The 144179-nt window shown below is 39.6% G+C and overlaps 5 protein-coding genes and 1 long non-coding RNA gene across 13 annotated transcripts in view; 4 read left to right on the forward strand and 2 right to left on the reverse strand.

Moving 5' to 3' along the window:
• The first annotated feature begins 762 nt into the window (after positions 1–762).
• Positions 763–36063, forward strand: LOC141772615 (uncharacterized). 4 transcript variants are annotated; one of them, XM_074643793.1, is made up of 17 exons: positions 763–896; positions 2483–2564; positions 2665–2733; positions 2838–4008; positions 4123–4369; positions 5072–5332; positions 5508–5673; positions 23364–23886; positions 25142–25301; positions 25472–25588; positions 25714–25815; positions 25979–26147; positions 26265–26880; positions 27004–27157; positions 27257–27346; positions 27447–27642; positions 28322–36063. In XM_074643793.1, exons 3-17 carry the CDS (start codon positions 2688–2690, stop codon positions 35917–35919), a joined length of 11616 nt encoding a protein of 3871 aa, XP_074499894.1. In that variant the 5' UTR covers positions 763–896; positions 2483–2564; positions 2665–2687; the 3' UTR covers positions 35920–36063. The 4 variants fall into 4 exon arrangements, with proteins under 4 accessions (XP_074499894.1, XP_074499896.1, XP_074499895.1 ...); XM_074643795.1 differs by having other exon boundaries at positions 2665–2721; XM_074643794.1 differs by lacking the exon at positions 2483–2564 and having other exon boundaries at positions 791–896.
• A 2916-nt stretch (positions 36064–38979) lies between these two features.
• Positions 38980–46849, forward strand: LOC141772617 (uncharacterized). Its single transcript, XM_074643799.1, has 7 exons — positions 38980–39082; positions 41035–41614; positions 41715–41869; positions 41967–42131; positions 42225–42411; positions 44917–45058; positions 45674–46849. Exons 2-7 carry the CDS (start codon positions 41043–41045, stop codon positions 45797–45799), a joined length of 1347 nt encoding a protein of 448 aa, XP_074499900.1. The 5' UTR covers positions 38980–39082; positions 41035–41042; the 3' UTR covers positions 45800–46849.
• col9a3 (collagen, type IX, alpha 3) lies at positions 46668–63903 on the reverse strand. Its single transcript, XM_074643805.1, has 32 exons — positions 63059–63903; positions 62092–62160; positions 60754–60789; positions 60185–60256; positions 59942–59995; positions 57196–57231; positions 56153–56176; positions 55930–55983; positions 54674–54727; positions 54462–54503; positions 54285–54341; positions 54097–54150; positions 53861–53914; positions 53695–53748; positions 53530–53583; positions 53346–53399; positions 53204–53257; positions 53062–53115; positions 52908–52961; positions 52735–52779; positions 52585–52638; positions 52399–52452; positions 51670–51723; positions 51398–51469; positions 50623–50658; positions 50187–50231; positions 49708–49740; positions 48884–49030; positions 48725–48779; positions 48446–48628; positions 48052–48129; positions 46668–47679 (listed from the first exon to the last, which is right to left on the reverse strand). The coding sequence occupies exons 1-32, from the start codon at positions 63122–63124 to the stop codon at positions 47495–47497; spliced, it is 2037 nt and encodes a 678-aa protein (XP_074499906.1). The 5' UTR covers positions 63125–63903; the 3' UTR covers positions 46668–47494.
• Positions 57763–85912, forward strand: kcnk15 (potassium channel, subfamily K, member 15). Of its 5 annotated transcripts, none has more exons than XM_074643800.1 (6): positions 57763–57870; positions 58277–58352; positions 59533–59594; positions 79935–79971; positions 83280–83563; positions 84852–85912. In XM_074643800.1, exons 5-6 carry the CDS (start codon positions 83281–83283, stop codon positions 85850–85852), a joined length of 1284 nt encoding a protein of 427 aa, XP_074499901.1. In that variant the 5' UTR covers positions 57763–57870; positions 58277–58352; positions 59533–59594; positions 79935–79971; position 83280; the 3' UTR covers positions 85853–85912. The 5 variants fall into 5 exon arrangements, with proteins under 5 accessions (XP_074499901.1, XP_074499902.1, XP_074499903.1 ...); XM_074643801.1 differs by having other exon boundaries at positions 58277–58348; XM_074643802.1 differs by lacking the exon at positions 79935–79971.
• ogfr (opioid growth factor receptor) lies at positions 65845–72807 on the reverse strand. Its single transcript, XM_074643798.1, has 7 exons — positions 72498–72807; positions 71887–71952; positions 70331–70412; positions 70156–70234; positions 68704–68770; positions 68249–68397; positions 65845–68159 (listed from the first exon to the last, which is right to left on the reverse strand). Exons 1-7 carry the CDS (start codon positions 72630–72632, stop codon positions 67076–67078), a joined length of 1662 nt encoding a protein of 553 aa, XP_074499899.1. The 5' UTR covers positions 72633–72807; the 3' UTR covers positions 65845–67075.
• Positions 85913–95458: 9546 nt separating the features above from the next.
• LOC141772075 (uncharacterized) overlaps positions 95459–144179 on the forward strand; it is an 84748-nt gene continuing 36027 nt past the window's right edge. Inside the window, exons 1-2 of the long non-coding RNA XR_012594843.1 lie at positions 95459–95581; positions 95713–95873. This is a non-coding gene — a long non-coding RNA (uncharacterized LOC141772075). The remainder of the gene's footprint in view (positions 95582–95712; positions 95874–144179) is intronic.

A 144179-nucleotide genomic window follows, 5' to 3' on the forward strand; every position in this document is an offset into this window, starting at 1 on the left:
GACCTTGAATAGTTAAGGTTAGGATAGGTCGTCAGCGAGCCTCGCGAGAGTTTTTGCCAATTTGCGGGTTACCTTCTAGACCAGGGGTCAGCAACCTTTACTATCAAAAGAGCCAAAAATCGGTTTGGAGCCGCAAAACATTTGAGCATTGTGATGAAGGTAACACAGTTTATAGTCTAAGTATATAGTATATAAGTCTAATGCAGTGAGGGCCAAAGTGCAAATGTACTATGGAGTATTAGGGCCACATTGAGGGGAAAAACATCTGAGATTTACAGAATAAAGTCATAACTTTACGAGAAAAAAAGTCGTAATATTACGAGAATAAAGTCATAATTTAACAAGAAAAAATCGTAACATTACAAGAATAAAGTCATAACTTTATGAGAAAAATTTGTAATATTACGAGAATAAAGTCTTAGTTTAACGAGAAAAATTATTCTTATAATATTACAACTTTTTTTCTCATAAACCTATGACTTTATTCTAATAATATTATGACTTTATTCTAATAATATTATGACTTTATTCTTGAAATCTCAGATTTATTTATTTTCCTCAATGTGGCCCTAATACTCCGTCGTACCATAGACCTACAACAATGATAGATAAAAATAAAAACATAAACAAAAAACAGTTATTCATTTCCATGTTTACAGATCCACAGAGAGCCACTGGAGAGGAGCTACAGAGCCTCGTGAGGCTCCTGAGCAGCAGGTTGCTAAGAGACCCCTGACCTAGACCACTACCGAAACCACGGTGCTTTCCGCCTGAGTAGCAACTCTCGCGAGATTACGAAACAGCAAGGCAAGGCAGAGAGAAAATGGAAGGCTGTGCTAGCTAGCTAGCCGAGCGAAATCCATTAAAAAACCGGAAACTAATCATTTATATCCAAGGTATGCTTTCTGTATTCCTTACAGTGTTCACCTACAAGCTTTTAGTTATTGTGTCGGAAGCGTTGGAGACAGTTATCGTCGCAGAGTGTCGCATTTATTAGCAGGTAGCATAGCAACTAGCAGCTAACGTTAGCTAAACTGGGTGCAAGAGAACAATGTCGTCTCTACTCTCTGCAGGATTAACCCTAAAGAACAAAGGGCGTTTCGTTTTCTGCAGCTTTCACAGCCGACTGAGATCTGGTAGTGACATTAGTAAAGGCTGTTGTTTGGTTTCTGTTCTGCTATGTGAGTGTAAATGTAGATTACCCTCATAATCATCACTCCTGTTGACGAGTCTTTGCACAAAAGCACCACCTTGCACCAGACATTTAATGTGAATTAGACACAACCCTGGAAACAAGCATATTTTATTATGTGTTCCCTTGTTAAATATCGTTAAAATGCACACATTTGATATGGTACATGTGTTGTTAAAGCAGTGTAAACATGTGGACAGCTAGTCTTTACATTCCTCTACTCTCTCTAATGAAGATGTGAAACAGGTCTGCAGATGTAAGGAAGTGTTGTCACATGTCAAATTGGTTGGGCCCAATGTCAGTATTATTGTTATTAACTTGATCAAACCCAATTGTTTCACCTTTCCTGTCTTCATCTGTAAAATGGGTTAAATTAAACCCCCAAATAGACTTATATTCAAAGTTCTTATTGGCACAAAAAGTACAATGAAGCAGCACAACTATAAAGAAGTCAGTGTTTTACATGTTGAAAACAGTGTTATCCTAGACCCGTATTCCCTAACCACCCCCTGTTCCTCTTTTTAGTGATGGAGTTAATGTGGTACACACAGAAAGTTTGGTAATGTACACATGGAATTACATTGAATATCCCAGAGAAGGGAAAACAAATAAGTAAATAAATAGATGGATAAAATAAATAACAATAATAATAGTAAATAGATCGGAAAGGAGTATATATACCTACACACACCTATATATACCCATATACTATACATATGTATACATACACACATAAATAATAATAAAGCTGTAACACATAAACCAAAATAAAAAGTTGCTGACACTCAGGCTGCCATGAAGGACTATTGAAATCTGTAGACTGGCACAAGGATCCTATACGATATATAGAGTCCCCAAATAGACTTGATTGCATCCGGGACAAAGCCTATAGATGTGTGAACATACACTCAGTTGCTCAGTAGTTAAAAAGAAAATGCAGTTGAATACAACATCCCTGCAGTAAATCTTACGTTCATATGTAACTGTTTGTTGTGATTTTGAATTATTAGAAACACCTCTCAGCAGAAACAGTTTAGACAAAAACTGAACATTTAACCTGTATGAAGATATGATGTTTTGCAGGGCTGTTTTTTATTAAAATGGCCCTAATGAACTTGCAATTAAGTGCATTTGTACATGTGTTAGAGGTATGAGTTTTTATCTGCCTTCTCACACAGCGGCAGATATTTGTAATCGAGTTAAATTGTTTTGGTACGTGTTTGTTGCTTATTATTGACTCATAATCTGATGTGGATGCTTTGGTGTATTTCCCCTCCCCAATTAACCCAGGTGCAAAGAGAGACAAGTGGAATGACACTTTGCACGTCCTGAAAATTAGGTTTTGGCAGCCATCTGCTTATTGTTTGCAGAGGTACCTTTTTATCCACATTTAGCTCTCATCCAACTTGTCCGATAGTTAATATTCCTTCATGCTTGTGTACTAACAAATGATATCTTCTGTGTTTTGACAGACCTGTTACCTGTGGGTGTCAGTATGGACCCACTTGAAGATAACAGCGTCACTGATGGTAATAATTCAGGTAAAACAGATTCTATGAGTTGCTTAAATGGGCACACTGCCGCTATAGATGAACATGAAAGAGATTTATTTTTGTTATCTATGTTTGTTCCCATCTTTCTATAGAGGACCAGCAGAGCCAGTCAGAAGGGGAGTCGAGTGTTAGGCCGACCATGTCTCAGGTTAAAAAGTCCTGGGGCTTCAGGCGGACAACCATCGCTAAAAGGGAGTTCTTGGATGAAATCGGAGAACTAACCCACAGTCCTCCACTTGTACGCAGAGGCAGAGGTCGTCGAGCCAACCAGACACCCCAGCCTGCTCCAGAAAGCCCCCAGAGAGCTCCTCGTGCAACTAGGAGTGTCCTAGAAGAGCTCGAGTGGTCTGCCCCATCATCACCTGTGTCAGAGGAGGGCCAGCCGGCCTCAGAGGCTTCTGCAGGAGGAAGCCTCGACCCCAGTTTATGGCAAGATTTTGGGTCTGCCTTCCACACTGCTTTCTCACTGCTCGGCGGGAATGAGGGCTTGTCAATGGATATGTCAGATGTACTGGCAGTCCCTGACATTTTGGAAGCCACTGATGCCATCGAGGCCCCTCCTATAGACGTTATAGAAGATACTGAGGTGTCTGATAATATTCAATCTGCTGATGACATGGAGATCTCGCAGCCTGTTGCTCCTGACAATGTGGCAGGAGGGGAAATCGATGATGTGGTGTTGATTTCTAGTCAAGAAGAGGACAGTGATGAAATGACTCTGATACAGATTAAGGAGCAGCTGGCGTCTAAAGGCATGCAGGGAGACACAAGAGGTAGAGGGGGGAGAGGTGGAAGAGGAAAGGCCAGAGGAAGGGGGAGAGGCAGAGGAAGAGGCAGGGGAAGAGGTAGAGGAAGGGGCAGAGGGAGGGGCAGGGCAGCTGCGCTTCAATCAAGCATTGTAGATGATGAAGACAGCGCTGATGAGGTGGTGTTTGTTAATCCAGCTGAACAGCAGCAGCTGCAAGAGGAGGAAAAAGATCCACACGGCCCTGCTCAAATAGAGATATCATCTACTAACTCTGACATCAGTCTGAGTCCTGCTCAGCAATCAAGCTCAGACTGCATAGTCATAGACACTGATTTAGACCAGATTACTGATGTGACTCCTGGCCAGTATGATGATGCACCAGAGGAGGAGGAGGTGGAGGTGGAGGAGGAGAGGAAGAAAGACGAAAATGTAGGAGTGTGTTCAGGCACATCAGACACAGATGGCTCTGACAACAATGCTCTATACTGCATCTGTCGACAAAAACAAGGTAAAAGGTATGTACTCATTTCTGGTAACAGGATCTCTTGGGCTTTGGAGGTTTGCATATCTCAACCATCTGTCCGTTTCACTTCCTGATCACTGCTTTTTTTTGTTGTTGCTGCTTCTAGGTTCATGATCTGCTGTGACAGTTGCCAGGACTGGTTCCATGGCGACTGTGTTGGTATCAGTGAGATACAGGGCCGTAAAATGGAGAAGCAAGGGCAAGACTACATCTGCCCCCCTTGCATTACAAAGAAGCAGATCCAACTACAACCGGAGCCTCAGCCAGAGAGTGAGTTGAGCTTTCCTGGATGCTTGATGCTAAGTCCACCTGGTGAAGAACAAGAGGGGCATGAGGAGCAGCAACATCTCAAGGTTAGAATTTCATTTTGGTTGCCAATGATGGTTTATTATCCTTAGTCACAACAAAATATAAATTGCTTTTCAACTTGTTGGTAGGCTTTCCTGGTGTTACCAAAGGGGTAACACCAATGGGGTATTATTCGAATGATAATCGAATAATTCCCAGTGATTTTCGAATAGTATTTTTGCTTGGAATGCACATCCCTACTCTGTACGGAGTCTCAGCACAGAGCAGCAGGAGTCAGATTTCACACACACGGGACGAGAGAGAGTTGACAGACAGGACGATGGCGAAGGATTTGTTGTCAAAGCGAAAAGCAAAAGCGCTTATTTGGCAAAATTTTGGATTTAAACCCAATGCTGTAAGGGAACCATAGCGTTAATGAGGCATTCGCTGTGCGTGCAGCGGCGTTGTGTCGCTGGGTGGAAACCTGCGGCCCTGCAGCGAGACACAGCCAACCAGTTAAAGATCAAAGTAAGCACATTACAGATATTGAGCGTCATATTTTCTTTTAAAATGTCGGGTGTAATCGATAACACCAGTGTTGTCACAAGTTTAATAAAAATTAAAAAAATTCTGGCAGCAGCAGGTAGTTCTTATGTTGACAGAAAATATGCGATAAATAATCACAGTATTATATTTGTATCATTAGTCATTAGCTGATTTGCATGAGCAGTTTGGTGTTGGGGTCTAAGATGAGATTCTGTTTTCAGGAGACTGTATTGGTGGTGGAGGAGGAGGAGGAGGCTCCTGTGATGAAGCCAGAGCCTGAGCCTGAAGTTGAGATGGAGACAGACAGCTCTTTTCCTCAGTGCATTGGACCCGAGTGCTTCAAACAAGCCCTAACAGACTCTGTTTACTGTGGCACTGACTGCATCCTGCAGCACGCTGCCTTCACTATGAAGACTCTCTCTGGTCCTAAGGTGCCCAAGCCCAGAGGACGGCCACCGAAAAAAGCCAGACCCAATGCAAAGGTAAGTCATTCCAACATGGTGGCTGAGAAATTCAGAGAGAAATTTAGAAAAGTGTAGAGGAAAGGCAATATGTTTTCTTGTTGGGTCTTTTCTACAGTTTCTGTCTGGTTTTAATTTGTATTTCATAATATGAAGTATCTTGACTTTTGACCTGTTTTAAATATTTTCATTGCAGGGTCAGAGGTTGGGTAGGATGTCTAAGAGATTAGCAGGAAAAGCTGAGGAGGAGGTGAAGGAAGATGACGGAGGGCAGGAGGAGGCTGCATCTCCCTTAGCCTGCGACCCCAGTCTCACAGAAGTTCAAGCCCCTTCCATGCCATCACCTCAGGTTTACACAGCGTGTATGTACCATTCGCTACTCATACACATTCAGATCACACAGCAGTTTACACACCATGCACAAAGTGCCTCTTCGGGCATTACTGATTTTCCTTCCTCTTTGAATCGTGGCACTAAGTAACACAATCACTCACACACTTGGACGCCTACATACTCTCTCTCGGGGATGACTGATAAGTAGCAGGGGTCAGCAGTGGGTAAGTATGTTCACTTTTATAGTTTCTTTGTTGATTTCTAAATGCCCAAAATGTGCTGAAACAGTCTTGACTAGTCAGGATTCCAGTATTCCACTAAACACAAACTGATTTAAACCAGTCTCATAACTAGTTTAACTGGTAACTGCAACACAGAGCGACTGTGTGTTGGGCAGTGCTGGGCAGGCAGGGTGCTTTACCGCGTCTTAGGTATCAGTGTATTGAAACACTGCTTCAATGTTCATTTTGTCTGACTTTGCAAAGGTCTCTTGCAAAGTCAAAAGGTTCTCACTGAAGAATATGTGCTGCAGAACATGACAGTCACTGAATGATGAAGATGAAGCTTTAGTTGGTAAACAGGAAGGCTTGACACATCAATGCTTTTGGCAACAGTCTTTTATTTTGGAAGCCTCGTACTGTGAAAAGCTGTCGGCCTTTGACAGCATGAAGAATACTTTACCGTCAAGGTTAAGGGTGAGTTCTCACCATAACCTGCACTGCACATAAAACACACAGTATGACTTTTTACATGTTCAGCTTATGCCAAGTTCACACTACACGATCTTTCACCAGGAGGAATCTCTCATGAGTATGTCTGGTGTCCAAACTACATTTTGTCACAAAAACACACGCGAGAAGTGACATGGTAAATTACATAACACCTTGCGCGTAGTAATGCTTGTTGATGTTGTCATTGGCACACACATTCACAAAAGAGCCTGTTTCCACACTTCACTATTTATCTATTTTCCTCTAGGTGCAACAACAACTTTGGTGTGTGTTGCAGATGCAACACATTGCACACACAGTTACAGGCGACCCCTCCACCAGGTTTCCACTCAAATCGTGACTCGCGCCCTCATTGGATGCAACTCCCCGACAGGTCCACATATTTAGCCCGCTAGATATCTGCGATGCATTGGCGAGCCTCTCGGCACGCATTTTTGAATAGTTAACACACATAGTTCAAGCGGCGATTTGCGAGTGCGGAGCCAGCGTCGATTTGCCTCTGATCGGGGCTATTGTCGGGGAAAATAAGGGCTAAAGTCGTGTAGTGTGAACTAGGCATTAGAGCCAACAGGAAGATGCTCACATTTACACAACATTGCTCATCATTTGAAATATTGAACCACATAATCACACAACAAAAATCAGATACTCAAATGTTTGAAATCCTTAACTCCCATCACAGATTTGTAAGATATCTGAAGATATCGTTTGATAATTCTTTTTTTGATCCAACTGCTGTTTTGAAAACTAATTGTAGACTATAATTTGGTTTAGGGATTATTGAAATGTAATCCAATACTAAAGTGTGCACTGCATATCTGGCCAAAAGGGCTTTGCCAAGTGCTGGAAAGATGGCCAGACAAAGAAAAACTTTGCACACTAGGATCAGCATACTGCATTTTATTCATCTATTTATAATAAGAGCTACAGCACTCAACATGTCTTGCTCACAGCCACCCCCCACATCAAACCTTTCACTACTCTTCAGTACCACTGAATGCATTGGTTTTGTGTGAAGCCTGCATAAAGATGTCGTAGGGCCACAATGTCGGCAAGCACACCGCCTCTTTAAACCATATGCTTTTCTCAAAGACCCCGATGTCTAAACACCAGCGGTTTCTTCAGAACAGAGCACTTATTAGTAGTCTTATGCCTCTATCGGGCAACATTTTTTTTTTTTTTTTGCAGTTGCATAAAACGTTCAGTAATTAAAATTGGACCAATTGCTGCACTTATTCCACAAAATGCATAGCATTTACAACTTTTCAACTCTACACTTTTACAACTCTTTCTCTGTCGCGCTCGAACAACTTTTCATGTATCAGGGAAAACTTACAACATGCTGCAACTTAAAGTGCCTTATCCATCAACACACACTCCTGGACCAGTCGTTGCATTGCACAGACACACCATATTAGCTTGGGATAGGATTCTGAATGAATAGGGACGGGACAGCTGGTATGGAGGAGGAGGAGGAGTTGACTTCCTGCTGCTGAAGAGACGCAGAGGGGACTGGAGGATTCATCAATGCGGATGCTAGAATGAGGTTCCACCTGGAGTTCACCAAACAGCGAATAGGAGACAGTTCCATGAAGATGATTTCGAAGTGTCAGCTGGCCTCCATCAGAAAAATCCTGCCTTCATCTGAGCCTCTGAGAAAAGACCTCACCCTCCTGCAAATGAAGAAAGCTCACAGTTCACCACACCTGCATACAAACTCCACAGATGAAGGATAGGCAACAGAGTGTGGGTAGAGAGGTTAAATACCCCTACTCGGGTCATATTAAGTCACATTTAGTTCTGTTAATATGTAGAAAATAACGGTACAGCTACAACCATGCTCCTGATATTCTGAACTCCCTACCCCTTTCGTTTTTGCTTACACAGTCACATATGCATTCATACTTCTCTATATACACAAACTGACTGCATCTCTGTTTTCTCACTAAACAAATCTTTTCTGCGGTTTCCTTTTGAGCCCTGACCCGGGGTCAGCTTCTTCGCCATTTTTCTCGACCTTTACTACTACTGTAGTGTGGAATTACAAATTTGAACAACAGCAGTTTAACCTTACATTCACAAGTACATGTTACAAACAAAATGAAACAATATAAAGGTACATACAGCAGACAGTAGGTATGCTGTTTGTGTTATAGTTAAGAATCAGCTTTATTAGCCAGGTATGTGTACTGTACACATGAGGAATTCAACCCCGGTTTTAATTTGCTCTAAATGTACTTGCACACGGTTCCAAGACCAATTTAAAAGAAGATAGACAGACATACAGATAAAAACAAGGACTACAAAGTTGAGCACAGATTAAAAAATAAATATCTTACTATTAATACAACTATTATGTAAATACAAGTAGGAGGAAATATATAGAGTTTGACAATTATTAGCAGACAGATGCCAGAATATACTGGGATAATACAACACACAGATTTCTGCATTACTAACTATTAAGTTTAGGTTTAAAGGCGTTAATACCAGTAGCCACATTTCTTATGCTGAATTCACACCAGGCAGCAGAAAAGTGTAATTACACTTTTCCAGGGCCCGTAAGCGTGTTCATGTGTTTCAGGCGGGAAGACATTTTTTGTAACATAGTTCAACACGTCACAGGATCTGTTTACTGATGTGTTGCGGGTCCTCTCTGGCCTCACTTCGCTGTCAAAAGTCAAACTTTTCCCAACTTTTGTTTGGCCGCACTTTGCCGCAAGATCAGAGAACCGCAGCTCTCTGAGCTACATACATTGACATTGTATGGCAGCTCGCTGCAGGCCGCACTCAATCTCTCATTCTAGGCTGGAAGCTTAAAACTCAAAACTGCCTTGTATATAAAAGTGAGTGAGTCGAGCTTTACTGTTAGCAGATAAATTGACCGTTAGGAGCCTGTTTCATGAAGCAGGAGGCCTGCGTTGATTGTCCTCTTCCAGGTTTTAGCCAGTACAGCGATCCAGCTAACTTCATAATCCTGCTTTGTGAAGCCGGTCCCTTATTCACCAAAAAATAAATCACATTGATCAGCACTAATCAACTAATAATTATTAATTCAGTTTTTCAAACAAATTGCCTTTGAAATCTTTCTGCTGCTACACCAATACAATGTGGGTGAAAGAAAATTGTGTTACTCAAAGCATTCAAAAACGTAACGGCATAATGTATTTGCAATGTCCTGGTTAGTTTGGATAATCCACACACAGCGCTGTTAATTGTTTTCTTTGCAACTTCCTTCTAAAAAGAGAGTAGTTCCAATGAAATGTCTTTTTCTCCAGTGATGTGATGTGATTCACCACTTTCGTATTGAGGCAGTGGCAGAACTTTAGAAATCAAAACATCGGCACATAAAAACATGTATTGCTAGAAGGCAAGGCAAAGGGAGAAAATATTCATTTGTTTAATGTCATTTGGGTAAACTTCCTGACACTTCCTGAAACTCCAATTTCTTTGCCTGCATTTGATAAATCAAAGTAGGTTCAAGAGTGAGAGTGAAGGTGTGTCCACAGCCATTTCAGTTGGACTGTTTTTTTTGATCAACATATTAAGATGTTAGGAACTTTAATTAATTTAAAATAAATCACTACATTACAATAAAATATAAAACAATAAGAGGAAAACTACTACATTTTCTTCAATGATAAATCCATTTACAGTAGCTGTCCAGCAGTCTATCTTGATGGTCACCTGTTGCATCCACCTCTGCTTGACGCCTCATGGAGCCAATGAGTCTCTGAATGTGCAGCTGACCGAGCTGCTTGCCCTTTGCAGGCAGAGGTCACGTCTCCAGCTGTTGTGTTGCAGGGCGTCTCACAGGTTCACATTGGGGTTGAGGTCAGGAGATGCAGCCTGAGACGGCATCTGCCAACCAGCAGTCCTCAGGGCAGGTGTGGCCTGGTGAACAGAGCTGTTGTCCTGAGGTGTTGCCACACGTGATGATTTGCGGCACCATTTTCATCTCTGCGACACATGACATCATGGATCTCAGGAAACTAAGTGTGGCCTTTTATCAGAGTGACCTGAACTTTAAATTACGGCCTTTATGAATATGATAGGAGTGGATATCGCTCCTGCTGGACAAAGTGATCCTCAGTGTGAACGTCGAGTTGCAAGTCTTGGTGTGTCACTGTATTGCTGGTCGGAGCTGAAGTCAAATCTCTTTTTCATCAGTATAAAACATTATTTCCACATCGCCTCCGAGAACAAATTTCCTTAATTTGTTAGATGTTTAAAGTGACTTTTGCACTTTGCCAAAATATTACTTGAAATAATCCATCCAACGAAAAGAATGCAAAGCGAAGCCTAAAAAACCAAACCAGTTACTGTTTGGTTAAAGAAGATGATGATGGGCAGATGGGTTTTGATATTGAATTTACTACCAGATAGTTTGCATTTTTGCTCATACACTTCATGGACCAATAAGCAAAGTGTTTGCTTGCTAACACTCAGTCTGTGGGGGCGAAGTTTCCTTCAGTGGTGACCATGTTTCAGTTTCCCCACCTGTGTTTTTTGACTTTCACTATTAGTGAGGGATGTGGATAACCGACTACAGATCAAATTAAGCAACTTCACCATTCAACGAACACTGTGGATAAGCAATACACTACGGTCAAAGTGTTCATTTTGTTTTCATTTAGTATTTTAACAGGTTTATAATAGGAGGATATAGTGGGATAAAATGTCCTTAGTTAGTCATCCTCATTGAGGGTGGAAGATGGATTACAAAACCGCCAGTCGTGACTTTAAGTCATTCCTTTGTAACGTATCAAAAGCCTCATTTGTTCCTGTATGGAAAATATATCAGGAAAACACAACTTGTCTTAGAACATAAAAAAAAAAAAAATACTCTTTTAATCTTAAATCACATACTTCAGTGCTTAGTCTGAAGTTATAGAAACACATAGCTATCACTTTTTTAAGATCACTTCTCCAGTATCCAAGAAAGTTTAACGTACTTTGAAAGATGTGAATGGTCATTTTGTTGAAACATTTGGGAATGAAAGTTTTTTTTTTAGCTTGTTTCTACATTATGACACACAAGATGAAAACTAACATAAAGATCATACCCCACTGACGCATGTTATATTGAGTTATTCAGGAACTAAAGCCATGGACAAAGTAAAAGTATGTTTCCGTCTTAATGGTTCAAAGTAATGCTCTCTGTACCACTGGGAAGCTGTGCAACAATGAGACGTCACACATATGAAGTTCAGCAACTTACACGTGTCTCAAGATGTTTGGAGTACCAGTAGGGCCAGTGAGAAGGTTTCACTTTCACACATGCATACATTTGCAGCAACAGAAATTGCCATTACATTGCTTTTAAAGTCAGAAACAATAAAGAACAGACGATCCTGTTCCAAAAAACACTCAGGAGCAGTGACACAACCTACTGTGTCATTGTTGAGCAACTCCTACTTCTTGTATTTTTGTATTTATTTTGGGGCATTTGGTGCCTTTATTATAGATAGTAGAGAGATGCAACAAAGGTCCCCGTGTGGACCTGAGCCGTGGAAGTTGTGGTTCATGGGGTCACAGGTGCGCCCCTGTTGCCTAACCTTTGTGGTCAAGTACACACTGCTCTTGATAGATAGACCCATTTTCATTCACATCTTCACATCTTGAGGTCACAGGTCAAGGGACTCCATGTGAAAATAGCCATGCCAGTTTTTTTTTTCAGATTAGATTTTGTAGTTTCATATGATATCCGTACCTTCATTCTAGCTTTAAAATCGAACATGCTACAGCCTTTGAAGGACAGTAAAGTCGGGTCTCGGGGTTAGAAGATTTGATCAGATGACTAAGACAAATCGACAGATAACTGATATTCAACTCATTTATTGAACGTTGCACAATAATCACGTATTTATCAGTTTTGAGCTAAGGAGTTAGGTTGCTCTCTTCTGCTCTGAACTGTCGGTGGGAGTTGCTGTTGCAAAGAGCAACTTCTTTCTGCTTCGTTGTCTTCCCCCTCTGCCTTTAGCTGAAATCCTATTGGTTGTTGGCAGAAAACTTGAGTCTTATTTGGTGTCATTCAAGAAAAAAACACGCTATGAAACCCAGGGACGCTGGAAGTCGATCAGTTGGGGGATGCTGAGAGAAAGTCAGTTTATATAATGAGGTCATATTAAATGCTTGCTATAATTTGAATGGCCAGAAACATTTATATTTAATATTTAGCCACATTTGACACACATTTTTACGTTTCCCCCGGGGTTTTTAGAGGGCTTAGGTGCAGTAGTTGGAGAATGGGGGGGTTTGGAGGTCCTCCCCCAAGAAAAAGTATTTCTACTTAAAACTATGCAGTTTTACACCATCTTGGACCATTATTATTAACATTTCATTCTTTTCGCAATGTTTGCCATGTAACATCATATTCTGTAAATCAAAAGAGCAGATTCAGAAAATTTAACATTTTTATCAGTATCGTTGCACATTGGTAAAGACAGTTGTGCCCTGCCATTCTAACAGAATGACTGGTAGATGATTCACTGTCATTGGCGATATTATGTACTGCTTTTGCAGGACGTGAACATTGCATCGATAAATTACAGCACCCTCTTTCTCACCTCTCGTCCCGTGCGTCTGGCTTGTCCGGATGCTCTCTGGATGCTCTACGCGCTGCAATGGCAGAGAAACCCCAGATTTTAGAAAAGCAAACTTGAACATCAACATACTGTATGTCGAAGCAGCCACAGTAACACAGTCAACAACACGGAGCATGAGAACTGAGGAAGGGAGGAGGGAGTGAGGCAGGGTGACCCATAACCAAGTCATAGTTTATAATAATGCATTCACACAGGAGACGAGCGAGGATCTACCGATGCACATTCACCCCGCGGAGGTTCATATGAGACAGTATAAAACCTGATTTAACAATATATATATATTTTTGATTTCCATTGCAGTTAAACAATAGGCCCATGAAAAAAAACGGGGTGCTACAGCACCCCTACTTCTAGCATCTCTGATGAAACCAAATGTCTTTGAAGTCACTGGAAGGGACGTCTTCAGTCTTCCCATCATGGAAAATTTTAAACCAACCAACAGGACCATTGAATGAATATTTTCCCAAATAATAACAAATTAAATAGCAAATTCTCTATCATTACAGAAGCCCACAAGTAGCAGTTGTTACTTTCAAATACTCAAAACTGCATATGTGCATGCACATAACATACTAGCGTTTTACATATGTGTGATGGCAGGGTGATGAATTGTATCCGGTGAAATCATTAGACAGGATCTGAGCGAAGTCAGAAAGACTGATACACTCATATGATGCTTTAATGGTTTGGTGTGAAGTCCTGTCAGGCTCCACTCAGTGAAGATCTACACAAACATTTGTCATTGTGATATATTCAATGGGATGTCAGAATTACTAAAACCTCAGATATTACACTATTAGTCATATGTTAAGCCCTTTCGCTTGGTAGTGACAGAAAATGTCTCATTGAATTTATTCTTGATTTAAATCATTTCTTTCTTACTGTCAATGCATTCCTTCAAAGAGTGTACAGTTTAGTTTCTGTTGAGTGCAGCGTGACCACATGATGTAGTGTAACTGACACGGGAAAGGCATGTGATTTCTGTTGATTGGTTTCGGTGTTTACAGCAGTAACAAGTCGCTCTAGATTACTAACATATTTATTTAACTGTGGGTTAGTGATGCACCGAAACAACTTTTTCAGTCCCGATAGCGATACCTTGGCTTTGGGTATCGGCCGATACCGAGTACCGATCCGATACCAGTGTTTAATTAATAAGCTGTAGGCCTCACTGTGTGGAAGTGACTGGGATCATTCTTTTATGTGTAAGGCAACATCAGGCTTGACTTAGAAATAGCTTTCCTAACTTTGTAAAACAAAATGTAACAAATAAAAACATAGATATAAATTTTATGGATTATTTATTATTAAAATTATAAATCATACACCAGTAACTTGGCAAAAGAAATCTTCCAAATTAACAGGCATTACAATTCAAGTGTAAATCTTTTAATGCAGCGGTGCATCCCTACTGTGGGCCAGTGCACAAATACTAGTAATGAGTAATGTTTAGTGTTGAGAAGTGAGCTGATATTAATTTGGAGTATTAAAAAGGAAATCTTTGAGACGAAGCCAATAAATGTCAGGCTTTAGCTACAATCTTGGAAACACTTTATAATAACCATCATTTATAAATGGTAAATTGACAGTTAATCTTAGTTAATAGTTATTTTACTGTTAGACAAAAAATTAAATGTCAATAATGTTTACTAATTATGAACCTCATTTCTGCTGTTTCTCAATCAGCTGCTCTCAAAGCTTGTGTGTCCTCTGCATATTTTCAACAGTTTAATAATTTCAGTACCCCAACATTTAATTGTGAGACACGAGCACCCTCTGCTGGCCAAACGAATAATGTGCAGCCAAAGAGAAAACACCACTGACATTCTCAGTTTGAGAGATCATGCCTCCTGTCTGTATTTTTAAAATGCTTGTCCCATGTCCATCTTCAGAACAGAGATGTAAAATAGTACAGATTACTTAACCTCAGATATGTTTTATAAAATATTATTCAAATTATTTTCTCCATCATATCCAAAGTTTTAGTGTTGTTGAATTGCAGAGAATTTAACATACACCTTATTATAAGTATTTTTTTCTGAAGTTATGCTCGTAGAGTAGAAAAACCCACTCAATATCTCACCTTCCAGTGATATACATGGCTTAAATACTCACAGTACATATTCTCTGTCAAAGCCTCATGTGACTGTTTCTCAAAACACAACCGATTATGTACCAACTTCTCAGCCTGACGGATAATGAGTGAAATTTTAGTGCAGCAGCTTGACATACATGAACACAAACTCTCCAACTTTGGCCCACAACAGTGAGATCTAGTTTATATTTTGGGATTCATGATGCCATGAAAGGACTAATCATAGCTTCTCCTGTAAGAGTTAATATGAGACTGACCCCATTGTCCTGCCTTGATGTCTGTCTGTCCCTCAGTGAGCCCTCTAGTGATGAACTTTTTCATATTCCACATGTAAAGCCGTTCTCAGCAAGGGAAGACAGATGGAGGAGTGAACACAAATCAAAACTGTCATTTAATAAAAGGGGAATTCCCACATATTTGCCCACAGACACACAATTAAAAAGTATTTTACGGTGTCTTGTGTGTGAAACAGTAATATAGGATGTAATGCAAAACAAAAGGAAATGTTAGACATATTTGGAAATACGCTCGGTGGGAGTTAGGTGAGAAGATTGATACCTTACCCCATTGTCTGTCTGTTAAATACAAGGCCTATAGCCAGCAGCCAGTTAGCTCAGTGCTTCAGGAGAAGAAATAGTCCGGCATAGGGCTGCAACTAACGATTATTTTAATTGTAAATCAATCTGTTGATTAATTTCTCGATTAATCAATCAGTTGTTTGGTCTATAAAATGGTGAAAAATGTTGATCAGTGTTTCCCAAAGCCCAAGATGACGTCCTCAAATGTCTTGTTTTGTCCACAACTCAAAGATATTCAGTTTACTGTCATAGAGGAGTAAAGAAACCAGAAAATATTCACATTTTAGACTTTTTTTTTGTCCAAAAATTACTCAAACCGATTAATTATCAAGATAGTTGGCGATTAATTTAATAGTTGACAACTAATTGATAAATCATTGCAGTTCTAGTCCGGCACATTATCCGATGTAAAATGACAACTTGCTGTACGGATTAAACAAAAAGCTATAACGTGTTAATTAGTGAGCTTTAGAGATACTGTTATGTAGATTTTGTTACCTTTGGACAGAGCTAGGCTGGCTGTTTCCCACCATTTCCAGTATTTATGCTAAGATATGATAACCTCCTGGCTCCAGCTTCATATTAGCTGTACTGAAGCGAATACGTGTATTCCTCAAAATGTTGAACAAATGAAATTCAGTTAAACTCAATGACTACTCAACAGTTACAGTTGCATGCCATTAAGGGTAATGTGTCCTCAGATTTTCATCTTGAATACGTGAGGATTAAATCAAATGATGTTGTGTGATGTTTGACATAAAAACCTGCCCACTATTAGTTTGTTTACTATTATCTTTATCAGAAATTCCTATTGTGTCTGTGGTCAGGTAAATACAGCCAAAGAAAAGACATTACGGGTAAAGACAGACCTCAAACAACAGAATTAAAGGCAACAAAACACACAAAACAAGAACAAACAAACATCTGACATGCCACAGACACTTCTCGCAACTGTGGCAAATGCTTTAAAAATCCTTGTTTCTCACCTTAGAACGAGGATGTTGCATTTCATGAATTTATCTAATTTTGTGTAGATTGTGTTTTCAGAGTGTATTTTTAGCCACTCTATTGGAGCGGCTCTACGGAGGGCAATGTCAGTCTGTAGGTCGATCACTCCTCCACTTTGGTCCTGACTGTCTCAACAACTATTGGACGGATTACTACACTTTTTTCACATACATTCATGGTTCTCAGATGATGAATCCCATGACATTGGTGATCCCCTGACTTTTCCTCTAGTGTTACCATGAGGTTGACATTTCTGTTTTTTAATGAAATGACTTGACAGCTATTGTTCGGGTTGCCATGACATTTGACACACACAGTTCATGTTCCCCTCAGGGAGAATTGTAATTACTTTGGTGATTCCTTAAAGGTAGGGTCGGTAGTGCTGTTGAAATATTTTTTTTTATTATTTTTGTTGAAATTCTTTTTACATCCCGACAGCAATCAATAAGTCAAATGCTCTGACAAAAAAAAACGTATCTTGGCTGTTGCATTCGTCTAGTCTCGAAATGATTGGACGGCCAGCCTACCTATCTACCTACCTACCTGCCTGCATGCACTCTGCCCGTGCACTCATTGCGCGTCATCCGAGTCTTCCACAAGCTGCTAGCTTGAGTACTAACAATAGCCATGTTCGTTGTTTACATTCAGTATGACACGTTTATGTTCATAATGATAACTTTGGGGCAGTGGCTTTGGAGGGAGGCCTGAAGAGACGGACTGTCAGAGTTGCCAACTTGCCAACTTTCTCTCTAGATTTATGGACTTTAGAGGCTGGTGCTGCTAGCTGCTGTCATTAGAAAAGAGTTGGCAACACTGGGCTCAGTATTTAAGCTGGATAAGTTCAGTCCCTCCAGGAATTTGCGAAGTTGTGATCGCAGCCATTCACACAAATTCACGCAAATTCAACCAATCCCTGTGATTTTTGCGCGACCTTGCAATTTTGTCCAATCACCGCAACTTTTCCATAAATTTGACAGATCATAGCAGTCCCCCGCGCCCACGTCACTGAACTCACCTCCTCCTTTCTAGTTGTGAAGATCGGTCATAATGTGTGCTGACGTTCACTTCTCCTGTCAGGACCTGCCGCTAGTCTTCTAAAGGTGCGAGGTAGTAGCCAAATGAAGCGTCAGTGACATTGTCAGCACATTTAATAAGCTTCACCTTGCAAATCAGTGACACCTAACATTTGTTGGGAAAGTAAAAGAAATGACACACTGCTCTGCTTCATGAGCTAGACCTTTAGGGTTAAGACCATTTGGAATTTTAATCTTCAGCTTCAGCATGTTTTTCATTCTCAGCACATTTCACCTGTTCACATACTGTGGTCAGTGCCCGTGCATTCGTCCTTAACAAATCTGCTAAATGAAGTGTAAAATGAAATATACTAACATTTCAACTGAGGTCTCAGTTATGTAACTAGAGCAGCTATAATCATTAACTAAACTAACCTATTATGTTCACAATATCTGCAAATATTCTTAAAACCAAAGACAGAATTTAAGAATGGGGACCGACAGTAAATAATAATATCCCACACAATCGTCAATATTACTATTTATAAATAGTTTTGTATGTTTCTGAAGTGAGAAGTTCAGTCAGTGTTGTCTTGCTTATTTTAAGACAACATTTGTTTTTTTCTTTTAGGTTTGATAAATGAACTAGCAGTGTGGTATGTCTGGTGCCTTAATACATCACATAGGGTTGTGCTCGTCTTTCCAGCTGGGTTTTCATTACTGCAACATGTCCCAAGCTTTCAGGACTGAGCCATTAAATATGAAACGGGATGCTTCATGAGCTGTGGAAAAAAATAAATCATATTCTTATAGGTCCAATCAGTTTGCCTGGCAACCTAGGTTATGACATAATTGGTTATTGCTACTGATGATTCATTCAGGGATTATGAAGAGTGTACATGCAGTATGTGGAGTGGAATAGACCCATGATAATTAAATCTGTTGAAGTGTAAAGTTTGACTTTGTGCAAAGGGAGGCATGTGAAAGTTGATATTTACCGATCAGTGTTTTCATTTGCTGTTGATTTGTTAGTATCTTCTTTACTGACAGTTAGACTGAATTGTCATTTCTTTTTGCTGATCAAATCTGAGATGTGAGCAGCGATTCAGAGTTCTGAAACCAGGCTAAGTACCCACAGTCATCACATGGAAATACCCATTTTAAATGTCAGAAAACAAGGTGGTGAGATGTTTCCAGTTATTACAGTCATTTTTATCACTAGGCTATAATAAGGCTGTAATCTCAAAGCCTCCTAGTCATAGAGGTCAGTGAGTTATTTAGTTTTTTAAGAGTTTCCTTCTACGTAGAAGTTAAATTAAAATAAAACTACTGGATTTATGAAACATCTTATCACTGAAATTGCTTCTAATGGTAACAGTTGTTCAGATTAGAGATGGGGGCTTTTATGGAGCTGCTGAAAAACCTAAAGTGACAACAGGGAAAAGTTGTATGAAAAACAGGAAAAGAGAACAGTGCTACAATAAAAACGAGATGGTTTGGGGTTGTTTTTGGTTGATCGTGATCTCATTACAGACACAACACCAATTAGAGTAATTCTATTATTTACTCAACACTGTTTTAAGGCCTTAATATACTTGATTCTCACAGGATGTGTACATCTTGTGAACCAAGAAAACAGCAGTAATGTGTAGAGGGTATAGAGGTTAATAGAGAGGGATCAGTTGGAAGTGTATAACAGTATTTATTGAGGTAAGCAAGAGAGAACGGTTTTGGTGGTTAGATCCCATCGATGTGAAGCTTCTTCACTAATCATAGGCCTATAAAAAGAGAAGAGATACGACAGGATCCCCTGGAGTCAAGACGCTGGAGGTGGTGGAGGAGTAAAGCCAGCAGGTGGTTGATGGAAACTCTCAGTTGAATCTCCCGGAGGTAATGGTGGTGACGTAGAGATGGTGGGGTGCGCAGTAGTAGGTCTGACAGAGCGACAGAATTGCTGTGATATTTAACGAACAGCGTCTAAGGACCGATTGGCTCCAAGAAACATCATTGTCTAGACATGGTGACGTCAGAGCTGCGAATGAAGTGACAGAGAAGATTAGAGTGAGAGGAGACAGTAGAAATTCCCCCGCAGAGGAATAAAGGCAAAATGTGAAAGAAAAGATATTATTAAACTTTCACTGAAGCTTTGTCACAAATACCCGAAATAAAGAAACTGCACGTCATCCTGTGAGGACTGCATGGATATAAATGATTTAGTTTGACTTGCATTGATCTAAATATTAATTTAGAAGGGATCTTCTTGATTGTATGACCATAGTTTCAGAGGTACATGTATTCTGAAAGATTTAAAGAGGTATGTAAAAGAGAGCATCATATCTTGAAACCACTGAGGCAAATGCTCTGGTTTCTTCCTCCCTTTGACTCTCACACACAACCAATAGCTTAATCATGCACAAATAAAGATGCTTCATTCTTTTCCTCATAGAAATGAGTCACTCACATATTTGTTGCTTCTTTCTTTCTTTCTTTCTTTCATTAGTTCATTTATTCAGTTTTCAATTCATTCATAGTTTGTCTACCTGCCTGTCAGTGTCCAAAGGCAGAAAGGGAAGTGGCTGCAGGTGATGCACTAAACCAGGATCATTCACTTTCTTCCTGTTTTCGAATCTAGGAAAGGATGTGTCCTTGTTTTATTTTTTTATTTTTTTAATACAATGCACTGTACAGAATTAGTCCTCACTTAATGTAGTTCCAGCTTGCATTGACAGCCCATTGTTAGCCTGTTAGAGATGCCATGAAGTGCAAAGGAGGCAGATTTTCTACAAATATTCCTTCTATGATATTAATCTGAGCACCTACATTAAACGACTGTTTGGAGTGGGAACCCAGCACCACAGATGTCACTTTGAATTTTGCCCACTGCTTCTCCTTGAGGCTCAATCTTGAATTATAGCATCTCATAAGCTCTCACATCTTTGATGGATCAAATGCAGAGGATGAATAATAACGTGTGACTTATCTTGCGTATCTGTAGGCCTAATCTTAGCCCAGGATATCTCACCCTGCCATGTTCATCTTCACCATGCTGGCTTTTTCTAAAGCAGCCTTCCATCTCCTGATCATAAATCCTCAAACACTTGATCATGTTATGGAGGAGGCTAGTGATCCATACCACATAACTTCTGCAGAGCTCACTGTGGCCGTACAGCTGCACGGCTCGAGTTCGGCTAGTAATTCAGTTAGGGCTGACATGAATGCTTCGACCATTGCCATGGTAATCGACCTCCAAATCAGTATTCGAATGCTTCGTTGTTTGTTTGTTTTTATATAAGTATGTAATAATAAAGTATAAAATCCCCAAATAGCCCATGAAATAAGGAATAATCCCACATTATTCATATTCAACATTAATTATTATTATATTATGTTATTCTCAGATGGATATCGCTGTTTGTTGTGTGTAGAGGTGTGTGTGTACAGTAGTGCGGCAGCCGCACTGTCCCGGGCACTGAAACGAGGGAGATGGAGACAGACAGACAGAAGAACATGTCAGCCTGCTGCGCTGCTCTGCGAAGCTTCGATTGGGGGGATTTACATCATCTTTGTCTCTACCTTTAGTGGTAATTTTGGATCAAACAACCATTACATACACTATTTAAAGTCATAGATATGTAATGGAAAATTAAAAGAAAATGTCTGTGCTGTATTATTATATTTTACACACTAAAGCTGCAATCCATCATTTGTGTAAATCAAACTTGCCTCACCTGTATTTAGAAATACAAACAATGACAAATGCAAGTTTTAGGTTTGGGTTGAATCTGCTAAGGACTTCTGTCTGAAAACAAATCTAAAAGCAGAAAACTAATTTTCTGATAATTTTTTTGTTAAGATGGATGGGTAAAAATAACGTGATTGTCTCTGTGTCTCTACTATTTACACAGAGTTATAGAGATATTAGCAGGAGACATTATTTATCAAGAGACATTATTCCGTATGCGGATGATGATTTTAACATGCTACCCCTGAAACTCTTCTTTGAGTGATGGTCTGTCAAATGTCACCTCAAGCTTCCTTATGAAGATTTGAGGGGACTAGGAAGCATTTTAGCCAGGTAAAGTTAGCATGCATTCACTGATTGAAAAGCCATCTACAACAAATTATATTCTTTACAATAGGCAGGTTCAAACAAGCCTATTTAATGACAATTTTTATCAGCAGTCACAAAAACATTTGTCTGAATATCCCGGTATCTATGCATAAATATCAGTACAAAGCAGAATACAAAAACTTCTTGATCAATTTCTCAAATATGCATTGAAGGATTTAGTGAGCTGGAAACTATGATTAACTGTGTATTAACTTAACTGAGCTCAGTTGTTTTTTTTAATAAAGAAACATAACTACACAAAAAATAATTTTATAAATTAATATGTGAAGCAGATTGAGTTTGTAAAGATTTGTCTTGTGTAAATCCTGTGTGGCAAGTCTTCGATGTAAGTAATCTGCATTCTGCAAAGTATAGCAAGTAACAAAGTAAAATTATAATTAAATAATGTTGTCTATATTTGTTATTGTAAAAACAAAATAGAAGTATGTGTCATGGTATTCATAAATTTAAATGATCCAAACTTTAAAGTACTTAAAGTACAACACTTACTGTATGGCTTCTGTAGCATTTAGAGCATCTTTAACGCTGTGTAATTATGAATGGAAATCCAGAAAATATCTTTAACGTGTAAACAAACTGATTAAAGACACTTGGCCACATTTACTCAACTTTATATATTACAGAGAGGTAGTCATTTAATTATTCAGTAAAGAACAGGAAGGCACACCAGTATTAATGTTAATGTTAAAAAGCACATTATAAACAGAGCATTGGTGTGTGCTTAATGCCAGCTGTACTGTTTTAAGTCAGAAAACAATAGGAAAATTGGAAAGAAAGGGGACAGTTATGTTTCCATTGGTCACTGTTTCATCTTATAATTCTACAATCATGAAATCACTGTCTTATAAGCGCTATCTGTAATTTGCTGACCATATCATTTACAGGTTTATTCACATAATGCAGAGGAAAAATCTGCATTTTGTGTTTACTGATCATAATTCCAAATACAGGGCCACTACTCAACATTTCTGATATAAACAAACATTTAACAGCAACATAATTAACTTGTATTGTCATGTGTTAGTCCTAGTTCCTTTTAGGTGGGGAAAAGCAGATATTTGTTTTTACCCCTGCGTGCCGGCGATAGCACTAGCCGGGTGATGTTTTCAGGTTGTCCATCCAGTCCATTGTAGTGAACGTGATATCTCATGAATGCCTGCAGGGAATTTCTTCCAATTTGGCCCAAACGCCTACTAAGGCCAAAGGTCAAAGGTCACTGTGACCTCACAAAACATTTTTGGCCATAACTCAAGAATTCATATCCTCATTCCTAATTATGACAATTTCACACAGTTTCACACAAATTGATAATAGGATAAAATTATGAAGTGATGACATTTTGGACAGAAATGGATGTAAACTGCAACTTGACCGGTTGGCGGAGGCATACAACCGCGAGGTGGTAATTGTAGTTATTTATGGATAACAGTTTGGATCAATGTGTTTTTTTAACTTTCAACTGACTTGCATATCTTGTGACATGTTGGTATATGTAACAGTTAATAGATAGTTCTTCATATTCACAAAATGCCCTGCTTTTCTTTTTTCTAACAGCTATAACGGACACTAAACAGGAAGAAGCCGACAGTGAGGCTGTTACTCCTTCAGAACAACCTCCAGAGAACACCTCAGCAGATGCTGCTCCCTCTTCTCAGCCAGCCACTGAGCAAGAACCACCACAGAGCCATTCTCAAGAAAAGGCAAAGGAGCCAATCAACAGTGGTGTGAATAAGCAGCAACCTGCAGAATCACCACCCAACCCAGCAAAAACTGGTCCGTCTCCAGCAGCACCATCCCCATCCACCTCAGCTCCCAGACATCATGAAACGGGTGCACTCATGGTCACCAAAACCACATACGTTATACCAAAGAAGCCGTCTGCATCCCAACATCCGTCAAGCCACGTGTCGGCCTCAGCATCAGGCCAGAAGCCTTCCTCAGCCCCCACGCTGCTGAACGAAACCAGAAATCTGCTGGTGCCCCCTGCACCCAGCGCTCCCTCTTCCAGACCCTCTCAGCCCAATACCCAGGTCAGGCAGAGCATCCAGCGCTCCCTCACCAGCATCCTGTTTAAAAGGTGAGAACGAAAGCTTTTCATTTACACATACTAAACTCTCCTGATGAATCTGACTTGTAAATTGAAAATGAACCCTTTGAAAAGTTAAAGTGATAAAGTGAAATTGTGAATAACAATAGTTTTAAGCATGTATAAAATCAACATGGAAAAGATTTGATAAGCATGCAATAACATACATCATCTAGGGGAAGATACACCAACATTCATTTAAGGACCAGGTTTTTTATTGTTAGTGTATCTTCACTGACCAGATTACATTATTATTACCTGTAAATCATCTATATCAGGGGTTCTGAAAGTTTTTGGGGCCAGGGAGCCCTCACAGGGGAGAACCTTTTCAAAGGATCCCCTCTTAATCGTAACACAGATTAAGCATATGCTTACAACCGTTTGTACTCTTAGATGACATTGGAACTATTTGTATTTTCAAAATGTTCAACCTAAATACTTCAGACATGCTTCATACTGATAAACAGAAAAAAAATTCAATTTGAATCACGTTAAGATAAGATGAGATAATCCTGTATTAGTCCCACAGTGGGGAAATTAGCAAAATTATGGAATGTTAATACCACTCATATACCTTTTAAACTGAGGGTGATTTTATTCAAATTGCATTTGGACTCAATTTGACTGCATTTATAGCTTTCATTTCAAGTAACTGATCTTAAAAGCTTTCAGAAAATGAACAGTAGCAAGACTGGCATAGTCCTAATAAATCCAATAAATTCAGATATTTAACTTTACAGTCCAAAGCTGACTTTCAGTAAGTGCTTCAACTATAGAATAATGAGCTTATTGCTGTGTGTCACAATCATATCAGAGTTTTTATTGGCCCAAAGATAACATGGGTGGCAGTAATGGAAACAGTATTCTTGTTTTATTGGCGTAAATGGTCCCCATCTGTAGATATACACTTTTTAATGATACAGCACAATTATATTATTTATAGCAAATTATTTCACAGACCCCCCTGAACACGGACCCCGCTTTGAGAAACACTGATCTATATTTCAGTAAAAGTATGGACATTTTTGGAAGTAGTATGACCCACATATTATATATCTGTGAGTAAACTCACAGCTATCCTTCAAAACAGATTATTTTCATGACATGATGGACTCCAGGAACATATTTGTACTTATATACATATTTTGTACATTTACAATAATTAAAGTGTAAAACTTGTCTTTCGATATGCTAGAGAAGTGATGCACAACACATCCGTCAACTAACTGCCTTTTCATTTGTCCAGGGTGTGTGATTGTGAGGATTTGGAGATGTCTGAGAATGAAGTTGCAAAGCTTGTCGCGAGCATCGAGATGGAGATGTTCGACATATTTCGCAACACGGACAGCAAATACATGAACAAGTACAGAACTATAATGTTCAACCTGAAAGACCCCAAAAACAAGGTTTGTTTAAAGATGATTAAACCCACTTCTGTTTGTGATCTCTGTTCTTACCATACATTTGAATACTACTCGCAATAATTCAGAAATTTGAAAAGTGATGCTTTTTTAGGTAATCTCATAGTTATTTATATTTTTAGCAAACTGACAGTCCAGTTATGGGTTCTCTCTAGGGCTTGTTGTATCGGGTTGTACGTGGGGAGATCAGTCCCTTCAGACTGGCCAGGATGAGCCAAAAGGATATGCAGGCTATCAAAGCATCGGAGGCAAGTGCAAAAGAAACAACAGAGGTAAAGTGTAATTGATATTAAACACAACAACCAAGACAAAATCAGATATTATGCTTGAACATGAAGGGTCAAGCAGTGCTTGTGTCAGAAGTGATTGTCTTCTTCCATCGCTTGTGTGTATCTAGGTTAAGGATGCAGCTGCTAAAGCGACAAGTTCGCTACAGAAGCCTGAAGCAGTGAAGGTGGATTTGCCCAGTTTGAATCCCCCTAGACCCAATAGAAGCACGGTGTGTACTTGTCTCATTTGCATTCAATTGATGGAATTTAAATGTCTATATGGTTATTATTTTGTCTGTCCTGCTCCATTTAAACATTTCCCATGAAAGGCCATGGATGTTATTATAGCTTTGTTGGTTAATTCTGATAGTTTGTGTGTTTGTGTCTGTATAGGTTGCTTCCCAGGAACAGAAGAAAAGTCTTCCTGCTCCTGCTCTCAAGACCAGAATAAACCAGCCAAGCCAGGTCAACGCTATACCAGATATTCTCGCCTGTATGCTGAAGGACACAACATCGGAGCACAAAGCTCACCTCTTTGACCTGAAATGCAAGATATGCACAGGTGAATTACAAATATTTTTTTTACAATAGCTGTGCAATACCTAGTAACGTTATTATCCAGTGACCATCTATTGTTACTTTCAGTTTTTATAAATATATTCTTATTTCTTCCTTAAAGGCCAAATGCAAGCTAGGGAAGAGGAGGAACCTGCAAAGAAAAAGCCCAAGGTTTCTGAAACAAGAGATAAATATGAACCCTTTTGGAGAAAATCTGCAGGAGATGACTCCCCTCTGCTGGCGCCACCAGACTCACCTGACATGGATTCTCCAACATCATCCCTAATAGATCCTTCATCCCGCCTTATCATTGATGCTCCAGCATTAACTATAGTAGAATCCCCTGCTTCCCCCATAATGGACTCTCCAGCCTCTCCCATTTTAGAGTCTCCAGCTTCCCCTGTCATGGAGTCCCCCGCATCCCCAACTCCAGACACTCCTAAATCCATTATACGAAAGAGAGCATACACACCAGTTTTGATCCCTGCTATCTCCACAGTGACCATCACAAGGCGTGACCCCCGCACTGCAGCAAGCAGGTTCTCTGCTTTGTCTAGTAGCACCTCTGGTTCCAGTAACGCAACCCATCACCAATCAGTCTCTTATGCTCCTCTCAAAGAGACTGTCTCTGCATTGCCCTCAGCACCAGCCTCCTCACGACCACCAGCGAAACCATTACCTAAATCTATCTTAATGAAACCATCTTCCTCTGTGGATCCCAGACTTTATTGCCCAAGGTATTTAAAGAACTGTAGAGTAGAATAACTCTATTTTACTCTGTTTTATATATATACATTTGAGCAAAATCAGCATATTGTGTGGATATGATTGTCATTGTGCTGTTGTGTTTTGTGTCTCAGGACCGTGATCTCTGAATCTCCAGCTGATGGTGGGACTTCTCAGTTCTTGGCTAAGCAAGACATAGTGTGGAAAGGCTTCCTAAACATGCTCACTGTGGCCAAGTTTGTCACCAAGGGATATCTGGTTTCAGGATCTGTTGAAAATCTCAAAGCGGTATAGTACTGCACAATAATAACTTTTATTGTATCAAAAAGATCTTTCATTGTAATCAGTTGAATTGACAAAGATATTAACTTTTTTGTGTGTGTGTAGGATCTACCTGATACCATACAAATCGGAGGACGAATCCTGCCTCAAACAGTGTGGGACTATGTTGCAAAACTAAAGAGCTCTGTTACAAAGGCAAGCAGTAGATTTAGTATTTTTTTCTGTGACTTGTCCAATGATATAGGAAATCTATCAATTTAACATCTTCTTTTTTTTCTTCTTTATTGCTTATTAGGAGTTATGTGTGATCCGGTTTCACCCTGCAACAGAGGAGGAAGAGGTGGCCTATGTCTCCCTGTTTTCCTATTTCAGCAGCAGAGGTCGTTTTGGTGTGGTCGCCAATGGCAGCCGTTCCATCAAGGATGTATACCTTGTCCCACTCAGTGCAAAGGAATCAATCCCATCCATACTACAACCTCTTGACGGACCAGGTGTGATAATACTTTGACTACCACTTATAGTCTTTTATGATAAACACATGCATTATTGGGCTTGGCGAGCACCCATCTACTGAAATCAAATTGATAAACACATTCACTCACTACCTACTTTTACGATAAAATAACCCACTTCCTTCTATAATATGTCAAAAATTGATTATTATGCCATATGTTATCAGTATTTTGTTATACCGTGTTCTGCAGAATAGGCACAATCCTGGGCCATACTTGAGAACTGAGAGCTGTAGTGACGAAATTTGCATCATAATTTGCACCAAAATGCATCCATTTTTTACTATAGGAAACAGCTGACAATACAGAGACGCCAGCTGGCCGAGGTTTTTACCAGGAAACACATACATTTTGTAAATTTGTCAATTATGAGTTTAAAGTTCAACAGGTTTTGAATTAATCTTGCATTTAATATTTGGCGTCAGTTGAGCCTGTAAAATGTTTCTGAGTTTTCTATAATTATTGATAAATCAATTAGTGATCCCAGCCCCAATGAAACCACCTATATATTTTGTGAATTTGAGTAATTATCTAACATTTTATACAAAAATTGGCAGTCAAGCATTTGGAAAAGAAAATGGAACGACAGGGAGCCAATTGTCGTATTCAATTGACTTGATCCAATGATTTATTTATTTCACTTTTTTTTATTTCACAGGACTTGAGAAAAACAGGCCCAATCTTCTTCTGGGTCTGGCAGTCATCCAGAAGGCAAAACGTCCAGGAGGCTTGCCTCAGGATATTGAAGAGAAGAGACCCAAAGTTCATATGTCCAAAGACCCTATGTGGATCCCAAAACCCCCAGTCCTCTATGGTTCTGACAAATTGGAGATGTTCAAACCCTACGATCCAGAGACTCCTACAAGCACCACCCCTCCTGGCTCACCACCTTGCCCTGGGTCACCATCAGACTCAGGGCAAGATCATTCCTCCTCTGGCTCAGTTACCATACCATCTTATGTGACTTCCATTAGAACAAACCCTCCTGTTTCTACCTCAGCTGCTGTTGCTGCCACTCAGTCCACCTCTAATAGCATCTCTGACAAGAATCCCACAACAGCATCCAGTAATAAGACGCCACTGCAAACTATCTTGAAGAGTTTGTTCGGCAATAAGCAAACTGACTCTGTGGTCTCTTCTGACAGAAGTTCTATAACAACAACAGTTAGTGTTAAGAAGGTCGCAGTGTTTTCTCGGGCATCCGGATCAATGGTGGATCCAATTGTCCAACAGTATGGACAGAAATCCAAAGTCAAAAAAATAAAAGAAGAAGAAGAAGAAAATGACTTTGATCGACCATATGACCCAGAAGAGGAGTATGATCCAGCAATGGGATATGGCATGGTTGCTCCTCAGAGCATAAAAACAATTACGGCAGATGACCCTTCAATGTCCGGCTTTGTAGACGATGATGTGGCCTATGATCCAGAGGATGAGACCATCTTTGCAGATATTCAAAGTGATGCTGTAACAAAGCCCCCTGTTCCAACTCAAACGTCAGATTCTCCATCATGCCCAACAGCAATTTCCACCCAGATTGTAACGCCAGTTCCAACCTCCACTCCAGCGCAAACCTCCACCCCAGTTGCAGTAATGCAGAACATTCCTACAGGCACTGTGGTTGTCTCAGCTGCAACACTAACTGAACAACAGCGGATGCTTGAGGAGCTCAATAAGCAGATTGAAGAGCAAAAACGGCAGTTGAAGGAGCAGGAAGAGGCACTGCGTCAACAGAGAGAGACTGTGGGTATGTTCATGGCTCGCTTTTCTGTTTCTGATTCCTTGATGTCTCCCCCACAAAAATCTTTGCCTCTCAGTCAACTGTCAGAATCAACAGACAAGATCAGCAACCCTACAGAAACTGTGAACAGTTCAAATGTGGATTCACAAACTGTTAAGCTAGAAGACACAACTGCCATCCCTAATTTAGAAAATGATACAGATACTGTTACAGAGCAAGATGAAACACAGGACAATGTTAAGGAAACTGACAAGTATTCCTCTGCTGGAGAGATTGAAGATTCAGATGTAGCTTATGATCCTGAGGACGAATCGCTTTTTAATGACATTCAAGATGATGTATTTCAAGTAGGCAGTATAAAGGCTTGTGATTCATCTTCGTTTAGGACAGGACATAGTGCGGGCCGCAAGGGCACTCCTCTGAATTCACACCACAGTCGAAAGCGAAGGCTATCACCAAAGAAGCGGAGTCATCATGAAAGAGGCCGCCATAGAAGTCCTTCAAGAAAATCACAGCAGCGTTCTCCTTCACATTCCCAGAGACGCAGAGAAAGGGATAGACACAGGTCAAGGCATAGAACTAGAGAGCAGTCTGAACGTCAAGGTCGCCACCGTAAAGAGCATACAACACGCCGACATTCTCATGGGCGTAGAAGATCCCCATTATCTCCTAGAAAAAAAGATTCTAGGTCCCTTTCACCAAATCAGCAGAGAGGACTTTCCCCACAAGTTCTTGAGAAATCAAAGCCTTTAAGTGTTCTGTGTAATGCTCCAGACTCTTCAGACTCTGTTCTTGGACAGTTTGTAGAGAGTAACACATCATCATTTACCTCGGTGAACATTAAAAATGACCCTGATGGACATCAGCTAAAAAGTAATCTTGTTGAGAGAGTTGATAAAGACTTTTCTCCCTGTTCACCTGAACTTCTTAAGCTTGAGACTTCAGGACCACCAAAATCCCAGGAGCTTCAAAAAACTTCAGTCAGTGGCCATGACGACACAGGTAGTGGTTCTTGTACACAGGTGGATAAACCCTCTCAACAGGAAACTCTGTTTACAAACAAATTTGAAAGTACAGTTCCTCTAAGAGAAAGTGATCCGCCCATTCGAGATTCCCCTCAGAGCCCTGATCCAGAGCCACAGTTTGTGAAACCTAGCAGCATAGAAAAGAGTGACTGTGTTAAGATTGAGGAAATCACAGATCCTGAGATGCATACCAGTGACTCAACACCACATGATAAAGTTGAAAACAATTGTCTGCCTATTGGTGGTCAAGCAACAATGTCCAATATACTGTGGCCTGCTGTTGGAGGTCCCATATCAAATGTTAGAAATATGGATTTTATAGCCTTAAATCTAAAGGGCCAATGGGACATAGATAAGGGTATGATGGAGGAAGACAAACAGATAGATGGGGGAATTCCAGGCTTAAAGCATCCAGACATACTGGGTCAAGGAGGAGGACATTCAAATCGAGCTACAGGCTCAGATATTAAGAGATCAGGACCTGAAATAAACCCTGTGCCAAAGCATCCAGGACCTGGTATGAGTGGTCCTGGTATTAGGGATAAAGGATCAAATATGAAAGAACTTGGACATAGGGGGCCACAGATAGGTCTTGGAGAAACAGGAATTGTATTCCCAGGGCCTGATATGAGCAGTCCAGTCATGCAAGGCATGAGTCCCAACATTTGGGGTCCTGGATCACACACACAAAACCTATCTAGTTTGCAAGGTGTAAACCCAGAAGGGTTTAAAAAGGGCCCTTCGGCATATAGACCTGGGCTTGACACAAGGGGCACAAGGGAGCCTTTATCAGCTATGTATCATCCAAGTCCAGAAAACCCAGATGGCAGGCCAGGTGTGATGGAAATAGGGAGAGATCAATCTCTCAGGGGTCCACAGATAGAAGGTAGGGCTCCAGATCTTATAGGAAGAGGTGGAGGCCAAAAAGATAGAGGTGAAAGTCCACATAGTCCACGTATGAGATCTGCTATAAGGGGTGGAGATGTAAGAGATCCAAGTCCAGATATAAGGAGACCAGGTCCATCTTTTAGGGGCTCAGAAAGAGTTCAAAGGCAATCAAGGCATGACGGCAGTCCAGTTTTAGACGAAAGGGGCCCTCCTAAAAGGGTTTTTCAGGCTCATGGAAGAGATGCAGACTTGAACTGGGTGGGTGGTAGTCGAGAAAGGAGTTTAGATTTGAATGCAACTACAGATTCAGCAGATAGGCTATCCCCAGCAATGACAGATGAAAGGTGGGGCCTACAAAGAGGTCAAGGTGTACCCATGAGAGGACCAGGGCTAAACATAAATTATGAAAGTGGTGGGTCTAACATGTCCTGCATTAGACAAGACAGTAATGGGCCTAGAGGACATTTCAAGGAGCCACAGCCCGATATTAGGGCTGAAAGGAGTGTGCTTGGCCCTGACCAGAGAGAATCAGAAATTTATATGGGGCCTGGTCAAGATATGGGTAGTATGGGTGGCTCAGATACAAGGGGTGATGGCATGCCAGACATTACTAATTCAGATTGGAGAGGTCCAGGACCAGGTGTTGTCTGTCCTGATATGAGGGGTCAGAGGAGTCAAAGTAAAGGCCTGGGTCCACATATGAGGGGCCCAGATAGTGGCCCAGGATCAAACATAAGAGATGATTGGAGAGGGCCAGGTAGGAGAGGATCAGGTCCAGTCAGAGGAGGGTCATTTATACAAGATGAATGGAGAGTCAATCAGCCTGATAGGAGAAGTCCAAACATGGAGAGCCAGGGGCCTGACAGAAGAGGTGCTGGAGACCTAGACTTTAGAGAACCAGGGTCTGAAATCAGCGGTCCAAACATTGAGGACCTTAGGCATGACAGGAGAGGACCAGGAGGTCCAGAGTTCATGGGACCAGAGCCGAAAAGTAGAGGTCCAACTATAGGCAATCTACGACCTGGCATGCAAGAACCAGGGGGTCCAGACTTTGTGAGACCAGGACTTGAAAGGAGAGGTCTAGCCATGGAGAGTCTGGAACCTAACAGTAGAAGACCAGGGGGTCCACATTTCAGAGGACCAGCTATTGAAGGTCCTGGGCATGACAGGGGAAGACCTGGAGGTCAAGACTTCAGAAGACCAGGGCTTGAAAGGAGAGGTCCAGCTATGGAGGGTCCTGGGCCTGACAGGAGAGTACATGGAGGTCCAGATCTCAGGGGACCAGGGCCTGATAGCAGAGGCCTATCAATGGAGGGTTCTGGGCCTGACAGGAGAGGACCTGAAGGTCCAGATGTCAGGGGACCAGGGCCCGAAATCAGAGGCTTATACATGGAGGGTCCTGGGCCTGACAAGAGAGGACCTAGAGGTCCACATTTCAGGGGACCAGGGCCTGAGAGGAGAGGTCCAGCTATGGAGGGTCCTGGGCCTTCCAGGAGAGGACCTGGAGGTCCAGATTTCAGGGGACCAGGACTTGAAAGGAGAAGTCCAGTTATGGAGGGTCCTGGGCCTGACAGGAGAGGACCTGGAGGTCCAGATTTCAGGGGACCAGGACTTGAAAGGAGAAGTCCAGTTATGGAGGGTCCTGGGCCTGACAGGAGAGGACCTGGGGGTCCAGATCTCAGGGAACCAGAGCCTGAAAGAAGAAGTCCAGCTATGGAGGGTCCTGTGCCTGACAGGAGAGAGTCTGAAGATCCAGAGTTCAGGGGACCAGGGCCTGAAAGCAGAGGCTTATCTATGGAGGGTCCTGGGTCTGACAGAAGAGGACCTGGAGGTCCAGATTTCAGAGGGTCATGGCCTGAGAGGAGAAGTTTATCTATGGAGGGTCCTGGGTCTGACAGGAGAGGACCTGGAGGTCCAGATTTCAGAGAGCCAGGGCCTGAAAAGAGAAGTCCTGCTATGGGTGGGCCGGATCCTGACAAGAGACGTCCAGGAGATCAAAACACTGATGGACTGAGTCCTGACAGGAGAGGGCCATATATGAGAGGTCGTGGGTCTGGCTTCACAGGACTGGGGCCTGAAAGAACTGGTCCAGGTATGGAAGGTCCAGGGCCTCACAGTAGAGGACGGGGAGGACCACATTTCAGGGGTCCTGGGCCAGAAAGCGGACAACCAAATATTGAGGTCCCAGGGCCTGACAGGAGAGGTCCAGAAATAAGAGGACCAAGGCCAGAAAGACCAGGTTCAGATATGGAGGATCCAGGGCCCAACAGGAGAGTGCCAGGAGGTCCAGACATGATGAGACCAGGGCTTCAATATTCAGGTCCAAATAGAGAGGGCCCAGGGCCTGACAGGAGAGGTCCAGAAGGTCCAAATCTTAAAGGGCCTGGGCCAGAAAGAAGACCTCTAGAGATGGAGAGAACAGGAAACAGCAGGAACTTTTCAGGAGGCCCACAGTTCAGGGTGCCTGAGCCAGAAAGAAGATCTCCAGATATGGAGGGCCCAAAGTCTGATTGGAGAGGTCCACACTTCAGAGGAGTGAGGCCTGAACAAATTGTTATGGAGGGTGCAGGGCCCGATAGGCAACGTCCAAGAGGTCCAGATTTTAGAGCACCAGGTTGGGAAAGTAGAGGTCCAGACATAGTGAACCCAGGGCCTGGCAGACAAGAACCAGGAGACTCACGCTTCAGGGAGCCTGGGTCTGAAAGAAGAGGTCCAAATATGGAGGGCCCAGGACCAGATTGGAGAAGATCTGGTGGTCCAGATTTTAGAGGCCCAGGCATCAGGCAGAAAGGTCCAGATACAGCAGGGCTAAGACATAGAAGAGATGACTGGGAAGGGGGTGACTTTAGAGGTTCAGAACCTGTCCAAGAGAGCCCAGATATAGAGGACCAAGGACCTTCAAGGCCTAGGAGGGGAAACATTAGAGGACCAAGGCCAGACATAAGCAGTCTAAATCAGGAAGGCCGATGGAAAGGGCCAGACTTCAGGGGCTCTGCACTTGATGGGCGAGGCACAGACACAGAGGAACAATGGTCTGATGGAAGAGGGCCCACTATAGAGGCTGTAGAAAATGAAAGAGAATGTTCAGTAGATGATTGGAAAAGACATGGCAGCAGGGGTTCAGGCCAAATTCACGAAGGTCCAGGTGAACAGGTTCAAGAACATAGTAGGCAAGGTCCTTGTAGGGAATGGAGAGGCCCTAAAAGCAGGGGGCCACGGCCCATACAGGAAAGACCAAATATGCCATTTCCAGGGCCTTTGAGAGGTCCAGGAGATGATTGGAGTGGTCCTGGTTGCAGTGGTCCAGGGCCTGTCCAAGGTGACTCAGATATGGTATGTCCAAGGCCTGGTAGGGGAGGACCTGGAGATGGATGGAGAGAGCCTGATAGAGGTAGTGCTGGGCCAAACAGAAGGGGGCGTGGACCATTTTTCAGTGGGGAAAGAGATCCAGATAATAGAGGACAAGGCCATGATAGAAGAGGTCCAGACACGAGAGAACCAGGATCAGATATGAGAGGGGGGAATATGGGGAATGACTGGAGGCAGCCAGAATTCAGAGGTAATATGAGGGGGCCAAACATGGATGGGCCTGGGGTTTATAGGGGAGTTCCAGACCCAAACAGGAGAGGATTTGAAATGGAAGGTCTTGATAGGAGGGGCCCCAGAGGTCCAGATTTAAGATGCCCAGGGCCTGAAGACATAAATTCAAACATTGAAGGTCCAGGGACAGATGGGAGGTTTTCAGATTGTGGGGGATCTGAGAGGCAAGGTGTAGACATGGAAAGACCTGTAACAGGTAGACAAAGATTTGAGCATGATTTTAGGAGGGAAGGCAGAGGTCCATATATGAGAAGGCTAGGGCCTGGTAAAACGGATATTAGGGAGCCAGCACCTGAAAGTTCAGATATAAGACATGGGCCTGGGAGGTGGGATACAAACACAGAGGGCCCTGGGCCTGATAGAAGAGGTCCAGACATGATGGGCCCAGGGTTAGACTCAAGGGGATCGGAGCCAGCCATGAAGGATGACATGCAAGGGTCAGATATAAGGGGCCCAAGGTGTGAGAGCAGAGGGCCAGACATGACAGCATCACCTCATTTCAATAGTCCTCATGAAGTTGCCATATCCCAAGGCCCTAGTGATCCACAATCTGGACCATACAATGAACCCCTAGGTCTAGCTCAAAGCAGTGGAGGAAACTCAAGCCCCAGTCTACAAAATCAGCAAGCAGTAAAGCCCCAGAGACTCAGAACTGCCTTACTTCCCACTCCAACAAGAGGTTTCATACGCTTCCCAAATCGTATGATCAACAATCCTGATGTCTTTAGCCCAAAACGAAAACAAATAGATCACCCACCAGACAGGGAGCGAAGTAGAGATAGACCAGTGAGTCAAGAACGAGAGTCGGTCAAACGGCAAAGACGGGAGCAGGAGAAAAGTCCTGCTGGTAAAATAAGCACACCTGTAGATGCAAGCACAGGGGATGGAGAAGGAAAAAAGGAAGTGGGCAATGACACTGATCAAAAGGATGCAGGTGTAGAAACTAAAAACAATCAAATTATGGACAGTGATGGAAATAAAAGCAATGTCCAGCCAAGTTAGACACAGGCTACAAGTCAACACATGGACCCTTCAGGACAGTAAGACCGTCGAACTAGACCTGCAAGAAGGCTTAGTATCATCACATTGAATAGAGATACTACAGCATAACACACATTGAATGTATTTTGTCTTATTGAAATTTCAACAAGAACTATAGGCAAATCCATGTGAAAGATCAGACATTGTAGGTTGATATGGAAATGGTCAGAAGTATTTGAGTTAATTATGTTCTAGTGTGTCTTGTACTCAAAGATGCATTTATTTTTGTTATTTGATTATGATTAAATGGCTCTTTAATGTAATCAGTCACTTGTAAATTCAACTTGATGTGCATTTCTAGTTGGAAATTGAAAGAAATGTTTTGTACAGAAAATGTCCAGTTTTTTTTTTGTTTCTTTTTTTAAAACATAACCATAGTATAGCCTTGATCTGGCTTTTATGTTCGTCTGCTGATAAAACATGGCTTGTTTCATTGTTCTTTTAGAATGCAAGAGGACAATAAATGATAGACATTTTTTTTAAATTTGTATTTAGTCTGATTTTGTCATTAATATTTGGAATTGATTGTTTGCTACGTGAGTATTGCCCAAATCTGTTACTTTAAAAAAATCCCTTATTAAAGGACAGAGCTGTTCTGTTTATGGGAATAAATCCAACTGTGTGTTTATATTTTTTAGAGGTACAATTAAAAAAAATCTATACACAGGTTGATGACACATTTTAGTATTTCCATTTTTCCAGAGAAACGGGTGTCTCTTCACAAGCAATATCTATAAAAGGTTTAACAGTACAACTTGATTGTAGTATGGCTTGGTGCAAGGCAACGAATATATACATGAAAAGCTTGTTTCTAATTATTTTTTTACCCAGTGATTGATAACGGATCCATTCAGATCCTTAAATAACAGTAACAATACCACGATGTAAGAATACTCCATGAAAAGTCCATTCAGAAATGTTAATTTAGTAAATTAAGGAAAACTGTTGCAAGCAAAGTGTAGGCCTACTTAAAGTACTCAAAAGTAAACATGCAACAAAAAAAAAAATGCTAATACTGATGCATTCATGTTTAAGTAGAATTGTATGTGTTATGGTTGGTCAAGATGGAGCTAATTTTAGCTACTATATTTGGCAGGCATTGGTTTGGTAGGTAATCTATCACAATTCATAATATTTCATGAGACAATCATATCTTTTGTATGCAAAATGTTAATCTGCAAATTAACTATAGCAACTATAGCTGTGTAATAAATGTAGTTGAGTAAAAAGTACAATAATCGCCTATGCAATGTAGTGGAGTAGAAATAGTCTACAAAGTAGTATGACATATTTATTCTCTAGTACAAGCACAGTATTTGAGTAAATGTACTTTCACTGAATATATACATTTGAATGATCAGTATTTTAAGACACAAAAACAAGCCCATTTTATTGTTAGAGGAGATTCTCTATATTCTGCATGCTTTTGAGAAATGATGACAGGTCTGTTAGGTTTAACCTGCCCTGGTTCATAACGGCACCACCCAGAATGAAAAGATCTAACTGGTTTTGACTCACATTAGGGCACGATTCCCTTGTGCTGGTCTGTCTTGTTTGGGAATGAGTCAATTTGCACAATAACTTGGGGTAATTCACACATAACAAACAGATTTATTAAGGACTTTTGATGTGACAAGCACGTGGGAATAGACAATTGTTTAGAAAGAGAGGTAGGAGGGAGAGAAAGTCCTTTAAAAAAAAAAAAATCTATGCTGATAGAGGACTGAATCTGCCTGTAGCAGTATTGTTATTTACCTTACACAGCCACATGCAATGCTCATGTCTTACCAGAGGGAGGCGACAGCATTCAGTTGAATCTTCAGTCCATCAGACATCACAGCATCCAAGGAGTTGATCTAGCTTTGGTAATTGCAGTGGTCGAGTGTAACTAAGTACATTGACTCAAGTACTGTAGTTAAAGTTTAATTTTGAGGTACTTTCTCATATCATATTATTATCATATTAAACTTCTACTCCATTTAAGAGGATAATATTTTACTTGTGACTCAACTACATTTATCTGACAGCTATAGTTACTGGTTACTTTACAAATGAAGACTTTATGAAATACACCACATTGTAGCCTACAATAATATACAAGATAATTAATGAGAATATAATAATCATTTTTTTAAATTGCAAACAAATCCAGTGGCTCCCTGTGGATTTTTAAAAAAAATTTGTGGAACTGTTTTACATTTTTGTTTTTATTTATCGCTGTTGTAGGACTATGGTACGACGGTACGACGGAGTATTAGGGCCACATTGAGGAAAATAAATAAATCTGAGATTTCGAGAATAAAGTCAAAGGTTTATGAGAAAAAAAGTTTTTTTCTCGTAAAGTTACGACTTTATTCTCGTAACATTACGACTTTTTTCTTGTAAGTTATGACTTTATTCTCGTAATATTAAGACTTTTTTTCTCGTAAAGTCATGGCTTTATTCTCGTAATATTACGACTTTATTCTTGTAATATTAAGACTTTTTTTCTCGTAAAGTTATGACTTTATTCTCGTAATATTAAGACTTTTTTTCTCGTAAAGTCATGGCTTTATTCTCGTAATATTACGACTTTATTCTCGTAATATTAAGACTTTTTTTCTCGTAAAGTTATGACTTTATTCTCGTAATATTAAGACTTTTTTTCTCGTAAAGTTATGGCTTTATTCTCGTTATATTACGACTTTATTCTCGTTATATTCCGACTTTATTCTCGTAATATTAAGACTTTATTCTCGTAATATTAAGACTTTATTCTGTAAATCTCAGATGTTTTTTCCCTCAATGTGGCCCTAATACTCCGTAGTACATTTGCTCTTTGGCCCTCACTGCATTAGACTTATATACTATATACTTAGACTATAAACTGTGTTACCTTCATCACAATGCTCAAATGTCTTGCAGCTTCAGACAGATTGTTATTTTCTTGTTTGCCTCAATGTGTCTTTAGACAGTAAAGGCTGCTGACCCCTGATCTAGAGGCTCTATAGTATAGAGCCTCTAGATCAGGGGCTACATTAGTATAGAGTCTATACTAATGTAGCCTCCCGAGTGACCCGTCAGTGTAACGACAGTTACCGTTACAGCACCACTCTGAGTCATCGGTCCAGGAGCTGACATTAAAGTAAGTTCACCAAGAGTAAAGTCCACAGAGAGAGAGCTGAATAATAACTTGATTAGAGTCCAACTCGTATAAACTGGACGACTTATTAATTAAAACGAGGGAACATCTTTACATTATTAAAGTTAGCTGTACGTTAGTTAAGCTAACGTCTTTTCAAATGTACTAGCTTAACGTGCCTCGTTCGCTAACGTACAGTCACGAGCTAACTAGCTTGTGTAATTAACAACCCGAGGGACATCTTTGAGATGATATAAGTTGTTTAATGTCAGTATTTTTTATTGTTTAGTTTGTTTTGGCTAACTTGAACAACAATTTGGTTCATTTTCAATCACGTTAATACTCTGTACGAGCACTAACTAACACAACTAACTAGTTGAAGTGGGTTACCTTTAGCTACATGACGTCAGCCTGTTCTGGTGTGACTGTAATACAAGCAGGGAAGGAAATTAGCACCTACATGTTTTTTACAATTTAATGTTTTCATCAACTAAAATGCCAAACAATATTACCATAAATTAAATAGGGATAAATCATGGAATAAGATAAGGTTAATAAACAAGAAACATTTATGAAACTTCTTAGTTTGCTGATGATTCCTAGTGACTTCAGTTTTATTACAAATAAAATGTGTATGTTTTTTCCAATTTAATTACATTTTTTATCAACTAAAATGCCTAAAAAAACGAGTGTGAGAGACTTAAGCAATTTCTTTTCCATCTACTGACACTCTCACATAATCACAAACATATCTCCTGCAAATATGAAATTTGACTTTTTAATATTTAATGAGAGCTTATTGAGTTGAAACCATTTCTACATTTCCTCATTTGTGTTATTTATTAGAGTGTGTAAGTTAGTATGTGATAAAAAAAAATCATGTTGGTATCATCAGCAAACAAAATAGGAAAAGAAAATTTACAAGATAGTGAAAAATCGTTAATGTAAATTAGAAATAATAAGGGTCCTAAAATAGGTCCTTAATTGGTTGTATTTATGTAACATTACTTGTTAAATCTCTCTGTTTATATCCCTTGTATGGATCAGTTAAAAACACTGGGTTAGGAAAAAACTGATAACGTACACAGGGAATGAAATTATCACCTGCCACCTGCCAAATAACAGGGTAAATGTTGGCTGTGGCAGGTGAAAATGTCAGGTCACCCGCCACCATGGCAGAGAGGTTTTCCTTATGTTAAGAAATATTATTTAAAAAAGCAATTCTAAAGCCTAAATTAAATATATGGTAACACCACAAATTTCATGGTAATTAGGTGATAATTAGCAAGTTACCTCTTTGAAATTTCTTTGGAATTACTGCCAAATTACACCAATATTTACCTATAAATTTGAAAATTACTTTACTATAAACATTTTTTAATAATTTTATTCTGCTATTTCTCAATAGCTGGTAATTTATTTAATACATTTCCAGGAAAAAGAATACAAAGTTAATTGATATGCTTTATTTCCATGTCTGCTGGTAAATAGATGATAGTTAGCAAATAACTTATTATTCAGGGCCCTATTTTAATGATTATATACTATATTAGCATATAATGATTAAATCATGTTTATAATAAAGTAATTAAAATTTTTAGATACATTTTAAGTAAATATTGGGGTAATTTGGCAGTAATTCCAAAGAAATTTCAAATAGGTAACTTGCTAATTATCACCTAATTACCATGAAATTTGCGGACCTGTAAAATTAAGTGTTACCAAATATAGTCATGGATTAAGGTTACATGATATATTCCATAATTCTACCATCTGATACCACTGACTCAGTGTTTACAATTTTAAAGCGTTCTACCTAGATTCCAGAAGTGGCAGACAAAAAAAATTAGTGGCTGGTAGAAATGTTCAGTGACCTGCCACAGTGGCAGGTGAGGAAAAAGGTTAATTTCAGACCCTGAATACAAGTAATGTTTTTCCTTGATCTCCATCTCTAGAGTGAAGGATGTCATCCTTTCCCCAAGCTTGTAGAACCCTCCACGTGTCACCTTCATCCAGAGAACACGCCTGTGAACCAGTTGGGATGATTTTGAGCCAAGGTGGATGTTTGACACATGATCATGGGCAGATGTTGGGACCTGAGCTCGGTCTGATGGAGATGTCAGAGGTTGAATATACACACCTTCAGCACCTCATCCAGGCCCACATGGAGGCACACATTGCTCCTCCAGATGTGCCTGATGCCAGATCTGCTACATTGACGGCTAAAGACGGCACTGGATCCGTGGTGATTTCCCCTTTCACAACCACTCAAGCTATTGACCTATCAACTTCAACTGAGGAACACTGTCTGGTGATGCCAGGAGAGAAGACACCAGCTTCTTACGGAGAGGTCCCGGGTTTTGTGCTGGCCAGAGTCAGAGGTGCAGACAGCCCGACTGAACCACGCGCCAACAGCAGCACATCTTCACAGAACCGATCCAGATCAGCTGCTAGAGTCTGCTTGGAGAAAAGGTTTAACACCCTGTCTGCTGACACCCCAAGACAGCAAGATATTCAGTCTGCAGTTCTCAGCAAGTAGGCGTCACTGATATAGTGCATTGCTATTTGTTAGTAAATATAGCTCCATTATGCTATTTTTTATCGAATGTACAAAATCTCTCTTGTTGTGTTTCAGTTTTTGGACAATGCTTCAGCAGTCTGCAGAGGCTCAGGAGGCAGCCATACACTCCCAAATGCACAAGTGGATGAAAACTGACAGGGCAAATCCTTATGAGGTTTCCAGCCCATTTGTAGGGGGTTCATTTAACCCAGTCACCAACACGTGTGAACAAGTATGATGGAAAAAAAAATCTAAATGCACTTTCTTACAGCTTTATAGGAGTCACAGGTAGAATTCATTGTTCAACTGTTTTTTTCTTCCTGTTTTAACCTCAGGTGATTGGCCATATTCCTCACATGGTTGAACCTAACAACCATCCAGGTTTAATCTTCCCCACGAGTTTCTCGTTTAATTTCCGCCCAGAAAGGGTTGTTACAAAAGCTCACTATACAAGCAAGTCAACAGAAGAGCAGCAGTTGGCGAACACAGAAAGTAATCAGTACTTATGTTTTTTGTTGTTGCCTACTATGCTACACTGCAAATACATACGATTGTGTCTAACTTATACAATCATGTTTTTCATAGGTGATGTGGCGACACACGCTGCCCTCAGGAAGCATGCTAGTACCCACAGCTCTCAACCCATCAAGGCTGCTACGGCTGCCCCAGACTCCGCTGGAGAATCAGGGAGCAGCACCAGAAGAACAGCTCAACCTCATATGTCACTCATTCAGCGCAGGGAGAGACACAACACTAAGGAGAGGGAACGCAGGTGAGCAGCCACACCAGCTGAAAGTGTCTCTGTCTGCACAATTTGTGACATGGTCTCATGAAATACTCTATAAATATTAATGTACTTTTAAATCAGAATTTGATGTTTTCATTCTAGTCACAGTCATATATACTATCTTGGGGTGTGATATAATATTAGTTTCACATTTTTTAGTTTGTGTGTATGCCAAGATTTGCCGTCACAACAGTGTCCAAAAGTACTCCATCATTCACTCTCTGTTCACTATTCCCTACATAATAAACACTCAATAGTTTAGTCTATTGTATAGTGAGTTGTAAATTGAGATTTTGGACAAATACTCACATTTTTTACCACTACTGACGGGTGTGTGCTGCGTTACTGTAATTTACACATCCATCAAAGGCAAAGCATTTCTTTGTGGTGTTTTTTTACAAATACTATGTGTGTACATGCTGTGGACATTTTTGTTCTGTAGTGGGAATTTCGGTGGAAATCGATTAGCTGACAAACAGAATATATTAATCTGTAAATATTTTGATAATCTATATATAATTTAGGTCAAGCAAAAGTGCCAAACATTCCCTAGTTCCTGCTTCTCAGTTGTGGGGATTTTCTGTGTTGCTTCATCTTATGTGATGGTAAATCAATAATGTAAGGATTGGCCGAGTGGTGGATGGAGAACACACGGAGGCAGGAGAAATCATCGCCCGGTGTGCTTTATTTGTAGTTTACATCTGTAACATCAGTTCAGTCTGGTTTTGGTGAGGTTGGGGGAAAAAAAACGATATACAAAATTGGAAAAAAATAAAATAAATGTATATAAACTTTTCAAAAGAGCATAAGGAATCCGTCAGTCGACAAAGAAAGGTTAGGATAGGCCCATGGCTGTTGGGCATCTAGCAGCAGGCTTCCAGCAGGTCTGCACCTGAACTGAACCAAATTCAACTCCCAACTTTTCAACAGGAAGCTCCTCCTGCACACACAATTAGTGTATAATGAATTAAGACAATAAAATAACATTTCTATATAAAACAACCAAAATATCTAACCATTATTCTAATTGTCATAACATAGAAATATTAACAATATAAATTGTTTAGGGTACTCCTACTCCACTCAACATGGTACAGTCTGAATCCCCTCTACTATATGGCGCATTGGATTCTCTCACTTCCTGTTTGGCAATTTGGACCCATGACCAGCAGGTGGAGCTCATTAAAAACATTTTGGTGAATTGAAGTCAAATATAACTAATTAATTAATTTGAATTGAATATTTATTTAATAGTTATTTTATTAACAATGTTTATGATGGCAGTATGCACACTGAAATTACCAGAAATGCCTTATGCAGAGCCTCCATTTGAATCAAGTGGACGTAGAGATAAAAATGCTTGTATATATGGACTGTGGACATTTATCTTTAAAAAAAGAGCCTGAGTGGGGAAAAGTGTCAGTAAGTTAACACAGTAAAGTTTTATTCAGTGTTTACCAGACTTACCTCAATGGATGATGAAGTGGTGGAATCTGAATGTGTATTAGGATGTAGCCCACATTACATTTTAAATATATTAAATAAATATAAATAAATAAACACAGGAGCCAGCCACTGAAGATGAAAAATGTAGTTGAAGATTTTTAAAATATATATCGATCAAAAATAGCACCACGATTATAAACTCACAATCTGATCCAGTAATAATGTGTTTGGTGATTTGCACTTAAAGGCGTCAAGGTTAAAATACAGAAGATTTTTAATTTTAGACATCTATTTGGATTAACAATATTTTATTTCAGCTACTTCAACAAATACTAACACAGTCACTGAAATGCTGATGAAACACATTCAGACTATACGCAGCCTATATACACGATCCTGCGCACTCAGAAATATGAACATATAATCTCCAATATTATAGGAATTATGTTCCATCAGTGACAGCCGACACCAACTGACAGCTGTCTTTGTGAGTCACAGCTTTAACTTCCACGTGCAAGAAAAGGACATGCAGAGGTTTTATTCTAAGCTGAGGATGACTTGACACTGTAATATCTGAATGTAAACCAAGTATGCACATAAAAGCGGTAACTTTAGACAGCCCTGAGTAACAAACTAATATCTAACCTGGATTCAGATTCTGACAAACGGTAAACCTTCGATAATTAATGTGCTTTGATACGGACTGAATGACTGTGGAAATAAAACAGTGTCTGGCTCTGTAAGAGGGAGGAGACCGAGAGAAACTCCGGGTTTGTTAAGGAAAACCTGCCAGTAACTTTTCTTGGTCTTGTATTATAATAAATTGAATATTTCTTGGTTTTGGAGACATTTGATGATGCCACCTTGTGCTCCGGGATACCACAAACGATTAAGTGATTAATCAAGCAATTAATCTAAGATTAGTTGATGATAAAAATAATCGTTTATTGCAGCCTTAGATAGATATCATGATGTCTTCTGTAAACCAGTAAAGTTTGAGAGACACTGATTATAAACATTTGTATTGTCTTTGCTTCTGCACAGGAAGAGGATTCGTCTGTACTGTGATGAGCTGAACATGCTGGTGCCGTTCTGTGAGTCGGATACAGACAAAGCCACCACCCTGCAGTGGACCACTGCCTTCCTCCGATACCTCAATAAAACGTATGGAGACACCTTGAAAGAGGTAAGTTTGTGTTGAGAAATGTGTCACTTTTTATGTGGATGTCCAATCAGCCTGGCTCTTGTGAGGTTATCGTTGCCCATGTGTGCATGATATCAGAGCAAGTCGGGATCAAGTCGGACACAAATCTAACCGGCATGCATTGTGCGGCGATCGCCGGTTATCGATTCTGCCCAGGCCTGGCTCATCTCGAACGAGCCAATTGATTGATGTAAAGCAGTTTGGCTGACTAATCCTGCTACTGAATTATTTGAGACTTGAAACCTGGGGCTGGAAGATAAAAGCTTAATTACATTGCCTCCTGCTGCCTGAGTAATAAATAATGCAGCTGACTTTTGTTATTCAAATCAAATTCTTCTTACTTTTACACTGTAAAATCATATAAACTTTATTATTTTACTGTGATGGAATATCTAGGGTTGCTGTCTGTGGAAATTGATTTACATAATAAGAAAATACATGGCAGCAAATTAAAACAACCTACCACATTATGCTGACCGTATGCAACACCACCACCACCTGGAGTAAAAGAGAGGGGCAGTCTAGATAGGCACGGACTAAGAATAATGTAGTATCTGTCATTAACCACAATATTTTTGCTATTCTCCCCCTTTACAGGAGTTTCAAAGGACATTCACTGATGAGAAAGGACACTTTCTTAAAGCCAGCCCTTCTTCAGGCCAGGACCCAATCCACCGGAACATGGACGACAATCTGAGCATTCCTCATGCGGTAGAGCAATAACCCTCTCACTACTTTATCTAATAAATCAGCAAGATAGTTGAGTACATTTTAATTCAATATTTAAGCTTGGGTTGTCCCATGCGGTCTGGATATGTGTTAGGTCAATGTGTTGTAACATTTTTCAATGACAAAAAGCATCCTTTTGAGAGGATCTCTGCTTCTGACTGCATCACAATGATTTAGAAAGTGGAAGGTTTCCCGTCTCAGACCACGTGATGCTCAAACAAGGCTGGTTTTGTCCAGCTGCATCTCAAAACCACAATTCATCAGGCAAGTGTTTGAAGCGTCATGCCATTTCTTCTACCGCTAATAAATTATATTCCCCCTTAAGAGACAATATTTGTACAAAAAAAAAGGGCTTTTCATAGAGTCATACACAGGTGGCACTGTTTCCCTTTGAAAACTGCAGAGATAGTGCTTTTCAGCTATCATACATTTAGCAAGTTTTAACTTTAAGTGCACCTTTTATACGCTTGATTAAAATTTAGTACATTTTTAATTAAAATAAGTGTTCATACAGTATGTTCAGTTTTCTTTTCCACATACATCCATTGTTTAGTCATATGTTAGTGTAAATGCACTTAAATATTTAAATTTCAATAATTTTGCATGGAAATAAATGTTGCTACTTTGTTATTTAATGGGATTACTTGATTTTCATGGTGTTAAGCATATTACTCTGACGTACAGACTGTTCATTTGATATGTAGAGAAGAGTAATGTTTTACTGAAAAGTGGCTTTATTTGTTCTTTCTTACAACATGTCGCTGTAGCATCTTACTGTACATACAACAGTCACCCACAAATAATAAATAGTATTTCAGGTCATGTATATTTAATAGTTACAGCACCGGTAGTACATAGTGGATGGGGTCATTGTAGTTTAAAAAAAAAAAAGAAAATAAGAAAAAAAAACGTTGCTCCTAAGAGTCTTAAATTTATTTTACAATGTCTGATTTATGCATCCACAAGTTTTATTTTGTTTTTGATTCTCAGATCTAGAGAATCAACTTCATATGTAATAAAAAAAACAAATAAGCTGTAAAAAAAGACTATCAAAAGTTTAACGTTTTTGCATTAATCTACACAATATCTGGGCACCTGGGTATTTGTGTTTTTTATTCCTTTTAAATACATACACAGCTTGTTGACAGAGGCTTTTGGCCTCTGTCGCCTATTTCCATATTTTACACTGTAAGCTTGTATGTTGAGGTAACACCTGTGATTTACATTAATGGGCCATGCACATTCACTTCAGAGACAGTCACTGTTGTTTTCAGAGCGTCATCTGCCAGTTAACCAAGGTGACGGGGGCATTGAAAAGACATGTACAAAGTTTTTATACACAAAAGGACTCATCATTCATTTTCCAGTTGTTTGTAAGTCAAGTCTTGTTCTGTGATACTGTAGTATTTGGAGCAATGGACTCTTCTGTGCCTCTGTCCACTTTATTTCTGGATGTCATCTTGATGTTTTTTGTCTCTGTTGATCTGGTATTCATGTCACTCCTCGGATGTTCCTCTATTCCTCTCAAAATATCACACCTGTTTGATGTTACTCTTCCCATCTGGTGATACAAGTATTTAAATAAAGAGGGCATTTTTGTGATCTCTCTCTCTTCTTTCATTCCTTTATCCCCTCACTTATCACCCTTCCTCCTCAGGATGGATGGCATCAGGTTGCAGGAAGTCATGTTTAATGGTTTTTGGGGTTGGTGGATTTTCCAGCGGCCACTGCTCCCTGGCAGGCTGATGTGTCACAGATTCCAGGAGGTCCCTGGTGCCCAGTCCTACCTAACCTGCCTGACTCTCCAGGCTCACCTGGATCTCCATCACCTCCATCACGCCCATCTTTGGCATATCCAGCTACTCCAGGAAGACCTGTGGACAGTGTACAGGGAATGAGCCGAAGACAAGGTGCAGAGGTTGGTGACAGACTTGTATTTTAAGATGAGAACATACTTCCTACAGTTTTGCATCATATTATACCATGTTGTGGGACAGTCTTGTTTGGTGTTAATGCCACTAGTACAAATTATACCACAATAGACTTTTCTCACATTGTCACTGTTAACATTAATGATGGCTCTGTTCCATTTGTGCCATTAAACCATTCATGTATGTGTGTGTGTAGTACGCCTGTTTGACAATTCAAAATGTCTGCAATGAGTATGGTTTATATGTACAGTATAGTAACTTATATGTGAACAACGTTCTAGCTCTAATTAGAGTGTACTGTATGAGGCCACATACCTTGGTGTCCTTGGTCTCCAGTTGGCCCATCAACAGCTTTGCCAAGGGTTCCCTTATCACCTTGCTCACCGAAGTCACCTGTTGTGAAGACAGAGAAATGTAATCAGTGGTGGAAAGTATACCTAGCTATGTATACAGTACTTACCTAAGTGTATTTACTCAAGTACTGTACTGTACGACTTTGTTTGAGTGCTTCCATTTTATGCTTTTTCTCTACTTAATTTCAGAATACTGTATGTACTTTTTATTGTCTCTTATTGAACTTTTACTTAAGATAAGGATCTGAGTACTTCTTCCACTACTGATTTTGATGATTACCTCATGTCATTATACAACTGATGAGGCGCTGATTAAGTGATTTTTGTGCTCCCACCAATAGATAAAAAATCCGTACCTCTGGAACCTGGGTCTCCGAGTTCTCCCGGCAGGCCTCTGTACCCTGGTGGTCCACGAGAACCTGGATGCCCAATAGAGCCAGAAACTCCTGACTTTCCTGGAGTCCCTGCAGGGCCGGGGCGGCCCACCATTCCAGGGGCCAGGGGTCTTCGGAGGTTAGCCGCCAGCTGTGCAATCTGGTCTGCGTGATAGAAAACACCAGAAGGTCAGTTATCCAGCTTAACTTTTATTCAACACTGGAGTGAATTTCAGGAAAAGATTAATTAAGATGTCTCACCATCGATCATTGAGCCACACAGCTCTCTGATGTGCTGCTCACTTGTCAGTTTACCCTGAAACACAAGTAAATGAGACATTTTTTTAAAGTGTAGGCTCAAAACAACATTTAATATGCGTCAATCAATCACAAGCTTTTTACATATAAAAAAACACTTACGGGTACGCCTGTCTTTCCTGCAATTCCAGGCAGACCCTGCTCCCCTTGGAAGCCCATTATTCCTGTTTTTCCTGGAAGCCCTCTTGCCCCAAGCTCTCCTTGTGGACCTGTCACGCCCTTAGGTCCCAGCTCACCCCGCTTTCCTTCCTATAATCAACAAGAATTATCCGTTAAATAACTCATTACATTTTGCAACAATGAAGAAATCAATTTCTTCCAAACTGGAGCTAAAAACATCCACAAGCCTCTGATTTGATCGTTGACTAAACACCAGCCAAGGAGCAAACTGAGTCTGCTGAGACAACGCGGGGGCGGATTCATATGGCGTCTTGTTGCTTTATAATTACTACGACGAGCACAGCAAACAGTAAATGAGACTACAAGAGCGAGGCTCATCAGTACCGTGTCTCTAATTCCATAAATTGCGCTGCGGCTTAATGCGACTCGTCTCTCCCTTGTGGCAGGAGCAGCGAACAGGCCAATAAAGCTAAAGCAGCAGTACCTATCTCTAATTAATCCTATTAAACCTGGAATGTGAAGCAGAATCATGTGCAGTGACTCTGACAAGTGGGCAACAGCTCGGAGCTCGGCTCCATTTTTAATGTTCAGTGAGGGAGCTGACACAGAGGGAGTTAGGAACAAACTTGTGCTGCTAAATACACCCACACACAACATCTGATCGAACTATGTCTTGTGTTAATAGAAGGACTTCTACTATGTCTACAAAGTTGGTTTGAATGAAGCACGTCGATGTGGAGTTATGAAACACGGCAAAGAGGACACACAAGAAACAAAATGTAAACGAAAACATTGATGTAGCTCACCTGTCCTTTTTGTCCAACTGGGCCAAAAGGACCCTGTTGATAGAGGCATATGATTAGTTAAACACAGTGTTACAAAGCTTACACTCAATTTCTAAAACTTTATTTATATAGCACCTTTCATACCGAAATAAAAGTGATATAATGAAATAAATAAAAGAGGCAATAAAAAACATTTTAGAACATAAATACAATACAATAAATATATATACTTTTTTTAAAGTAACAACCATAAAACATTCTAATCAGAAGCCAGACCAAACAGCTAGATTTTACACTTTACATTTAAAGATATCAACACTTTCAGCTGCTCTCAGATCTTTGGGCAGAAGAAAAACTAAAAGCTGCCTCACCAGAAGTTTTGTCCTGCACTATGGAGCGACTAAATAAAAAGTGACTAATTGCTGTTGACAAAGTCTCTAGGCCACTAACACTGTGCGTTTGGATTCTGATCGTACAGTGAAATTTAGGAAACTACTTACAGGCTCTCCGTTCTCTCCTGGTAGACCATCACTTCCTGCCACACCCTAGACAGACAAACAGAACATCTGAATTATTTGATTCAATCTCACAACTCCAGTTTTGTTTTTTTGAATGTCTTTTCTCTTTTTTTGAAGAATGAAAAGTAAAGTCTATAATCTCTTGGGCTGATACACCAGACACAATTTTTCCAGTCTCTATAGAATGTTTCAAGGGAATTGCATTGCTAGGCAACAGCTTGGGTCCGTGTTTACTTCCTGTCAGCTGATGTCATTCACATACGCTGCAGCAGAAAGTAAACGGGTACACATTTTGAATGTTTATGTTTACAGCTGTGAAATGGTTTATTACAAGCGTCAAAATGCTGGATGAAGACTATCACAGGGCATTCAGTGGAGATCATACTTAACCAGCTTGAACTTGGACTTAAATATTTACCATGTCTCCTTTAGCTCCATAAGCTCCAACTGGACCCTATAGGGTTGAAAAAGGAGAGAGAGAATAAATGAGAGCCATGTAGAGATATTTGTGGAAGGCCGGCTGTGGCAGAAGGAAGGGGGATGAAGGGAAGTGAGGTGGGCTGGTTGAGGGGAACCAGGAGCGGTATAAAGACGGGCTTTGTTCTGTCCTCAGATCCTGAACAGGAGGCCTTTTTGTGTTTGAGCTCTCTGCTGGCTGCAGTTTGTGTTTATACCACTGAGGAAGACGTATTGACATACAGTACCTGGATAGTTACATATCTCTGCTCTGTCTGAGTTGGTGTGAAGATATGCTGGTGTGCAAAGACATTTGTTAAAGTTTCATGTTTGAATTTGAAAGGAGTGGCCCTTAATGAAGATATGTTGGAGTTTTGGGGGCTTTTACCTGCTTTTGTTGTTGTATTTTAGGAACTGTATTAGAGCTGGAATGGTTTGTCAATTAACTGATAAGTCAATCAACAGAAAATGGACTATTCAGCAACTATTTGAGTCACGTTTTAAGGAAAAATGCCAAAATTCTCTTGTTCCAGCTTCAGAATCTTTTTCTATTTGCTGCCATTTTATAGGCCATGTGATTAATCAATGAATTGAGAAAATAACTGGTAGATTGATCAAGAATAACTAAGAGAATATATTTGTTATTATTATTATAAGAAAGCTGCAGTATCATGGATTACAGTGGATGGCGTTAAGCCCTGGGACACATTTCATCTTGTTGTACACGTCAGACTCACCCTTTCGCCAAACTCTCCACGGATTCCTGTTGGACCTGGAAGACCTGGATCCCCCAAGGCTCCGTTTACCCCCTGCAGTACATGACAGACACAAACAAACACACATACACACACACACACACACACACACACACACACACACACACACACACACACACACACACACACACACACACACACACAAACACACACACACACACACACACAGCAAGTGAGTTAACTGAAAATTAAAACAAAAACCTGATAATGGTTGGTGATGTCATGCATCTAACCTGGAAGCCTTTCACTCCCTGAGGACCGAGGTTGCCCGTTGGCCCAATACCTCCCTGTTGGAAACAGGAAGAGCGTACAATAGTAAAACAAACTGGATATTAATGGAAATTCATAGAAGCAGAAGTATAAAAGAAATGTGCATGCTGGTTGTGTTAAGCATGATTCATTATGCAGTACAGTGTGTGAGAGAAGTGTGTTAATTCCTATGCTGTTTTATCTCTTTTTTTCCCTCTCCGCAGGGTCTGATGTGAAAAACAAAGACCTCTCTGTTTATGAATTCCTCCTCTATGAATACCTGCTCTCATCACTGGCCCTTCATTACTGCCTCCACCTTAGCAAGCCACTGAATCAGCCGCAGCAGAATATCATTAACTTTGAAGGGCAGTAGTTTATTATCTTATGCTGTATGCTGCTATGCATTGTGGTCTTTTAAGATGGGCACTTTACATTCATTTAATTTCGTTTTCATTATTGATGCATTCAAATATCCACGCTGTTTGCTAGAACAGTGCGCTTTAAAGTGTTGGAAACTGAGTCTGTAAACTGGTTAAATTTAACAGACCATCTGTGCAGCAGAAAGTCTAATAATTTGGCTTCTAAATGGGCCAAAGATTATTTTTAAATGCCCTATAATAGATGCTTTTGAAGCTTTTATAGCTACACAAGCAGTGCAGCAATGTGACAACAGATCCATGTCGCCTTAGTTTGTTGTGTAAGCGTTAACTTACAGCCACTCCTCTGGGTCCTGCTATCCCCCTCTCTCCTGGGACGCCGATATCACCCTGAGGGAGGAGACGAAAGACAAATCAGGAAAGTTTAGAGCCCAGACGCAACATTGTGGGGTTAAGTGACATGTCAGAGAGGCTGTGACCCTTCCCCCCCACCCCCCCAAAAAAAGCCCATCAGATACATACAGGAATACCTGGCTCTCCAGAGGGTCCCGTCTCCCCGGTCTTCCCCGCATCACCCTGATGTAAGAGAATGGAGAAGATAAAAGTTGTCCTCCATGGTCCTAATCTCATCTTTAAGGTTAAAGTCTGTTTTTATTTTCTTGTAATACTCACAAATTCTCCTTTAGAGCCCTTTGCACCAGCCTTTCCTTGTAGACCCTGGAACACACAATAAAGTGGATGTTACAGTCAAACTGCTGCTTAGACTGGAGAATCAAGGTAATGAAGGATTTAAATAACATCCTTTATTATCAATTATACAGGAAAGTCTATTTCAAAATACTCACAGGAAGTCCGTTTGGTCCTTTCTCTCCAACTACTCCATGGCGTCCAGCATCACCCTATCAACACAGACAACACTGTGATATCAGCTTTACTCATATAATCACTTAATGTGACACTTTAAGCCCAAAGCGTGCAGAAAGAAGAGATGCAACTCACCTTCTCGCCATCTAATCCTGGTGAACCATCTTTGCCATCTCTGCCAGGAATACCCTGTAGAAGACATCACATATGATCCTCGTGGTTCTGAGCGGTGATGTATATTAAAAAATGTATAATTAATAATCAGATATGCACTTACAGGCTCCCCTTTGGGTCCGGATCCTCCAGGACCTCCTTTGGGACCAATTTTACCCTGTTGAAAGACAAATTAGGGGTGTCATTCATACATATTTGACCTACTTGTGAAACTAATAGTCGCAAACTAAAAGTCTTTTACTCACAATTTCTCCTTTGGGTCCTCTGAATCCCTGTGGTCCGTTTTCTCCCGCATCACCCTGGAGACATCAGATGAAACACACACAGCTATTCATTGATGGGACCAGCCGTCTGTTCAGGATGTTAACTCCTAATCAAACGCTGTTTTTTTTTTTATTTCAAGTGCGTTACAAACAAGGAGAGACTCACTGTCTTTCCAATGATGCCGACGATGCCATGTTTGCCCCTGAAACCAGGATGGCCCTAGAGATAAAGGAAGGAGAACAACTGTAAGTACACAAATTCAAATGTTTGCATCGTGAGCGATAAGAAGCTGAACAAAGAAGGAGTGGTCATGCTCTAAAAGTTGCTTACTCTGTCTCCTACAGAGCCCATTGTGCCTTGTAAACCTCTGAGACCACGTGGGCCCTGAAACACAGCATCAGAACATCGTGAAGGCACATTAAAACATCAACAAAAACAAAATGAAAACTCAGGTAACAAGTGAAAAGTAACACAAGTTCTAAATCATCTTTCTCACCTGCAGACCCACAGTCCCAGGAATACCTGGTGGGCCAGGTGGACCACCATCACCCTAGAGACAAAATAGGATACTTAGGACGGCAACAAAAAGACAACTGACAAAAAGACGAGCAGCTGTACTCAATAAAACCAATATTTTGCACATACAAGGTTAATTCTACTCTTATTTAACCTCATTAGCCACATTATATCACTGACAGCAGCCAAAATATCTCTCTCATATAATAAACTCACCTTCTCTCCATTCTTTCCAGCCTCTCCTTTGTCTCCTTTATGCCCTGTGTGGCCCTTAATGAGCAGAAATACAGACATGGTGAGTGCGTATGAGGAAATGCTTTGTGGGTGACATGAGTTGTGTATATTCCCACGGATATATTAAGAAGCATATAATTCAAAAGAACCATGTCACAAACTATATTTACCTTGAATCCTGGCATCCCAGAAGGACCAGAGGGACCAGAGGGGCAGATAGCAGGACACTGCAGAGGACAGAGACGACACACTGAGGACTCTACACTCACTGCATGCATGCAGAGGGCGCATCTTCAGTTTACTGTCATTATGCTGCTCCCACAGGTGCATGAGAACTGAAAACTTACCAGAAGGTCACCGCTAAGGTCATGAAGAGTACCAGGAAGACCCTGACAGAAGGAGAAATGACAACACACGGTAAGAGACCTTTTATAAACATTAATACATCCCTGCATCTGTGAATCCACAGACATTCAACGAGAGATCCACTGGGTGGCAGTGGAAAAATACAGTTTATAATAGCACCAGTTATCAAATATATAATGATAACTGCACTTACTGGTGGTCCATCAGCGCCAGCAGGTCCGGGAAGTCCTGCGAGACCTTCACCACCCTGAGAAACAGATAGATAGCACCAAGATTAGTGACAACTTCAGCACAACTTTAGCTCAAAATAACTATTATTGTGTCAAAGTTAGAGTCAATCTGTAACATCTCAGCTTACTGAAGTCAACTGATCACAGTTATTACTATCAGTTGTGGTTGTAGAGTAACACTTAAAGGCCCCTTCCACTCAAAAGATGTGTTTTGTCACTTCGCTTGGATGTTTGACCTTGTTTGACCTGAAGTATGTCTTTCCTGAGTTTGACACTTGACGGCTGTTTTCAAATTGATCTGTCGAATGGGGAAATGTTTCTCCGTGCTTCCATTAAATCTGAGTTTAAGACTCAGTTTAAAAATGTAGTGACATTGCAGCTAGTTTGGAAAGTCATGGTCCAATATGCAACTTACACGTCGAAGGGGTGAAGTCGAAACATACAGTAGGAGACATTTTGTTAATTAAACTTTTTTTTACCGAAAAATATGTGCATATTGCATATTTTTAGCCAGGCAATTTAACTTTTTTGTGGAAAAAAGTAGTATTTTCTGTGTCTTGAAACATGTGTGGAGAGGATCTTTAACTACTCAAATTACAACCTGCCTAATGTTGGTAAAGTAGATGTTCAATAACTCTTCATTTGACCTCTTGCTGCATCTCTGTTTACTATAGCAACCATGACAACAATACTAATTGTGACCCAAACTGTATTTTCAATGTTAACCCCAACCTTCTCACCCAGGCAATAAAATATCTTCACACTTCTGCTAACAAAATTGTAGCAACTTCCGAAACTGAGCGAGCTTTTAATTACACACTGGCTGAGTATGAGCATCGGATAATCCAAATAAAGTGTGTAGAGACCCAGTAGAAACACTAAGCCAGTCCACATACTGAAGGGGTTATTCTTATCCTCCTAATCCTGTTATGTTATGTATAAATTTAGGGCAACATTTAGCTGGTTGATTCCAGCAGAGATATGAGATTAAATAAAACAGCTGGATCTCAATCAGTATCAGATTTACTATTTCAACTGCAGAGGCTTGTGTATGAATGTCGCTGCTGTTCCCTATTCACATAGTAAATTAAGTTTTCTGGGTATTGAATCAAAGATGTAATAAAATAGATAACAGGAATCTCATTGAATCAGAGGATGTGGCTCCTCCATGAGGACGACAGGAAGTCTAATGGATCAGATCAGAAACTCAGATACTCACTGCTGGACCCTGGGGTCCGACTCCGCCTGGCAACCCGTTGGTTCCAGGTAGTCCCTAGAAACAAAAGACATCAGAGCACATGTGTAGATGTAGCACACAATCAGGGGCTACAACATTGTATAACATGTACAAGCTCTCAGGATGATAAACAAGCTATAGTGATATGTAGAAGTAGTCTTTCTGCACATAAGAGTGATATGAAAAGACAGTGCTGTGTACTCACTGCAGCTCCTGATCTCCCTCTGCCCTACGGAAGACACAGGAAGGCAAATTAAGTCACAAACACCGAGGGGATGATTAGATTTGCTCGCAAAATCACTATCCACCATGTGATTTATCACTGCATTAAGTCCGCTTTGAAAGTTTGTCCCAGGTCGCTGCTGAGAGCTGGATGTGCACTTTTACAGTCCAGTTATATCAGAGCAAACTATTATATAAGTGGTCCTCTGACAATATCTGACACTGCCGCTTTCAAAAGTGTCAGCTGAGGGCTACCTAAGTCTGATTAGAGCGGAGTTATAGCTCTGACTTTACAGGAGCAGAATTACTTAATTCTCTTAGCATGAAATTATCCAATGCAGTCTGACGAGGAGAAACTGCCTTTGTTCCAAAGATTGGTCTCGGATAAGATGGTATACGACCAATATCCAAAATTGGCTAAGGTCACTAAATATTTATTTAACATTTACACCTTTAAACATTACGTTGGGGGTGCTGGATGAAAATTGTCCCCAGATACTAAATACAATTATTCTTTTCGGTAAAATATTTACATTCAAAGCTCAATCAAGAAATAATCTGAATCTTAGTTTCCTAAAAAATACATTGCAAAGCCAATTTCTTTTGGAAAAAAATAATTGTTACCAACCACCAAAAAGTAGCACAACACAACATGAAATGTAAAACATTTGCTGTAGTGAAAATGTTTTGGTACTGTCAATCTAATTATTTAAATTACTGAAGAGTCCTATCCGTATAACTTTATTTTTGTCTTTGGATATTTATTTATTTATTAAGTGTTTCCTTTACTTTTTATTTTATTTTAAGGTTATATTGTCACGTCGTCATATTGCCGTGTTTATTATGTGCATTTTGCCTGTATTAAATAAATGGAATGGTATGTACGATAAAGCATCAAGGAATGAGAAGTCTTTCAGGCTGATATGGTCAGTGTAATAATGGTTACACATCAGAGGACTTGAGGAACGACTGCTGTGTGCCTCTGTGATATTTCGTAGGTGTTACATAGTGTGTGGGGGTACTTACAGGAGATCCAGGTGGCCCAGCAGGTCCAGCGTCACCCTGTAGAGAGCAAAGCAATATGCCACAATCAGCCTCTCAGACATAATTAAACCAAAAAGAAACTGTAGCCCATTTCGATGTCCCCCCTAAGGCCTTAAACCCTGAACCCTCAGGGACTTAATTGAGTGTGAGAGGCTGCAAGGGATTGAAATGGTATAGATACGACAGCACTTTGTGGCGACATATCACGTTACCTTGACAACACCAATTATGGGTTTTTATCTTCCAGGCTTACGAGAGGACAACTATCCTTCTAAAATATCATATACCCGCTGCGCAAAGGATTGTGGGTCAGAATAGCCAGAAAAACATGCTGGCTTGCAAACTGCGAAATGCGACCGGATGTAGTAGGACATCCTGGTATTTTTGGCATACTGCATTTGACATACTATGTACTGGGACATACTACATGTTTTTCTGCCATAGTATGTTAGTAGGGGTACTGGAACGCACAGCCTTTGAACTTAATTGAAGAAAATCCCCTCCCACTCTGACTTTCCTCCACCTGCCTCTCTACTTCCTGGATGGGCGGAGCCTCAGAGTTAATAAAGGCAGCCGGCTCACCTGTGGCAAACCTTTGTGAGAACAAAGAAGCCGGCTGGCCTCATGGATGCCTCGTCCCTCTGATAGTTAATCTGTGTATGTGATCTGTAAGTTTTCTTTGCTTTAACTGCATTTAGAGCAGCTTTAGTAGTTTATGGTTTATTTGTTGTACTGATAGTAGTAGTAGTCAGTAGTGGTAGTAGTAGTAGTAGTAGTAAGTCAGTAGTGGTAGTAGTAGTAGTAGTAGTAGTCAGTAGTGGTAGTAGTAGTAGTAGTAGTAGTCAGTAGTGGTAGTAGTAGTAGTAGTAGTAAGTCAGTAGTGGTAGTAGTAGTAGTAGTAGTAGTCAGTAGTGGTAGTAGTAGTAGTCAGTAGTGGTCATATCTAGTTTTACATAGTAATTGTTTGATGTTAAATTGTCTTTGTTGGATTATTAATGATTGAAATTAAGAATTATGACGTTTAGATTAATATGCTTTGTTATACTTTTTCCTCTGTTAACAGATAAACCAGTTGAACTATCCCATAATAAAAGATTGGACTGGAACTCACCTGTCCAAACAGACAAGCTGTTGAGTAGGTAATAATCCTGGAACCAGACTATCCTAAAGTGATCTCAGTGTCCCTTCAAACTAAATGGTCTTCAGTGATGTTTGTATCCATGTGTGGATGTAATAGAAATTTTTCTTTCTTTCTCGTGACTGAAATTTGGGTTGATTTTAAAAAATGCATGCATGTGACAGAGTACATGGAGCCAGTGTTTACTGCGTACGATTCAAACTAATATTATCAGATTAAAATTTATCTGAGAAAGTTGCTTTTTCTTAATATTTTCCTTTTTATTCTTAATATTTAATTTATTACTTTTCTCTACTTATTTCTTTCCTCTACTTATCTATTATTATTAACGTTAACTCCTGCATGCCTTCAATAAAGTGTATATATATATATATATATATATATATATATATATAAAATAATTAATGACTCTGATTGCATATGTAGTTTGGTTATCTGTGCAATCCCAAAATAATTGTCAATGTCCATGTATGTCTTCCTCCTTCCTAACTTTGTTTGTCTACATGTACCATCCATTATTTCTGTCGGTAAAAAAATTACTCTTACAAACTAGTTCCATGAATAAATGATCAAATAGTTTTCCTGTGGAGCCCCTTCTTCTTTCCCCTCCATTATCATTTCTCCTCCTCCTCCTTTAACTCTTTGTTTACCTCCTCACAGCTGTATTTGTGTTGTCTGAGAGGTGAGAGGGCAAAAAAAACACAAGTGTAACACGGTGATGTTACTTATTCACTGCATTCCTCAGTGTGCAAACTAGACAACAAAGTATACTGGCACACAAATCAGAAACAATCAGATGTTAGGTAGCTGAAAATGACTTGTAAATACTATACTGAGCAGATGTGTCTGAAATTAGAGACATCTGTACTGTTATAAAAATGAACAGTCATCATCAGTGTTAGCTGATTACCGCTGTACACTAGCTTCTGCTCTGTGTCAAACACCACCAGTTTGATCCTGTTTGCAGCCATGGCAGTGTAGTAATCTAAGTAATTGGAGACACTGGTTGATGCAAGCTTCCTCATTTGGTTGGCTAATTAGTTGGACTGCTTGGGGGCGGGGGTGAATTTGCAGTGTTACATTGGAGGTCATTCAATCTGTATTCTCTCATATCTTATATTTAATGTGCCTACCACTTTAATCATACGTGTTGTAATTCTGTCTCGTCTTGTGTCTCTCAGAGGATAGCACCCGTCTCCCTCGGTGTCGGGCCAACAGATCATCATCCCCTACAGTCTCTCAGGTTGGTGGGAAACAGTCTGCATTCCGGGCCGGATTAGGGAAGCAGCAAGAAATAAATCCGATTCTGATCCCTCATTAAAAATATTCCCACCAAGAGGGTGAGCCGGCTGGATAAATCCATGCTGACAGAGGAAACTTGTCCTGGATAGACCCTCCTAAAGATTTTCATACAGAAGCAGCACCCAGTCAACATGCAGTGTTCCTGCATACATTTGTGTCTTTCTACTGGCTGACTTCACCTGGTTGATTAATGGGGGTTCAGTTTAAAGTAGATGAGCTCATAAAATTCAATTGGGTGCATCTTTAAAGCGTATCCTCGGCATCGCAGAAAGATTAAAACACACTTACTGCTTCCCCTGCGGGTCCATCCTTCCCAGCAGAACCATCGGGACCTGTCAAACCCTGAAGAGAGAGCACATAATTCTGTTATACATCATCGCCTCGTGCTCTGCTGTTATTTTGAACATCAATCAATAATCCTTTCACTTACATAGCAGAAACTACACTCTGTTTAGGCTGACATTCCTTGACAAAGACAAAAGGCGGTGTGTCGATAGTATAAGAGTCTGTGTGTGTTTATTGGACACTTACGTCCACCCCTGGAAGTCCCGGCAGGCCTGGTTTTCCTGCTGTTCCTGGTATTCCTCCTTTCCCTTTGGCACCCTACACAGAGATTTATGAAGTAGTGCACAATAAATCAGTTATCTACCCAACAGAACGGATCTAATATAAATTCTAATATTCATTTCTTTTAGCTGAACATCAGCCAAAAAAAAAAAAAATACAAAGGAGTTTTTTCTTATCCGAATCAAGGGTTTAAGGATAAATGGATAGAGGGCATCATATGCAGTACAGATTGTAAAGCCCTTTGAGACAAAAAGACAACAGGTCTCTCTGTATCAGGATTTTATTAATGTGTACTCTGGTGGCGCACATTAAAAGTTGCATTAAGATTTTAAATTACGATAAAGTTGTACTAATTTAACAGTTGTTATTTTGACATATTGTGGGAAGGGTGTTGCAGCTCTTTTTCTAAGTCGAGAGGAGGGTTTAGAAAACATAAATAACACTGGGGAGGGCCTTGCTTTGTTAAAACGTTCATCACCACCCCAATAATTTTCATACAGCCCCGAAATATGACTCGACTTGTTGAAACTTACTGATTTTCCCGGCAGCCCAGAAGGTCCGTCTTTGCCCTGTTAATGAGAAACAAAAAATAAGTAATATAGCCTGATACCAACACTTCCAGTGACTACAGTGATGATTGTAAAGATTGAGTTCTTAGTGTAATACCAACAACAGAAGTATTAAAGTGACTGAAGCAGATGGGATATGCTGTTTGGCTTCTGCAGAGACTGGGGAGGGGTGGGGGACAAACAGTACTAAAGCGAGCTGATGCTGACTGGTCACATGATAAAAGCTTCAGTGTGGTTTGTACAGGGGGGGCTGGAGGTGCAGGGAGGAGGTGTGAGGTGAAACTCTAGATGGTCTCACAGGGTTGGGGAATGTATGAATGGGATCTCTGTGTGCCTAAACTTTACTGGACTCACAAATAATCACAACTTAAGATCTCTTACATGGCTGTACATCATTTAGAATGTTTTTTTTTAATTATTTAACAGTTAAGTTTGATAAAAACCAAAGACATAAGGGATATAGGATAGGAGGATAACATTGTTATCAAAGTTTTTCTTCTTACTTGACTTCCCCGTAACCCAATTTCCTCTTAGAACTTGTGCAAATAGTCATCACATCATTTTTACCCTATATTTTTTCACCATAACATCATATCCTACATACCACCAAAACCCCTTAAACAGTAAGGAGTCTGGCAGCTTCTTGTATTGTCCACATTTATTGACAAGATACAATGATGGAAATCCACACATATCAGGCTGACTGACATTATACTGTATGAGTAAAGAAGTCAAGCCATTCACAGTGTGAATATAATGTCAGCTTTGAGGGGTTTAACCGGAAAGGATAATTAACCAGACAGTTTTCGCCCCACAGAACTCCATTCAGTAGACAGACACTTAAACCCTGCCTACCCATCCACTGGTCATACTGGTAGGAGGGGCTTAGGGAGGAGTCGGTGCGATTAAAAACCATCATCTAGAACGATTCAGCCACATTTATGCACAAAGAAAACACTTTCTAGCAAAGATAACTGAGTGGGACATTGAATGTCTACTGACTAAATTATCACTTTAGAGACTGTGGCACAAATAAAAAAATATTATTCAAAATGTTGGTGGTTTTGATCTGTAACTTAACATCCCATTTTTCTTAAAAGATGAGGAAAATAAATCGGGTAATAACTCACAGAAAGAAAAACCCCATTCAATTGAGACGCTAACATAGTTTTCTTATTATTTTCTTAACATATTTTTTCTTATTTACTCACTCGAGTTGATTATATCTGATATCGGCACAAAAAATTACAAGGCGCATTTGTATTAAAGTAGAAAGAAGCTGTTGGAGTCTGGTCAACTCACATCAGTGCCATCCTTTCCCGGGGGCCCGAAGGCTCCTGGTGGCCCTGGAGCTCCTCTGGGGCCCGGCCTCTGCAACACAAAATGCATCAAAATCAGGCATTTCTCCCTGAGTAGTAATATCCTCTGTTTCTTTGACACCACTACTGTATAGCCTAAATGAGGGTTGGGTTGTGGTTTGACATGAACTGAATAAAGTAGAAATTGATGACAAATGTTTTGTATTTTGACATCAACAGTATGATAAGAACATTTTAAAAGGGCAAAATTAACAAAATTGAATAATTCTTAATATGTAACTAGACATTAATTCAATTCAACTGCAACTCCCTGAAAACAATGATGCGAATACGCATGCGTAAAGACTCTTTATATCCCCCTTGACGCACAAGAGGAAGGCTAAACTAGATTTCTATGAAAAACGCAAATAAATCCGTAACTCGCAGTTCATCTAAACAAAATAAACTTATTTCATTGAGGACTTTCTGAATGAGCTCTTGCTCCTTCAGGGAGCCTGAGTGAACAGAGGTGGCATTGTGCGCTGTGGCACTGATCTCCAATCCGCGCATTCCACAGGTCCAGGGGAAAACATAACCCCAACTTCACCAAATAGTGCGAAAGGCACAGCCACCTGCACAAACTTAGGCTGATATGAGAGAGTAAAAATAGACCTAGAGAAGCAGAGAGACTAAATACCCTGGGTCCTCATTCAGTCAATGAATATTGTACGAGAAGTATAAAAATATGAGAGGAAGCATCAGGGTGGAGAGCACACAGGTCAGGGCTAAAACAGCTGTCATCATCAACACAAGGCATGGCCTTTATTATCAATAGGTGGACCCGCAGGTGGCATTAACTTTCTGCAATAGCTTAGTTAATAAAACATAAAACCAGCAACAAAACACATTACCATTAAGATAAGATGCAGGCGGCTAAATGACTAAGGGATGCGGAGCTTGATGACCCTTACCTGGGCTGAGGATGATGTCAAAAGCTGGCACAGTACGAGCACCCAAAGCGCAGAGAACACGGCCATGGCTCCTCCGCTCGCCCTCACAAATCCGAGTTTATGCGGAAAAGGTCAAATCCCTGGTTCCCGGTCCTCTCTCACTCCCCCCCAGCGTCCTTTGCTTTACCTCACGGTGCACAGCTCCTGAATGGCTTTCTCTTTGGTTCCAGATAAACCCGAGCCTCCAGCTGAAGGGGCTGAACTCAGTCTGGTGCACTGACTGCACACACAGGGGTGAGGGGGGGTGAGAGGAGGAGGAGGAGGGAAACTGAGCAAACTGAGGTGAAACAAATTCGGACGAGCAGAAAGTAGGCTGAGCTAAAAACGTTAAAATATGCGGGGGTTCCTGTTTTGACCAATTAGAAAGTGACCTACAAATCCATGTCTGAAAAAATGGGACCGTCACTGTGTAGAAGTAGCCTACACTGACTTAAAGGGTTGCTCCAGCAATTTAGTAGGCTACGACACGTCCATACAGTTTGGGGACTCTTAAGAGACATATTCAAAAAAAGGTATGGTCAAAACTGAAGCAACAGAGGACAAAATATCCTGAGCTGATCAGTCAAGCTCCAAAATACATTTCCCATGATGCAACTCAACAGCAAGTCTTTATTAGACCCCCCCTCAAAGAATGCATATAGCTAAGAAGTTAAAGTCAATTGATCGTTCCATGGCTACGCTTTCGCCATTTTGTACTGAAAGCGACTACCGGACGCTAGTAAAACGTCCGCCTACAAAGTGCCGTACAACAGTAAAACAAAATTATTTCTATTCTATTGTCTTCATTTTAATGTCTCTACCAAAATTTCCTGTGTTGAACAATAAAAATATGAATATGCATACTATTATAACTATTATATAACCTACTTACTTATTTATTTATTCAACTTTTTGCCCGGCCGCTTCCCAGAGGAGCGTAAAGTTAGCGATGGACATAAATGAAAGTCAGAAAAATCCAGCACACTGATTTTGAGAATAATCTTAAACTTTTTCATATCAAAGACCTCCAAAATAGATATACAATAGACCACAGACCATGGATGTACAGTATAAGAGCTTGTACCCATAGACAGATCGAACTTTAAGGTTGGGGGTTCACAAAAAGAGTCTAGAGGGAATGTAATGTGTACAACGCAGTGAGGTCGAATGTATTGGGATGTGTGTAGCCAGAACGGAATGTGACGTGAACGTCTGTGACAAAATCAGTTGTATTGTATTGTTTTCTATTGGAATGAACTAACTGGCCGCGAGCGACGAGGCGCTGCACAGCGTGCGTGTTTGAGCTGAACTTTTGTCAGCTGCCATTTTTCTATTTATTCCTTATTCCAACGGAGAGGAACAGCTGATTGGTGAGGTTGAAATGAGGTATCTGATAAGATACCTCCTCATTTACCTCCTCATTTCACTACAAACACCTTAATAAGGTGAAAGCTGGCTGGAGGGAGATCGCCTATTTTTGTCATGCTACTAGCACTACTGGCCGATAGCTGGTTGTTTGGGAACAGAGATGTTAATTCATCCACCACATTACAGGCTTCACAGCATACAGCCCATGGGTGTATTATAAGATAATAAAAGTGATGAATTACAGCAATGATGAATTACAATTTTTCTTTTTATACCCAAATGAGCTTTATTCTATTGTAGTGTCCTCAGTTGTGAAACAGAAAATGTTCCCATGTACTCAGATCATTCCCCTGGGTGCTCTGTGTCATCTAGAACATCTCTCCCAATTCATTGTCTATGGAGCAGCTCCACCCTTTATACCCTATGACATCACAAGTTTGAGTTTTAGCACTCTAGTTTTTCAGCACAAATTCAAATATCTTGACCACAGAAATCTACATAAAAGTGGAATATCTTACTTTATTAAACCATAACAGTCAATATGGAGATTTAAAAAAGCCCAGAAGTGACTCAAAAAGCATACATCCACTAGAGCTGCATTGATAAATCAATTAGTTGTCAACTATTAAATTAAAATATACCTATTTTTCAATCAGTTTGAGTATTTTTTTGAGAAACAAAAGTAAAAATTCAGATTCCAGCTTCTTGTGATATTCTTCCTCCTCTGACAGTAAACTGAATATCTTTGAGTTGTGGACAAAACAAGACATTTGAGGACGTCATCTTGGGTTTTTGGAAACACTGATCAACATTTTTCACCTTTTTCTGACATTTTATAGATCAAGCAACGAATCGATTAATCAAGAAAATAATCCACCGATTAATCGACAATGACAATAATCATTAGTTGCAGCCCTAAAATACATTTCCTCTGTCATAAAGTACACAGTCTGACCACTACTCTCAATCTAACCTTATACAAAGTCCACAAAAAGTGTTAAATGTTTATTTCTGATATTGCAAACAGGGAATGGGTAAATCTAGGGTGGCATGGACAATGCAACATACAGCAGGCTCAAACAGTATATATTTTTTACTGTCCTTACACACACCCTCGACTCCACACTGATCCTGATGCCTGAACAAACCGTGTTGCATCAATATCTCTAAATTCACCATCTTTCTTCTTCCCTCTGCTGTGAGTCATGTAACTTCACTGAGGCTCGCTCTGTTTGCTGGTGAAAAACTGATATTTCTGACTATATGCTGCTGCAAATCAAAGAAGAGTCTCAGGAATAGGAGCATAAGCTGACATCTACCACAGTGATATTCAGAGAATCGCAGTTTAATAAACTAAAACAGTTTAACTTTGGTTAAAGACAAATTAATTTCACAAAAGCTTCAAAAAATAGTATAACTTTATTCTGCTTTGTCAACAGCCAGGTATTCAGTTGGGGGGAAAAAAGTCAAACAATTCAGCACTTTTGTAGTTATTACCATTTCATTATGTAAATATCAAAGCTTCAACAATTAATAGTGAAAATTAAGTGCAAATATAAAAAGATGCATCAATATACTAACCCTGGCTTGTACATTTTCATGGACTTCACTCATGTCAAATTAACATGTATTGGACTTTAAATTATAGCGAAAGCTTGATCAGGTTTGCCGAGGAGACATCCACATTGTACAATCAACCAGTCCTATCACATTTTTGGCAACGCTTTCAATTGTTCAAAAAATCTACTTTCCAAATCTGCATGACAACACACAGACTGTGCAACATTATTGAAATATAACTTACGTGACATTCAGTCTTGAATCAATTTGAACAGCGGGGGGCTAGCAGAAACACAAACCAGTACAGATTAGTTTTACTCGCACATAAACAGCCCAAAGAGGAAAAAAAAAAGCTCTTCCAATTAATTATTTTTCAGTGCAAAACAATTGTGAAAGTATTAAGGTGTTAAAAATGCTGAAACCATCATTTCTTTGACATACATTAATAGTGCTTTAGAGATATTAAATATCAGCCGTTGTCATTATTACCTAAAAAGGAGAAGTCTGGTGATATTCTATATTTCTCTTATTGGTGACAAATCCCATGAAAAGACCAAACAATGGATTTATGCCACAAGTATTGTCTGACTAAATATTACTGTTACAATAAACACGAACACTGTAGTTAATTTTCAGTCAGTCCCACAATTCACCGTCGTGCTGCTGCTGTAAATACTCACAATTAAATACTCGATTGACTAACACTGTTGGTTTTGGAGAGACTCGACGGCTGGCGCTACCACTACTGAGCTACTAATGCTAACGTGTTTACTGTCTGAGTTGTCCAGTTGGATTTAAACTACTCATAGGACCTGTTGACATTAACAAAAATATAGAATATCACCAGCCTCCTCCTTTTAATATTGTCTGATGGCCACGTAGAAACTGAGTCACATCCAGTCCCACATTTAGCAACAAATTCATATACTCCTTCAAAATGAAAAGAATCAATATTAAACATCAAATATAGTAGAAATAAGGCCCAGGAAGTCTATTTAAGTCATACTCTGTCCCTATATTACATTTCATTTAAGCTCAAATTACTGTATTTTCTCCAATCATCCAGTTAACTCATGAACTCTTCACATTTTGGTCTGAGCTTGAGGGGTTTGATTCCATATCAATATCCTCCGACTCCTTCCCGTTTGTCTGTTCAGCCACACCTTTGTCAGCGCTCGTCGTCACTGACCCGTTTGTTGCTGACACTTTTGCCTGCGACGTTTCCTCCTCTTCCTTTTTATCTGGCACTTGATTAAAATCAGTCCTTGGGATTTTTTCCTCTCTTCCAGAAGAAAGAGAGGGCGAATGTTTTGAAGTCTTAGCGGGGGTTTGCGCCGACGGGCTCGTTTGACCAGTGGCTTTATTAGCACCAGCTTTCTCCTCCATCTGCCCACTGGCAGAGTCGCCGTTGCTTTGCAGCACCTTGTCATCTTCTCTCTTCTTCTTCGGTGGTTTTTCAGTGTCTATGTCCTCATCTGTTTGCATAATGTTGTCTGATTCCTGGGTGCTGTCCTTCGAGTCGTTGGTGAATGTCTCCTCGCTGTCCGCGCGAGGCTCGGTTTTTGCCGTCACAGAGTCGGGACTGGGTGACTGCTCCATTTCATCAACATCATCTGTAGAGTCATTTCCATTCCCCAAAATTTCATTATTAGATTCAGCTTCTGCATTTCCATTTCCGACAGTCTCTGCTTCTGGTTTTGGCTCAGGGGACGCCTCAGATGATTTGTTTTTGTCTTTACTTGCCGTTTTATCAGTTCCTTTCTTTGTAACATTATCCAGTCCGTCCTCTTTTTGTTGCAAAACTGCTTCTCCATCTTTGCTTTTACTCCGTGAATATGCTTCATCTTTTCCATCTCCATTCCCGAGATTTTTCTCTGCCTTCCTGAGTTGTTTCTGAATCTTTCTTGGACACCACACAAACTTGTCCTTTGGCTCAAAGTGAAGGTAGGCGAAGCGCACGAGCTCCTGACGTTTCAGCTTGTCCTTGACGGCAAACAGGAAGTAGTCAAGCACGCTGCGTTTCACACTGCTGAGGGTCTTTTTGACTAGAGTCTCTTCCAGAAAGAAGCGCACAAGAGGAGCCTGGTAGTGTTCAAATCCCAGCTCTCCGAGGCTCTTCAGGATGCGAGTGATGCGCAGGTTGTTGTGCATATTCCTGCGAGAGACGAGACAGAAGAAGCTGAGATTACAAACAGAAAAGTACATATCGCAGACATTGCTTATGTGAGAATTTTTAATATTCACCGCTCCAGGTTTCCAAATCGCTCCTTCCAATTATCCGCTCGTTTCACTTCACCCGTCTCTTTGTTGACCAAACGCATGCCATAGAAGCCCAACATGAGTTCATAAGACTCGACTAGTCTCTTTTTGGCGTCCTCATTCTTCTTGAAGGCCTGGTGAGCATATAGAGTGGAGGCAAAAATATAAAAAACTAAATGTAGGACAACTTTTATGATCACACGTAACAGCAATTCAACATGCTATTTGAAGCCTTTCTAACATCTAAAATACACATTTAACTCACTGGATGAGATTCGATTCAGGCTTTGCACTCATCAGATATGACTTTGAGGCATAAACGTAAATGGTCAGATTAATTTGTTGTGTTGCTTTATCTTGTGCCAGAAATTGTAAGTCGCTGTTGACAACCAAATTATGCACAATTGACTGTTTTGTAGAGTGTTAATTTAAAGACTTACCTCAATTTCCTTCATGGTGAGTTCTGAAGCCATGTAATTAACCCCCGGCTCTCGCAGTGGAAACAGCCTAACAATGGAGAGGAGGATTCAAGAGAGAAACAACACAAAACCAATTAACATCTAACGAAAATGCACTCTTATATTTAGGAAAGATGACGTCAACTGTCCCTGCTGCAACTGTTCATAACCCAAACATAAAGTATACTCTTAGTGCTTCAAACGCCACATACAACTCTGAATGCATCCTCCTAATAGACAGTCATGGGTCAGAAAGCAAATATCAACACTGTCAACATGACATCCCTCTGGGTACCACTGGAATTTAGTGTCACTAAATCATCATTTCGCTTTTGTCAAATCTGTGAAGGCTGAAAAGAGAATAGAGATCATTCATAAATGTATCAAACCAGAGGCCATAGCATGAAGAGGGTAGTTTTTACCTTGATCTTTTCATTTGAAACAAAGAGCTTGAGCGGGGTACTTAAACAATGCATGAATGTGTGCTTTTCTATCTCTAAAAGTGCTTTAAAAGTGGGTGGTAAGCTTCTGATTTTTAAAGGCCCTGACACACCAAGCCGACTGTCGGCTGTCGGACAGTTTGGGGCTGTCGGTAAGCATCTAATATTTGCGGTGTGTCCCGCACGGTTGGCTCTAGTCTGCCCGTGTCGGAGGTTTTTCGGACGATTCAGCATGTTGAATTTGCGGCGGAGCCTGTCGGTGAGAGAAATCACTCTGATCGGCTGTTCAGCTGAAACGAATCAGTGAGGAAAGCAAGCCATGAAGCCAGCGAATAAAGTCAAGAGGGCACACACAGAAGGCTCTTCTCATTTTTCATCTTCATCTCATCTGATCATTCCAATACACGGATATTTTCACAACAACATGGCCATCTGGGATGAAGCTAAGTGGTGAGTGAGAGTGGTGTGAAAATGGTCGGCAAACGCTGCTTTGTTTCATGTACGTATCAGAACAACGGCTTGTATATCCGCAGTCCTCGGTCTTCTGGTTTCCCTTTTTGAATGACGAATACAGACTACCGCTATCCGCTGGTGTGGAGAGTTATTTCCTCTCACGCAGGCGCAGAACATATGTGCTAACTGGCCGTCGGCTGTAGCCTTTGCAGTGTGTTCAAATGCAACTTGTCGGCCGAGACAAAGGCAACGTGAGGCGACGCAACAGTCGGCTTTCATCGTCGCTAGTTCTTTGATGTCGGCTTGGTGTGTCTGGGCCTTTACTCAGTTCTCTGTTTCGCATTGCTTTTCATTTAACTCCCGCCTCTACCTGTAACAGGCAATGGTGCAGCCGACATTAAAATTATAGCAAATTTTGGAGCCTAAGAATGTGTAACATGCTTCCGACTGTAAGATCATCTGGTTAAGATGACATTAGCTTCGTTAACCTCAGACTGAACACAGCCAAAACATCCACCACCAAGGCGTAGACAATACATACCACTGAATGTAGGAGTGAACTCTCTCCAGTCTTTTGTAGTCATTTTTCCATTCCTTAAGAAACGATTCAATGTAGACATCTGTGCCAAATGATAAAAAAAAAGCATCATGTCACTGCACACACAGACTTTCCCCAAACACTGACAATATCTTGTGAGAATATTTAAATATGTTACCATCAGGAGCGGAGGGAAATTTATTTAGATAAAACTGCAAATTGTTCATTTTGTCTTCTGAGCACTCGTCATCTGTAAGATTCTGTCAAAAAAACACAAAAACATACTTTAACCTTAAATGTAAGGAAACGTGGGCGCCTGGCTAGCTCAGTCGGTAGAGCGGGCGCCCATGTGTGGCCAAGGCTCAGTCCTGGCAGCGGTGGACCAGGGTTCGAATCCGGCCTGTGGACCTTTCCGCATGTCATCTCTCTCTCTCCCCCTTTCCAAGACTCTATCCACTGTCCTATCAATAAACGCTTAAAAAATGCCCCCAAAATAATAATAAAAAAAAAAAAAAAAAAAATGTAAGGAAACGTAAACTGATTAATTTCTGTTTGCTACAAGTCAAACGTGTCATAGCTTTAAAATGGAAGGATATTCTGAGAACGAACTCTAGTCAATGGATTAAAGAGATGTCTTCTAGTCTGGCATTAGAAAAACTGACTTTCATAGTAAGAGGTAAAATTGAGGATTTTTACATGATGTGGAAACCTTTCATACATTTTATGAACGGCCTGACTTTAGATCCCTGTGATCGGATAAGGATTGGTGCTACCACCGTCACTCCAAGGTCGCTTGTAATTTGTATCATTGCTGGAGCAGGATGATTGTGAATAGGGAGATAGAATAGGATGATGACTGAGTTGTACACTGATTTTTTTTTAATTGATTATATGTGTTTTTGTATGTATGTACTGCGTGTGCATATATGTGTATATATATAAATAGATTTTATTTTATTTATTTATTTTTTATTTGTGTATATTCGTTTTACTTATTTATCTATTTTATATATATGTTTTTCCTGTCTCTATACTAGCTTATTTTATATTAATATTAGGTTTAAGTTTCTTTGTACCGAGAATGTTATTATTGGGGACGTTTGTGAATGTTTGTTCTGTTGTTTCAAAATGAACAAAAAACAATAAAAAATATTTTATAAAATGGAAAAGTGTAATTCAAGAAGTAAAGTTATGGAAAAGGGAACTCACAAAATAAGGAATGCACATACATGTTTGGAAGTGACCTGACGTTACGGAGGATGCATGTGTGTGCCCATGTAAATGATATTACTATATATTTGCCCTCCCCCCCTTTTTATTTTCTATTAACTTATTTGTTGATTTAATTTATTATTACACTCGTATTTTTGTATTATTATTGTTTGTTCTTTTTGTTATGTGTGTTTTTTTTGGTTAACTCTATTCTTTCTTTTTATCATTATTTCTTTTCTTAATTTTATTTAAATTTTGAATGTTGAAGTTGTTTTCTCTACTGTACTTAATGAGTTTGTCTATAAGCTCATCTACTTAAAAATTGGTTTATAAACTATTGTAATTACGAACTGTAAATTGCATATATGAAAACAACCTTGAAAAAAGGGAAAAAATAAAGTATATATATAAAAAAAAAATATATATATATATAATAATAATTTAGAAGAAAAATAATACTTTAACCTCTCTCTGTTAAAGTCAACAAGATATATTTGGTTAGATTGAATGAGTGTAACTTACTGGATATCCTTTCCTGTAGGTCTGCATGTCCTTTGCTGCCCTCATGTTTCTGGGCGTGTGATGCCACTGCAAAATAAAAGTGAAAGTGAAATTAACCTCCATCGATCTACCATCTCACCGTTATATATAAATTGTGTGAGGTAGATAACATTACTCAGATGGTTGATGCATCCTGATTTAAAAACAACTATGCCAAGTGGTGTTATTACTAATAATGATGACCTGTGATGTTTATAATGACAGTAGTAAGCTGGCTATGCGAGCAGAGCTACAAGTAGAAAAAGGCCAAGCTAATCCATCTCCCACTCCTCACACAAATGCATTAACACTTGATTAACAAAATGCATTTTAACTATGAATTACACACTATGCATATTAATCTCTGTAAGCAGCAACACATGCACATTTAAGCACAACACCAGCGACTTATTAAAACCCCTCAGAGTGAGCTAAGCAGCTAGGCTAGTTAGCAGAGAGCTATCATTAGCTTTTCCAGCAGACATGGCAACATTAGCTGCCGCCTGGTGAGATCAAGCAGTGAGTCAACATATACCACCATAACGTGATTTAGGTGCGTCATGGTTTGGTGGAGTAGTAAATGAAGCTCGTACAGTCACTAGAGTCCAGCCAGATGATTTGTTTTTGTCCTGACAGGCTCGTCTGGTCTGGCTCTCTCCGGCCGGCTCGTCTGCATCACAGTCTGACTCCCAGGTCGAGTCGTACTCACACACACAGTCGTCCTCCATGATTAACAATAATACGCGTTAATGTGACTAGATAAACGTGTAACCTGGTTTAAGCACTGTTAACCTGGGCATTAACCGAGTTACGCTTGCTGCATGTTGAGGTTAGATGAGGACGGCCCTGAACCATCCGTCTCTCCGGTCCACCATCGTCAGACAGACAGACAGGCTGCAGTATACTGAGGCTGCGTTCAAGTGCTCCTCCTGCGAGTAGGAATTGTCGGAGTTCACATAAAATCCTACTACAAGTAATGTTGAGTTGCTGCCTCACAGGTTCACCATGTAGCTACGGAAGAAAAAGAAGAGTATGCACGTTATTAATGCTCATGGTTTACTGTCCTAAACATCTAACAATTTATCATTATGTTTATTAATTTTATATTAATTTTTATTTAATTTTATTTATTTATCTATATTTCTATTTATTGTATTTATTTTATCTATTTATTTATCTATTTATTTATAGTTATTTTGTACACTTGTTTTTTTTGAGTGCCCTCTGGGTATTGTCATGGGTGGGTGGGATATATATCAGTCCAGACATGTTTGTGCAATGGATTGTCAGAGTTGTATTAACAAAATTCAGAAATAAACTTGGTTGATGGTGATAAAAATCTGCAAACCAGCTGATATGAGTCAGGCAGCCTTTCTTAAGTAATGTTGAGTTGCTGCCTCACAGGTTCACCATGTAGCTACGGAAGAAAAAGAAGAGTATGCACGTTATTAATGCTCATGGTGTACTCTCCTAAACCTCTAACAATTTATCATTATCATTAATTTATTTTATTTTATTTTATTTATCTATTTATATTTATTTTTGTACAATTGTTTTTTTTGAGTGCCATCTGGGTATTGTCATGGGTGGGATATCTATCAGACCAAACATGCTTGTGCAATGGATTGTCAGAGTTGTATTAACAAAATTCAGAAATAAACTCTTTAAAAAAATATATATATATTGATAATGCTGTTAATCATCAGTTGACCTCACGAGGCTATTTATTCCCCTTTGTTTGGCTTAAACATCCTCTCCTGGCATCTATTGTCATATACATTTCACCCCATTGCGGTGTCATTTGGTAATTAATATGCTTTCTAATGAATATTTCGATTTTCCGACTAAACATGAAGGCAGCACACTTGCTGTGTTGGTTGATGGTGATAAAATCTGCAAACCAGCTGATATGAGTCAGGCAGCCTTTCTTAGGTACAGGAAAACGTTCACTTGTCTGTTATATAAGGAAAAACAACAGTAATGCTATGATAGATGTATTGATAACTAATAAACTAACAAATACATATGTAATAGCACAATATAAAGCAAAATTCCCCCTATGGGATAGATAAAGTAGCCTGTTTATCTACCCATATATCGATCAATGATGTCATTGTATAATATCCAATGCATAAAAGTGTATTTACATATCTGTGGGGATGATTTGGTTCAGTGAGTACACATACCCATGAGCGATAATGAGATAATGTTGTAGATAAAGTCAACTCCAATTAGAGTGAAAATACTGCAGAAAATGTGTGCATTAAGAAAATCACCTGATGCACCTGGACATTTTGGCAACTATTATCATTTTTTGTTTTTGCTGTACGTGCATGTGCTTTTATTTAATTAAAAGCCATGTGCTTTTATTTAAAAGACCTTTTAAAAAACGCTTTTAATTTCTCAAATTTACTTTAGCTAGAATTGAGCAAAACAGCAAAAGAGTCAGCAAAAAAAAACTAACTTTCAAAAGTGGGATTTTAAATTGATTTTAAAAGCAGCTCTTATCTCCTCAAGGAAACAGGTCAATATTTTATTTATTTTTTATTTATTTACATTTTGAAATATCTGGGAATCCTAATCAAAGTTGTGATCAGTTGTATTCTAATGATTATTATTTTTTTGATTAATCAATTAATGTTTTTGTCTAGAAAATAGTAGAAAATGCCCTTCATAATTTCCTAAACTCTAAGGTGATGTCTTAACATTTCTTGTTTTCTTTTACCAACATCCCAAATCAATAATTTTCCTGACACATAAGACACAGTAAAGCAGCAACTCTCCTCATTGGAGAAGCTGGAACACATATTTTTGCTTGAAAAATTACTTCAATAATTATTGAACCAATCAACCAATTATTAAAATAGCTGCTGATATATTTTCTGTGGATAGACTCGTCGATTAATCCACTAATCATTTCAGCTCTATTTAAGATCAATGTTCAGGAGTGGCGGGGTTGGAAAAATACATGTAGGCTACAGGTAAAGTTACATTTTAAATTCCTTAACTATAAATTAATAAACAAATACCCAATTTGATGGATATTGGATATTTTTGTTGAGGGAGTCAAAAAGCAATGGACAGCTGCTACTGCACCATTTGAACATGGTAACACAAGTGACAATGTTTGTATATAATCAAAGCAGACTCACAACAGCAACAGTAGTAAAAGAAGCATTCAGATCCTTTACTTGAGTAAATGTACTAATGACACACTGTGAAAATATTACCACTACAAGTAAAAGTCCTCCATTCACAACCTTACTTAAGTAAAAGTATATAAGTATTATTAGCAAAATGTACTTAAAGTATGAAAAGTAAAAGTACTCATTGTGCAGTAAAATGTTCCCTGTCAGTGTTGTACTTTTATAAACTGTATGATGCTTTAGGATTAATATTATTGTTGCTTTAATGTGTATGTTGCATTTAACTGCTGCAGATGTTTAAGGTGGTGCTAATTTGAACTCCTTTAGATACCGTTGGGTAGTTTAATCTGCAGCAATGCATCATATGCTATAAGATCATCATATATTTGTTTGGTTGCTGTATATTGCTGCAGGTGGGTTTACATTGTTGAAAGCCTGGTGCGTCTTATACAGGCGCTAAAGAATGCCTTGACCGTTGGTGTCTCAAAGCATCGGTATTGCTTTGTGACGATGCATTTTCCAGCTGATCCAAGAGGGGTTTTAAATAGTTTATTTAGCTTAGGAAGTATAGGAACATTTTCTTAACCCATAAAGTAACACTTAGTCCTTCAGTTTATCACAAACATCCACATTCAATATCACCACATTTCGAGATAAATGTTTTCCACTGCAGGGTATGAGATGTTTCAATCTTAAAAGTAAGTAAAGATGTGTCAAAACTACAATATTTGCCTCTGAGATGTATGGAGTAGACATACAGTATAAAGTACATTGAATTCGTACTTAGGTAAAGTACTTGAGTAAATGTACTTGGTTACATTCCACCACTGCAGATCGACCATCTGACCATGTTATGTCATTAATAGTATTTCTATGTTACAACCTTTAGAAACACTGCAGCCATTCACACACAAACTCACATACTCTCTCTGACACACACTTGCAGTCCAATTTATCTGTAATCCAGTCTGAGTTCTCATTAGAACACATATCGTAATGTCTTCAGTATTACTGGATCATAAATTGGATTCAGTTTTCATACTGGGAGGACCAGCAGCAGAGGTGTAAATGTATAATTTGACCGTGATGTCCATATTCTGACAGTAATTGGACAGATGCATTGATACAAGGGAGTATTTCACCATTAGAAGATATAAATAGAATCATGTATTATCACAGGGGGATTCAACGTTGAATGGCCGCTGGTGTGGGTTTCTATTTTTGGTCATAGTTACTGTGGAAACCAGCGGGCTCTGCAGGCATCCAGTATTTGCTGTTGCTATTTAGTGCCTCTGCTTTATAAGATGGATCCCCTGTTGCCTTGTTCTCAGCACAGATGGAAAGATTTGTTAATATACAAAGAGATTACAATGATTATGTAAACCCAGTCTGGCTGCTTTTGTAGGAGATTCGACAGGAATTTAGTGAAGTCCTGTCTTCTTCCTGTAGTTTATTCCTGCAGGAAGCCGGTGGGTGGAGTCGAGCGTCATCTGGGGGAATTCAGTTTAGTTTAGTCATGTGGAAATCTGTTGCTGATGCATCTGTTGCTGGTACATCTGTAGCGTTGTCTAATCTAAAGCAATCAACCATGTAAACAGAAAGTCACTGTAGCATCACAACATACTGTAAGTCCCCAGTTTTAGGTGGCTAAATAATATGTTAAAATTAACTGCCATTACTTTGGTTTATTTAGATATGCATACATAGGAAAAATATGTTTGTTTAAGAGTTATTATATAACGTGTAGGCTATGTGAGTGGGAAATATTTGATTACGCTAACCTGGAAAGTAACTAAGTACATTCAAGCACTACTCAGTTTTCTGCTAAGTTATACTTCTACTCCATTACGATACATTTTTTACTCCACTACAGTTATTTTGATAATTTTAGTTACTAATTACTTTGCAAATTCTGATTAATAATTCAAAATATAATCAACCAATACATTTTGAAGTATTATTATAGGTCATAAGTCTTTACTGATCCCTGGGGAAGTGATTAAAATTAGCCACACCATTACAGCTGCAACATTAACGTGTTGTACTCATTAATGCATCATTAATTATAATCCAATAATATTATATATTATTCTGAAATGGGCCATTGTGCAAAAATGAGCACTTTTAATTTAGGTACTTTAAGTATATTTTGATGCGAATCCTTACTTTTACTTAAGTATTAATTTTATTTATGTATAAACTACACAGTAATGTTGCTATTTTTACTCAAGTTTTAAGAAATGATGGTGTGAGTTTAAATGAGTATATAGAGCAGGTGAGATTATCTATGTAAAGCGACACTATGCAAAACTCATGCTTCAAATGTAGTAGTTTATATGCTGAGTTATTGGACCATATCATGAGAAGCTGTGAGTCATATAAATACCTATTTCCTGTGTAATGTGGAGGTCGCTGTCATTTTGGGCTTTTTGCTGTTCTTACAATTCAACTAACACACAAAGAAATGAAGATGCTGAACAACATTAGTCTTTGGTGGCAAAAAAAACCTTCCAGTGGTATTATCATTTCTCAAATCTCATCAGATTGCAAGTTGTTTTGTTTCCGTTTGATGTAACAGAGAAAATGTGAATCAATAAGCAATCACATAAACTACTGAACTGCTCAGGAAGTATTTGCTGACAAAGCAAATAGATGAAAGGAAACATGGGTCTTTTCTATTCAACGGATTGCAAGAACAGAAGAAGTAACGCATATAAACGGGAACACTTAAAGCTTTTCCTCAAAGCTATTCAGAGTGACTGAGTAGTCGATATGATGGTAGAGGATGACGTACGAAGTCTCTTACTGACTCAGATATTACCAACATGTTATAAATATATCTGGTTTCCCTCACAGGCCTCTGGCTGTTGTACCACAGCATCAAATATACCTCAGATCTGAGGGGATAATCCTCACTCTTGCTTGTCTGATTTTGTTTTACCTGGTATGTAGATGAAGGGAAGTACTTTTCTGCCCTGACAGGTAAAACATTTTTAGTCACGGCCTTTCGTTATGCTTACTATAGTGCAAGTATTTCTGAGGAGATTCAGTTTACATCCAGAAAACATTCAGTGTATGTCCTACTTGTCACTTCAACTATTGCAAACTGCAGTATTTGTTTAAATTTGGGCATGAATGCAATATTTTCATTGCTGTATCAGGATTTACTCAGTAATACTTCCAAAACGTGTATGTTAAAATACCTGCAAGTAACACAATGATTCTTATTTTCAGGTGATTATACCCTTAAAAAACATACTTATTAATATTTTATTCAATTTATGCTCCCTACTACATGCTACACACTGGCCCTTTAATACATATATTGGGATAGTACTGTATATTGGTAATCTTATTTTATAAATCTTTTTTATTCCTATTATATTTTAAATCTTCACTATTCACTTGATTTTTTTCTTGATTTTTCACTTGATAATTTCATTATTATTATTATTATTATTACTATTACTATTATTATTATTATTATTATTATTACTATTACTATTATTATTATTATTATTACTATTATTATTATTATTATTATTATTATTTTAAAGCTCTAAAAGGATTATAATTCATACTAACATCCTTACATCACTAAACTTATTGTCTCAACAAAAATTTTCTTTGCTTCTATTCCTTGGCCACAGTATGGACACCATAATCCATTTTACACATAGGCCTACTCATAATTTATTTTTGAGTTTTGAGCAATAATTGGTCAAAATAATTTTAATTTTCATTGTTTTATTTCTTTTTTTTAGATGTTTTCATAGGGCCAATACAATCCTGTTTTCATCCACTGATGTTTTGGTGTTTTGTTAGTGGTGCATTAGTTAATTAGTTACTTGAGCTTCAGGCCCGAGAACTTACATATTTTAGTATATTGTAGCCTGAAACCTTGGATGTCTCCACCTCGGAAGTGCAGTTTCAAAGCCAGTTCAAAGTGAAACCCCGCTGGTTGCTGTCCATGGTGCTGATCCCCCCTCCTCATGTTATACGTAATCACACGAACAGTATGTAGTACATGAGGAGCATGTACATGCATGCATGCGTCTGTTTCTTATATATCACAAACATTTATCTAAAAAAAAAAGAAAGTTTGTTTTTGACTTTTGAAACAGTTGACAAAACAATCTCACCATAAGGTCCATTTAGTAGGTGTTCTGGAGCTTTTGATCGTATCACACTACCTTCCTCAGCCAATGGAGTTGTCATGGAGTTGTACACATTCACATTTCCATTTTTTTTTACCACCTCTCGTCCATGTTGGCTGAAAAATTTAACCAACCGAAATATCACTTTGAGATCCATTTAGCAGCTGTTCTGATGCTTTATTAATTACACATTTGTGTAGAGTAATGTTTTAGGGTTTTATAAACTGATTTAGTTTCTACTGTATAAAAAGTCATCCCTTTTTTCTTCTTACACAATTTCTATATCATGCTTGCTTTGAGAATGGCTGCGGCATATTCCCTTGCCTTTTGCTTTTGTGCTGGTACTAAAGATGTTGCAGTATACAGTATCATCATCATCATCATCAAAGCCTCCTCATCCCTGTTGTCAAACTCTTTGTTGCTTCTTGTCTTACTTTTGTGTAGCTATGATTTCCAGTCATCATGCTCCTTTTGGAGTTATGTTCAATGTAGTTTAGGTGTCACCTCTGGAACCACTTTCAGATCTTTTGTTCAATGTTTTATTTTGGGTTTATGTTGCGTATTAATGTATCAAAATGTATTTTAAGAAGCATATAATCAGTAATTCACTGAATTTAATCCCTTTATCAGATAAGGATGCAACACATAAGCCCATTCTTATATTTATTATACTCTATTAAAGCTCTTGCAGTTAAATTCACAACTGTCCATATCTCTGTGTCTTCAGGTCCTCGTCCTCTTCTCAGCGGCCGCTCTGACAACAGGTTTGTCTAAACACAAATCCTCTCTCTGTATCACGCTACTTCCTCATCTCACACTCATGTATTGTCCCTGTAATTTTTCTCCTATCCTTGTCAAAGCACAGCTGCTGTTCCCTGCTAAAGACTACCTTTCAATTCAGAACGTCTGTCTTTTACAGAGGAGCTTAATTTCTATAAGCCCTTCCTCCAGGATTGTGCCAGATTTGCATTTTTTCCCCCCTGCAGAATTGGCAGATGGATTTTATTTAGTGAAGAAATGCGCCTTCAGGCACAAGGTCCTCTTTTCTCCGCATGATGCCGTGTGCATCTTGAAAATGATTTTTTGTACCATCTGCATATTGTGAGCATCACCAGAGACACTGAGGAGGTCTTTTTTGATTTCATGAGATAAAAAACAAATGGACAAATGCTTTTTGTGGACAGCGTCTAATGTGACAAAATGATTATTTTATTATTATTGATTTTATTTTATAAAAATATAAAAAGACAATTATTTTCCAGGTGAGATGACACAAAAAAATGGAAAAAATATATTTTTTGGTTAGAGCTAAAAAAACAAACATGTTTCTGTATTACTGTAGCTCGACAAATTCCCCCACAAAGGAGAGCTTCTACTAACTCGCCAGCTGTCAATCAGATAAGAGAAAAGATGGACTGCTTAATGGTAAATGTATTTGCATTTATATAGCCCCTTTCTAGTCTTCCAACCACTCAAAGCGCTTTACACTACATGTAAACATTCACAAATTCAGACACACATATTCATGTACGGATGGCCGAGGCTGCCAAGCAAGGTGCCAACTTGCCCTTTAAGGTTTAATCTAAATACTCATTCACACACCGATGGCACAGCCTTTGGGAACAATTTGAGGTTCAGTATCTTGCGCACTTCGACATGTGGACTTGAGGAGCCAGGAATTGAACCACGACCTTCCGATTGAGCCACAAAGATAATGATAATATAACAAATATTCTTCATGTGCTAGAATTTAATACTATACGTATAAAATTGAAAAAAAGCAAGAGGCTTTGTGAGCGAGAAAGTAGTCAAGGGATGGCATTTCCATAATCCACTTCATTTGTTTTCATTGTTCCTTGTAAATGACGCAGTAGTATGTGTGTGTGAAATGTAACTGAGAGAGCAGAGAGAGCAAAAAACTAAATCAATGAAGCCTCTCTTTGAGTCTAAATAGTTATCCTTAAGCCCAGGTCTGATGGGGATTGATGGGCCTCCTCACTTTGTTCCAGGTCCTTGGGCTTTGAAAGGGATGTGAATACAAGCTGCGTGGATTGATGGGCGGCTGTTAGGGCTTCAGGTTCCTTTCTTATCAGCTGAGATGTAATTGATTTATGGAGAGCTGGTTTGAATCACAACAGGGATGCAAGCGTGCTGATTTAGCCACTTAACACAAAAACAGGGCCGCTGAGAGCAGGTTGCTCTGTTTTAAAGGAACAAAGTAATCCACCTGCAGTAGCCTGCTGCTGCTTCTAACGTCGTGGCATAAGGAGGATGCTTCTGTTCACTTTTTTTTTTTATCTCAAACACTCACTGTGTGGTGTTTCTCTTCCTTCTGTCTATGTTTGACTAGAAAACTCCAGCCTGAATATTGATACTTGATGTTGCCCCGGATCATTACGCTTAACATATTAGCTTCAACCTCACTGACGGTTCAAGTCTGTGCTTCTGGTGTAAGTAACCATAGCAACCGGCATCACCTACAGTAGGTTTCCAGAAGCATCTAGTGTGGCAATGTTGTTTATTTAACCACTGCACCGGCACACACACATGAAGTCATCAACATGTTTTCAAAATGACTAACATTGAAGTTATGATCCAAGGAAACAGAACAGTAAATGTGTCTCTATTCTGCTGTTAGGGCACTGAAACTGTTGCCAAAGGAACAAAATCTGTATCTTATTTTTAGATTGTGCCTCTGAAAACCCACACGATTGTTTTTTTTAATATAATTTCAACTTGTTTACATGTTTATATATATATGTATGTGTGCATGTAGGCTACTGTATTTTTAGATTTGTAGTAGGGCTGTCAAAGTTAACGCAATTTTTGATTTTTAGGTTTTAGTGGCTCAGTTTTAAATCTGGAGTGAAGATACTGGTATCATATGAAACTAGAAAACCTAAGGGGGCTAAATAACGCTCCAAACCTGTGCTAAATGTTGGCAAAGAAAAACTGGTAAGGCCATTTTCAAAGGGCTCCCTTGACCTCTGACCTCAAGATATGTAAATATAAATGGGTTATATGGGTACCCACGAGTCTCCCCTTTACAGACATGCCCACTTTATGATAATCACATGCAGTTTGGGGCAAGTCATAGTCAAGTCAGCGTCTCCCTACGGGCGCAGTCGGGAGACGATAACGTTTCAACCAGCCAACACTAGGATCAGCAGTGATTCATGGAGAGACCTTCGTCTGGTCAGCTAACATTACTGCCAAGCAGCTGAAATATAGAGTGATATTGGGGTTTTAGCTGACGTGTGTCGCCTCACTGTTTTGACGGATGCTCGCTCATGTCTATTTAGAGCGAGCAAGCGCGAGCAGGTGTCGCTGTTAACAAGCATTTCTGAAAGTTACAAACAGTCCCTTTAATTAATTAATTTTAGTTCATAAATCATTTCTATTTAGTTTTCAACATGTTAACTGGGCATTAGATAATTAAATTCTTGAACTCCAGACTCGAGAACTAACATAATTTAAGGGTTTATTAATGGTGTGTTACTGCCTCACACCCTGGTGTGTCCCTGACACCCCGTGGATGTCTCCACCTTGGCTGCGCAGTTTCAGGGTTACCCTGCTGGTCGCTGTCCATGGTGCTGAACTGAACCCCCCCTCCTCCTCATGTCAGATTGGTATCTGCCAGGTTGAGTCTGGACTTCACTTGTTGCACACAGCTGTGATCAGACTGAACAACATCCGTACCAAAGCGTACCAAATGTCTTATTCATACATTACATTACACACAGCTGGTTTTATTTGGACTGCTTTGCGCATGCGAGGTGGAAAGCTGAGGCCACTCTCTGAAACAGATGACCGCGTTGAGAGAGAGCATCAATGCGCACAGCAGGATATGCGCGTTTTTACATAAACGAGACATCTGAACACAGATTTCCTGCTTTTTTATTTCCCAACACGCCTCTCTCTCCTGCTACTACACGTCTCACGCAACAGGTTGCAACACTACCACCAATGTGGAGCTGAGAGGAGGACCAGTATATAGGTATATATACCACCTGTAACTGTTGTGCCTTAATCTGCTCACGACTTTTTTTCTTTTTTTCTTGCCGACGCCGAGGATGAAGAAGCAAAACGTGCGGACCCTGTCTCTCATCCTCTGCATGTTCTCCTACCTGCTGGTCGGAGCTGCGGTGTTTGACGCGCTCGAGTCCGAGTCCGAGAGCTCCCGCAGGCGCATCCTGGAGCAGAAGCGCAACGAGATGAAGAAGAAGTACCGCTTCTCCGAGGACGACTACCGGGAGATCGAGCGAGTGGTGCTGCAGGCTGAGCCACACCGAGCCGGCAGACAGTGGAAATTTGCTGGCTCTTTCTACTTTGCCATAACAGTCATCACCACCATTGGTAAGTTGCTTCTATCTTTAGAGAAGATGAGGAGGCATCATGTTTCAACATTCAAGATTCAAGATTCAAGATGTTTATTGTCACGCCTGGTTATACAGGTACAATTGTGTGAAATGCTTTTTCTCTGGGAAGCTCCATTAAAGTAATAAGTTATATCATACGTTTTACTCCAGTAAAATAACAGTAAAGAACTGGCAGCAAGGTTTCCTTTATGTTACTGTAAAATTAACATTATTATACTGTCGCTGACATTTACAGCTTTGTACTGTTAATGAAAAATACAGTTTGAACTTTATTAATTTCACAGTATTTTACAGTTAATTTACTGTTTAAAGATACATTATATAGCTGTTTTTCCACCTTTCTTTTACATTATCTTACTGATTTGTTTTAATGCACTATTTAGGTTGTATTTTTTAAATACATTTTAATAAACTATTTAATAGACTTAGCAGGTTACAGACAAAGGAATAGTCACACTAAATACATTAAAGGCACTTGTTAGGAAAAAGGCTATAATAGACTTGTTGACACTTTTCCCCAAATGTCTGTCTATAGCTGGCTACAAGCACAGAATGCAAACCAGAACAACATGTGAGTGAAGAACAATAAAGCTAATTCACTGATTTTACAATCATGTACAATATACAAGCCTCACATGAGCAGATCAGGTCCCAGAATTAAAAAATGACAGCATGAAACTGTTAGTGATGATACTTTAGACAGTTGATCAGCAGTAAAGTGCTGTTTTTTAAGAATGCATTATAGTTCAGTTAAAAAACGGCCTATGAGCGTAATTTAACAGGTTTTCTTTTGTATTAACAGTAAAGCACTGTTTTTAGCAATAACAGGTTAATACTGTTGAAATCCTGCTGTAAATTAACAGCAATTGTTTACAGTGTATATATTACAATTATAAAAGGAAATACTTTGTACAAGGGTATATCAAGAACACATACAGGCATATTAAGAACATATACATTAAGAACATATACAGTATAAGATATATTTTTGTGTGAGAAGGTGTCGTATGAATTATCTATTTAAAAGTCTGATGGCCTGGGGGAAAAAGCTGTTCCTCAGTCTGCTGGTGAGAGTCCTGGAGGTCCTGTATCTTCTACCTTCTACTTTTACTCTGTTGCTATGTGTCAGTGGAGCATTTTCTATTTGTCTAAATTAATGCATTTTGAAAAGACTAATTAAAAAAGATCCATGTTTTACCCTCCAAGCGTTGCTACAGTATGCGTATACTGTGCATCCTTTCATTTCCATCTCTCTCTGCATTAAGGTTATGGACATGCAGCACCAGGCACGGATGCAGGAAAGGTCTTCTGCATGTTCTACGCCGTGCTGGGAATCCCTCTCACTTTGGTCATGTTCCAGAGCCTGGGAGAAAGAATGAACACGTTCGTCCGCTATCTCCTACACAAGGTGAAGCAGTGCCTGGGCTGTCGACGCACCGAGGTGTCCATGGAGAACATGGTCCTGGTGGGCTTCCTGTCCTGCATCGGAACGCTGTGCGTCGGGGCCGCGGCCTTCGCCCACTTCGAGAAATGGAGCTTCTTCCACGCTTACTACTACTGCTTCATCACGCTCACCACCATTGGCTTCGGGGACTTCGTGGCCCTGCAGAAGAAGGAGGACCTCCAGGAGAAAACGCCCTACGTGGCGTTCAGCTTCATGTACATCCTGGTGGGCCTGACCGTCATCGGGGCCTTCCTGAACTTGGTGGTGCTCCGCTTCCTCACCATGAACACTGAGGACGAGCGGAGGGATGCTAAAGAGAGGGCGTCGCTGAAGAGGGACAGGGGACTTTTAGACGGGGCTCTGGGTCTCCGTGTCATGGGCGAACAGAGCAGGAGCACCCACAGGGAGAGGAACGCGGTAAACAGCCGCAGCCACAGCACGCTCTTCCTCCCGATGGAGGAAGGAACCAGCCGCACCAACCTCATCGCTTCCCCGGCGGAGGACCAGGAGAGACGAAGAAGCCCCTGCAGACACAGGCTGCATTTCCAGATCAAGGCGGGCAGACGCGGGCCGGAGTCGAGCCTCAGCTCCCTCTGCTCCTGCGTCTGCTACCGTTTGGGGATTTGTGACAGTCCTCTTATGTCTCACAGTGAACACCACGGCTGCCATATCAACTCTGTTTACTACAACTCAGTCTCCTACAGGATCCAGGGCTGCTCGCCAGGTTCCAGGGACAACACTGGACTCTCTTCCCCAGGAAGCACGATCTCACCCGGGCACAGCTTCCGGGAGTTCCCTCGATCAAGGAGAAAGTCAGTGTAAAAGAGCACTGTAGTGAGGGAGTGTGTCTGCACAGACTGTAAACAGTATTTTGTGTTACACTGTGTGTTATTGAAGATTCTATTTAAGCAAGGATGAGATTTCTTCTCCTCTTTCACCATGACATTATTTATGTTCGTGATTCTTCCGTGTTCCTCGCATGTAAGCGAAAGTGCAGTGCATGCTAAATAGAAAGTGTATATAAAGCACACAATGTGGGTGCATGGGTACTATGTACAGATGTAAACAGCTGGGCTTTTAATCTACTGTTTTAACAAAAGTATTTTGGATATAGTGCATAATAATGACTGTATACCTGTTCAGTGAAGGTATGTGAACGATCCTCAGTGGCTCCTGCTTCAGACAAAAACCCAACACTTTTCATGCCGTAGCTACAAGATGTCATTTTACCTTTATATCAAAAAAGCCTTAACTAACTTTCACCAAGCACATGAAACATGTGGCTTCTTAGCTCAGTGACTTTAATAAATACTTTTATTACTTCTAATGGGTGGGAGGGGGGGTCAGAGTAACTTTTTCTGTGCGTTGTTCAGCCTTAATGCACTCTAATATAAAGAGATTGTTAACATGACTGATTCAGATGTAATGGATGTAGCACACAACAGATATGTAGCAGGTTACGAATAAAACTTACCCAAAATCCTGGAAACATTGTCACTTTCCAGCCAGGGAGGTTGTTTCCATGTAGACACGGTTTGTAGTTGTGAGTCTCTTCCAGTATTGTTTTATTAAACCAAAGGAAAGGACCGTTACACGTGTGAGGGTTTTTATTTTAACCAACGTGTGCTGAGTGATTGAACGACTCACTTGTATGAGGTTTGAAGCTTTTGTGTTCATTCATCTTCCTTTGTTCAGTTTGTGTTTTTATCAACTGGAACAGTGGTACGGAAAATAAAAAGGGTGCCAGTAATACTTCCTTTAGTGATATTATAGGAGGAAGTATAGTGACCAGCTGATGATAAACCCAGTAAGCATTGATTTGGTGATGATTTACGCGTCCAAAGACTTGATGTGGAAGTTGTAAAGGGCGAAATCTGGTTTAAAAGTGAATGTTTTTAGACATGTATGTTACATATAACTGCTGTTTCAACAACATATTTTAATATGGAGTTAAGACTTCACAATAAATTATGGTGGTTGAGATGCTTTTGAAAAAAATGGTCATATGTAACCACATTTCAACCAAATTTAGCTCATTTTAGAAGTTTGATGTTGATTGTTTGATGCAGCTCATCAAATCAGTGCTTACTGGGAAAATACCAGTGGTGGGATGTACTGTAACTCACATTTACTCAAGTGTTGCACTTCAGTAAAAACTTGAGATATTTGTACCTTACTTGAGTTTTTCCATTTCATGCTTTTTTTTTTTTTTAAACTTCACTACAATTCTGAGGTAAATATTGTACTTTATACCTGCATTTATCTGACACCTTTATTTACTTGTTACTTTACAGATTTTACATTCAAAATATGTTGGTTGTTACAGATTAAACTACCCAACAGTATATAAAGTAGTAAAACATATCTGTCTTGACCAACTACAACAGTAAAATGCTCTTTACAATAATATATAATAGTATAACACTTCTCAATACACTCTGAATTATGATGAGTACTTTCACTTTTGATACTTTAAGTGCATTTTGTTGATAATACTTACGTACTTTTCCTTAAATGACATTTCCAATGCAGGACTTTTACTTATAAGGGAGTATTTTTATATTGCAGTATTGCTACTTAAGTAAAGGATTTGAATACATCCTGTATCATTAGAAAATGCCTTCACTCATGGAGTCCTTGTTGTTTTACCTCTTCTAGCTCTCCCAAGTATTCCTGTCTGTTTGAGCTATGAAGTAAATAATAAAATGTCCATAAACAACAGAAAGAAGAAAACACCTCCCTTCTTGAGTGCAATGCCCGACATTTCAAGTCATTAAACATCACACATTCTCTACTGTCACAAGATAAAAATCGCCTCATGCGTCTTAGCGTCTGCACATTGCCTCCAATCTCTATTTTTAAAATCTGTTTTCGGCTTGAAATGAGGAACAGAAATCATGAAGTCTTTACATAAGAGTCCCCAAGCATTCAAGCCATCTGTTGATCTGCTGGAATAGTAAGCTACTTTACATATAAATGTAAAACTGATTGGGCAATAGAATGTGAAATGGTGATTGGTTATGAAATGCCATCTGCTCTGGCTGCGCGGGGATGGAAATGTTTCATCTCTTCCTCTTACATTGTCACATCACATACTCCGATTCTGAACCATTCGTCGCTGCATGCAACAAGTATTCACAGTGTTTGAAATATGCAGGATTTTCATCATTCTGTATGATCTCATGAGAGAGAAAAGGGAAGAGAATTAAGATAGAATAACTTTGACAAGGGGGCCCTCTACAGGTGAGAACACTATGGGCAAATTTGAGGAAAGGAAAGTCACAGAGACTAATGTGAAACACTGAGCCACTAGAGGGCAATATATGTCCATGACACAGCAGTGAGCCATTTCATCTTCATCCATGTGTTCATCTGTGATGATGATATGATTTAATTCAGACACAATGAACGGTATTATAGCAACATGGGTGGGAATTTCTAATTTATGGAAGCTATGTTTTTCCCTGCAATCTTCTGTTGGCACATTGAAACATTAAACCTGGGACCTCGTGGTGTCACAGGCCTGTTGGTCGCAAATTTGTTTTAACGCCACTAATTAATTTAACGCATTAACGCAACTTGCGATGTTTATGTTGTAGCGGGCTCAGCTTTAAAGCTAGAGTGAAGATAATGGTATCATATGAAACTAAAAAAACCTAAGGAGGTTAAATAACGCTCCAAACTTATTGTCGAAGAAAAACTGGCATGGCCATTTTCAAAGGGGTCCCTTGACCTCTGACCTCAAGATATGTGAATGAAAATGGGTTCTATGGGTACCCACGAGTCTCGCCTTTACAGACATGCCCACTTTATGATATTCACATGCAGTTTGGGGCAAGTCATAGTCAAGTCAGCACACTGACACACTGACAGCTGTTGTTGCCTGTTGGACTGCAGTTTGCCATGTTATGATTTGAGCATATTTTTTATACTAAATGCAGTACCTGTGAGGGTTTCTGGACAGTATTTATTATTATTTTGTGTTGTTCAATGATTTCCAATAATAATTATATACATACATTGCATAAAGCAGCATATTTGCCCACTCCATGTTGATAAGAGTATTAAATACTTGACAAATCTCCCTTTAAAGGGAGAATTTGAACAAATAAAAAATGTGTGATTAATTTGCAATCGCGATTAACTATGGACAATCATGCAATTAATTGCAAGTAAATATTGTAGTCAATTGACAGGCCTACGCCGACGCGAAAACGTGAATGACCCTATGTAGAGTCGGTGTTTGGTTTGTCTGTTCTGGGCTACTGATCTCTCGTCCAGGACCAGGCTGAAGCAAGTCAATCATATTAATATAGCCCACAAACCAAAAGATTGGCCTCAAGGGGCTTTACATTCTGTACAGCATACGACATATGTTATCATTTGACCCACAATTCAGATAACGAAAAACTCCCCCTAAAAAAACAGGAAACAAGAAATGGAAGAAACCTCAGGAAGAGCCGTGTAGGGATCCCTCTATCAGGACGGACAGATGTGCAATAGATGTTGTGTGCGTTCCAATACCCATACTACCATACTGTTTAGTAAGTCAGGAAAACATTAAGTATGTATGTCAAATGCAGTATGCCAAAAATACCAGGATGTATATCCGGTCGCATTTTCCAGTATGCAAGCCAGCATGCTTTTCTGGCTATCCTGACCCACAGAATATATGAGGAAGAGGGTCAAAGTTCAAGGCACAATATTATGACAAAGTAGTATGTCCCAGTTGTATGCATACTGCATGCAACAGTATGTACTTTGTAAGGGCAGCTGCAGTATGAACTAAAAGTAAAAAGAAAAAGTATGTGATTTGGAACGTAGACGTACACAGAATGGAAAATAGCAAAATTGCTGTGATGGTTGTATGAAGAGGAAAGCAGAAAGTTGGTTGGGTGATACCACAAAATTTGGTTCAATATCAATACCCATCCTGATGGTACTTTTGCGACTTTTAATAATAAAAATCATACCGTCATATTTCAAGAGGTGAATACATCATTATAGGCTATTTCGAACGCATTTTCATGAGTTATTTGCCAAACATTAAACAATTATTTTGACTATTGTTTGCCGTGCATGTATGCATATTAAAACATAAAACATTTTTAATGGTAAATCACATATACTTAAGGAGGTGATCGCACCATGCCTGCTTACGTTCAGCAGCAGCAGAGAAGCAGAGAGTGCATGCACTAAGAGTGTGATCTAACATGAGACTGATCAACGTCTTTGGTATTGATCCTAGTGACACTATTATCCATAGAAACAAGGCTTAATATCGATAGGCTATTTTAGGTATTGATCGAGCAGTCCTAGCAGAAAGAAAACTAATTTTAACCCATTCTCAGTTGAGTATGACACATCATCTTATTGGCAGTGGTCGAGGACTCACATCCTCTTAACTGTCAGGTATGAGAGAGTTAAATACAGATGTTTTGGATGGAATAGATTTCTCTGAGTGCACTGCTGCACCGTATGCTTACATTATCCACAGAGCCTTTTCTCATTGACCGGCCTTGTTGCCATAATTTCATTAGATAATCAATATCTGTCAAATCAACATTTGTAGCTATCATTTCTAATACAAATTAGGCTTCATTGTTCGTACTGAATACATCGATTCAAATATTAATTTTCCGGGAACCGGTTATCAAACCAACTGCCTGAGTGGTGCAAAGAAAGTATTGGCTCCAAACCAGGACACAATTAGTCTACATTGATGGATTACAGCAGAAACCTTTATAACACAGAGACTTAATCAGAAATTACACAGCATGGCGTGCTATGGACGGACACTTCACCTGTTTGTCTCATTTGGATGTTCTTGCATTAGAGGTTTGGGTTAAAAAAGGATGATATTATCATTGCAGCATTTTCCATTGTATCCACAGAGATAGAATCCATACTGGTGGACGGAAGAAACACAGAGAGGTGATCTTTCTTTCCTCATACATTAGCGTAACATAGACCCATGGAAATTCACCCTGGTGACAGAAGAATCCCTTCATCTTATGTAGCCATTTTATTATCAGCCAAAACAATTTGAGCTTTTGTGAGAGTTTTTTTTATGCCCAAGGACATGGATCAAAGTAAAGTGCTACATCTCCTGCTAAAATGAATGATCTTGAAAGGGATTGCTAAATAGAGAGGAGCTGGTGCTGCTACTCTGTGGAGAGGAGATAATTACACTCTTCTGAGGACTACTGCAAATTAATTTGAAATATAAAAATGTGGTCTGCTGGAAAGCAGCACTAAGCCTTGTGTTATTCACCTTCTGTCCCCTGGTATTACCTTTTCCCTGCAACAGTGAATAAATAGATAGTATTTCATATGCGATTGTCGCCACTTTGTGTGTGATTGTGTTTATTTTTCTCCACATATATACCCACTTGTATAGCATATGTCTCGAGATGACAAAAGGCATCTCGTGTGACACAGATAATGGGTCAATTTTAAAGCGTCTGTTCCATTTGGCACCCGATGGCTGCAAGATGGCTCAACAAACTCCTGTGTGATTGTCCGATGACACTGATTATTAAACGTAAACGTGTGCTGCATGCACACTGCAAACAGTCAAAATTTGGACTTAAGTGAAAGATAAAAGCAAAAATCTGACCTTTAATGTCATTTTGTACTTTTTAAGAAGTTTTTACGTTTTAAAAACGGAATACATTTTTAATTAAGGTGAAATTTGGTAGGAGGTTTAATATTATTTGGTACATTTTATGGGATTATTTCTCCTAACAACCTTTTAAATCATTCAGATAATCCATAAATGAATCCTTAATAGGGAAGGTAAGCTCAAATCAAAATAAAAGACAGAAGAAACCGAAATCTTTCAGGTTTTAAAAAAAAAACCTTATATACACAATCTATTAATTTATCCATTAAATAAACTCAAATTTGCATCTTAATTGAAAAATTCAGATCATTTAAGTCACAAATTAAGATGTATTGACCTTGAATGTTATTTTGTGCATTTTAAGGGGTTTTAAACTTTAAAAATACTTCAATCTATTCTCCATTAAGGTGAAAGTTGTAAGGTTTTACATTTTAAGGGATGTTATCCACCCATTTTAACTGCAAATGCACGAAGATGATCCATTAAAAAGTCTAAACAAGGTAGGTTTACTGTATAATATGCAGGTGAAGGTCACATGATCAGCTCCCTACAAAAAAAAAAAAATCTTTAAGGGATTGTTACCCCTTAAAAAAAATGTAAACAATGCAGATAATCCATTAATATACCCTTAATAGGAAAGATAGGATTGACACTGCATATTTCTCCCGCTGGAAGGACACCATAGAGGGCACTTTATACCATATTTTATGTACCGTAAAGAAGACGGCACTGGAGCTGATTTTCTACATGTGATTCATCGTGTGATTACTTAAAAGTTAACTTCTAGACTTTGCTGTAAGTTGCTTGATAGATGTGTCTTATTCTGCACTGTCTTGACTCGGCTCTGCAGTCATGACAAATAAGAGAGAGAGAGAGAGATGTGCTGTGACTCAGCGAAGAACCTTTTTACTCCTAAATTGCTCTTTATGTGTAATTCTCAGAAGTTTGATGAATACGGCCACCAGGTCTCATCACATATAATGCTCTGATTTTTTTTTCCACCGGCAAAGAAAACTACTTTTCCTCTTGACTCATCTTATAAGTCACAGAAGATGAGTCAGAGGAGCTAAAAATGAGTTGAGGATTGAAGGAAGTTGCACAAGCCATGCAGTATTCGTAGTCACCATAGGGAGGCAGTGACACACTAGATGGCTGCACAATGTGCCTCCTATGTTTGCTCAGCTGTAGCTTGTTTGCCATCATCGCCCCCCCAAACTCCCCATCCTCTTCTGATCCGAGTATGAGATGGAGGTAAACGATGATGAATAACAATTAGGATCTCTCTGAGCAGCTACCAAAGAAGAGGCCCATATCAATATGAGATTTTTTATATGCAAAATCGTTCATTGTTCATTTCAGTGCAAATGTTGACGGAGCACGCAGTAGCGCGGCTCAAACAGCACAATAATTAAACACTTACTTCAAACTGATATGTGAGCAAATACATTAGACACACACACACGAGGACAAAATAATCACATCCATTCTGCTGAATTCTCTGCAGGAAAGTCATTAATGGTTTTAAATGAGGACGAGCTGCCACTGATACAACTGATCTGTGTGTGAAATGGAATTAGGTGGCTGAGGATGACAAGTGGAATCTTTTATAGCCAATACTCATTGCTCATTGTGGCAGTGTAAATGATGTTTCTTTTTGTCTACTGCACGGTGGTTAACAAATGACACCGACAGCTCACATTTTCTGCTTCCCCATTGACATGTAATCAATTTAACTGATATAATCATCTATATAATCACTGGGACATCATCTTCTCATCACAAATTGGTGTCTTACAGAGCAGGGAGTATCCACAGGTGAGGAAAGTAACTACATTACTCAAATACTGCAGTACTTTAATTGAGTATTTCCATTTTATGCACTTTATTCTTCTATTCCATAACCTGTAAGGTACATTTCAGAGGGAAATAATGCACTTTTAGTCCACATACATGTAGCCTATTTGTAAGTCATATGGTGCCTTCAAATGAAACTCGTGAACTTGTGTTTACAACGTGGGAAGTCGTGTACATAATACGCTTGGTGTTCAAGTTGGGTGAGAACACCGCTGCTACGCAACGGAAATATTAACGTTACTGTCGGCGTCTAGAAGCCACTGATTCTAACAATTTTGCAAGCTAGCAAGCGGGTAACATAATGCAGTATAAATGCAAAAGCACAATGACAGAGGACAATGAAGAGGTCGTTGGGAATATCAACATTTTCCTCAGACCTATTATAAAATTATGAAATAAAAAAAATATACAACTAAATTACAATATATTAACTTATTATGCACCGAAAAAATTAATTTCCAGGGCTTCCTTCATTTCTGACAACATCAACAAACACGTCACAACTCATGAACTCAGAGCTTTCAGAAACTTTCCACTTATGAGTTTGTTTGCCATTTGAAGGCACCAATAGTTACTAACTGACCTCGGTATAGAGCTTTTCATTGCTGTTCTGTTGCTAGGGCAACAGCTTTGGTCCAAGTTTACTTGCTGTCAGCTACCAAGGCCTCCTGAAGGAGGCTGGGACACGGACGGACACAGGTCACGGGGTATGAGATAAAACACTTGCGCAGTGTAACGGAAGCTGCGGTCGTGCGTTGCGATTGGCTCAATTTCAGCGAGTGTAGACCAGATTTTACTGCAAGTACATGTACCCCAAAGATATGACGCGTTGATGAAGCGAGACCCAGCCTCCTTCAGTAAATCTTGTCAGCTATACTTCATGAACAAACATTGCAACAGGAAATACAAAGGGGACCATTTGGGGTGGGTAATGCGTTTTAGAAACATTTTTATTCAATTTGTTGAGATTCTCTTTACTACGACGGAGTATAAGGGCCACATTGAGGGAAAAAAAATCGGACAGTAATATTACAAGAATAATGTTGTGATTTTACGAGAAAAAAGTTGTAATATTACAAGAATAATGTTGTGATTTCACAAGAAAAAAAGTCGTAATATTACGAGAATAAAGTCGTAATTTTACGAGAGAAAAAGTCGTAATATTACAAGAATAATGTTGTGATTTTACGAGAAAAAAAGTCGTAATATTATGAGAATAAAGTTGTAATTTGAGGGGAGAAAAAGTCATAATATTACGAGAATAAAGTTGTAATTTTACGAGAAAAAAGTCATAATATTACGAGAATAAAGTCGTAATTTTACGAGAGAAAAAGTCGTAATATTACAAGAATAATGTTGTGATTTTACGAGAAAAAAAGTCGTAATATTATGAGAATAAAGTTGTAATTTGAGGGGAGAAAAAGTCATAATATTACGAGAATAAAGTTGTAATTTTACGAGAAAAAGTCATAATATTACGAGAATAAAGTCGTAATTTGACGAGAGAAAAAGTCGTAATATTACGAGAATAAAGTCGTAATTTTACGAGAGAAAAAGTCGTAATATTACAAGAATAATGTTGTGATTTTACGAGAAAAAAGTTGTAATATTACGAGAATAAAATCGTAATTTTACAAGAGTAAAAGTGGGAATATTACGAGAATAAAGTTGTAGTTTTACGAGAAAAAAAGTCATAATATTACGAGAATATCAACTTTTTTTCTCGTAAAGTTACGACTTTATTCTCATAATAAAATCTCAGATTTTTTTTTTCCCTCAATGTGGCCCTAATACTCAGTCGTATTTTACATCCCGACAGCAATCAATAAATCAAATGCTCTGTAAAAAAAAATAAAAAAAATACGGTATCTGTGGCAGCCGCAGGAGCGCGCAATACTGAGGGCATGACTACCCGTGCGCTCATTGCGTGTCACCGGAGTCCTCCACGAGCTGCTGTGAGTACTAACAATAGGCATGTTTACGCTTAGTATGATAATTGTGGGAGTGGCTTTGGAGGGAGGCCTGAAGCATGGGAGACTTCTTCCATGTGCGATATTGCGCATCACAAACAGGTGCTTCATGCTGGCTATAGCAGGCTAAAACGTTCTTGTGGATCCTCCAGCGGTGACTTCTGCTTTCACAGCTTTTACCTTCATTGAGGCCTTTCTGTTGTTTTTTAATCTAATCTGTGATGTGACTGCAGAGGCTCAACATGTTTGGATCTTCGAGGAGCACATTGGCACTAGAGAGGATGAGTGGACTCACTGGTTCTACTGGGACAGGGAGGTCGAGTGGACTGGCTCTATTGAGGGTGAACGAGCAGAGAAGTTGAATGTGGAGCTGATCGAGGAGGACTTCAGACAGGTGAGTACAACACATGTATTGTGATGGTTGTAACTGACTGTACAGATGGTTGCTTGTGTGTTTGTGTCTGTAGCTGCTGTGGAGTTTATCTTGTTTACATGTCTTGTTGCTTTGGTGATGTTTAATTAGTCCTATGCTGTTGATTCAATAAAAGGTGTCAGGTTATTTTAATTTATGTGGCTCAATAATGCTTGTTGTTGTTGCACCCACAGCTCTTTTTTATTTATTGTAGTTTTGGCTTTGTTCTGATTAATTCCATTGAGGCTACACTGAGGAGGCCGGTTGTATATTCATAACTGATAATCAGTTGTGTGCACAGGTTGCAAAGTGCCTTCTATTAAAAAAGGATCATTGGTTTTTGACATTGGGCTCTGTGCTGTGATGTGTTGACATGTTAATGCACTTTGTTTGTAGCCTAAATGTGTTACTTAATTTACCAGGTTTATCATATAACATCATCATCTTCATATTTTTCTTCCCTCCACCACTCCTTTCCCTTTTGACTTTTACTAAGAGTATTTTCCTTTTAACTTTTACCTAAATCTATGTAAGAATCAGAAATTGCTTGTTAACAGTGACACCTGTGGCCGTTAAATCAACGACAGTAGACTCAACGTGATTGACAGGCTCATGTTGATTAACTTTAACAACATTAGCCAGCTAAAACCACAATATCACTATATATTTCATATGCTTGGCAGTAATCTTAGTTTACATGTCAAGGTATTTTGCCATCACAGGGTCCGTTTTGATACCCAAAACCGAACGAAGGTCCTTCCATGAATCGAAGGCCCAGCCGATGTTTATTCTAGTTTCCCCCCGCCGTCAGTCACGTTCCTGTTTTGCAAGACAGGCTTCACTAGATATACCTTTTTTGTATTTTGTGCTTCCATGGAGTTTGTGTTAGTGTCTGGTCGTTTGTTGGTGTTAGCGGACTCCATTTCAAACCGAAACGTTATCTATCGTTGCACACTGTTAGCTTTAGAGACTAAAGGCACACGCAAGCACGCATGACATCATAAGCCGTTGGAGTTTCCCAGAAAAAACGGCCCGCATTCTTCACATTAAAAACCCAGAAAGTCGCAGAATGTCATTTTTTAGGTTAGGTTACAACCTGTTCACACATTGGCAATAAAAAAAACGATTAAAAATGTTTATACCTGTAAAAACGTACATACAGTCCCTTTTAAATACCTTTAAAATAACAGTACTTATGCTTGAGTATAGTATTCTAGTACTCTTTCCATCCCTGGTCATTGCTACGTTTACTTATGCGGAGGAAGATCATAATACTGCTTCAACTGTGAAGATCTGCTGGTCATCTGATAGCTGAATCATCCCTGTAGTCCACATGTGTGTATCCTGCCCCCCCCCACCACACACACACACACACACACACACACAAACACACAGGACTTCTACCAATCGATCAGCGCTGCTGACGCTCCCCATTTCAGTGCCTCATGTTGGTCTCTGAGCAATTAGCCTGCTTGCATCCCAGTAAGTACACAGCAGTTTGTGGCTAATCTCCCTCCCTTTTCACTGTCTCTCTTTCCTTTTATCGATTCTTTTATCTTCCGTTGGACATATTTCTTCTTCTTTTTCCTCAGAGTTTGACTGTCTGACATTTATAACGGGAGGTGTGACAGATTTTACAGCTCTTACACTAATACCCTTTATTTGCCTGTAAAGGGGCTATTGTTGGGAAGTCGGTAATGGATGTGTGCGTCTGAGGCTTTCAAATCTTTGTCTGTGTGCGAGTGTGTTGGTATGTACGTGGTGTGTTCATTGCGGTTTGTGTAGATGTGTGTCACAAAGATGTTTCTTTTACAGCGCTGTCGTAAAAAAAATAGAGACATTCATCGCCCCAGAGAGAGGAGCCATATATATATATATATATATATATAGTGTATGTCTGTGACAGTGTGAGCTTCTTTATATGGCATCCAACACAATAATAATACAGTCATATGAATACCCAATGTAAAAATGTATAATGTTCACAAGGTGTCAGAGAGCTGATGATTCAACTTGAGCTTTTTGGTTTCTGGTTTTGTGCCGGATTACATCGTTTCTCTGGTTGTTTGACCTGTTAGAGGTCCGCAAACCTCCGGTATCAGCTGCTTTCCATTCATTTATCTCCAGGAGGAGTAGATGGTAAAGAAGAGAACAAGTGAGAGAGACAGTCAGTTTGTTGTGTTAATTCTGCTAATGGGATGTTGTGTAATCCACTGAGTCGACTGCACCCGTTCACAACGCACGCAAATGTCATCGTGAAAATAAACATACTAAACTACTGTGGAGGAAACTAAAAACAAAATGAAAATCCTCAGTTAACTAATGCAACATGTTGGGCTAACTAACCAGCTACCTCACTAGAAAGACAAACTGACGGATACAGATTTATCGGTTTGCCGCTGCTCAGACGCAAACGAGCACGAGTGCGCCTGCGCAAGCTCGGAGGATGACGTATGACCTGCAGCTTCTATTATAGTTATACGTCACATTATCCCATTTAACCAACGACCTTCTTTTTTTCAACTTTGAGCACAAAATTAAGTTATTCGTCAAAAAGATTTGGGCAAACAATATCATAGAAATGCCAAAATACACTGGCTTTAATAGCAATTGGTACCGTAGTGTAAATAAAACAAGACGTTTCTGTGTGTTTGTGTGCTGTGGAGCTACAGAGAGATGTGTTCAGTGAAACCCTCGAGCCTGTGGATAAACCTCCATTCTTTAAATGATATATAAATACGGCTCAGCCTCAACCAAGCAGGAATCTTTAGTCACAATACAACTTAATTAATTGGAAAGAGCTGGAGATGGTCTGCATTTAGTTTAAAAACTTAGCACAACGTAATCAATGTTTCTTGTTTTATTTTTTTTCAATTGGCAGCCAAAAGACTAATGACACAGCCGCCGTACAGCAGTTGAGTAAACACGACTGAGTCTCCCTGCTGGCGGCTGCACGCAGTGACCTGGGAATGAAGGAGCTCAGTCGTGCTGACTCGGTGAATCTGAACACCACAGAGGCTGGCTTGTCACAGTGCCAACCATTCGATTTGTTTAGAGGCACAATATGGCCATCTTGGCTGTGTGCTGGAAGAGACGCCGGGGGAGCCGCTACTTGCCAGCCAACTTTCTCTTGTCGCTCTTTCTCTCTTATATTTTCACTGCGAGGCCGCACTCTGCAGGGAGCGTTTGAAAAAGGAAATGTGCTTTCATGGAAGATTCAAAGCCGTGATCAAACATGCAATGTTCTCTGAAATAATTCAACATTTTGACACTTTCATTGTCTCCTGCGTGATTTATGGCTTTCAGCCTCACCATATATTCATGTTGCTGTTTTTTTTCCCACAGTTCTGTAAAATATGATTGCTTTTAATACACATTATTTGCATCTTCGGTGCAAAATATCTTAATGAGTAAGCATCTAATGAACCTGTTTGAGTTATTTCTTCTATGATAAATAAAAGCTATTATTATTTTTACATAATGACTGAATTAATCGCTCTGATAACAGGGTTATCGTGAGCCCGATCTGTCATCCTTCTCTTCACCACAACAATAGCAGCTAATAGCAACTGTCAGAAGAATACAAAGCTCATATTAATGTCGAAGTGATAATTTGGCTCCATCAAAACTTCCTCTACCTGAGAGCTGTACGCCGCACAGCAGCAGAGATAAAAGATAGAAACATTTAACCACTCGTGATTAGTCAGAGGCAGATTGCATAATGGGCATACTGTATGTCCGTTTTAAAAGATAAGGCTGGTGTTTTTCTATAGTTCCTCCACAAATATAAATGTTATCGTTAAAAAAAAAGGCAAAGTATTAATCGCAAATTAATCACACATTTTTTATCTGTTCAAAATGTACCTTAAAGGGAGATTTATCAAGTATTTAATACTCTTATCAACATGGAGTGGACAAATATGCTGCTTTATGCAAATGTATGTATATATTTATTATTGGAAATCATTTAACAACGACAAACAATGAGAAATATTGTCCTGAAACCCTCATAGGTACTGCATTTAGCATAAGAAATATGCTCAAATCATAACATGGCAAAATGAAAGCCCAACAGGCAACAACAGCTGTCAGTGTGTCAGTGTGCTGACTTGACTATGACTTGCCCCAAACTGCATGTGATTATCATAAAGTGGGCATGTCTTTAAAGGGGAGACTCGTGGGTACCCAGATAACCCATTTTCATTCACATATCTTGAGGTCAGAGGTCAAGGGACCCCTTGGAAAATGGCCATGACCGTTTTTCCTTGCCAAAATTTTGGAGCGTTAATTAACCTCCTTCGCTACAAGCTAGTATGACATGGTTGGTCTCATGTGAGCTGCCTTCTTGCCCTCCAGTGTTAAACGATTATTACACCTAAGTCATAAAACATATTTTGCCAGTTGCCCTTAGTATCCAGCCATTCCTCACTGTCAACAGCTTTCATTGGGACTATATGTTCAAGTTAAACCTGAGATGTCTGCAGATTATCCAGAGTAACTGAGACATCGCTCGTGGAAAGACACATTGCTGTTGACTTTTTCAAATGCCATTTTGTGAGTTTTGGAGCACCAGAAATCCAAATTTCAACCACCTCCACATAGAGGAGTGGTGACAAAAGTGTCAGCAGAAGATATCTCAAAACTACCTGGCTGGATAGCTACCGCCAGTAAGTGGGAAAAATACTTACTACAAACATATGTTTTTTGGGGATTTATGTAAATTGCCCCTTAAAGTCTTTATTGGTCTAATAATCTTCAGGTCCATAATACAGTAGTTGTTTCCCTGTAATGGCTGAATTAAAAAAAGGGCCATCAGATTGAATCGACTATGCTCATTTGAGTACAGTCGTGCATTTCAGACATAATGAGAATTAATTACAGGTCATTATTAAGTGCAGCCAAAGGTTTCCCTGAGTCTTTATAATCGGAGCTCATTTCCTCAAAAGATTGAATGGATCCATTCAAGTTGTGAGCGAAGCCTTTTTGTCCGACCTTATGATGGAAAGGTACAATACCAACATCAGATAGACGATATATCATCTCAGTCACAAGGTCAGTGCAAAAAAATGGGGCCTTTTGAAATGTGATGTATATGAGCCATTTGTGTATTATTCACAATGTCATTAGTGAAACAATGCATCCTGTTATAAGGCTGTTACTATTACATGCACGTAATCAGTTGTGGAAAGTAACTAAGTACACTTACTCTAGTACTGAACTTAAGTACAATTTTGAAGTATTTATATTTTATTTGAGTATTTCCATATTCTACTACTCTATACTTTCTATATTACTTTCTATTCCACCACATTTCAGATGGAAATATTGTTATTTTTACTGGTCTACATTTATCTGACAGCTACACTTTCTTGTTGCTTTTCAGATTAAGATTTTAAGATAAGATAAAACTTGATTTATGCCGAGGGGAAATTGCCGTGCAGCAGTTGAAATGCAAAGTGGAAAGAGTGACGATATAAAAGATAACAACATACTAAGTATTGGCAAAATGTATAAAATACAATGCATTGTTTTTAATTTGAGACCCTTCACAAAAGAACAGTGTCTTGTCACATGCGTTTTTAAAGTGTTACTTTTACCTTTTATGTATCCTTTCGTAGCCAGACTCCACCGTCTGTTTTTCTATTGAACAAATAAACCTTTTGGAGAATATTTGCGATTTCCTTCCAAATCCAAAATATTTTCATTGCCAGCCAGGGATAGTTTGATGTGTTGAATGGCAAAACATAAAAAGAGAAAATACAATATGTTCTCAGAAAATCTCAGAAAAGCAATTATTCGTTTGAATTCCTTGTTGAAGTTGAATGAAAATTAATTGATTTTGTGATCGACTGCTCTGTGTTTTCTGTAAACACCACGAGAGGTCTAAATGTTGCAGAACATTAATTTGCATGGATGTTGATCAGCTACTGGGGCACGGTGATTGCTCAGCTCGGAAGTGTTTTTGTCATTTTCGGTCCTTTTCTTTCATGTTCTTGCCACCTAGTCAAATTCCATCTGATGAAACTTAAAGCAAGTGCTGTGGTTTTCCACTTGGGAGGCAGAATCTGGGGAATCTGGGGAATTGACGGGGAATGAAGAAAGAAATCTGCCGAAAGTGAAGGAAAGAAACATTAAATGTGGAAGAAGTGGAGGGGTAAACTTTCTATTTACCAGAAGTGTGTTCTGCTAGAATAATTGCCAGGGAGAAAAGACGTGAAAAGGTGTGTCAAGTGTGACCTAATTAGCTGCAGCCGAGACTTTAACCGCCGCAGACTGTCGCTCAAGTGAATCGCAATCGACGGGAATGCAGAAGTGAACTACCTGTATGAATCAGTGGAGAGAAACATGCAGCTTCTCCAGTTTTTAAATAGATAGTGTGCTGGTAAAACGGCATTAACAGGGCTCATAATGATATTATGGATCTCAGCGAGATAAATCCGGTTAATGGGATACAGTTGATCAATACAATTAGAAGCCAGCTTCATCGTTAGTTACACTGATGTCAAAACTTGCGTTTTTTTCCCTCTCTATTCCATTTGATACAGCTCATCATAATCTGCTTTAATTTATTTGTTTGTACTCATCTCTTGCTCATATTTAACAGTATCATTAAAATGTCATACTTGTTCTCCTGTTGTCTTGGCACTGAAGTTGAAACTTTTCCCCGGTAATGGGCTCACTATTGAACATTCACTGGTAATTGAACAGTAATGAACTGTTCTGTGACCTGTGGTGTGTGAGTAATTGATTCTGAAAGTGGTGTTTGTAGGCACGATGTGTGTCTCTGCAGGGGGAGCAGGCACTGTGTAAAAGGCAGCTGTTGTTGCGGCTCCGGAAGGGTTGCCGTCGCAGCTCCGGCCTATAGATGGTGATGCTGCACTTCCTGTCGTTGAGCGGACGCACCATGATCTCACTCTGCTTGGGCTTTTGGGTGATCACACCTCCCAAAATAAAGAAAACAACTGTGGTCAAACGCTGCAGGCGTCGGCCTACTATGGATTTAGGTTTGTTTTGTTGTGTTTGGGGATTATTATGTTACATTGGTATCTTTATTTAGTTGTTAGTCTTCAGGCTGCCTCAGTCTGTCTTCATTGATCTCATACAGTGTTTCTATCTATTTCCTGGTGTATTGATAGAATTTAATTTCTTCCTAATATTTTGACCAATTGATGACTCAACCCGAAAAACAGCGATTGTCCAATTATAGCTTAGAAACCGTAAATTGGCGCGACAGGCCTTCGAACATGTTTCTGTAAGACAGATATTCAGCATTTAAAGAGTTTGCAGGGTGTTGTCTTTTTTATCATCTTTCCACAGCCGAAAACACAACCCCAACAGTGTAAAGGATTGATTGAACCATGTGTCTGTAACAAGCTTACTACTGTACAGTACTATTTACGACGTCAAGGTGCATGCCAGTAACTAACTGCTTTATAGAGTTACAGGTTACCTTAAAAAAGCATCCACTGCGTGGGAGCCAAGGTGCTATATCAGTTTAGCAACAGCAGAGTAACTCTGTCCTGCTCTTTATTTGGTTTGAGGAAGTTTCGTCTCCAGCAACTCCAGCCAAACTTGGGTTGGATAGCACTACGTCTGCCTCTGCCAAACACCGCGGTTATTAAAAATTAAATCTTACGACTGTGTTGCTTGTAGAAGAATGATTTTCTACATTAAACCTTCAAACCAGCCGGGGGTTATGTTCGAAGGAATGACATTTCAATTACATTTTTATTTATAATATTGTACTATAATACAAGGGCTCTACCCCAACGCTGCTTTATTTCCATGTCTTCTGTGGATCATCAGCTGGTGAGGATGCTGCCGTCTGCATCTTGTTTCCGTTCATAGTAGAATTACTTTTTCTCTCTTTGTGTTTACATTGATGAGGACGTGTCACGTCGTCTTTAGGGCTGTGTATCGGCAAGAATCTGGCAATACGATACATATATAGGGGTAACGATTCAATATATTGGGATATATTGCGATACTGTAAGTTGGGCGATATATATTGCGATTTTTAAAAAATGTAATCGTAGGAAAATTGTCATAGTATAAAGAAAACACCAGAAATACACCATTTAAGAATAGGCAAAAATAACACATTTATACTGCAGCAAAAATACTGCATGGTTTTTGCCCCAGACTGCATGTGATTATCATAAATAAATCATAATCTTAAAGGGAGATCTGTCAAGTATTTAATACTCTTATCAACATGGAAGTGGGCAAATATGCTGCTTTGTGCAAATATATGTATAGATTTATTATTGTAAATCAATTAACAACACAAAAAAATGACAAATATTGTCCAGAAACCCTCACAGGTACTGCATTTAACATAACAAATATGCTCAAATCACAACATGGCAAACTCAAGGCCAACAGGCATCAACAGCTGTCAGTGTGTCAGTGTCCTGACTTGACTATGACTTGCCCCAAACTGCATGTGATTATCATAAAGTGGGCATGTCTGTAAAGTTGAGAATTGTGGGTACCCATAGAACCCATTTTCATTCACATATCTTGAGGTCAGAGGTCAAGGGACCCCTATGAAAATCACCATGCCAGTTTTTCCTCGCCAAAATTTTGCGTAACTTTGGAGTGTTATTTAGCCTCCTTCCCGACAAGTTAGTATGACATGCTTGATACCAATGGATTCTTTAGCTTTTCAAGTTTCATAGAATGCCAGTAACTTCATCTAGCTTTAAAACTAGTATCGCACAACATAATATTGCGATACTGGGTGTATTGATATTTTCTTACATCCCTAGTCATCTCGCAAATATTTTGAGGGGTGATTCTGCCACCGATATCGTTGTAAACCGCCTCCACATCGGGCCAGAACACAAAGCTTGACAGGCATAGCAACAGTAACTAAAGGGGGGGATTAATGAATGGACAGTTGCTACCTCCACACACTCCACTACCATTGTTCTTTCTACAAACTTCAGTTTTCTGTCCGTCTTCCTCTCTAAATGTGCAGTGCAGAGTAGCCGCTGCATTAACCTCCCAGTCACCCCCCAGGCTCATCTCTTTCATTGGCCCTTCACTATAATGGCCATAGCGAGGTTTTGCCTTGAGCACAGATGGTGAACAACATGAAACTATGGGGACCATCCAGGCTTATGGCCAACTACTGCTCTTTGTGTGGGCAGGTAAACTGTTTGGAGAGGGATGTGGAATGACAACAGGCCAGACGTGCACGAACACAATAATCTCTCGATGGCCAGATCATTGAATAAAGATATTTGTTTTTGTCTTGCCTCTCGCGAAAAACAAGCAATTGTTTTTTAGAAAGTAAAACACAAAACAAAGGCCTAATCGGCAAGAGAGCTTGTGATTTCAGCTGAAGCTGTTTCGCAGTGTTTTATTCAGCAATTTGTATTGTGGTCAGGTATGTGAAAAGGGGCTGAAATGGATTTGATTGCTTGTGCTTTCAGAAGTGATGAAATTCACCACATATTCCGCCGTGTTGAAGTTATCGTGACTGTCAGTTTGCCTTCATTTTGTTCTCTCTTTGGGAACATTTGGACATGTGTTAGTGTGTCTGAACCCTGTTTGGATTGCTCTATGATTGCAGCTCCAGCAAGGGTCAATGAAACCATGAATACCTACTGTTCACTGTCCGGGCTGAGCTGAGAAAGTTAAAATAATGAGTCAGACAGATCAGTGGAGAAAATGAACGGCAGGTGCCCTTCAAAGAGGTCGCATGTTTGTATGTCGGGAGGCTCCAAAGTACGATGAAATAAAACAGTGAGAATCTGAATAGAGCTGCAACAATGAATTGATTAGTTGTCAACTATTAAATTAATCAACTATTTTGAAAATCCATTAATCGGGTTGAGTCATTTTTAAGAAAAAAGGCAAAATTATTTGATTCCAGCTTCTTAAATGTGAATATTTTCTGGTTTCTTTACTCCTCTATGACAGAAAACTGAATATCTTTTGAGTTGTGGACAAAACAAGACATTTAAGGATGTCATCTTGGGCTTTGGGAAACACTGATCGACATTTTTCACAATTTTCTGTAATTTTAAAGACCAAATTAATCGAGAGAATAATCGGCAGAATAATCGACAATGAAAATAATTGTTAGTTGCAGCCCTAAATCTGAAGTGAAAGTTATTTGGGCATAAAATCTGTTGAGCTTTATGTATAAACAGTACTGAGTAGCCAACCTCCCCAGAACTTAATGAATGCTTGACTGAGTGGAGCAATTACAGGGGATAGCTCCATTAAGCCATTTACATTTGCTCAAAGTTAGATTGCTTTTAATTTGCTCTATTTGGAAAGCTTGAGAAAAATAAAGGCATGTTTGTTGTTGAAATAAGCCAGCTGCATGCAGATGTACAGAAACTGTTAAAATCTCTGTGGTGTCAACATGTTGGCTACGTCACTCGGTGAATAAAAGGCTGTTAATGGTTGACTGACTCATATAGTTCATGTGGCAACAGATGAACGCCATAAAAAACGCAAAAAATTCCATAATAACCTTTCAGCATATTGTAATTCAAGTGTTCTGAGAGATAACTAGACTTCTGCACCTCCTCATGGCTCTGTTTTCAGGCTTTAGAAAATCTAGCCCATGACGGGAGACTTTGACCAATCACAGGGCATTTCAGAGAGAGAGAGAGAGAGAGAGAGCGTTCCTATTGGCTGTTCATTCAACAGAGCAGCTTTCTCATTTTACAGCTAAATAGTACACTACAAGATGTTTCTGAAAACATAAATAGGCATTACAGTAACAGAATATTGATTCATATTTGATCAGTGCTGCCTAGTTTGACCGTTTGATCGGCGTTTGCGAGTGATTGACAGCTGCTCAGAGACGGCAAGGCTCCAGCTCGGCTCTGATTGATTGTTTTCCTCCGGCATGTGAAATATTGCAGATGCCATTAGGAGCACCGGAGGACACAGAAGAACATGATTTTTTTCAGATTATCTGTCTCATGCACTACTGTCAGGATATAGTGACCGTTTTATAAAAGTAACTTTTTAAAATCATATTTGCTCCAACTCTACCCACTGCAGCTTTAAATCCCCTAAATATAATGCTTTATTTATAACATGAGGAACCAGTAAAGCACACGCATAGATCCAGCTGTGAACAGTTTTCATTGGGGAGACTTTCTCGCTCAAGAAATAGCCGCAAGGAAAACTGTCGATGGCGAGGGTTTTGGATGATCCTCAGTAATCAGGATGTTGCCTTTGAAAAGTTGTTGAGTTTTTCAAATTTAAGTTTCTTTTAATGCTTTGAGGAGCAAAAAACAAAATTCTGTTCACCTCCATCATATTGAGGTCATAACAGAAGTTTCAGCAGCAAACATCTGAAACCTAAAACTAAACTATCTGAACGGCTAGACACCACTAAGAGCGAGAAAATGTGTTTTTGTGATTTGGGTGAACTAGGGGTCGAAACAAAATGAATTATGCAGATAATGCATCCTGAACAGATACAAAAAAAATCTGCATTTTTTGCAGATCGTAATGTGGCGCAGTCAGATTGAAATTCACTTCCCATTAATTTCTATTATCTGTTTGCTTCCGGACGTATATTGACCCACCTCCTTCACTTCCTGCAGGACACACAAACTCTCAAGGCTCTCCAATGTTCAGCCTGTTTGACAGAGGAAACAGTGTTTGATAATGTTCTTGTATTTTAACTGCACAGTGAAATAATACAAGCAGAAGAGAAGAAGGGATGCTGATTGTAGTGAGTGCAAAGACTGTGACAAGAGGTTATTGATGGTAAAATGTTCGATAAAACGCTATAAATAGCAACTTTGTGGTGGACTGCTGTTGTTACTGGAGCACACTAACCATGCTACCTCCTGCAGTTTATGTTGGTAAATCCACCCACGCTATTTCCTGTTCCCCTGCTTTTGGCCACACCACGTGAGAAAGCTTTTCCAGGTGGATTTCAGTCTGACGGCAGCTTAACATTTTGCGCAGCATGACAAAGGACGGGAAACTGAGGCGCTGAAGTAAGGGAGCTTCTCAAAAGTGCATGCAAATGGTCAGAAGAGCTTGCCAAATTGTTTGCGTTTTCTCATTGTTGTTCACAGACGCATCATTACATACGTAATCTCTGTTTTTTAAATGATTTTTGCCAATTAAATTCTTACCAACCTCTTGTTTAGGGGTGAAAGAAAATATTGAAAATATCGAGTATCGCAATATTATATTTTTGGATACTGTATCCATAAAAAACAACAACACTGAATTGATTTTTAATGAATAGTTTACATGCAGAGATTAACTCAGTCAATACTTTATTTCATTTGCAAAGATATGTGCCCTTACAGTGAATGTGCCCTCTCAAAGTAATGCTATGATGTTGGATGTCGGAGGGACTGTGATAAATGCAAATTCCAGATCACACTGTTCTGATTGTATAGAAAAGTTAACTATTTTTACTCAGATGTTATGTATATGGCGGTGTGTTCTTTATGCGATGGTAGTTTTCTTAAAATTAGATTAAAAAAATTGCAATATTATCGCCTTGCTTACAGTATCGCAATATATCGCGATATATATTGAATCGTGATCCCTGTGTCATGATTCGTATTGCATCGCTAGATTCTTGCCAATACACAGCCTGGTACATGGCTAAAATATTATATTTTGTTGGCATATGAACTTATTTATTTGTATGTAAGGGATAATGTACAGCTAGCGGGTCATTTTTGTGAAAGAAACCCCGACTGAAAGGGTTTATTTCACAACAATGACCCGCTAGCTGTACATTATCCCACTTATTACACGGCTACTTACTTAAGAAATCAATAATTTGACACAAAAATGGTCCGCCAGAGTCCGACATCAGAACTGGGCCCATAGCAACGGTCTGTTATACATGGCAGCGGTCTGTTATACATGGCAGTGGTCTGTTATACATAGCAACGGTCTGCTATAAAGAAATAACAGACCATAGAACGCCATAATTGACCAATCGGAATCGCGTATTCAACAAAGTCATGTAATAAAAGGAGTAGCAATGGCAGTAGAAAATAAGTTAATGCAGAAAATGAAGAACACGCAATGAATGAATTCAGATACGATCACAGATATTTTTGTGGCATAAACAGAGAGACAGATTTGGATAGTAGCTTTGTGTTACACCTTTAGGGTGAACTGACCTTCTAAGATTGTGGGACAAAGCAGTAGAGACAAAAATACACTTTTATTTCCTTTTTTCAATTGAAACATTTCAACATTTTTTGAAAATGACTCACGCTGCTGCACTTTTACAGCTACCCATCATCTTCAAGTAATCCTTGTGATTCAATGATACTCTTTTTTTTGCTTCGCCCAAACTTTGCGTCATGGAAACTGAAGTTAGAGGTAGAAATATTTGTCATGCATAGTATATAATACAAAGAGGTGGGTTGATCGGATTTAATTACTCCGTGTAGGAAGTGTCAAGTACCTAAATGCTTCTGAGGCAGGCGGCAGATTGGTGAAGGGATTATGATGAAAGTATAGAAACGCTGACAATAACAGAGCGACTTATAGCACACAGCTGGTTGCAGCACACTCGGTCCCTCGGGATGTGCCTGTTTCACTCACAGAAACCTCCAGCTATGCTGTTTATGCTATTGTGCATAACCTCGCTCAGATGATCCTATCAAGTACGACTACAAAGTGCTGTCACGTTAAAAAGTCTGAAAATGGACTTGTAAATGATTTTTAGGGGGGATCAAAACTACATGCAAAGGAGGCACATTCACAACTCTCAGCTCGGTGGAATACACTTTTCCTTGAAGTCCCATTACCTATTGTTACACTTCAGTCATATCTTTAAAACAGCTCCAAAATGCTGTCCAATCGTATAAAATCTGAAAACTGAGCTGTTTGATGTATGCAGCAAACAAAAAAGCTGTCTTCATGACCCACACAGGCAGAGATGGGCGAATTTATTCAGTGCTTTCAGGAACATGATGTTCAGTACTGATATGGTCTTGTGGACGAGGCTATATTTTGCTCAGCAGAGGTGATTAAAAGCATTTTTGAGTCATGAGAATTGCTGCTCTTAGCCTAACGCTCAGCCAAGAAAATGATCTACCTGAGCTTTTTTTTCCTCTATCCCTCTTTCCTCGACTTATGCACTTAGGTTTGTTTCTCTCCTGCTTGTCTGTAATCTCTTAGGTACTCCCTTGTTAAATTCTCCGCAAATTTACCGTCTATTCTTTTCCTGCTTTACCATTAGGGAGAGACACATCAGACTGCACAGACTTTAAACCGTCGCCGGTGGAAGGAGGGGATAGAAGCAGACGGAGGAGGGTGCATTAAAGACTTTAGGAGTGCTCGGGATAAATAATCATATTTCTATGCACCCACGATGCTGGAAAAGCACCATCTGGGACAGGCCATGGATTTGCATTACAATATAAATGGGAAGTTGCTGAAGCTGAAAGGGTGATGTGAAGTCATTCAGCCAGCCCCCTCACTCTGTGACAGGTCGCATCTCCCTCCCCACACCAGGCGCAAGGCACTTTGTTGGCGCGCGGTACGATGGCGTACTTTTTGTCGCTCGACTGCCCCCCCCCATCCACCTCAACCTCTTTTTTTAACACGCAAAGCTCGTCTTTTTTTTTTTTTTTTTTTTTCAAATGCCACATCACCACACACATGGAGCGGCCCGATAGCGTATGCACCAGTGGCTTCTCTTTCAGATGTGATCTTCAGTGAACCCTCTGAGCTCTGTTCATAATACGAGTAGGTGCACAGGAGACAAGGAGCAAAGACGAGGTGGTGTGAGAGGCGGTGCTGGTGGCACGTCGGTACATAATAAAACTGCTATATATTCTGCTATATACATAACCTGCCACACTTTTTTTTATTTGATTTTATTTAGCCTCAACGGGAGATACACAATTTCTTCTTCCAGGAGCACTTTAAATGTGCCCACTCAGCTCAAACACATTACAGACCTTGTTTGTTTATTAAAAAAGATAATTCGACTCTTCATCTAACCGCAGCATTGCCACCGAAATACACATGCAAATGCATTTTCACAAATTAGATTTTGAAAGCTAAAGGGCACAGGTGATTTATGCTTGTTCTATTGCAGTTTGTATTAGTTTGCACCTTTAAGCCTCCATTTAAAAAAACGTCTCGACGCCACTTCGCATGACAGAGCAATGTTGGCAGCAGAGAGCTGTGGATAGGCATCATGTTCAAATGACTGATTCTGCTGTAGTCTGACTCTGAGGACGCACTGAGCCTGCTGAAATACTCTCTAAGTGGTGTACGGTGTTTACCGGTGCCCCGTACGAGCCCTAACCGAGTGATTACGCTTATAGGATGAGCTTGTTGATTTTGACACATTACGATTGTTCCGTTTTTCCCACAGTGGTTGTTTCTTTTGCTTGTCTGATCCAATATTCAAGCAATATGATTCAGACCCGAGCCCGTCTCATGAAACTTTAAACATCACACTTGCCGTAGCACACATTTCGACAACGTACAGGACACTTCTGCTTCTCTCTTATGTATTCATATAAGCAAGTCTCTCACCAGCTTCCACAGTATAAATATGCATGGCAAAACTACATGACATGACAGGAAGAACACAATGTCGAGGACTTTCTCACACTCAACACGAGTCACACGAAACGCGCAAGTGTTTTGACTAAATAAAGCTCAGTTTGTCAAAGAATACATTAACTCCAAACTGAAGGGAATGAAGACGTTTCATTGTTTAGATCTTTTTGTTACATGTTAGCCTCCTGTTGGTTTTAGCAAGAAGTGGAGTGTGTACTTGTAAATTGCACCGCAAAAAGTGACACATAGAGGTGATATGATTGCATGCAAATTCTGAGCACATGTTCGTGAGACAGGTGCTGATTAATTTCTCTCAAATTGAGAAAAACCTAGTGTTTTTTTTTATTTGTATGACTCAGCGTCTCAAACATAGAAAAGAAGAACAGGATCAAACGTGGAGAACAACTTTTATTCTTTAGTTTATTTACACTTGACTGAATTTGAGATTGACTTCTTTCCTCTACTGCACGTATCCATTTAGTTTTACTACTTTATATCTTTTACCACAATGTTTCAATTGTGCAAACCCATAAGAACAGGTTCTGCTTTAATATATATTTCAATATCTTACCTTCACTCATGAAGTCAGGTGAAACGTTTGTTTATAATTGCTTGCTGGGACTCTGCATGGCTGCAACAACAAAATGAAAGATTTATTATGATATAGTAGCTATACCTATGGTACCATGGATATTGACATCTGAATCAATATAATGAAAGCATGCATAGACAGACTAGCCACTCTCTCTCTCGCTCTCTCTCTAAAGGTTCTCTATACGATATTCAGAGCATTAATATAGCATCAAACAACAATTTGTAATGTAAAGATATAGTGGAGTAATGTCTACCTGAGCAGAGAATGAAGTTGCCCTGTCTTTTAGTGCATATCGTGCATGTGAGCGTGCCCCACTGGCTTGATCACGGCTGCCGCTCTGCACTGTGCTGATATGGCGGTTACAGCTGATAACGCCCCGACCGAATCCCGGATTCCCGTCTTGTCTTGTCACCCCAAAACACACATGAACTTTCTAGTAACAATCACATATGCCTCTTTCCCCCTCTCACCTCAACTGAAATGATATCTCCTTCATGTTGCCGGCTTTGTCTCGGCGGTAAATTTTGCGTGGCCTGTCCGACACTAGTTGCTCCGTTAGTGCGTTTATAAACAAACATAAAATGATGTTAATCACGTCATGTCATATTGTTTATTACTAATGCAATACAAGCCGACTCTAGTGCTGTGACGTCGTCGGAACAGGTTGCTGATGTGGGCTACTTTTTAATTTTCCCGAGCGTGTCATAATGGCAAATGCCGGTTCAGCAGTTTGGCATAAAGTCAAACCATGTAGCTTGTACGCCCGACCGGACTGGCAAAACCGGAAATTGACCCAACTCTAGTAAACACAGTTAACTCTGTCAACACTGTTGCTGTTTTTTGCACTGTTTGCACCTGCGGGCCACCGGCTCAGCCGTCGCCATGTTGAGAGCTGTGTGGAAGCAATAGATATGATCTGAATTTGGTATTGAGCACCTTTATGATCCTCACCATGTTTCTTTAAGGAAACAGTAATGGACAGCATTTCCCAGCTTGAATGAAACTGAATAGTGGAGTAGTGGGCTCAGGTACAGAGGTGACGACGGTGACTTTTTCCAATCTATCTGCTTTGTCTGTCTGCAGCTGTGCAGACCTTTCAGTCCAATGTCCCATTGTCTTCTGCTGTGAATCCCGCAAAGTTCTCCCATCTGAAAAAAAAGAAAAGAAATAGAAAGCAAAAGACGGGATAATAACAGCCTTTTGTTGAATGTGGCTTTGAAATATCACATATTAATGGATGCCATTTCAGAAGTGCAGTTGCTGTTAAGTTTGAATAAAATGTGATAAACCTTGCATGGAGAGATAATACTCATTAAAACACGCCCGTTCTGCACTGAAGGGGTAATACATGCATTCAACGTTATACCAAAAGGAAAAAGAAAATGGCAAGAATGGAAATCCAAAATATGAAAGCACAGTTATTGTTTCAGCTTTCAGAACATTAAAAGAATAGATCCACCTTGCTTTGTCCCTCATCTCTGCTCTGTGCTAATTTTCCATAATGTCTGCACTGATTGTAGAATTGCTGACAACTCGGGCGTCTTTGTTATTTTTACCCTCCATCTATCCCAGGTACAGTTTTTCTGTTGTAGCAGTTTCTTTAAACATTTAAGCAGGAGATTCAAACACATCACTTTCATTTTGGAATTATTTGTGCCTGATCAAAAGGATGAAACGAGCAAAAATCACAGACAGCACATGCAATGGCAGCAAAACAAGCTGCTGTTTGAGATGTGTGTGTGTGAGCAGACAAGTCCTGAGCAGCAACAAAACCTGTGCTGTAATCAAAGCACATTTAGACAATAATTAACGGCACATTGTTTATTAAAATAAGATAAAAACTGCTTCCTGAAAAATACATACACACAATATTGTATCTGCATAGACCCACTGGACATTATCAAACATGAATGATGTCCATACATGACGCGGATTCATTAACAGAGAAGATGAAACGTTCCCAGTATGATAAAGTTCCCATTCTTCCCCCAAAGTTTTCCTGTTAATCTGGACCACTGCACTTTACTGAGTTTGGGATTTTGTGTCAGCTCAGCTGATGCTATTCTCAGAGCTGTATTAATTGTTAGCTCGCTCTTTGATTTGCCTCATTTAAAAGGTCTTTGGTTAATTTAATGGATCGCAGAGTGAGCTTTTCAAAGTACTGCTGGGTGTAAAAAATTACAGACAGTAATCACACATCATTAATCTAAAAATACTTCTTAACAGGAGTTGCTTTACTTTAACTCGGTTCTGCTCCAGGGTGACTTCTGCACACATTACTAGCAGACTGGAGGTCAAACAGAGTGAAAATATAATGTCTCATTTTTGTCATGGCTGCGTCCTCTGCATCACATTACAGGTCCTGAATCCTCCTGGACCGATGTTGCCCAGCTGCCTCTCATTGTCCTGGTTACTCCTCAGCTGCTCCCAGTTGCTCCAGTTTATTTCGGCCTAATGCTGCATTCACACGAGGTCGGCAACCTGATAGTGTTTTCAAGCGTTATTCCAAGATGGTTAAAAATACAAAAATCAGACATATTTTTTCATAAAATGTTACAAAATAAACACACAAAACATATTAATCTAAAATATTTCTAAATGTAGAAACATGAACAAAATATTTCTTAACACTCCAGAAGTTATTTGAAGTACTTTTTTAGTTTTTGAGATGTGACATTTATATGAGCAGATCGAGTGCAAAGGCGTTTTTGAGGCGTTTTGTTACGTTCTTCACGTAATGCAACATAATGATGTCATCCCGAGCATACAACTTGATGACGTGAAGACAGAAGCCTTAGCTTTCTGCTGCAAAAAGAATAAACAATCTAGCTATTGTGTTTTTTATTTCACGTCGATTTCAACAGGATCATGCAAACAACGATCTCCCACAGCCATTATAGGGTGATACTCTAGTGCCAGTGCTCGTTTCACCATGTTTTGTACCGCACGTAACGTAAAGTAACGTAATGGCGTTATCACGAGCGTACAATGTGATGACACGAAAGACCGAAGCCTTGACTTTCTGCTGCAAAAAGAATGAATGCTCTAGCTATTATAGTTTTTTATTTTAGATCGATTTCAACAGGATCATGCAAACAACGATCTCCCGCAGCCATTAAGGGGTGATACTCTGGTGCCAACGCGCGTTTCACCATGTTTTGCATCGCACGTAACGTAATGACGTCATCACGAGCGTACAATGTGATGACACAAATGACAGAAGCCTTGGCTTTCCGCTGCAAAAAAAAGTGTGGCTCAATAAATGGGATATACAGCGAGCCAGCACCTTTAACTTTTCACTCTCCTATCTCCGATCTAAAGTTTTTAGGCAATCAACACCTTTTAAGTGAATAACCAGTGAAACATACCTCAAATGTTTCACCTGTCATCTTGTTTCTTCATCTGGGTCTATTTCTGACTGCTGTTGATTACTATTTTAATTTTAAAAATCGTCCTAATATTCTTTTGATACACTTTTGACCTTTTGGGGTTGATACTTTTCGCAGCAGCTGGCAACAGTCTCCTACAAAACTTTAATTACCGTAAATTGAGAACGTTTATTGCTGCTCTTTTTAAAAAAACTAAAACAGGAGTAAAACCTTGACAGTCGTCACCCTTGTTTTTCATTAAAACAGTACATAAATGAGACAAAGGCATAAAACCCAGCCGCACAGCAAGATAACAGTAGTGGTATTAATACAGCATCAACAACTCATAACTGTGACTTCATAAACAGGCACTTCCAGGGAGAATTTATTACTTCCTCGCTGTTTATTTGCTTCCGGCCTATAGCGGAGAAGTGACTCCCCACTTCTGTGTTTTAAAACTTCACTGTGGTGGGACACAAACTTCACAATATCAACCGCTTCACACAAACAGACCAAGTTACTTTCATGTTCAAACGGAAATGCGGAGTGATTGGTTTTCATTAATTAAATAATTTCTCCGCTTTGAAGTTTGTTTCATTGTGATGATTCAGGCCGAAGAGGTATTTTGGAGGTTAAGAAGAGGAGGTAGGGAATGAAGCTGTGGAATGAATAATACCTAAAAAAGGTTCTTGAAAAAAAAAGAGCAGTGCCCACAGCTGTGCTGTCTGTAGAAGTAAAGTGGAATTGCTGAGATGTACAGTGCAAGAGTGTACTCAGTGGTTTAACTGCACTGTGATTTTCTGTGTGTGTGTGTGTGTGTGTGTAGAGACCTGCTGCACTCGTAGCGGGCTCACACTCATAAATCAATGTCGTGTTTTATTTAGAGACATGGCCGGCTCTCTCCCAGTGAACCCCCTCTATCTCTCCGAGTCCCCGGGTAAAGACAGCACACGTGAACAACACCAGCCATGGCTTTTGTTATCAGCCGAATCATCACGAGGGCCCCTACAATTTCCTTTAGACGCCCCCCCCCCACCCGCCAACCACCCCTTCATTCTCTTACTCTCTTTCGAACGCAGCATCCACACTATTACCTTCAGCTTTGACATTTACTCACTCTTTTATGATGAATTCATAAAATCACGACAATGATAGCACACAGAGAGTGCTTTATGGAAACTCATTATAGAGTATCTATCTCTGCCTGTCTGTCTCTCCCCTTCCTCTCGCTTTCTCTCACACATACACAAACACATTTTTTCTGTCTTTCCACCGAACATAAAAACAACAGAAGCGGCACACTGATGTGAAAAGTTTGTCTCTCTGTGGAGTGTTCTGATAAGGCTATCAACGCTTGGCTGGCTGATACACTTGGTGAGGCTGCAGTCGTTTTTCCTCTGAAATCCTTCTTCAGATCACTCAGACCGTCTCTTTGCCACGTTAGGCTGGATGTTGTTTGTTAAAGGAGAAAATAGCCTGCGACGACGATAAAGACTTTCAAAAGTAATATTCAAGACTCTTTATTTCTAAGTGAGAAATGACCACCTCTCAGAAACTTTAGTCACGCTGCTGTGACAAATACCAAGGTGAGCACTATCACATTTTTTTGTTACAGTGTACGTACTTCTGCTTATCTTCACCGGCATTATTCTTGCTTTGGTAGGAACTACACCATTGTTTGATGTGTCTTTTCTCTGGGAGAATTTAATTTTGCAAGAATGTCATGCATTTACAGAAGGTGTCACGCTGAACATTTCAGAAGACAGCATCATTCTTTCGACAGGAAATTAGAAAATCCTCAAAAGTCGTGACAAATTCACAAAAAAACACCACATTCAAGGCTCCTGTCCCCTCTTAGTTTCCACCGAGGACTCAGCAATGCCAGCCTTCATCCAGCAGCATAATGTTTACTCTCGCTTCTTACATCATCATCTCAAACCTTAAGTAACCTCAGCAACCATCCCCCTGATTCCCCACAATCACCACAACACCCTCCAGGTTTGCCCGCACCAACTATATTACCATGCTCTCTCTGGTTTGATGAGAAAACTCATGCGTCCAAAATGACCCGAAGGCTGAGTTTCCATTACCGACCTAGCCGTAACTCAAAACTGCATGCTTTGCTGAGGCACTTCTAAGCAGCACTCTCACTTTTTTTTGTCGGAGCAGAGGCAGATAAGACCCCGTAGCTCCAGGTGAGCTCACCAACAGCACGATGTACATCATCAGAGGGTGGCCATGCTTCACTTCACTTAAAAATAGCTGTGCAGAAGTGTGCGCACACAACATGTGACATACTTCATGCTCGCATGGCTCCAGATTGGGTTTATGGTCTCCTAGCACAACACTGTCTACTTGAAATCATAATTACATACTACTAATTTGTTTAGTTATTCATGCTTTGAGGGGAAACGTAATTGCTGCTTGGATTATGTTATGTATAGTGTAGGGACTGGGAGTGCATTTCTGTAGGAAGCACTAGTCGTAGGGAATACGTTGGGGTGAATGGTGAGCATACAAAGCTCGAAGACCAGGGTTCACATCCAGAGTCTTGTGCTTCAAGTCACTTTTGACTTTTTCAATGCAGACCATGATTTCTACTTAACCTTAACCAAGTGCCTGAAAATAACCATAAACATGACTGAAGAATCTACAGACACGCTAGAGGCTCTGCAAGGCTAGACACAGCGGTGATTTGAGCTAAATGCCAATGTCAGCATTAGGGATGCATATTTTAAGCACTTCCCTTAATCAATCATTAGTAACACTAACGATGACTCAATCAAATAATTGTAATAAAAAAACAAAACATACAAATTGTGCATACACCAAACAATACCAACTGCTTTTTTTCCTCAATCAAAGCCTTATTTCCACAGCAACATATCGCATATTCTCTGAAAGCATTGCATAGCCTATGAAACATATAAAGATAGAGGCCTTGATGTATTAAACGCAATGAATGTAATTGAATATCAGATGCGTCTCCACCTAGTTTTACAAGCAAATCGCTCAAAAGTAACTAACTATAATGCTGCAACAAGAGAATAGAAGCTAACAAATATCTCAGACTCACAAAGTCCCTATTTCTGCCCGTTCTTGTTGTTCTTACTGTTCTTACAGGTGTGTGCCCTGGAGGAAACAGTTTTTGACGGCAGTGAATGTTGTTTTTGAAAGATTAAATGGCAACAAATATGGCTTGAAGCAGAATATCTTGTTAGATAAAAACATGTTGGGAATTTGGGGAAAGGATTACATCTATCTTTTTATTCAATACATTTTGACTTTTGGACTGAGGATTGAGACAATTACAGAGAATGAGTGTCACGTCGCTCATCTGTGCCGTGAGAGAAAGAGAGAGAGAAGGTGGACAGCACGCAATGTTTCTGTTAGTTGTTAATAACACTTTGAATGTCAATGCTATGAATAAAGCTTTGAACTGTACAGCCCTGGAAAACACCTGCTTGGATGGTACAGTAGGCTATGAGATGTTGAGAGCATACAGACGTACTGGCGTGCCAGCTTTGCCGGAATCTCCCCGCGTTGACTTTCCACCAGTCTGTTGGTTTAGTATCCCGTAAAAAGTTCTCAACCTCCGTGTCCACGCTGCCAGCTAGAGGCATAGCGGAGGCCTGATGTAGGTCTAAGAGGTATAGTCTTTTTTTTTTACCATGTTGACCATCTTAGTCTAGCTTGTTAGTATACTAACATTTGCCAACTACTACTAAACACAAAGTAAAGCTGAGGCTGATGGTGATTAGAGTTTTGCAGGTATTTAGTCTCAAACGTAAAGTATTGGATAAATTCAAATTGATGAAAAGTTAAGGGATCACCAAAGTTATTATAATTCATCCGGAGGGAAACATGAATGTGTGTATCAAATTCATTGGCAATCCATCCAGTAGTTGTTGAGACATTTCACTTATAACTTCAAAAAAGTCAACCTCACAGTGGGCGCTAGAAGAAAAATCAGGAGGACACCAAAGTCATTAGGGTTCATCCTCTGGACACCGTGAATGTCTGTTAAAAATTTCATTGCAATCCATCCATTGTTGTTGAGATATTAGGGGCCAAATGATTGACTGACATTGCAGTCCTTAGAGCCACGCCACGTGTATGATTAAAAAGTTGTATTGTGCTTTAGTTGCTACGAGCAGATATTGCATTGTAAGAGCAGATTTTAGGCAGGATTGTATGATTGTTGTCTTATAAGCCTCTAAAAGATCATAATATTTATACTGCTAATAATGCTAACTTAATACTTCATTTTAAGCTGCAAGAAGAATGATTTTATTTGAATTAAAATCAGACAGAAACAGAGAAAAACCCCAGGTTATGTACTTATTCACAGGAAATGGTATTCTGTTACTATAGATTTTGAGGATTAGTAGAGCCCAGAGTCTGTGGTCCCCTCAGGTGGTCAAGTAGTGTGTTCCACAGTTGGAGCGCAGCTACACAAGAAGTACGCTCCCCAGTGATGTGGATCTATAGTCCTGAGGGCTCGGAGCAGCAGGATGTTGTTTGACCAGAGGGTGTGTGTGGGGAGTTGGTGGGGTTCGAAGTTTCTTGAGGGAAGGTTGTTTTTTCTGTCTATACACTGGAAAGTCAGGACATAACGTTTGAATTTGTTTGAATTCCTGTCCTGGAGGAGACAGAAAGCCAGCGCAGTGATGCTGGACTCTGAGAGATGTGTTGTTTAGCAGCACTGATGTGGATGTACTGGAACTTCTGGAGACTTCTTCAACCTTTACGTCTGAAGGGGATAAAAGACCTGCTTCTCTGACTCTCTCTGCTGATAGACGTTACACCTCTATAGCTTTACTCAAATAGTTGTTTGATGGTTATATTAATGCTCTGGATATCGTAAAGAACCTTTAAACACCTACTGATTGGTCTTTATTTCATATATCAAATTGTCCTACTGATTGGTGTGCATTTCAGAGCTGTGTCCCACTCTGAAATGCCCTTCAGATGGTTGAAAGATGCTTTCAAGAGTTGCATTATGACGATATCAAAAGGTTGGTGGATGATCAATGAAGACAACAAAGTAATGATTCCATCCTGTTCCATCAGCGGGTCGTTCATGACACATCGTGAAGGTTTTTGGATATGTCAGGTGGAACCTCTCAAAAAGGTTTCTGAAAGTGTTTTATAACTTGGTAGAAAGTGTTTTCGATCCTGTTGGACAAAGCTTGGAGGGCAAAAGGTTGGCATCTTAAAATGAGGGCTGCAGAAAGAGTTTGAAACGATTGATGGCTTGAACGATGAGTAGAATGAAAGGAGCTATTCAATAAGAAGATGTTGGACCCAGGGTAATCAATCTTTATGTGATGGTTATGCATTGGAAGGTCCCAAGGAGAGGTTTGGGGGCTGAAGTGTCAAAGTGAAAGAGCTGCAGATGTGATAAGCTGCATGTTGAGTCTCTTTGTCTTTCATCTATGTCTTTAAACAAAGTGCAAGACTTTTATATCGGAGCCCGAGGTTCGCACCCTGACAGCCACACGTGGTTAGGTTTAGACAACAAAAGCCCTCTGGTTAAGGTTACCATGTTAAATGTTTGACTTCTTCTTTCTTGAACCTTAAAGTGCTGTGAGGGCCTAAACAGAAGAATGTGAAAGGTGAAACATTTTAAAGTTTGAATCGAGTTTCTAGCTGAAAGTATGAATGAGTAGAAAATGCATGAAAATGAGTCAATTTAATCCATTCATTTGAATGCGAAAGATTTGCCTTAAAACATCAGATATTTCTGAAAAAGCTCACGGTTGCCACTCTGCACTGCTCTCATACGGCGGTTGCAGCTGATAACGCTGTCCCAACCAACGGCGTTGTCGCAGAAGTTTAGTGCCCACCCTCCAGTTTCCCCCCCCAAGTTAACACTGTTAGCACGGGCTCAGCCGTCGCCATGTTGAGAGCCGTGCGGAGTCAATAGAAATGCTCCCAATCTTGCATTACGCACCTTTAAACAATTCCTGCTGTTTACAGGATATGATCGAATCATTACTTAGGAAATTACCAATCATGGCGAATCTAAAACACCCCATGTGTAAAGTGTAAACTGATCAAGGCCCCCGACCAAAGCTGATGCTACAGCAAGGACAGATGAATAAAAGTAAATCAGGTAACTTTGGCTTTTTGCTATATGATTTGTATTTACAATTTGTACTTTGAAATTGTGTTTAAGACTGAGCGGTAGTAGAAACTTGTTTCCTCTAACCTAACTCTTCATTTTTTTAAAGGCTGGAATATATTTGTAATATCCAAGTAAGGTAACACTCCGAGCTATAATACTCTCTCACGGGATAGCTTATATATAGACATACTACACACACAGGCATGAAGTGATGTGCACTGACACACAAGTACACACACACACACACACGCACATCCAGCCAGAAAGACAAAGCCCATAAATAGTAGCACTTGCATGAAAGAGATAGCAGGAGGAAGTATTTCTGAAAGTGGTTTCTGGGTGTACTTGTGTGGGTGTGATGGCATGGCAGGTGCTATATCTGAATAAAGTAGACCTACGTAAACAACACGGGGATAGCAGCCTCAGCGCAGGAGCCAGTACGGAATTAAGAGGGATTAGAGACATTTTAAGGAAAGTCAGGGAATGATTTCTAATCCCTCTCTGCCTCAGATCATTTTGATTCACAGTAAAAACACAACTTGTGTTACATGTCATTCAGACAAGGACATATTTTTTATGCAAACTATTAGACCTCATTACTCCCCTGTCTCTTGTACATTCTGAATAACGGGTATGAGGTGCAGAAAAGAATTGACAAGGTCTGCCATGGATCTCAGTGAATGAACACGCGTATACTGCAGCCTTGCTACGGCTGGATGAAATAGAGCCAGAGGAGTGAAAAGAGGGCAATTTTCTGCCTGTGGTGTGTGGAACAGAAAGTTCTGCCGTGGTTCCAGTTTTGTCATTTTCCAGTGACACCAGAGGTAAGAGCAAAGTGTCGGATGGAAAATGACACCGGAGCTGCACACACCGGAGAATACATCTGGTCTGTAATGGAGGAAGATTGAGCAGATACGAAGGGTGGGGGATTGGGAAATGAATGGCTTGTGAGCACATCTATTTCTCTGCCCAGTCTTCAGCATCAGGCCTCATTCACTATTTTATTTCTTGGTCCGTCTGTTTTTTTTCTCTGTCTGCCTGTCTCTCGTTCCTGTGTTCATTTACTGGCATTCATCCTTCTTTTTTTTTGCCTCTTCTCTTCCAAGACAAAAGACTTAAGGTTGTAGAGGATTTACGCAATATGAGGTAGACATGAATATCCCGCAGTAAGGGATCTCCTGTGTTTAAAGAGTCTCAGCAGGCAGGGAAGCCCCTGGGTGTGCAATGACAACTTTCTGCTCATAAAAAGCAATTTAGAAAGGTATAATGTAAATATTAGAAACTTGTATGAGCTCCAGGAAAAAAAATGAGGGGATGATGATTGTTTGTATGTCTGTGCACTTCTCTCTAGGTTTTTTAAGTCTCTAGTCCAACAGTACATCAACTGTATTTCATCTATGCTAAACAGTTGTTTTATTAGCTTTTGTCATCTAATAGAAGGTTAAGAGTTCAACAGGTGAGACTTAACCATAGACTGTATGTAAGAAGTGTGTGCAGTCACCGTGACGTCACCCATTGGTTTGTGGACTACCGTTTTGACGCCTCGATTTCGGCATTTTGGCCATTGCCATCTTGGTTATTTGCAACCAGAGGTGACACAAGAGGGTGGAGCTAAATACAACCCAAGTCTGAATAAGACATTTTTAGGTGACCAAAATGTTACAATTAACTTTCATGAACTGAAAACACACTGTGAAAGGGTTAAAGTTGTAAGACGAAAACACAGACAACATCCAGACTGTAGCTACCTGTCAATCACAAGGTAGCAACGCCCTAAAGCATACCCTGCTTTATGGTCTATTTGACTCTAAATGGGACCATAATTTATTAAATGAACATCGTGCTGTATTGAAGAAGACTTGAAACTAGCGATTGAGACCATAAACTCATGTTTACAATGTTTACTGAGGTAATAAATCAAGTGAGAAGTAGGCTCATTTTCTCATAGACTTCCATACAATCAGACTTCTTTTTGCAACCAGAGGAGTCGCCCCCTGCTGGCTGTTAGAAAGAATGCAAGTTTAAGGCATTTAAGCATTGGCTTCATTTCTCAGACCCGGAGGTTGCTGACTGGACTTAACAGGTTGCAGAACTCATTCATTCCTCAATAACTTCAAAACTTAACCAGTTACGTGAGATGCCAAGGTTCTCACTGCTAGTGCAGGAAATAGTGTGCCCTATATGTAGTGAGGTGGATAGTAAGGGTGTGGAGCTCTGTTCCAGTCACAGACCTGGCATTACAGGGTACTTATGGGGTTAATTTTGTCCAGTAAAAAAGCAAAGAAATGTGGGATGGCAAACCATCCAACAAAAACTGCCACCCAAAATGACTGTCATTCCAAAAATAGAGTGGGACAAAGAGCTACAATGTGAAATGCAAAGAAATGTGATTTGCTTCTAAAATCACCACTTCAGTGTGACTGCATTACCTGTCTTTTCATTGCTTTTCCCCCCATTGTTGGTTTCCATCACTTATTTATGAAACCTTACTGCTGACGACAGATAACCTTGCATGTACAGGTATCCAGGAATAGAAATGTATGGAATTAACTGTTTTAAGACTGGCAATATGCACCTGTGTATGTCTGAAATTGAATGTCAAGCAGTGAAATGAATTGCACTGCAGCTGTCTATTTGAAAGATTGAGCTTCATGTAGGAGGCGCTATGCAAACAAATTTCCTCCTATTTTGTCCGAATCCACGATTTCTTCCTCTACCAATGTTTTCTTATTTTTTTCCTTTTCTCTTAGGTAAGATTAAATGTTACGAGTGGTTGAGAGCACTCTTACCAAGATAAGAAAAAACATCTTGTTTTCACAGTCCACAAATTGTGCATCCAACTCAAGAAAACACAAGTTTTAAATTTGTCCAAATGCTTGGATATCATATAATCAAATTTAGATTATTATATGTTTTAGAGTAATTATAATGGTTTGATTATTGAAGAAGTACTATTGGTCCATTGATCCCAGTTAAGACTTTAAAACCGTTGGATGATATTGCGTGCGTTCAGCTTCTGAATGGCTTACATACTGCTCTTCCATGCTTTGGCTATCCAGACCAAGCCAGTACTGACGTATGTCTCCAATTTTTGGGCATGTACCAGAGTATTTATACACGGCACAACAGCCCGCCCTTATATAGTGTTCAGGGGGCTTTACCTATGCTAATAATAAACAATCTGTCACACGCCTCCAATATATGATCAAGTAGGATTCATCATTCAGCACACCTGGGTAAGAGCAGATTTGGATGGTTAAGAACATTTGGTGCATCTGGAGTTGATTTCTATTATAATATTACTACATTAGGCCCATTGTCTGGTATTTTCATGTATATGAAACAGAGCTGTCTTGAGATACAAGAAAAGTTTCAGGGGAATCTGACAATAAAGCGAAATCTAATCTATAATCTAATCTAATTTACTTTATTGTGCTGTTGCCAAAATGAACACTGATTGCTAAAAATGTCAGATTTTGACATCAAATTCCTTTAAATTCTGTGCAGCACCAGTCTATACAACCCTAGGTAGGAAATTACCTGCACGATTATAATAAAAATCAAATGAGTATTCTTGAAAAAATTTACAATAATGATGCTGGCATTGCCTCATATAGAACATCTGACGTCGGGTACACTATCAGTAAATACATTATTTTGTATTATTATTATCAGTTATTAATACAGTGAATCATCATCATTTTCACTTACATCAATTAATGTATCCATAATCTTGGCATTTGGGTGAATCTCCAGGCTTTACTAAACATAGGATCTAATATAAATGCAAAAACAAAAACAATCCATTACATGCCTGTTTACCAACTTAATCAGTGAATGAGTCAGACCTCTGCATTATGGAGTCCTGCTCCACTTGTCCATTAGTCACTATTTGGTATTTCTCTAAATGTGGAAACTAGCATGGACCACATTAAATTGATTTCCTCTTGTTAGTTTAATAAAGTATTTTTTTGGATTCTGATAAACAGAAAACCCATCTCCAGTAGAAAATGGTTTCAGATTATTTCCATGGTCTGTACCTCAGTTGTATGTAACAACGTGAAAACCAGTAGTCGTCAGAGTTCTTTATATAGACAAACATTTTTACAAACACACTTTGTTAAAAATGTACACACAGTGTGTCGCCGTTTACATTTATTCTGAGAGACGTGTTACAGTTGGAACACTGCAGAACACTAATACTGCTAATACTATTTCACACCATATATTTTTAAACGAGGCTTCAATAAATATTGATAATTATTGATAATAATGATTCACAAGCTCTTCTACTTCATATCAGCTTTCTCCTTGAAAACGGAACTGAAAATGCACGAGAGCACGCTTCTTCACTGACTTCAAAGGCGTATTTCTGCAATGTGTATTTTAAAGTGTCAGTGTAACTGAAAGTGTATCAGGAGGTTTATTTTATCTCTCACATTTCATAGGATTACCAATTTCTTTTTACCATCTACTCGCCAGCTGCTTCTGAGAGATCAAAAGTAGGATTTGATAGCATTTTTCATTATTTTTTCTTAAATGTTAAATTCTATATTTTCTCACACACAGCATTGACCACTAATGTACTGTATATATAAAGATCATATAGTTATCATTACATATTTGGTATTTATTAATTATTAATTACTGCATTAACGCTTCAAGAGACTGGAGAGAAAAGACTAATTTTCTTGCCAATCCATCCAATAGTTGTTGAGTTTTTTTCAGTGTGGACCAAAACTGTTAAAATGACAGACTGATATTTTAGCCATGCTAAAAAAATAAAATAATAAATATAATAAAATAAGCTAAACAATAAATTAGGGGTGTCACAATACCAGAAATTTAGTAGCCAATACCAGTGAAATTCCACGATTCTCGATTCCAATTCGATACCACGATAAAAAACAAAAACAACACAATAAATCCTATATACTTCAACATACACTCCTTTATTACCGTTTGAATACAGGTTTTTGCAAATTTATTATGAATCCCTGATGATACACCTCAAGTTTGTCGCCAAAAACTACATTTTAAAAGTTTATATTTGAACACATCATGAAAGCGTTAGAATTTACCTTCGTCAAATACATTTTTACTGAATAGAGCCTGAACACATCATATTGTAACTCAATGCAACCTCCGTATGTTAGCTGTTAGCTCTGTTATTTAGCCAAGCAGGACTGTGCTGCCCACCGGCTGCCAACAGCTAACAGCTAACGTTACTAGCGCTCCTCTTGCAGATTTCAACATGGATTTGTTTTTCATAATGTAGCATTATCAGGGAAATTTTCTGCTCTCCCCGGAACGCTGTTAGTCTTGCTCCCTGATCCCTGGTACCTGAGGTACTGTAGAAAACAAGTACATTCATGTTTTCAGAATTTTGGCATCGATTGGTACTGAAGTACTGGTTCTTGTAACATTCCGACATTAAATGGCATGAAAAATAGAAATGATATACGGTAACACTTAATTTTACAGGTCTGCAAATATCATGGTAATTAGGTGATAATTAGCAAGTAACCTATTTGAAATTTCTTTGGAATTACTGCCAAATTACCCAAATATTTACCAACATTTATGGAAAATTACTTTATTATAAACATTATTTAATAATTAAATGCTGAAATAGCATATAATCGTTAAAATAGTGCCCTTAGGCTTGAGAAGCGTCTGTGCGCTGCTCTTCATCGGAGGTGGAAAACCAAAACTAATAGATGATCAGGCACAAATCTCACCATTGTTTGACTTATTGTCCATACAAATGTAACCTCGTAGCTAATATAATGATTCAGGGACTTTTTAAAGAAATTTCAAAGAAGTTATTTGCTAATAAATTAAATGTAATATTATATTATTAAATGTATTAAATCAATTATTATTATTATTATTATTATTATTAATAATAATAATAATAATAATAATAATAATAATAAAATAATTAATTATATTAGCTATTAGGAAATAGCGGAATATAATGATTAAATAATGTTTATAATAAAGTAATTTTCGATGCATTTTGAGGTAAATATTGGGGTAATTTGGCAGTAATTCCAAAGAAATTTCAAATAGGTTACTTGTTAATTATCACCTAATTACCATGAAATTTGCAGACCTGTAAAATTAAGTGTTAGCAAATATGCTCGTATAATTAAAGACCGGGGCCTCAAAAATGACAAAAAAGATGAAAAAACTAAACTCATTACCAGTAAACGACATTTCAGGTCAATGTGTTTACAATCTCAATCATGAAATCAAATGAGTACACCTGTCCCACACTGGACTATGTTAATAGAAAACCAGCTGGAGCTGAAATGTCAACTCAGTTACGTAGTTAAGTTATGCAAGCAGCCCATTACTTTATTGCTTAGCTGACCATTCAGTCTAGAGCAGACAATGCTGTTCAGCGTTGACTCTGCCTCTGTGTGTATTTGTGAGTATAGTGTGTATTTGTTTATGCGGGCTGGATGTGGCAATTTTTGTGAGACAATTAACTGCGTTCTCTCTTTAAGATCCATTTTCTGTCTCTTTCTCATTCCTCCACATGTCCACTTAGTGTCTTTTCATTTAAACATGACTCTTTTACACTTATCCTACATTTGCTCTTGACCTTTTTAGTCTGGTAATTGCTTTAACAACAGAAAATGGAGACCAGTTGCTATGGAGACGATAAATCTGCCATGTAGTGAATAATATATATTTGCACAGTAATTTTATGCTCCACTGACCTCAACAGTCAGCAAATAAATAGATAAATAAGTAAGAACAAAATACTTTACTGCCAATTAGACCATGACTGCATCTACAAGTTTTAAAGTGCCACCGTGTTCATGTCTGCACAACAATAATGAACCTTGAAATGAAGCTCACAGCGTACAGCTGCCATCTTACCTCTTGTTATCGGTTTCTATGGAGTTTCTGTGGAGCTCTCTGTAGCCAGCATGACAACCTTTGTGATGTGAAAACAAATAAAATCTCCTTTTCTTTTTTGGTAATTGTATCTAGAAAAGCTAACAGAAAATGTTATTTTCAATAGAGGGGCCCTTTTGCATTTTCTCACCATTTTCCTCTTCAGCTCTCTTTACCGGGAGCGTCAATGAGCAGTCCTTTTATCGAGAGGATCCTGTCTGTAAACTGCACTCAGCAGAGTCCTCCTGCAGCAGGAAACACAATACTGTTTTAGGTGGAAAAACAAAATTAAAATCTATTTAAACTGATCTCATTTTTTAACCAAAGGTTTTTCTTTATGTGAAATGTGATAAAGAAACTGAAAACAATGAGCCTTAATTGTGATAATAAGTAAAAAAAAAAAATCCACATTCACATGTTGTTAATTTTGGAATATGTTTAGCTAGTGATATTATGGGTCAGAGGTGTGTGTTTGCATCTTAGTTGGCAAAAGCTTTGTTTATATTTTCAAAAGTGTATGGTTGTGCTCTAATTTATTCATTTCTTCCTCCTCCTCCTCCTCTTCCTCCTGATCTTACAACACAGGTGAGGGAGTTGTGAGCGGAGGCTAATCGTCCTCTGCATCTCGTTACAGCTCTATATCGCTTCGTTTAAACTAAGCCAAGGCTACTTTTAAAAGATCCAATCAAATCTTAAGACTCAAATATAAAAAATAGGTCACATTTCAGAAGCTAACGCGCTCTAACTGCTGTTTCACTGTGACTTTAAATGGATAGTTAGGGTGTTTTGAAGTGGGGTTGTATGAGGTACTTATCCTATATCATATAGTAGGTGTATTAATTACAGTAGATGATGGTCTGCGTGACCCCAGCATAGAGAAAAAGACAAGAGCAAAGGCACCGGAGCAAAGCAATACAGTGCTGTGGACGGAAACGGCAGACAAATGTATTTTAGCCATCTAAAAGAAAGGCTCACCTAAAAAAATTGATATCCGGAAGTGTAGGCTACATTTAGAATATTTTCCGTCGGCGATCTGAACTGAAAGTTAAACGTATCTAGCCTGTTTTTGTCGTCTGAGCCTGCTCGCTTTGGAGAGAGCATAGATACGTTTCACTCTCAGTTCGGTTCCCCGTCAGAAAGGAGAAGGACAGGGCTGTCTGATGGCAAGACAAAGCAGTGAAAGTATTCTAAATATAGGGTACACTGAAACAGATAAAGATTTATTTAGGTGGGCCTTTCTTTTAGGTGGCTAAAATAAGTTTTTCTGACCACCCCGTCCACAGCACTGTATTGCTTTGCTCCGGTGTCGGAACTACATATCTGTTTCTCCAGACTGGGGTTTTGCCAACCGTCATCGACTGTAAATAAAACACCTACTATGGATAAGTACCTCATACAACCCCACTTCAAAACACCTGAACTATCCCTTTAAATATGATGGAGTGAATAAAGAAAAGAGTGAATGTAAATGTTAGCATTAGTCCAACTTTGCTGGGACTTTAAAAGCGAAACTGATAACCTTAACAACAATACTACCGCTGACCTGACCAAGGCCTCTACATGTTACAAGTTAAGCTATCTACATTATTCACCCTGTTATTGTCTACAAGCTGGAGACATTTTAGTTCTCTTTAGTGCCAGGTAGTGGGGCTCGAGGAGAGATTGTTTCCAGATTTGAGCCATAACTAATGACTTGCAGTAGGTTTTTTTTTTTTTACTCAAAATGATTATGGTTTCCACATTCCCATTTTTTAAACTGGACTGTCTAATTTCAGATGTGTTGTCCAAGTCCAGTCAGAAGGTTTAACTTGATGTTTTCATGTCTAGTAAAAAGGATTTTGTAGATGATTTTTCATTGATTCAAGCTCTTTGAATATTTTGCCGGTTGTGTGTGTGTGGATTTATCACTTTACTAAACTATTTCGATAGACTGATGACTTGAGCAGAGTAATCTCCATTTATCACAAGTGAGCATATGGGTAGATGTTTTGTTGTGTGGGCTGTGTGAGCTCACAGCGAAACGATTTGAGAAGGCTATGATTTGACCTTCATAATGGCGATAATGAAATAAATTAGACAATCATCTCTCTCTATTTGCATACGTGTGTTAATGGACACAATTATGAAAGTGACTTTTTGCTTTATTACCACGCAGTTTAGTTAGAGACTCTTCTCAAAAGATTTATGACCGTTTATTGGGACAAATAGATAAGTGTATATTAGGGCTGTCAAATTAACGCGATAATGTGTTAATGCAAATTTGTTTTGACCCCACTAATTTCTTTAACGCATTAATGCAACTTGCGATTTTTAGATTATAGCGGGCTCAGTTTTAAAGCTTGAGTGAAGATACTGGTATCATACTAAACTAACAAACCTAGGGAATCCATTGGTACCAACCATTTCACACTAGCTTGAGAAGGAGGGTAAATAAAGCTCCAAACTTGTGCTAAATTTTGGCGAGGAAAAACTGGCATGGCCATTTTCAAAGGGGTTCCTTGACCTCTGACCTCAAGATATGTGAATGTAAATGGGTTCTATGGGTACCCACGAGTCTCCCCTTTACAGACATGCCCACTTTATGATAATCACATGCAGTTTGGAGCAAGTCATAGTCAAGTCAGCACACTGACACACTGACAGCTGTTGTTGCCTGTTGGGCTGCAGTTTGCCATGTTGTGATTTGAGCATATTTGTTATGCTAAATGCAGTACCTGTGAGGGTTTCTGGACAAGATTTGTCAATGTTTTGTGTTGTTAATTGATCTCCAATAGTAAATAAATACATACATTTGCATAAAGCAGCATATTTGTCCACTCCCATGTTGATAAGAGTATTACATTCTTGACAAATCTCCCTTTAAGGTACATTTTGGACCGAAAAAACATGTGTGATAAATTTGAGATTAATCACGGTTAACTATGGACAATCATGCGCTTAATCGCAATCAAATATTTTAATGGATTGACAGCCCTAGGGTATACAGTGTATACTCTGTGAAGTATACAGAACAGAGCCTATATTACATACAACAGACACATGTTACTGAGATATGGAACATTCATGTTGTACAAGAAAACCGATAGCGATTTGAAGTATAGTAAAAGGAAACATGTGAGATACATCAGCACAACCAGGAACAGCAGCGTGTTGCCAGTAGAAATAAACGGCATCAACAGTGAATTAAACTTTAATAAAAAAAAGTTTGTTGAACAGAATTGTGAATCATCAAATGCACCGTTTGATCCCCGTGCTATTTAGGGTTGTAAAAGATATTGAATTAGCTAACAAAGATTCATGATGACAAAGAAATGCGACATTCAACGACTTTTAACTGCATTCACCTGGAGTATTTACAGGGGAATATACATATTGTATCATCCCCAAAGCAATAAATCATATAGACTAATTAGCCCCATGTGCACAAAGTTTTAGATGTAAGAATGTCGGTTGCTCAGTTCAAACCACTTTGGTCTGGCGGGGTGACGGGAGCAGAACGGCTGCTGGTAGCCATTAGCAGCTTTAGGACTCCCGGGGTGCCTCGGACCGGTCCCTAAATCAGTAAGTGAACTGTCCAGGGGGTCAAACATGTTTTAGTGTGTCCAGATTCCGAAATTGTTGTAGTGTAGTCGTGAAATTCAGCACCCACGATGTACTGTCTCTCATTATCCTCACTGGCTCGTAGTGTTATACTGTATATCATTGTTGATTGTACTCTTTCTGAAGCGTATGACCATATCTGGCGATAAAACAAGAAAGAAAAATACCAAACATTAAAGCTTCAGTAGGCAGAATGTTTAGGCATCATTGGGCACAAATTCCATAATAATCTTTCAGCATATTGTAATTCAAGTGTTCTGAGAGAAAACTAGACTTCTGCAGCTCCTCATGGCTCTGTTTTCAGGCTTTAAAACATCTAGCCTGTGACGGGAGACTTTGGCCAATCAGTGCTTGGTATTTCCTCAACTGATCTCAACATGGCTGCCAGGTCACAAACTATTCATTTTACAGCTAAACAGTAAACTACAAGATGTTTCTGAAAACATTTGAGGAGAAAAATAGGGATTACAGTAACAGAATATTGATTCATATTTGATCAGCGCTGCCTAGTTTGACCGTTTGATCGGAGTTTGAGAGTGATTGACAGCTGCTCAGAGACGGCAAGGCTCCAGCTTAACTCTGATTGGTTGTTTTCCTCCGGTCTGTGAAATCTTGCAGATTACATTAGGAGCACCAGAGGACACAGAGGCACATGATTTTTTTTTTCAGATTACCTATCTCATGCACTACTGTCAGGATATAGTGACCGTTTTATAAAAATAACTTTCTTTCATCATATTTGATCCAGTTCTACCCACTGCTGCTTTAATTGCAATTGTAAATACTGTTATTGCTGCATTTGTGAAACAGATGGTACAGGTACACATCTTATACGAGACTATATCTTACAAGAACATGTTTCCTAGAAATTGCATTAATATACCTCTTTTGTTCGGCCAAATGTGTTTTGAACGAAGTTGCGCGGATAATCTGTGGCAATGTGTTTTTCAACTGAAGGAAATGCTGCTTTTCTGTACCGCACACGAGTTGTAAGCAGGTGGTCAGGGTGAATGGTGGGCGTACAAAGAACAAGACTTTGACACTAGGGAGCAGGGTGCATCAGAGACCCACGATAGGTCAGTTCTTTGGCAACAAAAGCACATTGGTGGTTTGGAGAAACTGGCTTCTGTTAGATGTTAATAAAGTAAATGTGTTATGTTTCTCTCAAAACTTATTTGCTGCAAATTTGTAGAATACACCATACTTTAATTCTACCTTCTGTAACACTCTGAAAACACAATCCAACAACAACCCTGCATGGCAAGAGGGGATTTTTCTAACTAGTCAAATCTAATGGATGTCTACCTAGACACCTTCTAAATGTGTTAACATAATGTGCAGGTCTGATATTCATCTCTACATAAAAGCAACGACCAATGAAATGGTTTCTGAGAATAACGGCAACGTCCTGCATCAGAGCGTAATGGGATTCCTCTGAGATAAGCAGCACTTTTTTCTTTAAACACTATCCATTAGCCTTTAACAGTCTCAAAGAATTTCCCATTTTTAAATTTAGAGGACGTAATAATGTAGTGTTCCTCACAATGAAAACCAGTTTTACAGTAGCCGTTGTATCAGAGAGATGGTCACTTGGGCTCCCCTTGTTGTTCAGGCACTCTCGCAGTGCAATGAGAAATCTAACCATAATAAGAACCCATTAACCTCTTCTTAAATTGGCCAATCTGAGCTTCGTCAAGCCTGAAATTGTCGTGATTAAAAGCAAAAACTCAATCATGGCAATGCATAATTAATTTTGCTTGCATGTTAATTCTATTATGGACAGACAAGAATGATTTTAATCAATTCTTTTCATAAAATCTGGATTTAAGAGGAGTTACTCAGGACCATCTCTGGCAGTAGGCTTTCAAACAGGTCATTTTCATTCAATTATATGTAGTTCATTGTACACAAGCTATCTGAGCCTAGGTAATGCCTGTCATCATGGAAATCCTGGCTAAGAGCCTTTTTACATCATGACCCGCAGCATGAAGAGGACCATTGATACCATTTTTAGGTACAGTATGTAGCTAAATACCCATCTCTTCCACTTTGCCCTAACTCACCATTTCCATATTTTCTTCGTCTGCCTTTTCCTGCCTCCTGGCTTTTCGATGAAATGTTCTATCTCATGCTTTTATCTTCAATGTCAAGCTCTTTGTCCTCAGGTTTGGCTGCTTATTTACAGAAAACATTGAGACCGCTTTGACTGTAAGCATTTTAATTGCATCCAGAGGTGAGCAGTCACATTTAGAAACGAAAGGAAACTTTCTTTCAACCATGAATAATATTTACATTTACATTCATATACACCATGGGGGTTTTGTCAAGTCGGACACTGTTGATCTCCCCTCATGCAAAATCGAGACAACTGCATCTGTCCCTTTCACATCACGCAGTGTCTTTGTGAGGCGAAGATGGGGAGATGTGAGGCTGTAAAATAATAAGTTGTTTAACCTTTTCTTTTAGTGATGTTGGATAAATACATCAACTAATACATATATAAGATAAGTGATGTATTCCCTTCTCGTCAAATACCGCCATTTGGTAAGTGCCCCTCGGCATCGGAAACCGACACACGGAGGCACCCTTTAGCAACAGTGTGTGACGAACCGAGCTTTCAACTAACATTGGGTTGGAGCAAGTGACGTAGTATTAATAGCGTGAGAGACTGTTAAGGGCGGACGGGAGGGGAGGTGGATGGGCCAAACAAACATAAGACTTTCAACCAGGAGACCAATGTTTCCTAACCCTAACTAAGTGGTTGTGTTGCCTAAACCCAACTTCCTGTGAAAATGGAGGTTTATTTTGAAAGGACACTATGCATGTAACAAGCATATATTGACACGCCGCCCCTGGTACTTCCAAAAGTAACGCAAGAGGGGTACCCCATGCCGAGGGTCTCCGATGACCAAGTGGTGGTATTTGACTAGTTGAGAGTGAGAATGTGTTGTTCTGTTCTATTAAAGGTGCAGTGTGTAGGATTTGGTGGCATCTAGTGGTGTGGTTGCATATTGCAACCAACTGAGTACCCCTCCGCTCACTCCTTCCTTTCCAAGACTGCGGTAACGTGAGCCGCTGAGTGCAAAACCGTGGTAACGCCGTTCGCCTCACTCAGAGGCCATCCTTACCATAATAACACTACTTTATGAGCAACGGAAGTTAGACGGCGGCTGGTGGTACTACGGTTTTGCACTCTGTGGCTCACGTTACCGCAGTTTCACAAGCATATTGGAGAACTACGGCGGCCTTCAGGTAAGTGTTTGGTTTGTCCATTCTTTGGCCGTTGTGGGCTACTGTAGAAACATGACGGAAACACAACACTTCTTAGTTTCAGGTTATTATACACTAATGAAAACATAGCTGAATATTATATTCCATTTCTGTTTATAGATCCCCCGAAATGTTCCACACTGTTCCTTTAAAGGCCATCGGTTCATTTACTGCCCACTTACTTCTTGCACTTTCCTTCCAATTTTTCTCTCTCTTATATTCATGAGCAAATTTGGACTTCACTGTACACAGATACAAAGACATCGTCCATCTCTCTTTTTCACAGCAGTGCCTCACAGTGACCCACTCTGTTAGAGTCAGAGAAAGACACTGGTTAGGTCTAAATCTGCTGTGAAATGCTTCCTGTAGGGATTTAAACTAACGAATGGCAACCAGGCTTACAGTAGAATGGAAGGGGATGAAAGGACCGATAGAAGAATGTGAGGACTATTTGATCCACGGGAGACATTTACTGATCTACAGCATGTTGATCTTTAGACTTTATCTGTCATAGGCTATGTTTTAAATTGCTCTCTTGAGATACTGACACACACACACGCACACACACACACACACACACACACACACACTCAAACGTATACATGTTCACATACACAAAGATCTGGACAGGCGTAATGCAAACAGCATCATGACTTTTCTCTACCTTGACCCAAATCTTTCTCTGAGGGCAACAATATATATCGCAATTTTCCATCATCAGATGTAATGGGAGAAGAGTAATCTGACTACAAAACAATAACTAGGGTAATCAAATACAATGAAACTAACCTGGTTATAGTTACAGTGCTTTTTGGCTGGACTGCAGAGAGCCAGCCCTACAAACGCAAAAGTCTACTGACTGACTGATGAAGTTGCACGATTGGTGGGCCAAGTGTTGGAGTTTCCTCATTGGCCGTTGCTCTTTCAAAATGAAAAGGCGGTTACGTGGCGGTGTTTACGTTTTCAGGGGGAGCGTGTCAGCGGTTTCACTCACCGGCTAAGTGCTCCTCTGACGGAGGGCTTCTCAACGCTTTCCATTCATTTCCTATGGAAAGCAGGAGAAGCAGTCACCCAGTGCATGCTGGGAGTGTTGCGGTGAGTTGGAGAGGGTCTGTATTTGCATAATGTTGCGCGTCCGGCTCACGGAACCTGGACCAAGCTGTGAAACTAAGCGATATAGTTCTAAAATGAAACGAGATTCAACAGTGGCACAGCCTATTTCTCGCTTAAAATGTTTTCAGAAGTAGATCTTGGTGGATTATTTAGATGGAATAACAAAAAGTTTATGAGCATGCCGCCATATTGTTTCCTATTTGAAACGGCAAGCAGAAAACCAGGGACCGATCAGCTGCATTCTACGATAGGGTACGTCACCATTTGAGTGGCTAGTTCAGTGGAGCAGCGTGTCCCCTGGTGTCCTCACCGGACCTGGTGGACATGTATTGTGGATTTAACATTATAGACATGGCTACTGACTATTTGTGTAACAATTTAGCCACAAACTCACAGACTGACCGTACACGGTCCAGCCATGTAGTTAGTTTTGGCCAAGTCTTGTTTATCTATGCTAGCAGCTCTAAAATTGTTAATTGGTTGGTCTACTGGTCCGACATTTGTTCCACATCAAAATGAATTTTGGTTTTGGTCGGTAACTACATGACCTTAACTCTGGTGCTACGCTCAAGCCAAACTCAACATGTCTGCCCCAGTAGTGGTACGGATCTAACAATACAATGTTTCTTTTGCTCCATTTTTCATCTATTTTACTATTTAGTTTTGTGGTGTGTAATGAGGACTGCAGTCTGGGCTGCTAGCACGGTTATAGACTTTTAGTCATGTAACAAAACAATAGATATGTAATTTGACAGAAGGAAATGAAGCGAGAATAAATGCAGGCACATTTGTTTGCATAACTTGAAGAAATCCAACAGTGCAGATGTGGAGGATGATGATAATTATTCCAGTTTTGGAGGAACACTAATCCAAATGTAGTTAAAAAGGAGACCGTAATCTTTCTCTCTCTCTCTCCCCCACTCACAAACTCACACTCACATACACACACACACACACACACACACACACACACACACACACTTGTGAAACTTAAAAGGATTTGTGTGTTGACACACACCTCTGTGTCCATTCCCAGAGGCCTCATTAACAGTGCTGGCCGATAGGCGGGCTCACTGTAGCCTAAGATACTGAAAGACTGTTCAATGTACAAACAAAAGCTTCAAAGTGGGCCTTACACAGACACACATGCACACAGAATGCACACACAGAAACACACACACACATATTTACAGACTAAAATCAAGAAATGTCGTGCAATATACAGCCATGTGTAGTGTACATAGATCTTGTGGGTTTTAAAGGGAAAATTTGTCAATTTTCAACCTTATCTTTAGGGATGCACCGATATATTGGCCGAACATCGGTATCAGTGCGATATTGTTGACTGCCACCGGCCTATCAGCAAATAAGATGACATTCCCCGATGGCAGTAGCCCATGTTTATCTGTTGTGTTGGTCTTGGACAACAGTAACCAGCTGCTGGTTAAGAGAAGAAACCACTAGCTGGACACGACTCTGACGACGGGTGCCGTGCACATGTGTGGTTTGTTAAAAGTGAAAGAAAAAGTGTGGGAGTATTACACTGTCTCGGAGAAAGATAAGCAACAAGAACGTTAAGATAAACGAAAAATTAAGCAGTAAAACAATGGCTTACATGATTTATTCAAAACACTCACTGTAGTCTGGATGGGAACGAACCTCGTGTGTGCGTAATGTTTCACTATAGGCCTGTCAGTCCAACGAGGGGTGACACAGCACCCAGTACGGTACAGTGGGGACATCCACCATGCCGTGCAGCAGTCCGTCTCCCTTACCGGGATCCATCCAGGGTGAGCAGAGTGCAGCAGCACGTCGGGTCCGCAATAAAACAATATTTTTCATGTGAAAGAAGGCTACATTAAAAGTTGTTAAATGAATAAATTTGTATGATTGAATTTGTGCTCATTCAAAGATAGTGTAATGAAATGCTGAATGACTTCAAAACATTTTTTTTTATAATGAAGAGGTCTTTGTTTCCCTGGCACAAAAGGGAAATAAATAACAGCAAAAACAAAATAAACGAAAACATCGTTATCGGCTATCGCATCCCTACATAAAGCAGCAGTGGTTAGAAAAGGAGCAAATATGATTAAAAAAAAGTCATTTTTATAAAATGGTCACTATATCCTGACAGTATGAGACAGGTAATCTGAAAAAAATCATGTGCCTCTGTGTCCTCCGGTGTCCTCCGGTGTCCTCCGGTGTCCTCCGGTGTCCTCCGGTGCTCCTAATGGCATCTGCAAGATTTCACATACCGGAGGAAAACAACCAATCAGAGCCGAGCTGGAGTCTGCCGTCTCTGAGCAGTTGTCAATCACTCGTGAACTCTGATCAAACAGTCAAACTAGGCATCTCGTAGTGTACTGTTTAGCTGTAAAATTGTTGAGATCTCTTGAGGGAATACCAAGCACCGCCCACCAGCCGGAGCACAGCCAATAAGAACGCTCTCTCTGAAATGACTTGTGATTGGCCAAAGTCTTTCATCACGGGCTACATTTTTTCTAAAGCCTGAAAACAGAGCCATGAGGAGGTGCAGTAGTCTAGTTATCTCTCAGAACACTTGAATTACAATATGCTGAAAGGTTATTATAGAATTTTTGCCCAATGATGCCAAAAATATTCTGCCTACTGCAGGGTTAATCGAGAAAATAGCCAACAAATGAATCGACAATGAAAATAATCGTTAGTTGCAGCCCTACTTCAGTGGACTACATTTACCATTTACCTACATTCTGATTGGACATCCACATAAAAGGTGGAAAATGTTCCCTTTAAGTCAAAGCTCATTACATTGTGCATTGTTCTGTTTAGTTAAGACGATGCTGCATAGTCGTCAGTATGAGCCAGCATCTGTCCATTAAGTCTCTTTTTAATCCTTCTGTGCCTTCGGCATCTATGGCCCACATTAAAGTGTAGCTGCAATTGTGTTGCTGTGAACCACATTTTTATATTAATACGTCCAGAGAAATATCACGTAATTACAGTTCAAGATATCATGTCTATTATGCTGGTATATGTTCGGCGGCACAGTCTAAAGGGGTTTAGACCAATTTCCTCTGGTGATTGCTGCACCCACTGCACCACTTCTAATGCATTAATGTGGAGTAACAACACACTGAGACAATCTGCAAGACCATTTTCCCCACAGCATGAAAATTGTCTAATGAAAAGGCACTAAGATAATTATTACTTAGCCTTTTAATATACAATGGAGATATGTGATACTAAGGAGACCAAGAGAGGTGATAGAGAAAGAGAACATTATAGAGGGAAAGAAGGCAAAAGAATAATAATAAATCCAATAATTGTACAATAAGCATATCTGTTGCACATCGTCATTTCCAAGGCGAGCATTAGACATGTATCTGAGTGCCGCTCGCTGCTTCTCTCAAGGCCAGCCAGCTTAAATAATGATGATTCTGCCTGGGGGACTGCTTGCTAAAGGAATGTATTTTCTAATTAGATAAAGCCACTTTCCCAATTTGCTGGCTTCTTAACCATAAAGCATGGCAGTGAAAGAAGCCTCAGAGCCATCTTGAGATGCTGCCAATCCCCATCCCAGCACAGTCTAACACCCGACGCTCAAAATCACATCACCAGGGAGACAATAGATCTCGTTTTGTGCATTTCTCTGAGTGTACTGATATGAATTTTGTGTGCGGGTTCCAGAAACAATTGATGGTAAAACAATTTTCATCTGTAGCCAAAGCATTACAGATTGGTATTACTTAGCCATTACCTTACAGTACATGTGTTTCTGTTAATCACAGATAAACACACAGATTGTTCTTCGTTTAATAAACTACATTCAGTGAACCAACAATAGTTCAACATTGCAGACTAAGATGAGCTGAAACATCACAGTCGGATCCTCACCCCTGCTGCAGTCATTGATGCAGAATATGAATGCGTTTTGCTTTTGCTGACACTTGGCCCCTGCGGGCACGAGACTGACACTGCAGAAAGATCCCAGGTCATGGATCTTTGACCTCTAAGCAGCTCTGACTACCAATAGAAACACAGAAGAATTCACAGTGAAACAGAACAGACAATTAAAGCTGTTACTTTGGTAACAGCAACAAAATGAAAGCTCTGAGAAGTGTCAGAGTTCATACAATACTGTCTACAACTGCAGGGAAAATACCTGCATTGTCAATTGGATGGTTTAGGCGTACAAACTAGGGCTTTCACTCGATTAAAATATTTAATCGTGATTAATTGCATGATTGTCCATAGTTAATCGCAATCAATCATACATTTTTTACCTGTTCAAAATGTATCTTAAAGGGAGATCTGTCAAGTATTTAATACTCTTATCAACATGGGAGTGGGCAAATATGCTGCTTTATGCAAATGTATGTATATATTTATTATTGGGAATCAATTAACAACTCAAAACAATGACACATATTGTCCAGAAACCCTCACAGGTACTGCATTGAGCATAAAATAATATGCTCAAATCATAACATGGCAAACTCAAGCCCAACAGGCAACAACAGCTGTCAGTGTGTCAGTGTGCTGACTTGACTATGACTTGACCCAAACTGCATGTGATTATCATAAAGTGGGCATGTCTGTAAAGGGGAGACTCGTGGGTAACCATAGAACCCATTTTCATTCACATATCTTGAGGTCAGAGGTCAAGGGACACCTTTGAAAATGGCAATGCCAGATTATCCTTGACAAAATTGAGCGTAAATTTGGAGCGTTATTTAGCCTCCTCTGCGACAAGATACTATGACATGGTTGGTACCAATGGTTTTCTAGTTTTATATGATGCCAGTCAGTACATCTTCACTGTACCTTTAAAACTGACCCCGCTACAACCTCTGACATATCAAATGGCGGCCAGGATTTTTAAGAGGTTAATAAAAAATCACAAGTTGCGTTAATGCGTGAAAGAAAGAAATATATATATATATATATATATATATATATATATATATATATATATAATACACCCAAGCAAAGCAAAACATTTCCATCCTCAGTCCTCGTCTTCTTGCTGTTCAGAGCCGATCGGAGTTCTGAAATGAGAAACAACACGGGCACACACTTTTAATTAGGAGAGAGAAAGAGTTCACCTGTGGTGTATTTAATTCGGCGGCACAAGGGGAGAGAACATCTAAGCTGATAATCAAGATGCTACAATACTTCAGGCCTGCAGCCACCGGCACATCATCTAGACACAGCCTTCCTCTTTTGTCTGGTAAGATTAAATGGTACTTATGTGGATAGCGACCTTCAATTTCTCTTACCTTAAAGAGACATGATCAAAATCGGTAATGTGTCACTCAGGAGTAGAGAGGTTGTTAATCTCGTTGGAGGAGAGGGTTTTTCTTTTGTCTTAAGAGGTCTGGCTTAAAATAGCTTGTTATGGACCTTGCATTTGAAGTGCCTGATATTTCTCGACTTCGTTGCCAAAACAAAGTCCTTTTTTTTGATAGTTCATGATGATAAAATGAGCGAATGCGTCATAACGCGCATTAAATGTTTTTCAAATTCAAGCATGCCAAAAGCAGTGAGACTCACTTGCAGGGCTCCAAACCAGATGTCCCTCTGTGTCTGCAAAACAGTGCAGGAAACATAATTGCTGGTCCTCCATTGTATGGAAAAAATTTACCATACACTGACAAAAATGAAGGCTCTTCAGATGTGTGGAAGAAGAGTCATTTTGTTCTGCAAAATGTAAAAAAAAAAAGAAGTAACAATTGTTTGGAACATAATTGCTGCCTGGATTAGGAACCAGGAGGTGGTTAGTTTAGCTAGAGTAATTAGTAAAGACTAAGCACCTGAAGTTTCTCAACATCCTCCCGTATCCATTCTTCATATTTTCAAAATCTATCTATAATTTTGTCACTCTGATTGTCTGTACTGTAATTTTACTTTATTGGTCCATTCTGTACATTGACATCTATTGCATGTCTGTCCGTCCAGGGAAAGGATCCCTCGTCTGTTACTCCGTCATTTTCCCTGTTAAACTTTACGTGACTGAAGTCAAATAAAGCCACAAAACCTCCATAAAACCACAGTCCTTGTTTTTTTTATGGATTAAACAAAAAATATATAATGTGTTAATTACTGAGCTTTAAAGGTTCTGTTAGTCAAATTTTTCAACCTTTTGGACAGAGCCGGGTTAGCTGTCACCAGCTCCCAGTCTTTATGCTATGCTAAGCTCAACGTCTGCTGGCAGTAGCTTCATATTTAGTGTACAGACACAAGAGTGGTATCGATCTTCTCATCTAAGTCCAAAATGTTAATCATGCTTTAGTTACCAGGAGCGGATATTGTAGGAAAAACTCATTTTAAATACATTCAATACTAACGGGCCAATGGCCAACACAAATTTGTTTTAACGGCACTGACTTATAACTAACTAACTTCACTAACTTAACTAACGCATTAACGCAATCGATCTTTCGGAGGTTGTAGCGGGCTCAGTTTTAAAGCTAGAGTGAAGTTATCATATGGCATAGGCTTAGGAATCCATCGGTACCAACCATGTCATACCAGCTTGTTGCGAAGGAGGTTAAATAACGCTCCCAACTTGTGCTAAATTTTGGCGAGGAAAAACTGGCATGGCCATTTTCAAAGGTGTCCCTTGACCTCTGACCTCAAGATATGTGAATGAAAATGGGTTCACACGAGACTCCCCTTTACAGACATGCCCACTTTATGATAATCACATGCAGTTTGGGGCAAGTCATAGTCAAGTCAGCACACTGACACACTGACAGCTGTTGTTGCCTGTTGGGCTGCAGTTTGACATGTTATGATTTGAGCATATTTTTTTATGTTAAATGCAGCACCTGTGAGGGTTTCTGGACAATATCTGTCATTGTTTTCTGTTGTTTCCAGTAATAAATATATACACACATTTGCATAAAGAAAGCCTATTTACCCACTAATTTTCGATTAATCATGATTAACTATGGACAATCATGCGATTAATCCTGATTAAATATTTTAATCGATTGACAGCCCTAATATAAACACTTGGCAAAGTACTCAAAAACGCCTCTGTGGTAGTTCACACTACAGTAGGTGTCTCCAGGACCACATTTTGCCGTGATGACACACACACACAGACTCACCAGGTAAAAACGATACCAGCCACATGCTAGTTATGAAAATACTCTAATCTAGTAGACAGACAAGCGCGTGTTCACATGCAAACCGCTGATTATATTTTCTTTTCTGTGGATAAATGATCTTGTCTCCATTTTCAGGTTCCGAAATGAAAGAGTTTTCATGTTGTGACGTCAATTGAAATATGGCCTATATTTTTATTTTATTTTGAGAAGCATATGTGGCTCTCTTTTATTTAAAAATATATGAAACACAGGAGTGTTAGAAATCTTTTGTGACCCCATCTGTAACCCCTCCAGGGGCCTGACTCCAAAGTTGAGAAACTCTGCTCCACTGAGTTTCCAGCCAAACTGTGAGCCATGTGTATTGTTACATTCATAGTCAGCACTCTGATGTTTGGGCCAAAATAACAGATGACCATGTTGACGAGGCTGGAGCTGTCACAATTCCCGTTCACCTCTGTGACTGTTGGCACGGCGAACCACACTTCTCAATCTGCCTCTCCTGCAGCGACTCAAATTAACAGTTGGACTTGCACATAATTATAAGTTATTACAGAAATATTTCCATTCTGCTGTATAGTAAATAGTGGGTGCTAATAAAAAAAGAGCTGATCCCATAAAGCGTCATCAGGGATTCTAATGAGTTGGATAGCAGCCAAG

The sequence above is a fragment of the Sebastes fasciatus genome, chromosome 8, assembly GCF_043250625.1.
Source record: "Sebastes fasciatus isolate fSebFas1 chromosome 8, fSebFas1.pri, whole genome shotgun sequence".
Taxonomy (NCBI): Eukaryota; Metazoa; Chordata; class Actinopteri; order Perciformes; family Sebastidae; genus Sebastes; species Sebastes fasciatus.

Bases quoted from the DNA above. Each gene is read 5' to 3' on its own strand.
- kcnk15 (XM_074643800.1), top strand. From the start codon at position 83,281: ATGAAGAAGCAAAACGTGCGGACCCTGTCTCTCATCCTCTGCATGTTC. The intron at 83,564-84,851 runs GTAAGTTGCTTC...CTCTGCATTAAG, and splicing joins AACAGTCATCACCACCATTG to GTTATGGACATGCAGCACCA.
- LOC141772617 (XM_074643799.1), top strand. From the start codon at position 41,043: ATGTCATCCTTTCCCCAAGCTTGTAGAACCCTCCACGTGTCACCTTCA. The intron at 41,615-41,714 runs GTAGGCGTCACT...GTTGTGTTTCAG, and splicing joins CAGTCTGCAGTTCTCAGCAA to TTTTTGGACAATGCTTCAGC. The intron at 42,412-44,916 runs GTGAGCAGCCAC...GCTTCTGCACAG, and splicing joins ACTAAGGAGAGGGAACGCAG to GAAGAGGATTCGTCTGTACT.
- LOC141772615 (XM_074643793.1), top strand. From the start codon at position 2,688: ATGGACCCACTTGAAGATAACAGCGTCACTGATGGTAATAATTCAG. The intron at 26,881-27,003 runs GTATTTAAAGAA...TTTGTGTCTCAG, and splicing joins CCCAGACTTTATTGCCCAAG to GACCGTGATCTCTGAATCTC. The intron at 27,347-27,446 runs GCAAGCAGTAGA...ATTGCTTATTAG, and splicing joins TAAAGAGCTCTGTTACAAAG to GAGTTATGTGTGATCCGGTT.
- col9a3 (XM_074643805.1), bottom strand. From the start codon at position 63,124: ATGGCCGTGTTCTCTGCGCTTTGGGTGCTCGTACTGTGCCAGCTTTTG. The intron at 59,996-60,184 runs GTAAGTGTCCAA...CTCTCTCTTCAG, and splicing joins CGGGACTTCCAGGGGTGGAC to GGTTTGACAGGTCCCGATGG. The intron at 52,962-53,061 runs GTGAGTTGCATC...CTGTGTTGATAG, and splicing joins CAGGATTAGATGGCGAGAAG to GGTGATGCTGGACGCCATGG.
- ogfr (XM_074643798.1), bottom strand. From the start codon at position 72,632: ATGGAGGACGACTGTGTGTGTGAGTACGACTCGACCTGGGAGTCAGAC. The intron at 71,953-72,497 runs GTACGAGCTTCA...TTTATTTTGCAG, and splicing joins CTGGCTGGACTCTAGTGACT to TGGCATCACACGCCCAGAAA. The intron at 68,160-68,248 runs GTGAATATTAAA...CGTCTCTCGCAG, and splicing joins CGATTTGGAAACCTGGAGCG to GAATATGCACAACAACCTGC.